The sequence below is a fragment of the Bufo gargarizans genome, chromosome 2, assembly GCF_014858855.1.
Source record: "Bufo gargarizans isolate SCDJY-AF-19 chromosome 2, ASM1485885v1, whole genome shotgun sequence".
NCBI classification, from domain to species: Eukaryota; Metazoa; Chordata; class Amphibia; order Anura; family Bufonidae; genus Bufo; species Bufo gargarizans.
The window spans coordinates 516,215,584-516,359,762 of NC_058081.1; the positions used below are offsets into that span (position 1 = coordinate 516,215,584).

Below are 144,179 nucleotides of genomic sequence, written 5' to 3' on the forward strand. Positions count from 1 at the left end.
AAACCCTTAGGCCTCTTTCACACGGGCGTCATGTTTTTTGCCCGGATAAGAGGCGGGTGCGTTGTGGGAAAATGCAAGATTTTTCCTCGTGAGTGCAAAACACTGTCATGCGTTTTGCACTCGCGTGAGAAAAATCGCGCATGTTTGGTACCCAGACCCGAACTTCTTCACAGAAGTTCGGGCTTGGGATTGATGTTCTGAAGATTGTATTATTTTCCCTTATAACATGGTTATAAGGGAAAATAATAGCATTCTGAATACAGAATGCATAGTATAATAGTGCTGGAAGGGTTAAAAATAATAAAAACGTTAACTCACCTTCTCCTCTTGTTCGCGTAGATCCCGGTCTGTTCTTTAGCTGTGGACTGAATGACCTGTGGTGACGTCAGATCACATGCTCCAATCACATGGTCCATCACCGTGGTGATGGAGCATGTGATCTGACGTCATCAAAGGTCCTTTAGTCCACAGCTAAAGAACAGACCGGGATCTACGCTAACAAGAGGAGAAGGTGAGTTAACTTTTTTATTATTTTTAACCCTTCCAGCACTATTATACTAAGCATTCTGTATTCAGAATGCTATTATTTTCCCTTATAACCATGTTATAAGGGAAAATAATACAGTGAATAGACTGTCACCTAGCAACCATGCGTGAAAATCGCACCGCATCCGCACTTGCTTGCAGATGCTTGCGATTTTCACGCAACCCCATTCATTTCTATAGGGCCTGCGTTACGTGAAAAACGCACAAAGAGGAGCATGCTGCGATTTTCATGCAACGCACAAGTGATGCGTGAAAATCACCGCTCGTGTGCACCGTCCCATAGAAATGAATGGGTCAGGATTCAGTGCGGGTGCAGTGCGTTCACCGCACGCATCGCACCCGCACGGAAAACTCGCCCGTGTGAAAGGGGCCTTACACTGTTATATGACCTTTAAAGCATCTGACCCCCAGGCCACATATATTCATTTTCAGCTGCGGACTACACCAGGTTTTTAACATTCTTTCCAAATATTCACAAACCCATAAAAATAAATCTCTGTGGACAAATCTCACAAATTACAAGTCTTTTATTCCCTTTTGTTATTTTAACCTCCTCACCACTGAAGGGGTTAATCTCACTCACGTAGACACTCCTCCATATCACGATGCGCCAACACTTGGGATTTCCTTTATTTTTGAAAACCTTCTTTAAAAAAAAACAAAAAAAAAAACTTGAAGTAACAGTGACTACCCTCCTCCCTGCCGCTAAGGGGTTAAACAGAAAGCCGTACAGTGATGATTATTACAGGTTTTATTCTTTACCACAGTTTGTGAGCGCGACTAATACTGGACTCACCTCGAGCAGACACATAGACACGTATGTCACTCCCAAACTTGGTGTGGTACAAAATAAAATACAAAAAAAACAATTGAGGGTCTGTGAAACTTCAGCACTAGGAGTGGGGGAAGGGGTGACTCACTGACAACCAACCTAACGGGTCTTGATGTTAGAGAAACAAAAAGGACCAGACATGTTTAGCAGTTTGTAAGGCACTAGGAGCAGAGGACATAGAATGGCGGGAGGCTCACACACACACGCGTGTGGGTATCGGGACATCACAACATCACATGCCGGTAATTTTACGGTTAGTGTCTCAGACGACGGGAAAAACAAAGATTTTTGAGTTCTATTGTGCAACCTGAAAGTAAAAACAAAATATATATATATATATATATATATATTCATAGATCTATTGGTGAAGAGTAGAAAACTGAGAGCATTGGGCTGTGCTACACTGTAGCGCAGGGGGAGGAGCGGTCCCATTCTAAAAGACATTAAAGTGACTTAGAATAGAGAGAAATTAGCAGCTGTGTCCATTTCGAGTCCTTCCATTACTTTCCATGTGTTTTCCCATCATTCCTCTGGTAGACATACACAGATCTTTACTTGCCAGCTTCTTGCTCCACATCACCACATTGCCCCTACTCGTGCCCTTCACGACGTCCCAGATCCCTCTTCACAAAGTAATACCTTTTGTCCCCTTTAATTATAATTATATGATTTTTTTTCTTAGTTTTAAATTTTTTGGTATTTTTTTTAAAAATTGAGACCATCATCCTTCTGTAAAACGTTAAAAATTACAACCTTCTAAAACTTCATCACAATCAACACTGAGGGGGAGGGGCTTTAAACTTAAAAGCGGTGCAAACGTGTTATCAGAGGTATCCAGAGTGCCACTCCCCCTCATTATAAAAACGGGAGAGGGGTTAAGGGCGGTGGAGAGTAAAAAACAAAACAAAAAAAACAAAAACATACCTAAGTGGGGTCTCCCTTTGGCGCAGAGTGCAAATACAGCTCAATCTCTCTGCTACTATTAAAATTAAAACCAGAAATTAAAAACTAGAGTCACAGAAAGATCCAGAACCCTAACTCTATAGACTCTTCATAAGCTTCTAAGTCTCTACGGCACCAGATCCTGGCGAGTATCTGATAAGTATCTATGATCAATAAATACAGCACATCTGTCACCTCTGGACACACCTCCAGCAACATGTGCCCTCCCCAAAAGTCCATGGGAAAGAGAAGACCTCTCAAAAGTGGGCAGGTTCAAACATCACGGACAGTTGGAGAGTTCGGGGGTCCAAGGTGCTCAGAGGTCCCTTCTCAGCATCTCTCGGTTCATCACACCCCTTCTCCTCCTACCTGGCTGGCATCAACCAACCAGATGTACACAAATAAAGAGGAAGAAATGTGAAAAAGTTGCTTTATAATAGTCTGTGCCTCCCCTTAGTCCTGCTTCCTTCATCTAGATGTAAGGGTACTGATTAACCTTTGGTGGACTCAGAGGGTATCCAGTGTAGACTGCGGACGTGGGAGATGCCGGGATGTAAGTCTGATGGGCGAACTGTGCCTGGTATTGACTGGGGTGAAGACTTGGAGATGGAAGCAGCCGAGAGGCCATGCCCACTGGGACGATGCTGGCAGGGTATGCAGTGTGGCGTGCAGATCCTTGAGATGCCACTAGATGTGCCACAGTGCCGGTGGAGCCCAAAGCAGCTGGCGCAGTGTAGGTGTAGAGGTGCGGCTGGCTGGGCAAGTGAGCCGTAGCCGCCAAGTGAGGGTGGACTGCACCATGGCTGGGACTGTTGTGCGGAAAGGAGTATGGAGCTTGGGCGAGGGTGGGAGTTATATACGCCTGTTGCCTCCGGTGGCTTCCAGATCGTTCTGTGCTAATATGTTGGGAGATCTGCGAAAGAAAAACATAGGAGAGAGAGAGAGACATCCATTATGTGGTGTGACAGTCAATAGCTAGACAAACCGCTATGAAAAACGCAGAACACTTTTACTGCAGGTATTTTTAGCAGAATTTTTTTTGGGGCAATTGTGTTTTATTTAAAATTGTGTTGTATTTGTCTCTTGCAGCCTGCAAGTATTATAATACATAGTAGGCTGATCAGTCCCCTTTAGTGTGAAATCCATTAGATGAGCTCTCTGATAGCTCCGAAGCATCACTCTGCCTTTAAAAAGGCAACTCTAACAACCAAGTAAAATAAGAGCTCATATGGTGGATTTTACACTGAATAGGACTGGATTTCATCATCAATTGGTTGTCAATACAAAAATAAAAATCAAATAAAACTTTTTTATATATTAACATCAATTAATCAATAAGCCAGCCCCTGTAGCTTAGTCCTCCTTCGTACTCAACCACAACACCCAATAGGTTGATGATGGAGAAGAAGTTTTAATAAAATCCAATTACACAAATGATTTTTGCCCAAAAATACATACATTTCATTATTTTAAAAAAAAGTCCATAGTCTTCAAATGGACCAATCAATAAAACTGGATGCCAGGGACTGTAGAACAAAAACAATTCATTCCCAGACAGAAGGCCACACAAACCACCAGACACCAGAGATTGCAGCATGCAGACTACCAAACACCAGGGACAGGGGAACGCAAACCATAGAACACCAAGGATCGGGGCGATCAAGCTGGACACCAGGCACTGCAGGTGTCTTAAAAGCTTTTTTACAACCCCATCCCATCCTTTACCTGGCTGAGGTTGAGTGGCTGCTGTTGGAAGGCATGGCCAGCAGCTCTGGGCTGGCGATATGTGGCTGACGTGGTAGAGTTGCTGGAGGAATGTGTATTGGAAGCCACTGTGGAGGACGAGGATTTGGGTTTGTAGGAGTGGTGACTTGTTGTATCTATAGGCAAGAGAAGACAAAGTTAGAAAATGCCATAGTCGTCTCCAGTTATAGGGCATTTGCCACAACTACAGTCATGCAATACATATTGATTAACATTATACCCCAACCCCATCCAGTCTACTCTATAGGAGGGAGGATACCACATTAATCAACCAGGAATGTTTGCTAGGAGAAGTAAGGAAATATTGGAAGTGTACACAATGGCGAAAATTATCCTTCAAAACCTCCTCAAGTGAAAAAAAAAAAAATACCAGAAGGTTCTCCCCCACAATTTCAATCCAGGGTGTATTTACCTGGCTGCCTCCGCTCACATTCCATTCGCCCCTCACTGGGTTGGGTCTTCAGAGGTGGCACAATTATGGTGCGAGAGTTTGTAGAGCAGGGAATATCCGGCTGGCATTTGGCCTCATGGGCAGTGGCATTAGATGCACGTCTTTGCCCAGTCGCGGCATAGGGGCTGGTGTTGCTTGAAGAATCAGAGATGGGAGAATCGTGCACCGTAACACAGCTGATAACATTCCGGCGCTGCTTGGGGAGGCTGGGGGTGACAACAATTAGGGTTAATAAAATAAATTAAATACAAACAAATTACCAGACAAGGATTTCTTAAAGCCTCCAGGGGCCCTGTATGCAATCCTTAAAGGGGTTGTCTCGTGTTACCATCACTAAGGTGAGATAAGACACAGTCCTAAATCCTGATCAGCTTTTGGCGCTCTGCCGTTTCAGTAGCTCTCATTGCCGTGCATGAAACAGAATAGCACAATAAGCTATGTGGCTTTCCTAACTCAGAAACAGCATAGGTTGTTGTGTTACTCTGTTTCGGTAGCTCTCATGCACGGCAATGAGAGTTACTGAAACAGCAGAGCGCTCTGCCGTTTCCTGTCCGGGAGGTGGCCTTAGTAACAGCGAGATGAGACAACCCCTTTAAGTAATTAATTCTGTGCTGCCATATTTTATGCTTTCTACGAGTTAAAGAAAACATAAAAAATAAATAAAAATAATAATAAAAAATCAATCTTGTGACAACCAATATGCAATATGTGTTTGTCACCTACCAAGTTTTCCTTGCGACCAGAATGGCATATCTTTTACACAAAACTATTATCCAGAATAAAAGTTTGTTCCCAATAACTGGCCCGTGCAAAGGTGTCGCCAATCACCCGATGGACTAGAACATGCTTGTTCACTGGGTGAAAATCGTTCATGCGGACACCTAAATCATTGTTTCTAGGCAGCAGATGATTCTGTGTGAACAGTGATCTGCTGCCCAGGAACAGCGAATCTGTAGGTGGACGAGTGACGGCAGTAGCAATCACTCGTCCCCTTAGATTGGAGGCGATTCATGCATGTATATGCAGCACTCACCTCCTCTGACGATCAGGCAATTATCAGGGAGGAAAGGTTCCCTACCAACGATTGCCTGCTCAGTCGGTACATGTAAATGCACCAATAGCCAATTGGTAGACCTAAGTTGGGCATACACATAAGATAACTGCTGGGTGAGCAAATATGCATATGTAGTGAATGAGAGCACAACGGGAACACAGGGGAAAGTTGCTGCAAGACATCTCTAGCAGCAGCTTATTTCCTGAGAAAACAAAAAGGACCAGGTAGTTGAAATCCAACACGCCTTACCTATCTCTCCCAACATCAAACATAGATGAGAGCTGAAGGGCTGGATACATATTAGACTTTGGTAGGTTTGGAGGACATAGGTCTAATGTGTATGCCTCACATGTGTATGCTCCCCATCATCGACAGCACACTCCTTTGTTCTGTTCACAAGTGGTGAGGAAGTCATTGCTATGGATTAATGGGAAGTGCTTTCGGCAAGTTGGACGTGGATTTCTTCAGATAAGGCCTCATGCACACAGCCGTCGGATGCAGACCAATTCACTTCAATGGGGCCGCAAAAGATGTGTGCTGTCCACATCCGTTGCTCCGTTCTGTGGCCCCGCAAAACAAATATAACATGTCCTATTCTTGTCAGTTTTGTGGACAGGAATAGGCATTTCTACAATGGGCCGCCCATTCCGTCGCGCTAATTGCTGAAGGCACACGGGCGGCTTCAGTTTCTTGCTGATCTGCAGTTTGCGGACCGCTAGAAATGGCACGGTCGTGTGCATATAGCCTTACAGTATGGGGTTTTAAATTTAAACAATTTTTATTTATTTTTTTACACTTAAAAAGGGGTTGTTCTCTTGGATAAGACCTTTCTATTTGACCTGTGCCCTGACAATGCCGCTGATTGTGGAGGGTTCTGGTGCTTGCGGAGCATGAGGGAAGCAAACATGACACAAGGAATCTCTCTTTGGTGTCCTGTAATTCCTTGCATCATACTCCATTTCCTCGGGCCCACCATACATTGATAAGAGTTTCCCACAGTAACGTCTAAGAATAAATTCGAGCTCACCTGGGGGCGATGTGTTTCTGCTCCTCTTCTTCGTCAGTGTCACTGCTGATGGTGATTACGCTGACCGCGGGGCTGGGAGTGTCTGGGATGACGATTGTTTGCCGCTGATGGTCACCTCGAGATGCACCTAAAGAGCTTTCTCCCCAGCCGCAGGTAATGGAAGGGCCGCAAGGAGCTGAGCTCTGTGGTATGGAACAGCGAGGGGGTGTGTTCTCCTTCACACGCTTGGAACGTTGTGGGGAACTGTGTGATTGGCTAGATGACACCTCGTAGGAGGAATTATTTCTGCAGGGGTAGAGTCAGTTAAAAAAAAAAAAAAATATTGAGGCAAAGCATTAAAATGAGATTTTGCTTTTGAATTTTACAAATCTTGCAGACATATCAGTGCAGCTCTGGAGTATAATATAGGATGTAACTCAGGATCTGTACAGAATAAGTAATGTAACGTATGTACACAGTGACTCCACCAGCAGAATAGTGAGTGCAGCTCTGGAGTATAATACAGGATATATCTGTAAAGAATAAATCAAGGCAACTGGACGTACTGTAGATTTCCTGAAAACGTTTCACTCGTTCTTCCAACGAGCTTTCTCAATTCTGAGTGATTGTACAAAAATTCTGGGAATAAATATGTAACTGAATCCACATCTGGTAATTATACCCAGCATTGGGTCAAAGGTGTTGATTCCATTATCCTAATTGGAGTCAGTAGGTGATAAAGACTTCCCAGAAAAAGGTGTCAAGACAGTATTGTATGTGGCAGACAAAAGATGTCTAACCCCCCCACCTCTATTCAAGCTTGGCTTCTCCATTTTTACGTAGATGGCCTCCTTCACGCCTCGTTTGTACCAATCGGCCTCCTTATCCAAAACACGTACTTGACTGTCTTCAAAGGTGTGACCTGTTCCTTTTAGATGTAAGTACACAGCTTAGGTTTTGGCTCTTCTATGCTGAGCCATACGCTGATGTAGTAGTTGTTTTGTTTCGCCGATATACAGAAACAAAACAACAACTACATCAGCGTATGGCTCAGCATAGAAGAGCCAAAACCTCTGGTCAAGATTCAGCCGTGTACTTACATCTAAAAGGAACAGGTCACACCTTTGAAGACAGTCAAGTACGTGTTTTGGATAAGGAGGCCGATTGGTACAAACGAGGCGTGAAGGAGGCCATCTACGTAAAAATGGAGAAGCCAAGCTTGAATAGAGGTGGTGGGGGGGGGGGGTGGGTTAGACATCTATTGTCTGCCACGTATAATGCTGTCTTGACACCTTTTTTTTGGGAAGTCTTTATCACCTACTGACTCCAATTAGGATAATGGAATCAACACCTTTGACCCAATGCTGGGTCTAATTACCAGATGTGGATTCAGTTACATATTTATTCCCAGAATTTTTGTACAATCACTCAGAATTGAGAAAGCTCGTTGGAAGAACGAGTGAAACGTTTTCAGGAAATCTACAGTATGTACAGTTGCCTTGATTTATTCTTTACAGATATACCATGACCTGGATAAATGAGAACATTCACAGACAGATATAATACAGGATGTAACTCAGGATCAGTAATGTATGTGCACAGTGACTCCACCAGCAGAATAGTGAGTGCAGCTCTGGAGTATAATACAGGATGTAAATTAGGATCAGTACAAGATAAGTAATGTATGTACACAGGGACTCCACTGTTTGGTGGCTCACATATTGATGTTCAGTACTAAATATACAGTGCAATCCAAATGGAATGTTAGAAATGGAAAAAACTCCACCCACCCAGCCTGGTACTCTCACCTCACTGCGGAGTGATGCTGCTTTTTGCGAGAAGAGGAAGCACTGCTGGTTGGCTGCTGTCTCATAACGTGAGCTACACCCACATTCAGAGGCTGGGCAGAGGGTAAGGTTACATGGCCTGCGAGGAGCGTAGGCTGCTGCATAATTGGGTTATAGTGGCCGCCGTGGGCGTGAGTGTTCCTGGAAAATAAAAAATGTATAGGAACATAAGAAATATATACCATATAAGAGTGCAGAATGTTCAGCTATTAATTATCCCATTAAATGGATAATGGATCACCCCCTTTAAAAGGGAATCGGTCACCACCTTCCTGTTGCCCTTACTGACCGCAGCATAAGATAGTGACAAATGCCGATTTGAGCAATGTGTCTGACATGTGTGCCTTTTACATGCTTTTCTTTAACCTGAAATGCATTAGTGGAGGAAGGAGTCCTCAATATTCATGAGCTGTGGGGCTACAAAAATGTGGGGAAAGATTCCCTTTAAATCAGACTTCTTGCCCACCATGCAATTCCTAAGTTTTACCACTAAGGGCAGTGTGGCAGGAATACAGTTGGATTTGCAAGAGATACTAGTAATGACCTGCGAAAAGGATAAAAGGACATTGGACAGAAGGTTGTCCCACAAATGGAAAACATACTGAACACAGCAAACAACTCTGAGGACCCCAATACTAAACTGAAAAACTATCCCCCAAGCCTTACACATAGGACACCTCACCTCCAGTCTGTCAGCTGCTGGGCGCCAGTCATGCTCTCTGGGATGACCGTAGCATGCTGGACTGATGTGTGAGCCGCCACTCCTGCCAACTGCTGCCAGGCGGGCGGCAATAGTATCTGCTGAGTGCCACTAGGCCATGCCTGCTGGAGAAATAATATACAAATGCTTTGTCACTGTTGTGCACACAGTGGAGAGTCCATGGAAGTCTATGCAAGACTGCAACACAACTGTGCCCTAGAGGCAAGACCATCAATCGTTGGTGGTTGTTCACCCTGTACCTGTGTAAGGAGGCCAGACTGGATTTGCAAAGCTTGAGCGCTGGCTGTTTGCGTCACCAGAGGGACCGCGTTATCCATTCGCACGGAGTAGCCGCCATGTTTGGAAGGAGAGGTTTGCAGCCCTGTGAAGTGAAAAATGAAAAAACTCCAACGAATCAGTGACAAAATAACACCTGACATACAGCTGCTTTCCAATGACAACGTAAAAACTGCTTTAGGGCTCATGCACACGAACGTATTTTTTACCCCGTCCGTTCCTTTATTTTATTTTTTTGCATCCCATAAGTGGAACCATTCACTTCAATGTGGCCATAAAAAAGGAAATGACTATGTGCATTCCGTTTTCGTAACTCTGTTCCGCAAAGTAATAGAACATGTCCTATTATCGTCCTCATCATGGACCAGTATAGGACTGCTCTATTAGGAGCCTCAAAATACGGAATACACACGGCCGGTATCTGTGTTTGCGCAGATCTGCGATTTACGGGATGCAAAACATCCAACGGTCATGTACATGATCCCTTACACTGCTGAATGTTCTGACAGAATCAATGCATAGCGGGTAAGCCCTCAACATAATACTGATTGTGGGATCCAGAGACTCAGGATTTATCTTCTGTAACACAGGAATTGAAAGCCGTCTAGGGAGGGAATCAGCTGGACATTACAGTTCTAGTAAACTACGAGTCATCTGTTTAGCTGTTGTAAAGTATGTCCCTTTAAGGGGCTCATCTACTATCACAGCAAGCAGAGATTATAAAAATGGTGAGGAACTGAACCTTCATGATAAAATGACTAAATGTCGTTTATATACCTTGGAGGAGATTTATCGCGAGGGCAATGTCTAAAGCCAGTTTTTCAGGAGTCTGCGTTGCCATAGTGTGGGCCAAATGTATCAAACATCAGAAAGTGTGATAAATTTGGTGCATCTTTCCCACTCTTGTCTTGAGATGGCACATCACTTTCTACATCCCCCTTTTACTGGAGTAAAACACTTTTTTGCAACTTCTAAAAAGTTGAAGTTGGTAAATCTAGGTTAAATCGGCTTAAAACAGGCTAACCATTTCAACTTTTCAAAAATGGTGTGAGTCCTAGATCACTGATGGTGAACTTTTTACAGACCGAGTGCCCAAACTGCAACCCAAATCCCACTTATTTATCACAAAGTGCCAACACAGCAAATTTAACCTGAATGCCAATATAGTATATCTTCCATGTACTTATCATTTAGCTACAACAGCCTCCCTACATTCAATGCGCTGCCTGTGCGGTTCATAGTGCGCCCTGCGCTGATGAATGGCAGGAAAAGTCTAAGGCATATTGGTACACCAGACACGTTTTCCAGGGTGCGGGTGCCATAGGTTCGCCACCACTGCACTAGGCTATGGACTGCAGCATTCACACTAGAGTATGGACTGTCTGCAGCGTTTACAATAAACCACTGATGGCGAACCGTTTACAGACCAAGTGACGAAACTGCAACTCAAAACCCACTTATTTATTACAAAGTGCAAGAACAGCAATGTAACCTGAATACTACAGTCCAGTATAGAATATCTCCCATGTACTTTATCATTTAGCTATAACAGCCTCCCTACATTCAGTGCGCTGCCTGTGCTGCTCATAGTGCGCTCTGTGCTGATGAATGGCAGGTAAAGTCTAAGGCATATTGGTACACTATAGACTTTTTCCAGGGCTCTGAGTGCCACCTCTGGCACCTGTGCCATAGGTTCGCCACCACTGTCCTAGATAAATTCCCCTCTTCGTGTTTCAATTCCCTACTATTTTCAGGATTTCTGTTTGCTGACAGTGAATGGCAGCATTAAAGGGGTTTGCTGAGCCTTTAACTGATGACCTATCCTCTGGATAGCAAGATATACTGGCATAGGGTAATCTGCAAGAAGCCCGCAGAGTTCACAGGAGCACCGGGGCCTTCTCAAACAGCTGATGACCTATCTAGAGGGTTAAAAAGCCTCGGAAAACCACAAATGCAAAATGCAGAGATTTTATTTTTGCCAGAGTCTGCAACAATGGCTCCAGCTGTAACCTCATAAGGCATAGGCCACTCACATAGCAACATTCTGTAACAGTATTTGTAAGCCAAAATCATGAATGGAACCTAAAAGGGAAAAGGTGGAAGAATTTGTAATTCTTCTGTGTTTTGGATTCACTCCTGGTTTTTATTTAGAACGACTGACAAAATATCCTACACTGATACATTGTAGCAGGCTAACTAGATATGTGCAAACCCAGCAAATATACAGTGAGAGAATCCAGTGAATTTCTGTGCTTTCTAAGGTTTATGCTACAAAGAAAATTATATATATATATATATATATATATATATATATATATATATATATTTTTTTTATTTTATTATATATACCGTAAAGGGTTCAGTGCTCCTTTATGAATCACTCAGCAGTAATACATCAGCCTCAGGCCTCATGCACACGACCGTGCGACAGTTATGTCTATGTTGCGGACCGCAAAATCACCATGGGGTTGATTGGGGTCCGTGACCCGTATCCGACAATTTTTTTGCGATGCGGAGGCACAGACAGCCCATTCAAGCACACCGTAGTGCTTCCATGGGCTTCTGATCCATGCCTCCGTTCCACACCGCACCACAGGTCGCGGATTGTGGACCCATTCAAGTATTTGCCGGTCGTAATACGGGCACAGGTCTGCTCCAACTTCCGTAATATGGGACTTGTACCTTGGAAAGCTGGAGGACAGACGATCAAAGCTTGCTGGAAGGGGTCAGGCCGGGCACAGATCTGCGCTGCTCCAGTCTGGAGGGGCATGCTCCTTTGGGCGACAGCTGCCATAGAGGCAGCAGAGGGCTGGGACAAAGAAAAGACGATTAGATTGTCAGCAAAAGACTGCAGGGTAACGGACTGCACAGATCACGAGGGAGAGGCACTTACCTGGCTGTGCATGGTATTCAGTTGATTGCTGAATGTCATGGTGAGGTTACTGGAAGTGCTGGGGGCCACGTGTGTGATAAATGGGGTCTTGCTGTGGTTCACAGTGTCGTACATATTCACCCGTCTCTTGCAGATTTCCATATTCTGGAAGCAAGACTTTACACTGCGGAGAGAGAGGAAAAAACCAAGGGGCAAATACGAGAAGAAATGGAAAGGACACATTGTTACTAAATGAACTCAAAATCACAGGACGAAGAGAGCGCTTAAGGGGAACTCCACTATGGGTCCATTTACACGTCCGCATTTGCAGAGCCGCAGAAAAATAGAACATGTCCTATTCTTGCCCGCAATTGCGGTCCGCAAAATGTACATTGCCGGTGTCCGTGTTTTGCGGATCCGCAAAACACATACGGACGTGTAAATGGACCCTAAATTTGCTTGAAAAGGCCACATGTTAATACAAAAAAGTCCTACAGGGGGGCGATAGAACATTAAGGGACGGCTGGAAGTTCACATTTGTCACCAGAATTGATATACTTGGAGTTTAATTGCAACATTATGAACTTGCCATGTTCTAATGCACCCCCCCCAGACCAACACCCCAAAACCCATGGCGTACTGTGAGCTGTGTGGGAAGTCCAGGAGATGAGTCATTGTGACAAATGGATGGTTCAGAGTCTCGATGGGAGTGATTCTCTTATCTGCATCGATGATCAACATTTTCTTAAGCAGGTCAATGAACTCTCTTCTGTCCGCCTTCTCCACCAGCAGGTCGCTGCCTTCCAAATCCGAGGTCATATTTACCTGCGATAAAAATGAATGATAGAATTTTTGGCCGAGAGTTCTGGAATAATGCAATATAATGTGTAATAATGCAGGAACCTGGTATCGACCATGAAATATGCACCAAGACGGAAATAAGACTTTGGGGGAGATTTTTGTATACATCCAGATATGTAGGTGCCCAGACAGCTCCGAAACCCTGTAACAAACTACATAGCTGTGTGAGCAGAACCCGGTGGCACCTGTATGTAGAGGACGATTGCTTCCATACACTGACAGTGAGCAGAAAGTGGTAACAATTCTTCACTGGTACTTTCAAAATTGGTTTTAATGTAAGACTATCGCCATGTAGGGTAGGTGCCCTAACCTACCTTTCTAGTGAAAATCAGTCTTTTATTTTACAAATTATTCTTTTGATGTTTGGGGTCCATTCACATGTCCGTAGTGTATCGCGGATCCGCAATACACCCGGCCGGCACCGCCCATAGAACTGCCTATTCTTGTCCAAGAATAGGACATGTTTCATTTTTTGCGGAGCCGCGGCCCGGAAGTTTGGGGCCGAAGCCCGGAAATGCGGATGCGGACAGCACGCAGTGTGCTGTCCGCATCTTTTCTGTCCCCCATAGAGAATAAATGGGTCCGCACCAGTTCCGCAAATTGCGGAATGGATGCGGACCTGTGAATGGAGCCTTATGCCAATAAAGTTTTCAGTGGACCGTGTTCTGGGTGCCTCCATTTGGTGCATCATCGCAGTGCCAGTAACACCACCCAATGCATCCCTCTATCGTTTGATTGGCGGTCCCCGAGTTATCAGAGCCGGCAGCAATAACACAGGGGGAGCAAGGTGCACCATACAGGAAAGTCCCGCCCACGGTGCACCAAAGACCTTATTTACATAAAAATAAAAAGGAAGTATTTCTCAGGATTATGCTCATGCTGGCTGTGCTCATACTGCAGCCCGTAAACAGAGTGTCCGCAATGTACGGTAGCCTTAGGGCACGACCACATGGTGCAGTCGTGTGGCGCTTGCCACGCACCTGTGCTGCGTTCTAGCGCCTTATGGCCGTAAGGGCCACAGCCGGTTCTAGTTAGGCCTCATACACATGGATGTTGCCCGGCTTCACTTGAATGGGTCCGCAATCTGGAAGATACAGTGCGGTCCAAGGCGGAGGCACAGAACGGAAGCCCATGGAGATTTTGTGCCTCTACGCCGCAAAAAAATATTCAATTTTTTTTAAATTTTTTTTGCAGAACAGAGCGATTATTGTGGATTGCAGACTCATTCAAGTGAATGGGTCCACATGTGCAAACGGTGGCCACATGGCTCATGCATTGCAGACTGAAAATTTGCAGTCACATGGGCATTGCTGGTACATGGTCGTGTGCATGAGCCCTTAGAAGACTGGCTTTTCAGGACACCTACTTTATATGGTGGCATGCTCACTTTGAAATGTTTTTGGGAAGCTACAGACCCCCTTTAAAAGGAGAAAAACCACAATATATAAAAATTTAGAAAAAAAAAAAAAAAAAAAAAAAAGGGAATAACTGAACAGTTACGTCTTCTTTATATCACTATCCTTATCAGTATGCACAATGTCCCTATCACAAGGTGGAGATGAAGGATTGTCATGGGGACCAAGCAGTCCTAAAGCTGCAGCCTTTCATGCACTGATAACTCAAGTTATTTCATCTAAAGCCCCTACACATGTCCTTCCCTCGTCTCCAGTGACCTCCCACATGGGCTTACCTGAGCCATATCATCCAAGCAGTTGAAGATGTACTTTCTGGCTTCCTTTGATTTGATGCCAGTTTCAGACTCATGATCATCAGGCGTCTGAAATTGCAAAACAAAAAATAAAACGGTGAATGCATTTTACGGCTCCCTGTTATCAGCCATTTCATTGCCTTCTGTAACTATCCAACCTATCCACGCCACTATACATAAAATATTCCAGAGCTCATCACGGTCAGGAGTCGGCAGGATGGTGGTGCGGGGAAGTTTGGGGTGCTAGAGGCTGAGACAATTCCATTATAAGCACGTCTACACTCATAATGCTTGTGGACTCCAGCTCCTTCATGTATTTTTGTCTTGTATTTTTGTCTTTTTTCTTGTTTTCTCTTCCTTTTTCCTATTTTCAATTTTGCCGCCTAATGTTGTACTTAACTGTACTCAACTACGTGTAGCTCTATTATCATACTACTGTCCCCAATTGTATGCAACTTTACTAGAGATGATACCTATATAATATGACAGTATACTCACCTGCCATCCTCTGTGCTCCCATGAGAGCTGACTATTTTTGACATACTTGTAATATATACCATGAACAATGATGTAACATATACTATCTTATTATATATAATGTCTCCTGACATATTACATTGTATTTTACTCCAGGCCGTGATCAAGGTCCCATACAAGGACCGAAACGTTAAACGTTGGCCAAGTCTTTTGCATTCCTGGATGCTTTAAAACAATGAAATTTTGGAATAATATCATGAAATGAAAATCATGAAATGAAAATATGAAAATATAAAAATAATTTTCTTACATACGAAAAAACGAGTGCCGTGGTCTCCTTTAATATTCATTATCTCACATTACCACTGAGCACCGTGCAAAAAAGATTTTTTCAGGAGTGCCGTCCAACTCAAGTGTATCTACACTCATAATGCAGACATTATTACAAATTATAATATATTTGAATCCTCCTCGTTATAAAGGGCACTAGATGTGTACCAATGCATGTGTGCGTGGCAGCTGCAGGCATCCGTCTTAGTCCCATGTTCATATGTACTCGCATTGCTGATAAAAATAAAGTTTTAATATATGCAAATGAGCCTCTAGGAGCAACGGGGGAGTCGCCGTTACACCTAGAGACTAAGCTCTCTCTGCAACTGTCGTGCCCTCTCCATTTTGAGGCCTTCAGCTGCCAAGCGCACATGTGACAGGTCAGCCAGTCTCAAAAGGTACAAATCTGTGGCAGATCCCTTTAAATAGTACAATATAATGGGGGACATTTACTAAGCATGTCGCAATGCTTCAAAATGTCGAAATGTCGCATGCTTCAAAAGTCACAAGTTTTTTTTCTGGGCAGGGGGTGGCTGAAATGGCGCATTTCATTTTTAAAAAGTTGCATTTTAGCGCTATTGGTGTTAAAATGTCGCAAATCAAGAGACAAAGGCGGATAATCCAGTTGACATTTCAAAAAGCTACGTTCTACAAGTGGCGTGCGCCTTTTGATACAGGAGGTAAAACAAATCACCACTTTTGATTTGTAAAGGTTAGCATTTTTTTTGGGCCGCAAATTAAGTCATTATTAATAAAAGTCTCCCAATGAGTTGTTGCATTAAGGCTGGTTTCACACGGGCGTTGCAGATTTGGTCCGGATGCGTTCAGGGTGCGTTCAGTGAAACTCGCACTATTTTGCAAGCAAATTCAGTCAGTTTTGTCTGCAATTGTGTTTAGTTGTTCAGTTTTTTCCGCGCGGGTGCAATGCGTTTTGATGCGTTTTTCACGCGCGTGTTAAAAAACTGAATGTTTACAAACAACATCTCTTAGCAACCATCAGTGAAAAATGCATCGCACCCGCAACTTGCTTGCAGATGCAATGCATTTTTCACTTCTATGGGGCCAGGGCTGCGTGAAAAACACTGAATATAGAACATGCTGCGATTTTCACGCAATGCAGGCCCATAGAAATGAATAGGTCAGGATTCAGTGCGGGTGCTATGCGTTCACGTCACGCATTGCACCCGCGTGGAAAACTCGCTCGTGTGAAAGGGACCTAAGTCAACTCATCCCCTTATCCACAGGATAGAGGGTAAATATCTGATCGGCAGGGCCACGACCAGGCTCCTGGTTTGAATGGATTGACAGTCACGCATGTACGCTGCCACTCCATGGAGCTCTAGGAGGCTGCTGAACACAGCTGAGCGATTGTACTCTGCTACCTCCGACAGTCCCAAAGAGTTAAAGGGGTTGGCTACTTTCTGGCTACTATTGAAAAATGCGCTTATAAGATGACTATATGGTACTTACTAATATAGCCTTTGTTAAAATTCTGTGCCTTTTTTTACATTTTATAAAGATATGCACCCTTGTTTGCCAAGTTTTTTGTACTGTCCACAAAGAGCTCTTGTCCATATAATGGCTGCTGATGGAGGGTCATGTGACCAGGCAAATCGCAGTCTCCTCCATTCAAAAACATTGCACCTGCACTAAACTCCCAACATTGCAAGTGCAAATGGCATGTGCATTGTATTTGAATGGAGAAAATGTTTAGACGATTTGCCTAGTCACATGACCCTCCATCAGCAGCCATTTTATGGACAGGATCTCTGTGTAGACAGCACAAAAGACTTGGCAAAGGGAGCATAGCTTAAGAAATATAGAAAATGATGCAGAATATAAACAAAGACTATATTAGTAAGTGTCATATAATCATAAATCACCTCACAAGCAGATTGGTCCACAGTAACCAGAAAGTGGCCAACCCCTTTAAATTCAAACAGGGATCGCAGGCCCACGTTCTCCATAGCAGTCAAGACCCCCCACTGATCAGACACTTCTCCTCTTATCCTGTGGATAGGGGACAAGTTGTCTTAATGGAACAACCCCTTTAAAAATGGTATTCTTCACAACGCTCGACCCCCGGCAAATGAGGGCAGTAAATGATTCTCTACCAAATCAGAGCTAGTTTTCATAATTGAACCCATTAAACCCAAGGGTCAGACTTTAGACTCCTTTTAATGAATCCATGGAAACAGAGCATTTCTTGTTCCTAAGGAGTGGGTCCTGAATGGAAGTCATGTGACCACTGCAGGATCTGCTGAATGGCTGAGGGCAGGGGGAGGGGCTTCTGTAACAAGACGCTTTTCAGGTGTTGCTGCAGGTCATGCATCGTATCGTCCATAATGATCTCATGAATGCACCTTCCAAAGACTTTGGTGGCATTTAGATCTTACGGTCACATTACCCATAGTTGCCAAGAGTCTGGAATTAGCAAGGTTTACACCACCTAAGGCCACATTTTTGATAACCTCAAAATGTTTGATAACCAGGTTCCTGAATGCCAGATTAATGGAATGTTGAATGCTTCATAACACAACCTCAGATTATATTAGCACATGGGTGCTTCTACCACATTGTGACTCATTAGGTACTGATTATATAGTCCAAACTGCTCCCACCTTAAGTCTCCACAGAGGATACGGGGAGTCACCATCTCGATTAAAGAACCTGGTGGTCTTGGTCCCAGAGCTGAGAAGATATTCGGCAGGCAGGCCCTGAGTCTGCGATATGTACCGGATCTGTGAGGAGAGAGACATTCTGGTTATTACGGCCCCATAACATAATAATGTAAAGTGCATCCTTAAAGGGCCATTTTATAACAGTGCAGGAGCATTATAAGACATAACATTAAAGTAAGTGTCTCCACACTTTTTGAAATGGCTTCAAAATTGTGACTGATCATAGGGGGCAGGGAGATTTCTGCACCTCCTGTCATTCATCTCCCCAGCCCAAAATAGCTGATAAGAGAAAAATAGATTATATTCCCCTCTTCTGCAGTCAGGCTCTCCTCAATCTAAAATGGCTCACAGAGAGCAAAAGATTACATTCAACTGCACAGTAAAGGCACAGAATAAAAAAAGTGGGTTGGGTGGCATAAACAGATGTGGAATAATGGACAAGAACCACTCGGTACACAGAACCTGCAGACAACAACTCACCTGATCATATTCAGAGGCCCCAGGATACAGCGGCCACCCCAAAAACAGCTCAGCGATCACACACCCCAAAGACCACATGTCGATGGCTTCACAAAACGGTAATCCCAGTATTATCTCCGGAGCCCTGGGGAAGAGAGAATGTGGGAGTTATAGATCACTGGAGAGAGACTGTAATCACAGCTTATTATAAAACAGTAGAAAAAGGGCACATAAGGGTTAATGCAGGGAGCACTATCTGAAGGAGACAGATGTCTACAAAAGGGTTAATTCTGCCCTGCCCCCTCCCCCCCATTCAACTATTAAATGAGTTTCCAAACCTGAACTGCCCCAATCCTATTACTATGCAAATCTCAGTTCTGTCTCATCTGCCACCAAGATTCACAATCAGGAGATTGGCGTAAAGCGACAAACGCTGTCCAAGAATAAGCTTGTAAAATTAACAACGCTAATCAAGAATGTGCCTGTAATATTATACATCATGCTAATCGAGAACATCCCTTTTAAATACACCATGCTGATCAAGAACATGCCTGTAATATTTTACCCGTGCTGAACCATTCCTGTAATATACACCAATGTGATCGAGAACATCCCTGCAATATACAACAAGCTGATGCAGAACATCCCTGTAATATTATACACCACACTGATCCAGAACAGGCCTACGATATAAAACATGCCGATCCAAAATACACCAGTAATATACACCATGCTGATCCAGAGCTTCCTGGCAATATACATCATGCCGATTGAAAACAATCCTGTAATATTATATACTATTCTGATCGAGAACATCCCTGTAATATATATCACGCTGATCAATATCTCTGTAAAAGTATGTACCATACTGATCGAGAACATCCCTGTAATATTATACACCATACTTATCTCAAATATCTATATAATAATATTACTCAAGCCAGGCTACAATATGCCTGCAATATTTTATATATAACGCTGATCCAGAGCACCCCTATAATGTGAATTATTCTGAATCCAAACATCACTGATCCAGAGTCACCCTTTACACAATCCATATCCTAGAACATAATGCGTTTTATAATTTTATTCATGTCTGAGAATGATGGATGGCAACTGATACAGTTGGTACTGCAGTTCGCAGTCACTCAGCTTTCCAAGAATTCCTGTATCAGGGTATAGCTATGCAGATTTGTCATTCTACCAGTGTGTATGGAGATCAACGTACAGCACACACGTACACTGTGGGGGCAGGGGCATGAATATTTCCTGCAGGTACAGAACATAAATCTCCAAACCCTTGGAATAGCAGATGTCTCTGGAGAAATCACACTGCAATGCAGGTCTATACGAGCCCTGTGTCGCCATCAAGATAGCATTTAGACCCAATTTTGCCAACCTGGTCCATGAAAGGGGCATGGCTTATACAAGCATGTCCCAAAGTGGGCAGTCCTATGTCATCTGAGAAGAGGAGCTTAAAAAAAGGTCCCAACTTTACATTTTTAGACTTTGGTAACTATATTAAATTAATGTCTTTTTACTGATGGACAAAATCAGGCAGCAAGTCTTGTTGGGAAACAACAAGATGAATAAAATACTGCGTTGTATGGACCCAGAAGGGGCAGACTGGGAACTTAAAGTGGGTCTGGAAAAAAACTAAAAGTGGCACCATCTTGTAGGTGGGTCGAAACTGACAGAAGGCAGGACAACAGAAGTAGGCAGAACCAAATACCACAGTGAAGAACAAAATACTGCCCCAGCAGAAACAAATAGCACCGCGTCATAGTATGAAACTGTGTAATCATCCCGAGGACAGAAATACAGTCGTATTAGGAGGGCAGCTGCAGCCGCTGGCCAGGTGCATAAGCGTTTGATGCTTCTACAATAAAAGGGTTATCCTCTGGATAGGTCATCAGTATCTGATTGGTGGGGGTCCATTCAAGTGAGCTGCGACACCAAGCACCCCCACTATACAATGTACAGCTCTGTGCTAGGTCCGCTCACAGGAGAACAGCTGACTGGTGGGGGTCCCAGGTGTCGGACCCTCAACGATCAGATACAGAGGACCTCTCCAGGGGATAGGTCATCGGTAAAGAAATCTCAGAAAACCCTTTTAATTAATACTCAGATCATCAGATCTTTATGTACCTGGCTGGCGGTCAAAGGGGGGGGGCCTGGGCGGCCTTAGGAGCAGTCCGTCCATGAGACCCAGTCTTACTCGGCATCATACGAGAGACAATGGGCTGATATAAGCAGGCGCTAAATGGTGACTTTGGACACAATACATGTCGCAGCATCGAAACTAACGTGATGTCACAGCGCTGCCACTAGGTCAAGGTCACAAGAAATCCAAACCAGCTGGACTTCTTTGCGACTGTCGCAGCAACATCCCATTCCCTTTCATTATACAGTAGCATAGCTATGCTGACCGTGAGATGTAGACCACCAGGTTACAGACTATAAATACTGCAGGACTGGGGTCTGTGACTGAGGAAAGGATGGGGGCAGCAATCTCTGCCGCCATATTCATCCTTCTTCTCTAGACCAGCACAGCTGCCAGCAGGGGGGGAGCTGCCGCCGCCATCCGCCCTATGTTGCAGGATCTCAGGAAAAAAATAAAAAATATCCAGTATTAGCTGACAGTCGTGAGCGGGGTGCACAAACACCGATGACAATGAGGGAGACGAGAAAGGAGGACGAGGAGGGGGTGTACGGCAGCAAGGAAGCTCTGAATAACCTAATTAACTCTCTGCAGAGATAGGGACCGTCGGTAGCACACAAAGGGTTATTCCCAATGAGGTGGTCTTGAACAGTCAGCATTGTAAATAGCTTTAAGGGAACGAGTGCTGCAGTACTGGTGTATCTAAGCCCATCATGTGGGATACTGTCTGCTGAGCTGCTGTATCTAACCCGCTCATGAACCACACAGCACTACATCCTCCATCATGTATTGTTGGTGAATTTGATTAGAACATAATCTCCAGGGACAGTGACTGCCGAGCTGGCATTTGGGGACAACCCGAGAGTCCCTGAAGATGTGAGAGACAAAGAAGTGTGTCTACTAAAGTGACAGCCCCTCTGCTGTAATGAAGGTGCAGTGCCCGCCAACTAGACTCCAACCTGTAGAGGACTTCATGGACATATTAGAAATAGTGCACACTATATGGCAGTATTCTCCCACGTTTTGTGCGCCTCGGTGCTTCTTGTGATTACCGTCTATTTTTATTATTACCGCACCTAGGGGGATTAGCACTGACAGTAATGCAATCAGAGAGACACAGAAGATGACAAGACACGAGGGATGGCACCGAGGCTAGCGGGTGAATCTGTTAAAGGGGAATCCTACCTTTAGCAACCGCCTGCATTCAGTTATACATTGCAGAATTTGTGCTAATTTCTCTTCTTTTAGCCACTTTCCTTCAAGTCTGCAAACTGTAAGGGCTATATTACACTGCTAGTCGGGCAAAAGCGTTCCTTCCTGACAGTCAGCTGCTCGTTCATGGAGGAGACCACTGCTATTCCATGCAGTGATCTCCTCCATAGTATGAGGATGAGTGATCACTAATGCCATAACTCGTCCCCATACATAATCATTATTTGCCGGCAGCAGATCGCGATTAGACAGAACAATCTGCTGTCAGCAAAGTATGATTTTTGTGACAGCATAAAAGATGCGATTACCCAATGAACAAGCGTTTGGTCATTCATCGGGTAATCGGCGGCAACTTTACACCAGCAGATAATCGCCAACGAGCGTGCCCACTAATGCTGGTTAGAGATTTAATAAAGGCTGAAAAGGGGTTCACCAGGCTTTTACTATTGATGACCTATTCTCAGCATAGGTCATCAATATCAGATCGGTGGGGTTCCTACCGCCGTTCTGCTGTATGAGGAGATGGCACGTGCCGTTTCCCTTCTCTCTTCCTGCTCACCGCAGCTGTCCCATAGACATGGAATAGCCCATAGCAGGAAGAGAGAAGGGAAACAGCACATGTACACTGCGCACGCCGTCTCCTAATACAGCTGATCGGCGGGGGGAGGGAGGGGCGGGATCTAGGAGCCCCACCGATATGATATCGATGACCTATCCTGAGGATAGGACATCAATAGTAAAGGCTCAGAGAACCCTTTTAAGACTTTAGGTTACCTAGCAAAAGATGACTTCCTGTCTGGGTGACCATCAGTTTGCTATACTATACAATAGTCAGCCTCTAACTGCTGCACAGCCTTGTATTATCTCCTATTCAAGGAGGCAACAGGGAAGCCCAAGAAGTTGGCACAAGATATCTTAAAGTTCTGTTAACTGTGGCTATCATATATAAATAAAAGGTGGAAATCCTTGCTATACAAATTTAAAGGCTATCCTACTAGCGACCTCCCTAGCCGACTATTTGCATAGACACATTGCTGTGTTCACTTGATTAAAACCCTGTTTTATTGATCCAAGGCTCCATTCCCAAGTTTTGATCGTTTTTCTTAAAAGGGGTTTTCCAGGATGTTTTGTTTTTTTAACTGATGACCTATTCTCCTGATAGGTCATCAGTAGCCGATTGGTGGGGGGTTTGACACCCAGGACCACCACCAATCCACAGTAGCGTCACAGCCTTCTCTCAGCTCACCAAGCACAGCTCCGTACATTGTGCTTGGTATAGTGGCTAGGCCCCATTCACTTCAATGGGACTGAGCTGCGCCTAGTCCATCTGACCGATGTCATGTCACATGGCCTAGGCAAAGCTGCGCGAAGGCTCCAATGCCTTCTCAAACAGCTGATTGGCGGGGGTGCTGGGTCCCCACCGATCAGATACTGATGACCTATCCAGAAGATATGGTGCCTTTGGTGCAATGAAGGGGGTCACCATTGCTCTTGTTGCACCCAAGTTCCACATTATTGCTGTGGTCAGCCCCTACCTTGCTGCTTTGATTGACAGGACCAGGCAGTGGCAAAGCAGCAAGGGAGGGGACAGCCACAGAAAGCCACAATGTGAAGCTTTGATGCAACAAGTGCAATGGTGACATCCTCGTTGCACCAGAGGCTCAATTTGCATATTAAAGGATCCATGCACACAACCATATTTTTGGCCCACATCGGATCCACATTTTTTGTGGATTGGCTGCAGACCCATTAATTTCCATGGGGCTGCAAGAAACACAGACAGCACATCGTGTTCTGTTCACATCCATATGTCAGTTTCCACACCCTGCAAAAATGATAGAACATGTCCTATTCTTGTCCATTTGGTGCGACTCACACAGCTGGTATCCGTGACTTGCAGACCTCAAAATGGATAAGGCCATGTGCATGGGGCCTAGGAAAAAGTGTCATAACTCTTGAATGGAAGCTTGAATCAACGAAAAAAAACAAAAAAAAAACAAAGAAACAAAAACAGAGCTTTAACAGCTATGTGTCTATGCAAATTAAATTGATAGAGAGGTCGCTAGTGACAGATTGCCTTTAAAAAACCAATGTACCAGGGCTTACCTGTAATATCTGGACTGCAGGTAGGTGGAACACACAGCTTTAGACACATGACTTGCAGATCCAAAATCGATGACTTTGACCCGGTATGGCTGCCTGGAAGGGTCAACCAGCATGATGTTCTCTGGTTTAAGATCAGCATGGATAAGACCAAGACTCTTCAATTTCATGAGAGCTGTGGCCACCTGCTGCAGAACCGGCCTGATGTACTTCAGCGGCAGTGGACTGAACTTGTTCTGTTTCAGAAAGTCGTAGAGGTTTTGCTCCAGCATCTCAAAGACGAGGCAAGTGTGGTTCTTGTGCTGGAAACACTCATAGGCCCTTACAAAGTTGTAGTCATCTGCACTCTCAGTGCTCAGCCGTGCCAATATACTGACTTCAATTTGTCCTTGCCTGGCATAGGATGGGTGATTCTTCAAGATTTTGATTGCCACAATCTCATTGGTGCCTCTTTTCCAGCACTTGACCACTTGCCCAAAGGTGCCTCGCCCCAGGAATTCTAACACTTCATACGTATTAGTCATGGAGCAAAGGACCTCATGTTGCACCAGTTGGTAATCTCCTTCACTGTTGGAGCCACTGTTCTTGGAGGTGGCTGTGGAGGTGGTTGCAGCTGTGGCCCCACTTGCATTGTTCTGGGTCATGGGAAGATGTTCGTCTACAATCTGCACACTGCCATTGTCCAGCTCCTCGCACTTTCTCTTTAAACCGCACTTCTGGTACGTGTCCAGAAGGCTGACTGTACTGCGACGCATCAGGTTGGTCGGAGGGCCACCGAGCGTTTGACCGCTCGCTGTTGCTGAAGACCCACTACTGGAAGAGGTCACTACAATGTGACCAGAGCTGGTAGGGAAGATGACAGTCTGTTCGAAAGGTGCTTGAAGGAAGGAAGCGTAGGAGAGCAATGGCTGCCCAGATGTAGAGCTGCTTTTGCCTGGGTTATAGACCTTGCTGTGGCAGCCGTATCCGGTCATATCCCAGGTGGAGCTCACTTCCAACTTTGGTTTCTTCACACTACAGAAAGAGGACAACTGGAGGCTGTGCGAGGAGAACGTGTGCAAGGAAGAGGCCATACCTGCAAAGGAGAAAACAGGAAAACTTAATGCCCGACGGGGTAAATCTATCAATCATTCTTAGTTCATCCTTACACAAGATACAGCAAGCTCCCAACTATGTATTTATTATTTTATTTTATTATTTTGGCTACATCTTTGCAGTTTGTCCCTAAAACATTGCAACTTTGTTAACCCCTTTAAACTGGCAATATGATTTAAAGGGATTCTGTCACTAGGATTAACTCTATAGCGATATTTATATATGCCCATCAATCTCCTTGCTGTGTTTAAAATGATCCCACTGTTACTGCTCTGTGTGTGTTAGATTCTTATAAAAACCGATCTTATTGATATGTAAATTACCTTGGTCAGGAGCCCAAGGGGTTGTCCCACGATATGTTGGAGCCCAGCCGCGCCCATCGATCTGGAGCCCAGCACCGCCTACCACTTAATTTATTCACTCCACTTGCCCTGACGTAATTTCTTCTCAGTGCCTTCGACGAGTCAACAGCGCATGCACCGGCTCCCTGCGCAGTTGACTCGTCGAAGCCGGTGCCAGGAGTCCTCAAGGGAGCAGACTACAGGGTCCACTGCACCTGTGCGAGACTACGGCACTGAGAAGAAATTACGTCAGGGCAAGTGGAGTGAATAAATTAAGTGGTAGGCGGTGCCGGGCTCCGGATCGATGGGCGCGTCTGGGCTCCAACATATCGTGGGACAACCCCTTGGGCTTCTGACCAAGGTAATTTACATATCAATAAGACACAACACAAACAGAGCAGTAATAGTGGGATCATTTTAAAACACAGCAAGGAGACTGATGGGCACGTATAAATATCGCTATAGCGTTAATCCTGGTGACAGAATCCCTTTAAGAATATCAATTGTCTGAAAGATCTCTCTCCCCATCTGCATGTATTCTAAATGAGGAGATGGTAGAAGTCTGCTGCCAGACAACTATCAGCATGAGATCAAAAGGACTGGGTATGTTGAATCCCAAATGACCAATCCTTTTCTCCCCGACATCTGACATAGGGGAGAGCTGGGGGTATCCCATACACATAAAGTCAGTGGCTTCAGATGACATTAAAAAGGGGATTTTCTGGGATTTACATATTGATAACCTATCCACAGGATAGATCAGTGACGGCTGACCTCCGCCACTCCAGCTGTGGTGAAATTATGACTCCCAGCATTCATTCATTTCTATGGAGTTCTGAGTACAGCCAAGCAAGTGTGCATCTTGGGAGTTGTTGTAGTTTTACCACAGCTGGAGTGCTGGAGGTTAGACATCACAGGAATAGGTAATAAATATGGGACAGGTGGGGGTCAGATTCTCGGGAACGCCCCCGGTCAGCTGTACGAAGAGGCCCCAACAATCCAGGATCCACATGGCCTAGCTGCAGCTCAACCCCATCCACGTGAACAGGCCTGAGCTGTAAAACGAAGAACAGCCGCTATATAATGTAAGGCGTTGTGCTTAGTAAACTGCAAGGTGGCTCCCGTGAGCACCGTGGCCTCCTCAAACAGCCGATCGGCATATTGAGGATAGGTCATCAATACTTAAACCCCGGAGAACCTCTCTAATGTAAGTGTATGGTCAGCTTAGGGTAAATGCACATGAGTTAGACTTGCTGCTGTGGAGTTTTCGGAATCTGGAAAGAAGAAAAGTTAATGGAGTTGACGTTGCAATTGTGGATTTTGCTGCCCATACACAGGTCATCTGCTGAGAATTTTCATTGCTGATTAATTGCAGATTTTAAAAGGAGTTCATTATTAATTAACTATCCTCAGGGTAGGTCATCTATAGCTGATTGATAGGGGGTCCGACTCCCGGCACCCTCAGTGATCATCTGAAGAGACCGTGGCACTCCACTGACATGTAGCTCAGCTCCATTCATATGAATGGGCCTGGGCTGCAATCCCGAGCACAGCCACTACAGTCATGTCCCCTGACCCCCTCAATAACTGCCCTGCTAACACAATCTCCCAAATGAGGAGACTGCCTGCAATACAGTTCGGTTATCTAAGAATTTCGTTATGGATTCCGCTACCATGGACCATAAAGTTTTATGGTCCGTGGTAGCGGAACCTATAACGGAATTCTTAGATAACCCGAACCTTGTACGCCAAACTTGAAAGCAGAAGTTCACTCAACACTACTCATGAACATAGAAGGTTAGTGCTGTATGGGATTTAACAGGGGAGTCAAGTTTTGCTACTTTCTAAAACTCCTTTTACAGATGTAGGCCTAATGCACACGAGTGCTTATGGGATGGAGGGGCCCATTAAAAAGTTTACTATGGGGCCGAGCCCATCCTAATTAGGTCTCTGCCCACTATCGGCTGTTCTTGCCAGTGGAAGCTGCAGCCAGCCACACAAGTGCCACCAAAAAAGGACAAAGAAACCCATTTGTGACACCACAGAGGGCGATTTGGAAACACCAAGCGCTCCAGCATGTGGGGCACATTTATCAAGCTAGCCTGTTTTTGGCCATAAAGTCAGACAGGAGTATTTCATTCATCCGTCTTTCTATTGCCGAGTATTTATTATAAGTCTCACAGCTGTCGATGAAATAGACTTGGTGTATTGTTAGGCTACATTCACATGAAAGTGGTGTTTTGCGGATCCACAAGACACAGATACTGGCCCATGTGCGTTCCGCAACTTGCGGACCGCACATGCCGCCGCTATCATAGAAAATGCCTATACTTGCCCGCAATTGCAGACAAGAATAGGACATGTTCTATTTTTTTTGCGGGGCCGCGGACCGGAAGTACGGATGCGGACAGCACAAATTAATGGGTCCGCACCCGTTCGGCAAAATTGTGGAACGGATGAGGACTGATTCATACGATTGTGTGAATGTAGCCTTAGTCCTCATGCACTCGGCCGTTGTTTTGGTCCGCATCCGAGCCGCAGTTTTGGCGGCTCGGATGCAAACCCATTCACTTCAATGGGGCCGCAAAAGATGCACACCGTGTGCTGTCCGCATCTGTTGCTCTGTTCCGTGGCCCCGCAAAAAAAATATAACATGTCCTATTCTTGTCCGCGCTTTGTGGACAAGAATAGGCAGTTATATTGAAGGCTGTCTGCGCCGTTTCACAAATTGCAGAACGCGCACGGACGCCATCAGTGTTTTGCAGATCGCAAAACACACCACGGTCGTGTGCATGAGGCCTTAGTCTGATCTCAGGTGGTTGTTTTTCAGTTAGACAGGTTCATATTCACTTAGACTGGTCTAATTTATTTGTGCATGAAAAAAAAAAAGTTAAATCTTTGCAGAGAAAAGTTGCATGTCTCCATGAAACTGCAACTTTTGATGAAAAAAAAAAAAAAAAAAAAAAAACACACACACACCACACAAACCTCACTTCAGCACTGAAAACAGACAAAGAAAAGCACGCCAGTCCTGGGGTGGAGTAGAGATTAGACTGTTTTCGGGAAAAATTCAGGCACCTACATAAATAGGTTGCAAAAGTCTTATTAACTATCTAAAACAGCATGTTTTAGACTAAAACAGGCACAGATATAGTTACTATAGTAAATGTGCCCCGCAGCTTTAGCCAACATCTAGGGCTGGCAGTTTTGCCGGAAAAAAAAAAGGCCATAAAAAAAAGTGCAGAAGACGCCATTAAAAACCTGAGTGCAAAAGCAGTCTAAGGGACCTTACATACATTATTTGGCTGTGGAATTCCTTTGCAACCTGTGTGTTTTTGTGGCGGTGCTAGGCCATAAAATGGCGTAAAAAAGTTGCAAACTGCAACTTTTAAATGCCATTGGCATTTCTATGCCTCCCTCGCTTCTAAAGAGGGTGTGGGCTGAGCCATCCGCCCTGCCACATTTCTCATTTAGTAGCAAACAAGGACTGATATCTACACCAGCTACGAGCAGGCAGATACGCATCGGCCGCGTGAACTCCGTTTTGCGGTACGGAACCAGTGACTTGAATAGGTCTGCGATCCACAAGATATGGCAAAACATACGCGGTGAGGTGGCACAGACCTGAAAGCCCACGGGAGGGTTTCTGAGTGTTTCCTTGGGCTTATGATCTGAGCCCCCCACCGCAAAAGAGAGGACGTGGACTATATTCTGGCGTATCTTGTGGAACGCGGACCCATTCAAGTCAAAGGTCCGCAACATGGGCATGGCGGCCATCAGGTCATCTGAATAGAGACTTATACAGAAAACAAAGAGAATACAAACTGCAGTTTTACATCTCCAATGATTTTAATGACTTGTCCACTTGGGGGCACTATAGGTAGAATAAATGTGTCCCATTATTTCACAGATTTTTCATCGTCTCCCCTGCAATGTATAAAGAACATGATATTCACAGCTTTTTAAAAGGATCCTTGGACAAAAGTAAAGGAATCCAGGTGACATAACCTCATACCCAGCTACCCCTGAACCGCACTGCGCCATGCAGAAGCCAAGGCTTTCTGACACCAGTACCACAGATCAACGTGACTACAGGAGAATATAGACTCCATAAAGAAACATGTCCATGTTGACAAGATCCCCCATTATATTCAAGGTGACTCCTCCACAAAGGGAAGCAAGATGGCGGCCTGGGAGCACGCTGCCAGAATGTATTTGAGTCACTTTCAGGAGGCACTTGGGTGAGGCGATGTTTACTGGGTGGATTCTTGCCCTCTGCAGCGCTTCTTTGTGCGAGAACAAAGGCTCGCGTCTCCCAGCTCGCTGGATCCAGAGCCACAAAGCTGCCTCTCACAGCGATATTTATATCCGAGCATGGCGCACATGACAAAGGCCGCATTGCCTCTGTCTGGGCCTCATTGTTTCCCTGAGAACTGAAGAAACGTAACCCCTCATTTACAATGCTGCACACAACGTTGGGGGGAGGGGCACAAACGTTAGCGTTAATTGTGTTCCGATAGGATTGAAAAATCACAATCATGGTGGATCAAATGGACAGTGAAAAGGGAGATGATTAGATAGGAGGAGGAGAGGGGAAGAGAGATAAGAGAAGAGACAAGAGGAAGAGGGGGAAGAGAGATGAGAGAAGAGACAAGAGGAAGAGGGGGAGAAGAAAATAGAAAGGATAGAGAGGATAAGAATAAGGAGAGAGGTGAAGGTGAGATATAAGAGAACAGAAGGAGGAGCGAGAAGGATAGAGAGGAGAAGGAGAGCAATAAGGAAATAGAGAAAGGAGAAAGAAGAGAGAGAGATTAGGAGACGAAGGAGAGGGCAGAGAGGAAGACAGATATAGAGATAGAAAGCTACATTAGATATCAGATAGATATGAGATCTATTATATATGAGGTCATTCTGTATTTATAATAAACCTCATGAGACAGCATGTAATAATAAATGCGTATGAGGAGTATTATCTGGTTTTTATTTTGGGCTCCTCTTTCCACTGAGCTGCATCATGACTTTCTGGCATGACTCCTGTCTGCTGATTTCACACTCAGCAGGTGGGAGACGAGAACTATTAATGTATGTGACCAAGAGCAATTATCCAGCACATGAAGCTGGGTGATGTCACAGTGATGTCATATGACTCATTTGGTGACTCACCAAGCCATTGGAGCCTCGCTGACCATTAACTCTTCATGTGCCCCCCCCACACACACACACACAACATATCCCTTGTAGAGCAGACAGAAACCCTTATCCACACGAGCCACATACATAGTTCCATTCCTTCATGCTCTGCTCTCTCCGTATTTAATACATTTCTGGCTGTCTATTCATAAACTAGGAAGCTCAGAATAAACACAGGCTAGGGCTACATGGCAACTCTGCTCGTGTGACAGCCGACGTGGCCAGGATCGCACAGTAGGGATGATCCTATAGAAATGAATGGGATCACAGTGCGAGTCGCAAAAAATTCAACACTGCTGTATTTTTTGCGTCTCGCGCTGCAATCCTATTCAATTTTTAATGAATAGGCAATGAATTGAGTAGCTTAAAAAATCTCGGCAAAATGGCAGCTGCCGAGTAACTGGAATGATTTACGATTTAAACAGCATTTTCACTGAGATTTTTTGGGCAAGAGATTTTCATGTTACTCTATGCGCGCAGCTGCCGCAGGGGAGGGCGGGGCCGCGCGCAGCTGCCGCAGGGGAGGGCGGGGCCGCGCGCAGCTGCCGCAGGGGAGGGCGGGGCCGCGCGCAGCTGCCGCAGGGGAGGGCGGGGCCGCGCGCAGCGATTACACAAGGAGAAAAAAAAAAAGACTACACAAACAGAACGTCTATAAGCCAGGAAGAGACCGCACACAGTAACTGCAAAGGAAAGGGGCATGCACAGCAGTAAGGTTGTACTGTAATCATTTCTAATTATTAACGATTTCTCCTCATAGACCATGTAGAATATCCCGCTCTCATTTCCAGCTTCTCGTGTGCAGCAATGACTAATAGGACAACACAGCGTCTCCTCTATCATAATCGGCTACGTGAAAGTCGAAACTTCATATCCTGTAAATATCCTGGAAAGAAATTACAGGAAGACGAACGACTCTATGCAAATCTCCCCAACTGCACAGATAATCGCACGCTATAATATGTTATCAGGAGAAATGGCTCATCCACAGATTCAGCAGGTCACGGCGGCCATTAGAGCCAGAGTCTCAGTCCAGTCAAGAATTTATATATCCAGCGTTCGCTACAATCCGGTCATTGAGAAACAACGTGTCTGATGTATATGGAACGGGCCCCATTAGATGCCCGATCTCCTGAGTAAGGCCTCTTGCACACGACCGTATGGCTTTTTCTGTATTTTGCGGTATGTTTTAAACTGATCTGTTTTTCCGTTTCAGTAGTGTTTCCACTTCCGTTCTGTTTTGCCGCTCCGTTTATGGTCCGTTTTTTGCAGCTCGCAAACGGAAGCATACAGCCAGTACATTAAAAAAAAATTGGTCTGGGCATAACATTTTTCGCAAAAACGGAACGGATTCGCGAGACATACAGATGCATTCCGTTTTTTTTGCGGACCCTTGACTTGAATGGAAACACAGAACGTGATTTGCAGGCAATAATAGGGCATGTTCTATCTTTTAACGGAACGGAAATACGGAAACGGAATACATACGGAGTACCTTCCGTTGTTTTTGCAGACCCATTGAAGTGAATGGTTCTGCATACAGACCGCAAACAAAAACACAAAAAACTGAACAGAAGAAAGAGGCCTAAGAAGGGTGGAAATTTACAGGGTGTAAAAGGAGTCCATGAGTACAGCCATGAAGAACATTATGCAAACGCCCTCCTTGATGAAAAATATAATAGGATTCACTATTACACAAAAGTCGCCGTTCAGCTTTTAACTTCCCAGAAGCCATTCTTCATTCTCAGAACGAAGAAATAGGTTTGGAAAATGAGTTTACACAGCAGCCACCCCTCCCCCAACACAAACCATCTCCATGTACTGTGAACACTCCAAGGTTCAACACTCTTACGGCATGTCTCCACACGACTGAAATGCGGCAGGTTTTCTGCAGCACAAAATCTGTAGCCAAAAATAATAAAAATGCACCAAATGGTGCATTTTTTTTATTGCAGATTTTGATCCGGAAATGCTGACGACGTGATGCCCAATTCACTTGTTGCATTGCAAAGGGCAAAAGCCACAATGAAAATCTGCTGTAAAAATGTACATGCTGCAGCACTGGTCAATTTCTGCTGCGTTATTTTTCTGCAACGTGTGGATGAGAATGGCTAAAAGCTCACTCGCGCTGCATGTGGACATACCCTTGGGATAATACGTTCACACGGAATGGAAAATACAGCAGACAAGTCTGCTGTGGAGGTTGTTGCTAATCTGCTTATGTTGCTGTGGATTTGACCCTCACGACTGAAAAGGGCGAGACCCGCGGCATAGATTGGCATGCTGCTGACTTCATCTATGCACCACAGCTCAATTTATCCTGCAGATTTATTTTTATTTTTTTCACTTTGCTGGTACTGTGCAACGCTGCTGATTTTCTGCAAACCTGCTGTGTAACCACCACATGTGAACTTACCCTTAGGGGCTCATTCACACGACCACAAAACATGGGCACCAGCTGTGATCTGCAAGACACGGCAAAAGCTAGGACATGACCCATCTTTTGCGTTGTGAAGGCACAGAAGGCCTTCTGTTCCCGTGGGTTTCTAATCTGTGCCCGTTGATCTACCCTCTGTGTCGCTGAGCACCACGTAGCGGAGTACACCTAACCACATTATCGGTTTCCTATCATAGAAGGCTATATCAGTGAAGGCAGTGCCGCCTTGTATCCATTACCTTATCGTATTACATTTCTAATCTGTGCCTCCGCTCCGCAACAGATCAGAGATATTGTATCTTTTGCCGTATCTTGCGGATTGCAGACCCATTCAAGTCAATGGGTCCACGTCCGCAGCACAGAGTTCACACGGCCGGTGCCCTTGTATGGCAGACCGCTGTTTGCAGTCCACAACACAGGCATGTGAATGAGCCCTTACAGAGATAGATCATGCAGTGAAAAAAAACGAAAACATTACAACAAACAATACTGGATCAATGCGATTTGACCACCTAGGGGTGTAGCTTCCATCTGGAGAGGTTAGAATTTGTCTAAAGTCTGGCACTAAATGAGACTGGCAGCTTTCAGACGATGTTCACTTTCTCTCTTCCCCTTCCCCTACATGGTTAATCACCTATTTGTAGAGTAAAATCTAAGGCCGTATTACAGAGCCAGATATGTCAGGCGATTGTCAGGAAGGAATCGTTCCCTCCCAGCATTCGCCTGCTCGCTAGTGGAGGAGACCCCTGCTATTACATGCAGCATGAGGAGGAGTGATCGCCATGTCCTCGCTTGTCTCCATACTGTCTAAGGCTAGGTCTACACAACAACATTTTATAATGATAGTCTATGGTGTTGCACTGCGACATGCTGCAACGCGACAGGTGCAAAAAATCCATTCGAGATGGATTTTTCCACGGCTGTCGCGTCGCAGCATGTCACATTGCGACACCATAGACTGTCATTATGAAAATTGTCCCACGACATTGGTGCGGAAAAATGTCACACTACAAATGTTGCCGTGTAGTTGTGCCCTGTCGCGCGACATGTCTCCGTGTAGACCTAGCCTAATGGTTTACCGGCGGCAGATCGTTATTAGACACAACTATCTGCCGCCTGCAAACAATTATTTTAACATGTCAAAAGATTTGGATTGCCCGATGATCGAAAGTTTTCTCGTTCATCGGGCAATCAGCTGCAGTATTACGCTGCAAGATCGCTAACGATTATCGTCCGAAAAAAATAAAATTGTGTGGTGTAATACAAGCTTAAGAAAATTATTTTTTGTAAATAAAGAAACAGTCACCAAAATGTCTGAGTTCTGCAGATTTTTCAGGCTTCCAAGCAAATTTACATAAATATTATTCAAATCCAAATGAGGCCCCGTGCAAAAGACTGTCCGTTTTGCGGTCCACAGATCCGCAAAATACGGATGCCATTCTCTTTTTTTTTTGCAGCCCATGGTCCAGCATTTTGCAGACAAGTATAGTACCTGTTCTAATTTTTTACAGAATGGATATACAGATGCAGATCACATGGCTGATCTATGTGCTTTACGCCCCTTACACATACAAATGCGGATCCATTGAAGTCAATGGGTCCGCAAAAAATACAGATGCAACACGAATTGCGAAATACATATGGTCATGTATATGAGCTGTTTTTTTAAGCTCTGTGTAGATTTCTGTTTGGGAATTTCCCATGTGGCAATATAAGCGAGTTAAGGTAAGAAGACAAAGGGATTCTGGAAAACGAGCCCGATTGAAAAGTACAGTGTCTGCTGAAAAAAAAAATGACAGTCTAAATTTATCTCCTACTTGCTGTGAAAATGGATGATGTCTCTTGTTCTCTGTTATCAGCTGTTTCAGGCCTCTTGCACACGACCGTTTTATTCTGTGTCCGTTGCGCCGATTTTCAATGGGTCCGTTAAAAACTCGCCTAATGCACCGTTTGCCATCCGCGTCCGTGATCCGTGGTTCCAGTCCGTCAAAAAAAATATAACCTGTCCTATTATTTTAGCAGAAAACGGTTTGCGGACCCATTCAAGATTGTCATCCGTGCGTCTGCATCCGTTTTTTTCCTATCAATTGCATGGCAAACCTGTCAAGACTTTTTTTTACTTTCCTTTATGTCTGGTGGTCCTCCAAAAATAAAGGAGGACACATGGAAACAAAAACAAACGGATCACGGAACAACAGAACCCCATTTTGCGGAACGCAACACAACAACGGTCGTGTGCATGAGGTCTCAGGCTGGGGAAAGGCTGGCTGTAGTGTTGTATAATGGGATGAGCGACAGGTAGTGCAGAAACCTCCCGGACCCCCATGATGACTACTTTATGTCACATATCTCCAGAGACATTTACATCCCTATGTGACCCATATCAGCTGCCCCTCTTACAAGGCGTCTTGACTGTTACGAGCACCAGACTGCAGAGTTGTTGTCCGATAAAGGGACTGTATTTTGTCAGTATGAATGACATACATAAGTTTATGATTATTTCAATCTTTGCCTGCTGCAATGTCCCTGCATCCTATAGGTCAGGTGCATTGTTGAGGCAACACAGAGCTCTGTATACATGTATATAATACCCGAGCTTACATAAATATACCATGCAGCCCCAGTCAGGCGGAAGCACCTGGCACCGGATAATTACATACATATTGCTTCTACCATTACATCATACTACACCAAGTTTCATATGAAAAACGACCTATTGCTTTAATCAGATTTTTAAGTAAAATATGGTGTTTTGTTTTTTTCTAATTTTAAATGTCTTTACCAATATTGAAAAATAATCCTGAAATCTTGCAGTTTTTACACTGAGCCTCATACTAGGCCTGGGATCAGCAACCTCTGGCACCCCAGCTGTGGTAAAACTACAACTCCCATCATGCACACTTGCTTGGCTGTTCACGGGACGCCCTTAGAAGTGAACGAGGCATGCTGGAAGCTGTAGTTTCACAACAGCTAGCGTGCCGGACGATGCGGACACTTCCTGTTCTGTAGATATTGCTTCTCAGCAGTCATTGCAATTATCATAAGAAGATGAATTTACAATGCAAGGTACACCTCTATTATCAAGGCAGATAACACAGCATCCACCACTGACAACAGGTGATGTGTCAGCTCCCCTCCCCTTATACAGTGAATGGAGAGTAATCCGTTCAGTTTGCATCAGGATGTCTTCAGTTCAGTCGTTTTGACTGATCAGGCAAAAGATAAAACCGTAGTATGCTACGGTTTTATCTCCGGCGAAAAAAAACTGAAGACTTGCCTGAATGCGAAGATACAGATTGAGGTTCCTGTTAGAGGAGTAGAGACCAGTGCCAAGCCATGGACAAGATAAAAGGGTTGTATTACAGGGCACTGCTGCAGGTGGCACAATATCAGCAACAGGTCAGTAATAATATGATGTATACTTCCCAATGGTCCCCGATCTGGCGGAACAGTCCCAAATATCGGAGTCGGGGACAGCTGAGGCATGTCCTTCTTTCCTGAGGATGCAGAGCCAGTTGAATGCAATAGCGAAGGAGAAACAGGGAGCCACCGGCTCCCTACTTCACAATTCACTGGCCGCACCTCTCCCTACCAGCAGGCGCGATGTGGTGTGGCTAAGCAACCGAGCTGACAGGACGGGAGGATGATCATCTGGCCTGTCCACTCTTGCGCTTAGCTCAGTAAGCCTTCCGACGTCACCTCATCACGCGTAATGTTGTGGGGAACAGAATGAGCTCCATTTGCTGGGGGAACGGGGCTAGGCGAGTTATTTCTTTATTTTATTAACAGTACAGGCTTCACTATTGTAATGTGGGTACTAAGGGGGCATTCTATTTTGTGGGGGAACTAAGGGGGCACAACTGTTGTGAAAGGACATTACTGTGTGGGGGCACTAAGATGGCATAACTACTGTGTGGGGGCACAAATGGGACTGGGTGGGATTGGGCATATATAGATAGGCACTGGGCAGATTTTGAGGTATAGCTTAGTGTCACAGAATTCTTCCATGGCTCGTTACGCACACCACGGATGCTGGCCATCCTTTGGCTTTATTAAAAAGTTGGGAGGTATGGGGTGCCACTGTGTAGAGGCAATTCCTACCCTGCAACTACTGTTTACCCAACATGAGCACCAGGGGGCAATCGCCGCAAGGTGGCACCACTGTGTAAGTACTAGGAAGCTAGCTAATGTTGTTGTATTATACTGTACTATATTAAATTATAGCCCTATATCACAGAATATCTCTGTTCTACTGTATTACACTATATTATACTACAATACAGATGGTTCAGTAGACTGTGGGCGCTTTCATATAAGCTGCACAAATCCCCACACATTTATCATGATTTTCCAAATTTGTAGAAATCTGTGAAGTGGTTTTTGGAAACACAGCTATTACACATGAATAGAGTTCAAAAGACTGAAGAAAAAAGATGGTATTCAACACATGTGAAAGGACCTTTAATTATACATATTCTACTACAACATTATACTATGCTATAATACTCCATTATATTAGACTATATTATACGTCTCCGTAATTCTATAAGCTATTATAGTACATCATCACACGTTACTACTTTAGGCCTCATGCACACGGCCGTGTTCCGCGGCCGAGAGCGTACCGTGGAAACCCGGCCGGGATTCCTCCCGACAGCATGAGCGCACGGCGTCATTGGTTGCCATGACGCCGTGCGCTTCATGCAGCCGCTCCTGTACAGTAATACACTAGTATAGTGTACTACTGTACAGGAGCTTGCTATGAAGCGCACGGCGTCATAGCAACCAATGACGCCGTGCGCTCATGCTGTCGGGAGGAATCCCGGCCGCGTTTCCACGGTACGCTCTCGGCTGTGGAACACGGCCGTGTGCATGAGGCCTTAATATGTACTATTTCACACTTGCTGCATGGCACACGCATTCACAGTTAATTTCCACGGCTTTGCAATGTGGTTTTTGCCCGCACATTTTCTACAGGTGAATGAAGTTCAAAAGACGGTGAAAAAATAAAATAAAATGGTGGCATTCAGCATGTGTGAAAGAAGCTTTAAAGGGAACCTGTCACCAGGATTTTGCGCATAGAGCTGAGGACATGGGTTGCTAGATGGCCGCTAGCACATCTGCAATACCCAGGTCCCATAGCTCTCTGCGCTTTTATTGTGTTAAAAAACAGTTTTGATCCATATGCAAATGACCCGATAGGAGTCCTGTAGCAGGAGACGAGTCAAGCGGAAAGGAGCCCAGCACCGCCCCGCGTCCTCCGAATCTCCTCCTTGCTGGCTGACGTCACAGAGCTGGAGCGCCGAAATCTCGCGATGCGCAAGCTAGTGCATGCGCAGTGTCGGCATCATGTTCATTCCCTGTACTGGCATCAGCACAGGGAACGAACTACGCTCGCGCATCACGGGATTTCAGCGCTCCAGCTCTGTGACGTTAGCCAGCAAGGAGGAGATTCGGAGGACGCGGGGCGGTGCTGGGCTCCTTTCCGCTTGACTCGTCTCCGGCTACAGGACTCCCATCAGGTCATTTGCATATGGATCAAAACTGTTTTTTAACACAATAAAAGCACAGAGAGCTATGGGACCTGGGTATTGCGGATGTGCTAGTGGCCATCTAGCAGCCCATGTCCCCAGCTCTATGCGCAAAATCCTGGTGACAGGTTCCCTTTAATTCTACTACTTTATCCAGGGGTGAGATTCTAATTTTTAACAACAGTTTTCCTACACAATGGCGGACAAGCAGCATCACGACATATATTTACATATACATACACCATATATATGCAACACATATATATGTAATTTTAACAACCGGATCTGGAGAACCGGTTGAATCCCATGCCTGACTATCACACTGCAGTACATTATACTAAGTTATGATATTATGCTATTCCATACACTATATTACAATAATCTATCAGGCAGCACGCTGGCCCAGTGGTTAGCACTGGTGCCATGCAGCGCTGGGGTCCTGGGTTCGAATCCGACCATCTGCATGGAGTTTGTATGTTCTCCCCATGTTTGGGTGGGTTTCCTCTGGGTTCTTCGGTTTCCTCACACGCTCCAAAGAATTACTGATAGGGACCTTAGATTGTGAGCCCCATTGGTGACAGTGGGATGCTAATGTCTGTGAAGCACTGCGGGATATAGTATAGTATATAGTAGCCCTATATAAGTGCATCAAATAAATAAACTATGTTATACTACTCATTAATGCTATATACTACTATATCATACTGTCCTACTTTATTATATGGAATATAAAATGTTATATGGATTATGCCAGTTGCTCCGAAGATGAGCAGGTTGGTTTTGCATACAGCAGTCGCCTCTCTGGTGGGCGAGTCTAGGGGAAGCGCTCAGGCATGTAACCACAGAAAATGGTTTCACTAGCCTTTTTTTGTTAAAATTTAGGTCACCGGCTTTTGCGGGTGGGGGTGGGGGGGCGCTGGGGGGAGAGATAAAAAAAAGTTTAAAAAAAATAAACAATTATCAGTCCATTAACCCTCCCTGAATTCACCAGGGTGTAAGGCTGCTGCCTGCATTGTGCAATCTGGTCCAGACGGTGGGAAAATAAACCTTCTAGAAAAATTTCACAGTCTAATTGTTTTAACGAAACAAACAGGATAATGAGTTTTATCTGCCGGAGTCCGGGTTCTAATATTGGAAGGATGAGGGATGGTTTACAACGGGCGGTGGCTCCTGATCACACTACCGCCATACTTTTGTTCCGCTGAAGATGCTCCATAATGGTTACGGACTTAATTTCAGGAAAATCTGATTAAGGCCTAGTTCACACTAACGTTTTTTTTGCGAGTGTACGGGCTGTTTTTTTTTGTGGTCCATATACGGAACCATTCATTTCAATGGGTCCGTAAAAACAAAACAAACAAAAAAAAACAACAACAGAACACATGCGGAAATGCATCCGTATGTCTTCCGTATCCGTCCCGTTTTTTTCTGAACCATCTATTGAAAATGTTATGCCCAGCCCAATTTTTTTTTAATGTAATTACTGTATATGCCATACGGAAAAACGGATCAGAAACGGAAACAGAAAAACAAAACAACGGATCCGTGAAAAAACGGACCGCAAAACACTGAAAAAGCCATACGGTCAAGTGAACTAGGCCTAAGGCCTCCTGCACATGATCGTATCCATTTTTGAAGTCCATAAAACACAGATACCAGCCGTGTGCATTCCGCATTTTGCAGATCGGTATGTCCTGCCCTCAGAAATGTCTATTCTTGACCGCACCAAGGACAAAATAGAATATGTTCTATTTTTTGTACGGGGCCCCAATACGGAAATATGACATCCATGCGCTGCCTGCATTTTTAGTGGACCCACAGAAATGAATGGATTTACATGCAATCTGCAAAAAATGCGGACCAGACATGGACCAAAACTATGGTTGTGTGAATAAAGCCTTAAAGAAATGGGTATTAGAGATATAGATAGCTCTATTACAAAATGTTTTCTCTAACTTTGTGATTTCAGAAGGGGTATGGGGGCTCTGCAGGGCTTGGGATCCCACAGTCCTATCCGCACGCTCTCCAATTGTACATGAATATATAAAAATAGCTTCACTTTGGTTGCATGCAGGCTTCTGCACTCACTGTCAACTTCCATCATTCAGCGCCAGGTGGGAGGTCACAATGTGACGGTCAGATCGGAACGCTCTTCCTCAGCAGCACAGATGTTCCTCAGCAGCACAGAGTATTTCAGGAGAACAGTGTGCTGATCTTATGGGAGGTCACTAGCTTGGCATTACAAAGTGAAAACATTAAGGTCCCCAGCAGCAAAGAAGAGAGTGCCGAATGCCGATCTTGTGCTAAGTCATAGGCTGAAAGTTAGGGTCCCCAGCAGAGCAGAGTATTTCAGAAGCTTACTTTGCTGATCACATGATGGACAGAAAAGGAGCGAGAAATGTATAGGTTGTCCCACACCATCTGAACATCCCCATTTTATGTTCGCATAGCTGCAATCCCTCCGATTTGCCTCCATATCCTGTTTATTAGATAACTTGAATTCCCGGAATATTTGACTGTGCAAATACAAGTGGAAATTTACCATATTAACCCCTGTCACTAAAGCATGAAGAAACATATAGAACAAGACAGGAAGAAAGAACGAGGAGATGTCAGGTTTACTGCTACATGAAGATAAATTATTTTGTGAAGAGATAGGTCCTCCTGTGAGCACAAGAAATCAATCAGATAAAAGTGTTAACTAAAACCGGAATTGAAATGGATGCCTGTGTTTCCTTTCATTCACTTGTACAGACCAAAACTGCAACCAATGTGATCACAGCTTTACATTTTCCAGTGTAAGGCTACTTTCACACTAGCGTTCGGGGCTCCGCTTGCGAGTTCCGTTTGAAGGCTCCCACAAGCGGCCCCGAACGCATCCGTACTGCCCCAATGCATTCTGAGTAGATGCGGATCCGCTCAGAATGCATCAGTCTGGCAGCGCTTGGCCTCCGCTCGGCAGGCGGAAGCAAACGGATCCGTCCAGACTTACAATGTAAGTCAATGGGGATGGATCAGTTTGAAGTTGACACAATATGGCTCAATTTCAAACGGATCCGTCCCCTATTGACTTTCAATCTAAAGTCTGGACGGATCCGTCTGAGCAACTTTCACACAAATTTTTCTGAAATATAATGCAGACTGATCCGTTCTGAACGGCTCCCATCGTCTGCATTATAGGAGCGGATCCGTCTGTGCAGACACCAGACGGATCCGCTCCAAACGCAAGTGTGAAAGTAGCCTAAGTTAGAAAATACCGAAATCTGTCTGGTATGTCCATAGCAATGCGTTTTCTATGCAGACTACAGGACAAAGAGCAGATACTGAGAGTTACACCCAGTATACAGGACAGGAGAAGTGGTACTGTGCAGTGTCCTTATATACAGAATAAGAGCAGATACTGAGAATTACACCCAGTATACAGGACAGGAGAAGTGGTACTGTGCAGTGTCCATATCTATAGAACAGGAGCAAATGCTGATAATTACACCCAGTATACAGGACAGGAGAAGTGGTACTGTGCAGTGTCCATATATACAGAATAAGAGCAGATACTGAGAATTACACCCAGTATACAGGACAGGATAAGTGGTACTGTGCAGTGCCCATATATACAGAATAAGAGCAGATACTGAGAGTTACACCCAGTATACAGGACAGGAGAAGTGGTACTGTGCAGTGTCCTTATATACAGAATAAGAGCAGATACTGAGAATTACACCCAGTATACAGGACAGGAGAAGTGGTACTGTGCAGTGTCCATATATACAGAATAAGAGCAGATACTGAGAATTACACCCAGTATACAGGAGAAGTGGTACTGTGCAGTGTCCATACATACAGAATAAGAGCAGATACTGAGAATTACACCCAGTATACAGGACAAGAGAAGTGGTACTGTGCAGTGTATATATATATACACAGAATAAGAGCAGATACTGAGAATTACACCCAGTATATAGGACAGGAGAAGTGGTACTGTGCAGTGTCCTTATATACAGAATAAGGGCAGATACTGAGAATTACACCCAGTATACAGGACAAGAGAAGTAGTACTGTGCAGTGTATATATATATATATACAGAATAAGAGCAGATACTGAGAATTACACCCAGTATACAAGAAGTGGTACTGTGCAGTGTCCATATATACAGAATAAGAGCAGATACTGAGAATTACATCCAGTATACAGGACAGGAGAAGTGGTACTGTGCAGTGTCCATATATACAGAATAAGAGCAGATACTGAGAATTACATCCAGTATACAGGACAGGAGAAGTGGTACTGTGCAGTGTCCATATATACAGAATAAGAGCAGATACTGAGAATTACACCCAGTATACAGGACAGGAGAAGTGGTACTGTGCAGTGTCCATACATACAGAATAAGAGCAGATACTGAGAATTACACCCAGTATACAGGACAAGAGAAGTGGTACTGTGCAGTGTATATATATACAGAATAAGAGCAGATACTGAGAATTACACCCAGTATACAGGACAGGAGAAGTGGTACTGTGCAGTGTCCATATATACAGAATACGAGAAGATACTGAGAATTACACCCAGTATACAGGACAAGAGAGGTGGTACTGTGCAGTGTATATATATACAGAATAAGAGCAGATACTGAGAATTACACCCAGTATACAGGTCAGGAGAAGTGGTACTGTGCAGTGTCCATATATACTGAATAAGAGCAGATACTGAGAATTACACCCACCCCATATTTATCAGGGCAATCTTCACTACTTTACTTATACTGGTTTTGGTGACAATCAAGATGGTCACCATGACATCTACCACTGCACAACAGGCCAGGATTGCCAACCACCATTCCTATGAATGTCCTCACATAAAACTGTCAATAAATAGATAGATAGATAGATAGATAGATAGATAGATAGATAGATAGATAGAGATATGGATGGTCATTTCTGTTTTCCACCACGTAAATTTGATAGTTCTTGTTTTTCAAAATGAATCATTATTGTCAGCATATTTGATAGCTTTTCTTTCCATTGATTGGTAAGAACCTTATTATTACTGGTTATCGGTGTGTTCAATCAGTATGAATCAATTTATCTTTGCAAATGGCACCCTCCCTGGGTCATACAACTGTGCACCCCCTCCCATATTCCATCACCACTGGCTGCTAGGACTAAACCTCCCCAGAAACCTAGCGGAAGGATTAACCCCTCCAGTGAAGCTAGGCAGTTATTAAGGGACTACGGCAACGCTTCTGTATCGTCCTTAAGGTCTCTGTACTCTTTTCTACTCCCCTCCCCCTCTCTCATAGAGCTGACATACAGTATACAGAAATTCTGCAATCTTTTGTGGCCGAGCAAGAAGTGACAGAATGGTAAAGACTTTTAAGGCCCCTTTCACACGGGCGAGAATTCCGCGTGGGTGCAATGCGTGAGGTGAACACATTGCACCCGCACTGAATCCAGACCCAATAACTTTATTGTACAGATGAGCAGTGATTTTCACGCATCACTTGTGCTTTGTGTGAAAATCGCAGCATGCTCTATATTCAGCATTTTTCACGCAACGCAGTCCCCATAGAAATGCGGATGCAATGCGATTTTCATGCATGGTTGCTAGGAGATGATGTTAGTAAATTGATAAAAGTCAATTTACTGCATTATTTTCCGTTATAACATTGTTATAAAAGGAAATTGCATTTTTAATACAGAATGCTTACTAAAATGTGGCTTGAGGGGTTAAATTTTTTATTTTTTTTTTTAAATTAACTCCCCTCATCCTCTTGTTCGCGCAGCTGGCAGGTCTTCTTTCAGGACCTGCAAAAAGGACCTTTGACGTAATCGCGCCCACCACTTCTATCTTCATTCAGCAGGACCTGCGCTAACGTCACCACACTCACCACATGGTGAGCGCGATTACGTCATCAAAGGTCCTTTTGCAGGTCCCGATAGAAGAAAAAAAAAATATTATATATATATATAATAGGAATGCTATTATTTTTCTTTATAACCATGTTATAAGGAAAAATAATAAAAGGAATAGAACACCTAAGCCAAAGCCAAACTTTAGTGAAGAAGTCTGGGTTCGGGTCTGGGTCTGGGTACCACATTCAGTTTTATTCTCACGCACATGCAAAATGCATTGCACTCGCGCGGAAAAAACTGAACATCGGAACGCAATCGCAGTCAAAACTGACTGCAATTGCATTCCTACTCGCGCGAGTTTCCCAGAATGCATCAGGAACGCCCATGTGAAAGAGGCCTAAGTGTAAAAACACATCCTGGGTTCAATTGATTGATTTCTATAGTGGTGAAAGGGATAGGTCTCTCGTACATAGAATATACTGGTGATACTGTGCACAGTCACTTGGAGAAAGCTATGAAAAGGTCCTTTGTCATACTGTGTAAAATATATATATATATAATTTTTTTTTATTTATCTGGAACTTCTTGTCTGGGGCTACAACTGCTGAAAAGGAGACACTTAATTGAGGAACAAGTAGTTTTAGATCGTCTGACAGAGAGGCATGCAAAGCTTAGTGCTTACAGTCGCTTTAGGCTGGTTTCACACGGGCGTTGCGGGAAAAGGTGCGGGTGCGTTGCAGGAACATGCGCGATTATTCCAGCACGAGTGCAAAACATTGTAATGCGTTCGGCACGCGCGTGAGAAATATCGGCATGTTTGGTACCCGAACTTCTTCACAGAAGTTTGGGATTGGGGTTGTGTAGATTATAAGGAAAAATAATAGCATTCTTAATACAGAATTCATAGTACAATAGCGCTGGAGGGGTTAAAATAAATATTTAACTCACTATAATCCACTTGCTCACGCAGCCCAGCTTCTCTTCTGTCTTCTTTGCTGTGTACAGGAAAAGGACCTGAGTGATGTCACCACAGGTCCTTTTCCTGTACACAGCAAAGAAGACAGAAGAGAAGCTGGGCTGCGCAAGCAAGTGGCTTAAGGAGAGTTAAAAAAAATTTTTATATAAACCTCTCCAGCGGTATTGTACTATGCATTCTGTATTAAGAATGCTATTATTTTCCCTTATAACCATGTTATAAGGGAAAATAATAATAATGATCGGGTCTCCATCCCGATCGTCTCCTAGCAACCATGTGGGAGAAATCGCACCGCATCCGCACTTGCTTGCGGATGTTTGCGATTTTCACACTGCCCCATTTACTTCTATGGGGCCTGCGTTGCACGCGATAAACGCACAATATAGAGCATGCTGCGATTTTCATGCAACGCATAAGTGATAAGTGAAAAGTGAAAATCACCGCTCACGTGCACAGCCCCATAGAAATTAACGGGTCCGGATTCAGTGCGGGTGCAATGCGTTCACCTCACGCATTGCACCCACGCGGAAAACTCGCCTGTGTGAAAGAGGCCTTAGAGTTAGAGTTACATACACACACACACACACAGAGAGGGAAACCTGCACTTGACCAGTAGAACAGTTGCAAAACTGTCAGTCTATGGGCTCATGCACCTGGCCGTAAGTGTTGCGCAGTCCGCAAATTGCGGATCCACAAAATATGGATACCGGCCGAGTACATGCCACCATTTATTTTTTTAACTTCTGTAAAAAATGTCCAAAAAATGACAAAATAGGACATGTGGAACGAATGTGCAGTGTGGATCGGGTGCAGACAGACAGTAAGGTTGTGTGCATGAGGCCTGTTGCAGAGGACTGTGCACCACGCATCAAATTCTAAGGGTGGGGGGTGTCAATACGGTTGAAAGATCTTGCTGAAACCAACTGTGCTATTATAGGCCAAAGGGAGGCTGCATTCTGTGATTTGTTTGACTGCGCCAAACTCTTGTAATGGAAGCCCTTGCGCAGGGGTTAGAAACCTACTGCACCCCAGCTGTTCTTCAGCTACAGCTCCCAGCATGCTCCATTCACTTCTATGGGAGTTCCAAAAAGGGCCAAACAAGCATGCATGCTGGGAGTTGCAGTTTCACAACAGCTGGAGCGCCAGAGGTCACCAAGCCATGCTCTTGTGCAAACATCAGCAACCTCCGGCACTCCAGCTGTTCTGAAACTACAATTCCCAGAATCCAACTCCAACTGCTGGGAGTTGCAGTTTCACAACAGCTGGTGTGCCAGTTGCTGAGGCCTGCCCTAGTGCCTCCAAGGATCTCTGGGACAGTAACACCGCTACCTTTCTGACCACCCCTAGTAATGCACAAGTCAAACTGAACAATGCTTCCCTTAGTCCCAGTATGGTCACCGCCACCATCGGATGCCACTTGCATCATTCCTACTTTGCCGGAGGAGGGCTCACTAAAGACTTGAGTTTACGCTGCAACCTAGCGGTCTGGCCAACTGTAGATGCATCCGAATCCTTCCTCCAACCTCAGCACTCACTCTCCCAGTAGGAATACTATTCTGGCCTTTGACCAAGCCGTGGGACAACCAGTCCTCAGTACAATGCAGAGCTTGCTTGAGGACTATTATGATGCTCCTATCAGACTTCCAGCCTCTAGGTCTTTCTCTACTCAGTATCTTGCACTGCATGTATTTGGGGACCTTCTCCATCTGGCACTACAGGTCAGGGCTGTTACTGCGTCTATAGGGGTGCTCCTTCTTGCGGACACTGTATATGGTTTCTTTCCTGGTCTGGAACTACTCCTATGGAGGTGCTCTCTGCCTGGCACTGGTCATGGGGGTCTTCCCTGGCTTGCGCTGTGTGTGGGAACTCTTTTTGGCAGGCACCACGTCTATGGAAATGCTTTCTATGGCTAGTACAGTATTTGGGGGGACCCTCAGGGTGCCATTCTGTCTTCTGTGTCTATAGGGTTTCCCCGCCCCCCCCCCTGGCAGATGCCGCTGTCTTTGGCTGCTACTCGCCCACGTCTTACATGAATGCATCACAAGAATAGTGCCATCCGGACACACAGAACTGGCACTTTTTTTTTTTTAATTAACACAGGTACTGCCCTAGAGGACTCCACCCACATCTGTGAATATTCAGCCACAATACACAAAGAGCGTGGCTCACGTTGTGGTGAAATCATCCTAACGAGGATTAATACATAATCTCAGAGGCTTATTGGAGGGGAACGGCACAAGGACACAGGAGTTTAAGCTGAACCCTATGGGAGGAGAGAAGCCATTGACCTGCACACCGATGGCACAATGGTTCAATATAAGGTCTGTATGGAAACTATAGTGGCATCAGGACTCCTGTCTCATTGCGTTGTGGGCGACCTTCACAAAAGGTTGATAAGATTTAAAAAAAAAAAAAAAAAAAAAAAAAAAAAAAAAAATTGTGCCCATATGCACGCCCGCTTATTGCCGGTCTGAGGGCCAAATTCTTCACAGTGTTGTGCAAACTTGTGAAGAATGCAACACACAAATGTACAACCAGCAAAGCTTCCCAGGAGGAAACCAGAGCCACTCAGGAGATGAGCTGCAGCATTGTGTGGGGAGCTTATGGCAGTATTATTAGGGTTCCTTTAGGTGGTATTTTTTTGAGCACCATATGGTGGTATTATGAGGGCTGTATATAGCAATATCTTATCACACAGAGGTACTATGCGGACTAGACTTTGCAAAATTATCTTGGCACCACATGATATGATAGTATTATGAGAACTGTACATGGCAGTATCATCTTACCGCTACAGTTATATTATGAGGACTGTATATGGCAATATTATCTTGCCACAATATGGTAGTATTATGAAGACTGTACATGGCAGTATCATCTTAGCACTACAGTTATATCAGGATTGTACATGGCAATATTATCTTGACACCATATGGTAGTATTATGAGGACTGTACATGGCAGTATCATATTAGCACTACAATTATATTATCAGGATTGTACATGGCAATATTATCTTGACACCATATGGTAGCATTATGAGAACTGTACATGGCAAGGTTATCTTGCCACAAAAAATGGCAAAGGCAGACTACTATGCTTATTGTACAAGGCCCCATTGTCAATAACACGAGCCCTGGTCATAAGCATTAACTACATAAATATGACTTACGGTAATTAACCAACACAGTTGTACTGGAGCAGCACTTTAGGAATGCCACTGCTGAAGAAGGGTTAGCGGAGAGGCTGATTCCAGCTATGGTCTCAGCAGCCATTTTTTTTTTTTATTATTCTAGAGCCGTCAAAGAGATATCTATGGTCAAGGAGAGACCAACCATACTTAGCCCAGACCCTGTGCCCACTGCAGGCCTTGATTAACAGATGTTCTTAACAACCTGGTATACTTACAAGTGAACAGCACTTCATTTGCATTTCAATTGAGAATTAAAGAATAACTATATAAAATCCACCACAAAGTATAAGCCCTTGCAGGGTGTTTTCCAAAATTCTGACTTGCTGCTTTTTACCCCATTTCTGAAGAAGCTGGGTGGAACTGATATGAATCACAGCATAGTTTTCACCGGTGTTATTACCCAGCTTTCCTAGAGGTCAGAGCAGTAAACGTGACTAGGGGAGGTGTCCCATCATAGTTACCCTTCAGGGCTCCTACAGGATGTGTCATTTTTGACATCCAGCTTCCCCAGGATTAGACATACCTAATCCACTGCAAATTAGGGCTCATGCACAAACTTATTTTTGGCCCGCATCAGATACAAATTTTTTGCGGACCCATTCACTTCAATGGAGCCGCAAAAGATGCGCACAGCACCCGTGTGCTGTCCGCATCCATATGTCCGTTCCACAGCACCGTAATAAAATAAAAAAATAGAACGTGTCCTATTCTTGTCCGTTTTATGGACAAGGATAAGACAGTTCTTTAGAGGGCTGGATGGTATCCGTATTTTGCGGACTACAGCAAAGGCCATGTCCATGAGTCCTAAGGGTATATTATTATTATTATTATTATTATTATTATTATTATTAAAGCGCCATACATATGAAACTCCAAAATGTATATCCTTAAAATACCTTTAAAAATAAAATATTTACACATACATATGATAAGGGGTTCACATACATAATACAGACAATTGCTCTAATCATAAACAAGATGAGCTACAAACTGGTAGAGAAGGAGAGAGGGGCCTGCCCGTGAGGGCTTACAATCTACATGGTATGGGAGAAGGGACACAGTAGGTGAGGGTGAGGTGGGTCATGGTGGTATAGAGGCAGCAGGGAAAATAAATATAAATATATATATATATAAATCATAACATAAGATGACAAATCAAGGATTTAAATTTACTTAGGAACTTTCTTATTTTAGGGATACTTCTCTATAGATACTTCAATTGTTCCAGTAAACAATCTACTTTTCATCAAACTGGAGGGAGATACCAGATAAGGATCTGCTGTCACTACACCTTAGCAGAGATTAATACCTGTATAAACACATAAAATGTTCTTAAGATAGCTCAATCTACAGACATCAGCGTCAAAGACAATCTCTCAAATGAACAATTTCTACCCCCAAAAATAGACCCGAATATTCCATATAAATAGCAGGAGGAAACTCGGCAGGCGGCCGCCAGGTGGCGCTGCCCCTGTCTATCCGCCGAGTTCTCTCTCCCACTCTGCCTACCAGACACAGAGGAAGGGCCCTTGCAAAAAAAATAAAAAATCTTGGTGCAGTTTTAACAATAAAACAACCTTTGTCTGCGTTTTCCTTGCTGCAGTTACCAAACAGCCACAAAACCACAGACTGGAGGAGCACCCCCAACCAACAGCCTCTGCGATATAAAGGAAGGGGGGATGGTAGGCAAAGAGATGGCTGAGGTTAGCTGGGGGGGGGGGATTAATAAACTTCACCCCAGTGACAACTGTAGACAGAGGCCAGCCCCCCCCCCCCCCCCATCAGATGCAATGTAACACCTATGGATACATACACTATGAGCCTCTCTGCAACTTGAGCTCTGCAGGCCCCATCCCCCTTCCAGTGGTTAAATATTTTTTTTTTGTCATCTACAGCACAGAGGATTTGGGGGGGTGGGGATGGGGGGGTAAATTTTGTAGAATATTTCTTGGAGATAATATATACACACACAATAGCAGCCACTCTCCACCCCATCCTTCCTCCATAGGGCAGGGGAAAAGTCATGTACAGTTCAGGTTAACCCCTTCAGCCTGGAAGGAGAAGAGGAGGGGGGACAGTATGGATGACATGTATAGGTCTGGATCCTGCCTGAACAGCACAGCCCCCTTACATAAGTGATCGCTGCAGGAAGTGGAGATACAATGCAACAATACAACCCACAGTAACAAGGGGAGGTTATTGGGGGTCTCTTACCTCTACAAGCAGGGGGTGCGGATACTTCATGGCAGGACCCCGAGGATTGGCAGGGCTGTGCAGTCTTCGGGTTCAGCTGTCAGGCTCTGGCCACTTCCAGTAGCATCCCCATGTCTGGTGCATCCCTCCCAGTGCACCCTAAACTGGGAATACGGATCCTGGGGAGCAGGGCCCAGCTGGGTATGGGGAGGGGGGAGCTATACAGGAGATTAATGGTTTTTTAGGGTGACCCACAGCACTTGCTGTGGAGCTAGAGATCTAGGGAGCCAGATTCCCCCCAGGGCAGTAGTGCAGCCCCCTGTGAGGTCCCCCCCATTCAGGGAGCCCTGCACCCAACCTTCCTGCAAGCTGCAAAAAGTTGAATTTAGAGAGAAAAGGCAGTAGCAGCAGCAGGAGGAGGAGGAGGAGGAGGGGGAGGGGAAGGGGAGGAGGCAGCCCTGGGTCTTTCTTTCTCCTGCTCTTGCAGAGCAATCAAACGCCCATCTCATAGATGACGTGCAGGAGGGGGAGCTCCGCCATGGTGCACAGACCCCCTCCTCTGCTGGAGACTGTGGGATTTCTGTTTAACCAACACTTTTCAATCAGGAATGAAGGGGAGGGGGGTCGCTATCTAAATAAAACCCCCACAGTCACCAGGTATAGTGTGCATGTAGATTGTCAGCTCTTATGACCACCCTGGTGTAATGGCAGATGACATGCAGCAGATACAAACAGGTGCTGGGCTGGCTGCCGCCATGTCCATGTCCTCCATGTGTGTGTCATCATACATGTAGACTGTCAGCTCCTCTCTTCATCTATGACGTCAGGGGTAGCGGTTATATCTGGGCTCATCAGCCATTCGCACGTCAGTGATTCACGGACAGCGCACGTCCCCATTCATTTTAGGCCTCATGTACGCGACCGTTGTATTTGCGGCGCGGACCCATTCACTTCAATCCGGCCGCAAAAGATGCGGACAGCACTCCGTGTGCCGCTGTCCGCATCAGTTGCTCCGTTCCGTGGTCCACCCAAAAATATAACCTGTCCTATTCTTGTCCGTTTGGCGGACAAGACTAGGCAGTCATATCAATGGCTGTCCGTGCCGTTCCGCAAATTGCTACTATCAAAATTTTCAGGTGTACAGTATATGTGAAACGCGCAAAAACGGACACACAGACCAAACACGGATCCTTCACGGATGCATCACTGACCAACTTAAAACGGATTTCATCATGGACGTGTGAATGAGGCATCAGACCATGCAGTTTGTTTACGCTGGGTTCAGACCTGAGCGTTCGCGATGGAGCGCTCTGTATGCGCGATTGTACCGGCGTTTGCAATCGCGCATACAGAGACAAGCAAACGCCCATTGTCGCACGTTCCCGAAAGTCTATGTACGGGAACGCGCAATAAAACACGCCCCAAAGAAGCTCATGTACTTCTTGGGGCGTCGGGCGTTTTACAGCGCGATCGTACGCGCTGTAAAAAGCCCAGGTGAGAACCATGCCGATAGGGAAGCATTGGTTTCTCCTTGTTGAGCATTTACAGCGCGTAGGGACGCGCTGCAAAACGCTCAGGTGTGAACCCAGCCTTAAACTGATAATCTATCCTCCTCTGGACAGAGGATAGATCATCAGTTTAAACAAACTTCAGAACCCCTTTATGGCTGTGTTCACACTTCAGTTATTTTCATCCGTTATTGTGAGCCAAAACCAGGAGTGAAGCCTACTCTGAGATAAGGTGTAATGGAAAGAGCTGCTCCTCTTCTGTGTTTTTTGACCCTTTCCCGGTTTTGGCTCACAATAACTGGTGGAAATAACTGACCAAATAACTGAAGTGTGAACTCAGCCTTAGGCCTCATGCACACGACCGTTCCGTTCTTTGCGGTCCTCAAAAAACAGAAGCCGCCCGTGTGCCTTCCGGCCCTGTGTAGAAATGCCTATTCTTGTCCGCAAAACGGATAAGAATAGGACAGGTTATATTTGTTTTGCGGGGCCACGGAACGGAGCAACGGATGCGGACAGCACGCGGAGTGCTGTCCGCATCTTTTGCGGCCCCATTGAAGTGAATAGGTCCGCACCCGAGCCGCAAAAAATGCGGCTCGGATGCGGACCACAACAATGGTCGCGTGCATGAGGCCTTAGGCTACATGCACACAACCGTTGTGTGCTTTGCGGTCCGTCGATCCGCAAAACACGGATGGCGTCCGTGTGCGTTCCACAATTTGCAGAACGGCACGGACAGCCTTTAATATAACTGCCTATTTTTGTCCGCAAAGCGCGAACAAGAATAGGACATGTTATATTTTTTTTGCGGGGCCACGGAACAGAGCAATGGATGTGGAAAGCACACGGAGTGCTGTCCGCATCTTTTGCGGCCCCATTGAAGTGAATGGGTCCGCATCCGAGGCCGCCAAAACTGCGGCTCGGATGCGGACCAAAACAACGGCCGTGTGCATGAGGCCTTACTCCATGTGCATTCCGTTTCTGTATGTCCGTATTTCTGTTCTGCAAAAAAATAGAACATGTCCTATTATTGTCCGCATTACGGACAAGGATAGGACTGTTCTATTAGGGGTCAGCTGTTCCGTTCCACAAAATACCGAATGCAAACGGACATCATCCGTATTTTTTGCGGATCCGTTTTTTACGGACCGCAAAATACATATGGTCCTGTGCATGAGCTCTAAAGACACATGCGCAATGTGCTCTCCATTCACCCCTGGGACTTCTGAAAATAGCTGAGCCAGCGCTGTGCATGTGCGTCCACCCTCAATTCACAGCCGGAAAAAGCCAACCAGCGGTTGCCTATTTTCAGAACAACCATGGCGGTGAATGGAGGTTGGGCTCACATGCGCAGCTGCTTTCTTTTCACTCAAGTGGCACCAGAGGTGGGATCCGCACCTATCTGACATTGATGGCATACAGAAATGACCTCAGGGGCGCACCATCCATTAGGCAAGGTGAGGCAATTGCCTCAGGCAGTGCGGAGACAAGTGAGGAGGGCAGCAGGGCCATGGGAAATAAGTGCTTCCATTCAACTGTATCACTGTCCTTGTGCCCCGCCGTTCCCTCTGAAAGGCTTCAGGCCTAGTGCCTGTAGACTATGAGAGGACGGTGCAATGCATTGGCGCACATTATAAGGGGAGTATTTTTTGTACTGACACACATTATAAGGCCTCATGAACACGACCGTTGTTGTGGTCCGCATCCGAGCCGCAGTTTTGGTGGCTCGGATACGGACCCATTCACTTCAATGGGGCCGCAAAAGATGCGGACAGCACTCCGTGTGCTGTCCGCATCCGTTTCTCCGTTCCATGGCCCCGCAAAAAAAATATAACGTCCCATTTTTGTCCGTTTTGCGGACAGGAATAGGCATTTCTACAATGGGCCACCTGTTCCTCTCCGAAAATTGCGGAAGGCACACAAACGGCTTCCGTGTTTTGCGGACCGCAAAAAAAGGAACGGTCGTGTGCATGAGGCCTAAGGGGGTATTTTTTTTACTGGTACACGTTATAAGGGGGTATTTTTTGTACTAGCATACATTATAAGGGGCCTTTTTTTTTACAGGCATACATAAGGGGGAATTTTTTTGCACAGGCATACATTATAAGGGGAATTTTTTTGTACTGGCGGACATTATAAGGGGGCATTTTTGCACAGGTGTATATTAAAAGTGGGTATTTTTTTAACTGGCATACATTATAAAGGGGCATGTTTTGCACTGGCACACATTATATGGGGGTATTTTTTTTGTACTAATGCATATTATAAGGGGGCATTTTTTGCCCTGGCGTACATTATAAGGGGGCATTTTTTGCACTGGCGCACATGATATAGGGGTTATTTTTTTTTTTGTACTGCCGCACATTAAAAGGGGGTATTTTTTGTACTGCTACAGATTATAAGGGGTGATTTTTGTACTGGCGTACGTTATAAGGTGGTGAATTATGTACTAGCACACATTATAATTTTTTTGTATTGGCACACATGTGGGCAGCATGGTGGCTCAGTGGTTAGCACTGGTGCCTTGCAGCGCTGGGGTCCTAGGTTTGACTACGACCAAGGATAACATCTGGATGGAGTTTGTATGGTCTCCCTGTGTATGCGTGGGTTTCCTCTGGGTACTCTGGTTGTCTCCCAAACTTGAAGACATACTGACAGGGAACTTAGATTGTGAGCCCCACTGGGTATGGCGAGATGCTAATGTCTGTAAAGCGCTCCGGAATATAGTAACGCTATATAAGTGTGTAAAATAATAATAATTATAAGGGGGTATTTTTGTACTGGCACACATTCTAAGGAGAATTATTACTATTGGGGGCATTGTGGTGGGCTTTATTACTATTGTTGAACTATGGGAAACATGATTACTAGTATGGGCAATATGGGGGCATTATTTCTAGTGAGGCGCTGTTAACACTATTTGCACTCTGATTGAGAATTATTACCATTGGTGGGACTTTTGGGAGCATTATTACTGTGGGGGGCACCCTGGCGCAGTATCAGCTTAGCACAATTATTTTTGGAGGACACTGTTTACGGCACTATAAGAGTTAGGGACACTATTTACTGGGTGCAGTTATTTTTTAGTGCACTCTGTGCCAATAATTATTGAAGGGGGCACTATCCGTGTGGTACTAGTATTTTCAGGGGGACTGTTTCTGCAGTATGGCATTAAAGAGCATTGTAGGCACAGTATTGGGGGTGGCAGGATGGGGTGTTGGGAAGATGATGGAAAAGTAGGTACCTGAGATTTCTATTTGTCAAACTCTGCAGAGACAAGAGATGGCTGGAAGAAATCCTCATGCTGGTGTGGTCAGAATGTACAGACCCCCAGAGCGATTAGCTTGGGGGACAAATGGGGGACACCCCCTGTTTTCCATTATATATTAGGGTAGTTCTTGTTCTCCCCCCCACACACACACACACTCTTTTTTCCCTGTCCTGCTTTCCCACTTTATTTTTCAGGTAAAATTACCTCAGTCAAGGTGAAGATGCAGTTTAATCCGGTTGGAACTGGTTCTGGTTTCTTCAGATGAAGTTGTACGGCAAGTCAAGCTATGCTCCTGATTGGTTGCTGCCCGTTGCTGGTTGAGATTTCCATTGCTGTGATTTGTACTCGCACCCACGGCGGGAAATTTCTCCCCTTTATATTCACAGGTTTGGCGCTACTTCAAGGTAGTCGACAATGATTTGAACAGCGCCCTCCCTCCCTTAATTTTAAGTTATTTGTCGCTTTGCTTTATTAGAGGGGCTGTATTGCTCAGCTGATGCTGAGTGGATCTTGGTCTATGTGTAGATGGTTTAATATTGGTCTATATTGATATGCTTTCATGGTTTTATTGATTTAAACAATTTATTTAAATTATTTGATGGTATTTATTTATGGTTACCCTTAATAAAGGACTGCGGCCATTTCTATTCAATTAAGTTGTCAGTGTTTGATTTATTTAGTTGCATAAGGTTTTTTGAGGCTGAGTGGTGTTATTTGCCTCCATGGAGAAGAAGAGACAACAGAACGTCTACATCAGAGGAGACTTCACTAGGTGTAACAGATAGGTAGCGCTGTATTACCCTGTATGTATTGTGGCGCAGTATGTAATGTTTTCCAAGTATGTCTTTAACAGTAGGGCTGGAGGAAAGGGGTTAGGTTGAAAATATGGATGGGGGCACTGTTTCAATTTTTGCCTGAGACGGTAGAAAGGCTATGTGCTCTCCTGGGCGAACTGGCCCTATACCATACAGTGAATTGTCCCAGAGGGCCAATTCCTATAGGGCCACCAGAGCTCTCCTCACTGCTGCTTGTTGTGTACATACTACTGGGGGAACTATAGAGGTCATTATTAGAAGAAGTCCAGGCAGCATGCTAAAGGTAGGATGGCTTGGTGCTGGGGCTGTATCTCACCTCCTAAGCCCCCTGCTCCATATCTTAATTAGAGACAATTAGGGGAGGAGGAAGAAAGAACATGGCAGCTATTGATGGCCACCACAGTGGGTCAAGCTTCTGGGAGGTATTTTGTGCTACACAGCGGTATTTGGTTCTGTGGGATGGTATTCTGTACTGCACTATGGTATTGGCCTCATCTACGTATGTTGCCCTGCCCTCTGTCAGTTCGGTCCTACCCAGGGGCGGATTGGCCATAGACAGGGCCGTCTTTACCAAGGGGCAAAAGGGGCAGCTGCCCCGGGCCCAGTTGCTCCTGGGGGGCCCAAGGCAGCTGCCTCTTGAGCCCTGCTAGCCACTGCCCCGGGTGTCAGGCTGTCAGCTACACAGGCATCATGATCGTACTGTGTTAAAGTTGTGATCTAGGACCTTAATGACATCATTACCATGTGACCAGTAACCTAGCAATTACTGGTCACATGGCTATGAGGTCATCACAGGTCCTACTGAGTGTTGCAGAAGTTAACTGTGGAGCTTTTTTGTGTAAAGATTACATCAGAAAAAGGTGACAGGGGCTGTTATGTTAATATACTGTAAACTACTGTATAGTGGGGTGCTGTATATTGTGTGGGGGCCTGTATACTGTGGGGGGCTGTATACTGTGTGGTACTGTATACTGTGTGGTGGGCTGTATACTGTGTGGGGGCCTGTATACTGTGGGGGCTGTATACTATGTGGTGGGCTGTATACTGTGTGGTGGGCTGTATATTTTGTGTGGTGGGCTGTATATTGTGTGGTGGGCTGTATACTGTGTGGTGGGCTGTATATTGTGTGGTTGGCTGTATATTGTGTAATGGGCTGTATATTGTGTGGTGGGCTGTATACTGTGGGGTGGGGCTGTATACTGTGGGGGGGGCTGTATACTGTGTGGCGGCCTGTATACTGTGTGGTGGGCTGTATACTGTGTGGTGGGCTGTATATTGTGTGGTGGGCTGTATACTGTGGGGGGGCTGTATACTGTGGGGGGGGCTGTATACTGTGTGAGGGCTTGTATACTGTGTGGTGGGCTGTATACTGTGGGGGGACCTGTATAGTGCGGGGGGCCTGTATAGTGGGGGGGGGGGCCTGTATAGACCTTAATGACATCATTACCATGTGACCAGTAACCTAGCAATTACTGGTCACATGGCTATGAGGTCATCACAGGTCCTACTGAGTGTTGCAGAAGTTAACTGTGGAGCTTTTTTGTGTAAAGATTACATCAGAAAAAGGTGACAGGGGCTGTTATGTTAATATACTGTAAACTACTGTATAGTGGGGTGCTGTATATTGTGTGGGGGCCTGTATACTGTGGGGGGCTGTATACTGTGTGGTACTGTATACTGTGTGGTGGGCTGTATACTGTGTGGGGGGCCTGTATACTGTGGGGGCTGTATACTATGTGGTGGGCTGTATACTGTGTGGTGGGCTGTATATTTTGTGTGGTGGGCTGTATATTGTGTGGTGGGCTGTATACTGTGTGGTGGGCTGTATATTGTGTGGTGGGCTGTATATTGTGTAATGGGCTGTATATTGTGTGGTGGGCTGTATACTGTGGGGTGGGGCTGTATACTGTGGGGGGGGGGCTGTATACTGTGTGGGGGCCTGTATACTGTGTGGTGGGCTGTATACTGTGTGGTAGGCTGTATATTGTGTGGTGGGCTGTATACTGTGGGGGGGCTGTATACTGTGGGGGGGGGCTGTATACTGTGTGAGGGCCTGTATACTGTGTGGTGGGCTGTATACTGTGGGGGGACCTGTATAGTGGGGGGGGGGGCCTGTATAGTGCGGGGGGCCTGTATAGTGTGGGGGGCCTGTATAGTGGGGGGGCTATACTGCTGTACTGTATACTGTGGGGGTCTGTATACTGTATACTGTGGGTGCGGTATAGTGTGGAGTGCTATACTGCTGTACTGTACAGTGTGGGGGGCTGTATCGTGTATAGTTTGGGGTGCTGTATACAGTGAGGTGTTGTATACTGTGGGCTGCTATACTGCTCTAATATATACTGTGGGGTGCTATACTGCATACTGTGTGGTGCTGTATACTATAGGGTGCTATACTGCATACTGTGGGGTGCTGGGGTGCACTGTAACACTAGGTGAACCAAGCCCTGGTCTCCTTCCTGAGCCGCTGGAATCTTCAGAACTGGAAGTATTTACAGTCATTCACTGTACTCTACCAGATGTGTGCATTTTTTGTGTGTGTGTCGTGGTGGAGGGCGTGATTGCCTGCTAAGGTGTGGGAAGGCGGGATCCAGGGGGCCCAAGTAAATGTTTGCCCGGGGTCCAATCAATATTAAAGACGGCCCTGGCCATAGACCTTACAGGGAAATTTCCCGGTGGGCCGATGCCTAGGGGGCCGCCCAAGCCCTTTTCACAGCCGGCCAGTGGAAGTTTTTGGGGATATATTTTGTGCTGCTGGCAGTATTTTGTGATGGACTGTGGTATTTAGCTCTGTTGTGGTGGTATAATGTGCCACAATATGGTATTGCTGACCCTGCCTTCCATCAATTTGGACCCAACTATAAAACAGGGCCACTTTTAGTATTTTTCCAGGGCCACTATAAGTTCCCAGTCCGCCCCTGGTCCCACCTACAACATTTTTAGCCACTCTTAGTTTTTTTGTCATGGCCACTTTAAGTTCCCAGTCCTCCCCTGATGGCACATCCTAGTGATAGGCTATCAATGTCTGAGATGAGCCAACCTGTTTAATTGGCACCAAAAGTGTGATCATATTTTTGTTTTGAGAATTTTTTATAAAATGAAACTATTTTTCCCTCGCAGTTTTAATGTAAAATGCAGGTAAACATGAGTCAAGGGCCTTGTGCATGAACAGATGTAATGAATGAGCTTATATGGAGAAGCAAATAACCACAAAGCCAAGAAAATCCATCCCCTCCAACAATTTCACTACTGCCCCTGAACTGTGTGGCCATACCTAATACTGGGGCATGGCACGGCCGGTGAGTGCCACGGCGGGCTATCAGCCTTGACAAAAGGGTGGAAAAGGGTGTAAGTTATGATTAAAAACTACTACAATCAGGGACTGGAGAAGTTTTCAACCTAAGTGAATGAACTGCCAGGGGATGCGCCTAATTTATTAGGAGGTGTGCATCTCGATATAGATTAAGCGCATCCTCTGGCAGCCAGTCTTTGATAAATGACCTTCAATATCTAATTCTGACTGACGGACACCTTTCAGAAATATATTATACTAGCAGAAGGACCCGGCTTTGCATGGTTATATTTCATCTATTTCATTTAATTTTTGTGTGTGCCGTTAACCACCTCACGTCCGCCCGTTGACTATAAACGTCCGGGAGGTGGTTCTCTATCTCTGAATGGACGTTTTTAAACGTCCATTCAGAGATCGCAGCTGCACGCTAATCGTGCAGCTGCCAAGCGGGTTGCCCGCTGTCAGTGACAGCAGGGCAACCCAGAGAGAAGGCAGGGACAATTCCCAGGTATCCTTGCCTTCTAGATCACTGTATATACAATGCTCACCGAGCGCTGTGTATACAGAGCAGGAAGCGCTATACGCTTCCTGTTCTGGCCCGGCAGTCATTTGACCGCAGGGCCGGGAGAGTGCAGGAGCTGTCGGGTCTTCTACAGACCTCGATCAGCCCTGCACTGAGGCTGTACAGTGCAGTATATCGCTGTATAGCCTCTCTGGGGGTGTATTTCCCCTGTAACTGGGGCTACTATGTCAGCCCCAGTTACAGGAGAAAGTGGGAAAAAAAATGGAAGTTAAATGTCCCCCAGAGGTCTAGTATGACCTTATGGGGGACACAAATTGTAAAATAAATAAAAATTGACATATTTGGTATTGCCGCGTCTGTGACGGTCGGCTCAATAAATATATCACATGATCCACCCAGGCCGATAAACACCATTAAAAAATTCAAATAAAAACTGTCAAAAGAAGCCATTTTTGTCACCTTACATCACAAAAAGTGCAACACCAAGTGATCAAAAAGGCGTATGTCCCACAAAATGATACCAATAAAACCGTCACCTCATCCCGCAAAAAATGAGCCTCTACATAAGAAAATGACTCAAAAAATTAAAAAAACACTATAGATCTCACAACATGGACACATTAAAAAAAAAATTTACATTTTTTTATTGTGTTAAAGTGAAAAAAAAAAAGTATACATATTAAGTATCGCCGCATCTGTAACAACCAGCTCTATAAAAATTTCACATGACCTAACCACTCGGGTGAACACCATAAAAAATAAAAACTGTGTCAAAAAAAGCCACAAAGAAAATAGCTAAAAAAAAAATATATATATAGCTCTCAGAACATGGACACATTAAAACATAATTTTTTGTTTCACAAATGCTATTATTATGTAAAACTTAAATAAATAAGAAAAAGTATACATATTAGGTATCGTCACATCCGTAACGATCTGCTCTATAAAAATGTCACATGACCTAACCCCTCATGTGAACACTGTAAAAATAAATAAATAAAAACTGTGCTAAAACAGCCAATTTTTTGGTCACCTTGCCCCATAAAGTGTTATAATGAATGATCAAAAAATTATACAGTGCAGACCAAAAGTTTGGACACACCTCATTCAGAGTTTACTTTATTTTAATGACTATGAAAATTGTACATTTACACTGAAGGCATCAAAACTATGAATTAACACATGTGGAATTATATACATAACAAAAAAGTGTGAAACAACTGAAAATATATCATATTCTAGGTTCTTCAAAGTAGCCACATTTTGCCTTGATTACTGCTTTGCACACTCTTGGCATTCTCTTGATGAGCTTCAAGAGGTAGTCACCTGAAATGGTTTTCACTTCACAGGTGTGCCGGTCAGGTTTAATAAGTGGGATTTCTTGCCTCATAAATGGGGTTGGGACCATCAGTTGTGTTGTGGAGAAGTCAGGTGGATACACAAGTGCAGTCACAAAAACCATCAAGCGCTACAAAGAAACTGGCTCACATGCGGACCGCCCCAGGAAAGGAAGACCAAGGGTCACCTCTGCTGCGGCGGATAAATTAATCCGAGTCACCAGCCTCAGAAATCGCAGGTTAACAGCAGTTCAGATTAGAGACCAGGTCAATGCCACACAGAGTTCTAGCAGCAGACACATCTCTAGAACAACTGTTAAGAGGAGACTGTGTGAATCAAGCCTTCATGGTAGAATATCTGCTAGGAAACCACTGCTAAGGACAGGCAACAAGCAGAAGAGACTTGTTTGGGCTAAAGAACACAAGGAATGGACATTAGACCAGTGGAAATCTGTGCTTTGGTCTGATGAGTCCAAATTTGAGATCTTTGGTTCCAACCACCGTGTCTTTGTGCAACGCAGAAAAGGTGAACGGATGGACTCTACATGCCTGGTTCCCACCGTGAAACATGGAGGTGTGATGGTGTGGGGGTGCTTTGCTGGTGACACTATTGGGGATTTATTCAAAATTGAAGGCATACTGAACCAGCATGGCTACCACAGCATCTTGCAGCAGCATGCTATTCCATCCGGTTTACGTTTAGTTGGACCATCATTTATTTTTCAACAGAACAATGACCCCAAACACACCTCCAGGCTGTGTAAGGGCTATTTGACCATGAAGGAGAGTGATGGGGTGCTGCACCAGATGACCTGGCCTCCACAGTCACCGGACCTGAACTCAATCGAGATGGTTTGGGGTGAGCTGGACCGCAGAGTGAAGGCAAAAGGGCCAACAAGTGCTAAGCATCTCAAGACTGTTGGAAGACCATTTCAGGTGACTACCTCTTGAAGCTCATCAAGAGAATGCCAAGAGTGTGTAAAGCAGTAATCAAAGCAAAAGGTGGCTACTTTGAAGAACCTAGAATATTACATATTTTCAGTTGTTTCACACTTTTTTGTTATGTATATAATTCCACATGTGTTAATTCATAGTTTTGATGCCTTCAGTGTGAATCTACAATTTTCATAGTCATGAAAATAAAGAAAACTCTTTGAATGAGAAGGTGTGTCCAAACTTTTGGTCTGTACTGTATGTACCCCAAAATAGTACCAATAAAACTGTCACTTTATCCCCTAGTTTCCAAAATGTGGTCACTTTTTTGGAGTTTCTACTGTAAGGGTGCATCAGGGGGGCTTCAAATGGGACATGGCATCTAAAAACTAGTTCAGCAAAATCTTCCTTCCAAAAACCATGTGGCGCTCCTTTTCTTCTGCGCCCTGCCGTGTGCCCTTACATTAGTTTATGACCACATGTGGGGTGTTTCTGTAAACCGCAGAAGCAGGGTAATAAATATAGAGTTTTGTTTGGCTGTTAACCCTCAATGTGTTAAAGAAATAAATGTATTAAAATAGAAAATCTGCCAAAAACGGGAAATTTACAAATTTGATCTCCATTTTCCTTTAATTCTTGTGGAACACCTAAAGAGTTAACAAAGTTTGTAAAATCAGTTTTAAGTAACTTGAGGGGCGTAGTTTTAAGATTTGTTAAAAAAAAATTCTAAGCCTTCTAATGTCCAAAAAAAATAAAATGACATTTACAAAATGATGCCAACATAAAGTAGACATATGGGGAATGTTAAGTAATAAATATTTTATGAGGTATCACTTTCTGTTTTAAAAGCAGAGAAATAGAAATATTGAAAATTGCTAATTTTTCAAAATTTTTGGTCAATTTGGGATTTTTTCCTAAATAAAGGTGAAATATATTGACTCAAATTTATGAATATCATGAAGTACAATTTGTCACGAGAAAACAGTCTCTAAATGGCTTGGATAAGTAAAAGCGTTCCAAAGTTATTACCACATAAAGTGACATATGTCAGATTTGCAAAATTAGGCCTGGTCAGGAAGGGGGGAAATGGGCCGGATGTGAAGTGGTTAAAATATATTGACAGTATCACCTATAAAGGTGACCTCTACAACACCCTGTCCCTTAACAGTGAGCTCCACAGCCCCCCACCCCTTAACACTAACCCTCCCACAGTGGCCTGCCACCTTAAAATGTGTCCTTCACAGCAGCCCACCCCCTTCAACTCACAGTAGCTGCTCCTTTAACAGTGACCTCCACAGCGGGGCATTATTGACTTTAATTGACAGTATATAAAACCCCACAGAATTAGCATACACTTAAAGGGGTATTATCAACACGCTATTTGATATTTACCTGCTCTTCCGGCGCGCTGTCCACTTCCTGGTTTCGGCACTTGGCAGGGGGCAGGCTCCATCTTGATTGATGTCTTCTCCCGGCCGGGCCGCGCGCTGTACTGAACGCGCACGCCGAGGCCGGTTAAGTACAGCGCGCGGCCGTCCGGGAGAAGAGAAGTCGTCTGCGCACGCGCGGCCACCGCGATTCCTGAGGAGAGCGGTGGCCGTAACCAGGGGAGACGGAAGACAACAGTCAGGTAAGTATAGGTTTATTTTCTTCTAAGGGGTGGAAATTTGTTAATTAAATATATTTAGAAAAATGATCACTGTTAAATCATTAACAGATTTAACAGTGATCATTAAGATGAGAATACCCCTTTAAGGTGATTTAAGTTACATCAGCCTCTACAACAATGTTGGTTAACCCCTTAAGGACATAGGACGTACCGGTACGCCCTATTTCCCGAGTCCTTAAGGACCAAGGACATACCGGTACGTCCTGACTTTAAAATCGGCATTCCGGCGCCGCAGGGGTCAATTTGAACAGGATGCCGGCTGAAATCATTCAGCCGGCATCCTGTTAAAACGCCAGGGGGGGGTCATGTGACCCCCCCGTGTCGGCGATCGCAGCAAACCGCAGGTCAATTCAGACTTGCGGTTTGCTGCGCTTTTTGCAGTTTCTGATCCCCGCGGTCCCTGACCGCGGGGATCAGAAACTTTAGAGTGTCTAAAATCAATATAGTACACCCCCCCCTGCACCCCTGCATGATTTGATGGCGGCGGGTGGTGCAGGGGGGGTGTCGCAGGCGGTGGGGGCGTTGCGGGAGGCGGGCGGTGCGGCAGGCGGGATCGCGATCCCCCGCCCGCCTCCCATTGAATAATCGTTGGTGTACAGTGGGTATACCAGGGTGCCAGCACATTGCTGGCACCCTGGTATAAACGGCTGACATCGTTGATGCGATGTCAGCCGTTTAACCCTTTCCATACAGCGGTCCGTACGGACCGCTGTATGGAAAAGGTTAACAGTAAAAGGGAGCTCCCTCCCTCTCCGATCGGGGGGCTGCTGTGCCTTTGCAGCCCCCCGATGGGAGAGGGAGAGAGCCCCCAGACAGCCCCCCCAGAGCCCCGTCCTTACCCTTCCCCGTCTGCGCAGTTCTGACCATAACTGAGCAGACGGGGAAGGTTCCCATGACAACAGGACGCCTGCTCAGGCGTCCTGCTGTCCATGGTGCTGAACAGATCTATGCTGAAAGCATAGATCTGTTCAGTGTAAGTAAAATACAGTACAGATACCTATATAGGTTCTGTACTGTATTTTACAGACATCAGACCCACTGGATCTTCAAGAACCAAGTGGGTCTGGGTCAAAAAAAAAAAAAAAAGTGAAAAAAGTTAAGATAAAAAAAATAAACATTTATCACTGAATAAAAATTAAAAAAATAAAAATAAACTACACATATTAGGTATCTCCGCGTCCGTAACGACCTGATCTATAAAACGGTCATGTTACTTTCCCCGCACAGTGAACGCCATAAAAATAAAAAAATAAAAACTATGAGAAAATTGAAATTTTGCCCACTTTACTTCCCAAAAAAGGTAATAAAAGTGATCAAAAAAGTCGCATGTACGCCAAAATAGTACCAATCAAACCGTCATCTCATCCCGCAAAAAATTAGACCCTACTCAAGATAATCGCCCAAAAACTGAAAAAACTATGGCTCTTAGACTATGGAAACACTAAAACATCATTTTTTTGTTTCAAAAATAAAATCATTGTGTAAAACCTACATAAATAAAAATAAAGTATACATATTAGGTATTGCCGCGTCCGTATCGACCGGCTCTATATAAATATCACATGACCTAACCCCTCAGGTGACCACCATAAAAAATAAAAATAATAAATTGTGCAAAAAAAGCAATTTTTTGCCATCTTACGTCACAAAAAGTGTAATAGCAAGCGATCAAAAAGTCATATGCACCCCAAAATAGTGCCAATCAAACTGTCATCTCATCCCGCAAAAAATTAGACCCTACTCAAGATAATCGCCCAAAAACTGAAAAAACTATGGCTCTCAGACTATGGAGACACTAAACAATTTTTTGGTTTTAAAAATGAAGTTATTGTATAAAACTTACATAAATAAAAAAAATGGTATACATATTAGGTATCGCCGCGTCCGTGACAACCTGCTCTATAAAATTACCACATGATCTAACCTGTCAGATGAATGTTGTAAATAACAAAAAAAAAAACGTGCCAAAAAAGCTATTTCTTGTTACCTTGCCGCACAAAAAGTATAATATAGAGCAACCAAAAATCATATCTACCCTGAACTAGTACCAACAATACTGCCACCCTATCCCGTAGTTTCTAAAATGGGGTCACTTTTTTGGAGTTTCTACTCTAGGGGTGCATCAGGGGGGCTTCAAATAGGACATGGTGTCAAAAAAACCAGTCCAGCAAAATCTGCCTTCCAAAAACCGTATGGCATTCCTTTCCTTCTGCGCCCTGCCGTGTGCCCGTACAGCGGTCTACAACCACATATGAGGTGTTTCTGTAAACTACAGAATCAGGGCCATAAATAATGAGTTTTGTTTGGCTGTTAACCCTTGCTTTGTAACTGGAAAAAAAATATTAAAATGGAAAATCTGCCAAAAAAGTGAAATTTTGAAATTGTATCTCTATTTTCCATTAAATCTTGTGCAACACCTAAAGGGTTAACAAAGTTTGTAAAATCAGTTTGAATACCTTGAGGGGTGTAGTTTCTTAGATGGGGTAACTTTTATGGAGTTTCTACTCTAGGGGTGCATCAGGGGGCTTCAAATGGGACATGGTGTCAAAAAACCAGTCCAGCAAAATCTGCCTTCCAAAAACCGTATGGCATTCCTTTCCTTCTGCGCCCTGCCGTGTGCCCGTACAGCGGTCTACAGCCACATATGAGGTGTTTCTGTAAACTACAGAATCAGGGCCATAAATAATGAGTTTTGTTTGGCTGTTAACCCTTGCTTTGTAACTGGAAAAAAAATATTAAAATGGAAAATCTGCCAAAAAAGTGAAATTTTGAAATTGTATCTCTATTTTCCATTAAATCTTGTGCAACACCTAAAGGGTTAACAAAGTTTGTAAAATCAGTTTTGAATACCTCGAGGGGTGTAGTTTCTTAGATGGGGTCACTTTTATGGAGTTTCTACTCTAGGGGTGCATCAGGGGGGCTTCAAATGGGACATGGTGTCAAAAAAACTGTCCAGCAAAATCTGGCTTCCAAAAACCATACAGCGTACCTTTCACTCTACGCCCCGCTGTGTGGCCGTACAGTAGTTTACGGCCACATATGGGGTGTTTCTGTAAACGGCAGAGTCAGGGCAATAAAGATACAGTCTTGTTTGGCTGTTAACCCTTTGCTTTGTTAGTGGAAAAAATGGGTTAAAATTGAAAATTAGGCAAAAAAATGAAATTCTCAAATTTCATCCCCATTTGCCAATAACTCTTGTGCAACACCTAAAGGGTTAACAAAGTTTGTAAAATCAGTTTTGAATACCTTGAGGGGTGTAGTTTCTTAGATGGGGTCACTTTTATGGAGTTTCTACTCTAGGGGTGCATCAGGGGGCTTCAAATGGGACATGGTGTCGAAAAAAACTGTCCAGCAAAATCTGGCTTCCAAAAACCATCCGGCGCACCTTTCACTCTACGCCCCGCTGTGTGGCCGTACAGTAGTTTACGGCCACATATGGGGTGTTTCTGTAAACGGCAGAGTCAGGGCAATAAAGATACAGTCTTGTTTGGCTGTTAACCCTTGCTTTGTTAGTGGAAAAAATGGGTTAAAATTGAAAATTAGGCAAAAAAATGAAATTCTCAAATTTCATCCCCATTTGCCAATAACTCTTGTGCAACACCTAAAGGGTTAACGAAGTTTGTAAAATCAGTTTTGAATACCTTGAGGGGTGTAGTTTCTTAGATGGGGTCACTTTTATGGAGTTTCTACTCTAGGGGTGCATCAGGGGGCTTCAAATGGGACATGGTGTCAAAAAAACTGTCCAGCAAAATCTGGCTTCCAAAAACCATCCGGCGCACCTTTCACTCTACGCCCCGCTGTGTGGCCGTACAGTAGTTTACGGCCACATATGGGGTGTTTCTGTAAACGGCAGAGTCAGGGCAATAAAGATACAGTCTTGTTTGGCTGTTAAATCTTGCTTTGTTAGTGGGAAAAAATGGGTTAAAATTGAAAATTAGGCAAAAAAATGAAATTCTCAAATTTCATCCCCATTTGCCAATAACTCTTGTGCAACACCTAAAGGGTTAACGGAGTTTGTAAAATCAGTTTTGAATACCTTGAGGGGTGTAGTTTATAGAATGGGGTCATTTTTGGGCGGTTTCTATTATGTAAGCCTCGCAAAGTGACTTCAGAGCTGTAGTGGTCCCTAAAAATTGGGTTTTTGTAAATTTCTGAAAAATTTCAAGATTTGCTTCTAAACTTCTAAGCCTTGTAACATCCCCAAAAAATAAAATATCATTCCCAAAATAATTCGAAACATGAAGTAGACATATGGGGAATGTTAAGTCATCACAATTTTTGGGGGTATTACTATGTATTACAGAAGTAGAGAAACTGAAACTTTGAAATTTGCTAATTTTTCAAAATTTTTGGTAAATTAGGTATTTTATTATGCAAAAAAATTAATTTTTTTGACTTTATTTTACCGGTGTCATGAAGTACAATATGTGACGAAAAAACAATCTCAGAATGGCCTGTATAAGTAAAAGCGTTTTAAAGTTATCAGCACTTAAAGTGACACTGGTCAGATTTGCAAAAAATGGCCTGGTCCTTAAGGTGAAAATGAGCCTGGTCCTTAAGGGGTTAAATCATTAACAGATTTAACAGTGATCATTAAGATGAGAATACCCCTTTAAGGTGATTTAAGTTACATCAGCCTCTACAACAATGTTGGCTAAGCGTCGCAATCAAAATCATATTAACTCACACATAAGCTGTCTTATACTAAGAATGAATTAACCCCACCAGAGTGTTTAGCTTGGGGGGAAGCATGGGGGCAATGACACCATAGGTATTATATAATTAGGATTTAGGTAGGATCCATGTTTCTTTCCCCTGTTTGTCTTTTCCCGCCCTTTTTTCTATTACAGGTAAATTTACCTCAGAAAATGTGTTACCTTCAGTCTAGAAGATTCCAACTGTACAAGTGATGAGCGCAGCTGATTGGTTGCTGACTGTTGCTGGGGGAGATTTCCAGCCCTCTGATTTGTTGTTGGTTTAGTGGCGGGAAGCTGTTCCCCTTTATATTTACAGGTTCGGCGGAGCTGGCTCAGATGTGCCTGAAGAACTGACCAGCGTGGGACATGGAAGAACTCCTGCAGCAGCTGATGAAGAGAGCGGGGTCCGCCGGCGGAGAAGAGTGGCTGCGGAGCTGTTTGAAGATGCCAGCGCCGCTGCTATCAAGCCCACCTGAAGTGCTGACATCGCCGCCGAGCTCATCTGTACCGCCGCTGGGGTCCCCGATGTTACCGCCGCCGCCGTCTCTGGAGCCGCCGCCGCCAGCTGCTGAAGAAAGTCCGGTGCCAGCATGGGGAAGCCGTCCGGAGCAGCGCACCACCAGAGGATCCAGCGGCCGTTTCCGGGAGGAGGAGGCTGCAGCGCTACCCAGCAAAAGAGCTAGAAGTGCAGGGAGCGCTTGTACTCCTCCCCCGGGGGCGGGGCGTCGGCGCAGCACCAATCGGAGAAGAGCAGCTTCTCAGAGTGGCCGGCAGTCCTCCAGGATCAGAAAGTCTGGAGGGAAGAGCGGCAGTTCCTATACAGAAGGTGTTCTAACTGGTGGGGAACGTCATCAGGATGCTGCCAGTGAGGAGCTGCAGCAGGAAGTGGAGCAGCAGATCCTGCAGGATGATTTACAGGGGCTGCCTGTTGAGAGGCTCCCACCTCTGCTGGTTGAGCCATCTCCGGGCCCCCTGGGAAGATCACCACACCTATCATCTGCTGCCTATGGTCCACGCCAGGAAGGACAGCCAGTGGGTGAGAACATCAATGTTGTTCCCTTGTCTGAGTCGTCTGTGTTAAATGGTCTGGTTAAGCTGCTAGCTGAGTTTTCTAGCAGGCATATGGTTCATGCTGCTTCAGATGTCTGGAGCAGTGGTCAAAGTACGGCGGTTATTCCGTCTGGTGTTAGTAATGCTGGTAGTGTGGTGCCTGTGATGGAGAGAGGCGCAGGGGTTAAGGAGACTTGTTTAAAGGAGGCACTAGCTTGTGAAGTATCTCCTTTAGGTTATCATCTTAGTGCGACTATGAAGGAGCGTATTTGGCGGATGGAATACGTGGAATTAATGGCGTTATTACCGTCCACCAAAGATAGTGCGTTCAAGAAGGATGAGAAAATGGAAGATGATAAGAAACGCTTTCCCCCTAGATCATTTAATAATTGGCTTCAGGCATTTTGTGTTTATGCTGCGGTTTTGGGGGAGAAGCACTCTGAGCTATGTTCAGGACTTTTCCAGCATTTGGATATTGTTACTGAAGCCTATAGGAATTTTGGCGGGATGGCTTGGTTTCATTACGATGAGACATTCCGCCAAAAGTTAGCTGTCCATCCATCCCTTAAATGGGGTGTGAAGGACATTGGGCTATGGGTAAATTTAATGTTGCCGCAAAAAACTATACCGGCAAAGCTGCCGGCGTCGGCTCAGACTGTTATGAGGAAAGGCGCTTGCTTTGCTTATAACGAGTCTACCTGTAAATGGTTAAATAATTGCCGTTTTAAACATGAATGTTCTTTTTGTGGGGGGTTCCATTCTATGTCCCGTTGCTTTAAAAGGAACTCCCAGTCAGGCCAGCAGCAGCCAAACGTCAGGGAACAGGTGGCAAAAAGCGTGGAGTCCAGTGAAGTTAGCAGAAATGCAACCATGGCTCGCTCTTTATCCAGACCGTCAGAAAGCTGATTTAATTTTCTATGTTTTTTTATATGGTTTTGAAGTTCCACTTTTTTCTGGTGTTGGCTGCTGTTGGGTTCAGAACTTAAAATCTGTGAGCTTACATAAAGAGGTAGTTCGTAGTAAGATTCAGAAGGAGCTTGATTTGGGGAGGATTGAGGGCCCCTTTTTAGAGCCGCCGTTTGCTAATTTTAGGCTTTCTCCTTTGGGCGTTGTGCCAAAGAAGGAGCCTGGAGATTTCAGGTTGATTCATCACCTGTCGTTCCCAGAAAAAAGCTCTTTGAACGATATGGTGGATAAATCTAAGGCCTCTGTTTCATATGCCTCTTTTGATAATGCACTAGCTTTAGTCAGGACTTTTGGTAAGGATGCCCTGTTAGCTAAGGCTGATATTAAGTCTGCATTTCGTTTATTGCCTGTTTGTCCAGACGGCTTCAACTCACTAGGTTTTCATTTTGACGGTTATTTTTATTTTGATAAATGCCTGCCAATTGGTTTTTCGTTGTCCTGTTATTACTATGAAGCATTTTCTTCTTTTATTCAGTGGGTTGTTGAGTATGATTTAAGTTTTAATGGGGTTCTTCATTACTTAGATCAATTTTTATTTGTTGGTTCTTCTAATTCTAGTGCTTGTTCAGATTTGTTAAGTAGGTTTTTGGATATTTGTTCTTGTTTTGGGATTCCAGTAGCGGAGGAGAAGACGGTTGGTCCGTGTTGTTTAGAGTTTCTTGGGATAGTTATCGACTCTAGTCGCATGGAATTTCGACTGTCAGAGGCGAAATTGGAAAAAATTTGGATGTTACTTTTGCTTTTGTTAAGTAAGAAAAAATGTACTCTTAGAGATATGCAATCTCTTCGGGGGTCTCTTAATTTTGCTTGTAGGGTTATCCCCATTGGTAGAGTTTTTTCTAGTAGATTATATTTTTCAACTAGGGGTCTTAAGTCTCCTAATTCCCACATTCGGTTGACTAAATGTTTGAAGGAGGATATGGGTGTTTGGTTAGAATTCCTCCAGGAATTTAATGGTTCTAGTTGTTGGCAAGAGGAATTTTTGAGTTCTGACGCTTTGGGTTTATTTACGGATGCGGCCAGTAGCTGTGGATATGGGGCTTTCTGGAACGGTAAATGGTCGGCTGAGAGGTGGCCTGCTTCTTGGGTTGTTAATGGATCTCCAAGGAATATTGTTCTATTAGAGCCTTTTTCCAGTAATTGTTGCTGTTGTTCTATGGGGCTATGATTTCAAGGATAAGAGGATCTTATTACACACGGATAACAAAGGTGTTTGTTTTGCGGTCAATACTCTTTCGTCCAAATATTATGTAGTTGTAAAATTATTAAGGCATTTAGTTCTGTTTTGTATGAAGTTTAATATATGGATCAAAGCGAAATATATTGTAGGGTCATCTAATGTGTTGGCTGATTCTTTGTCTCGTTCACAGTTCCTGAGATTCCGGGAATTGGCTCCGGAGGCGGATCTGGATCGGAGCCCATGTCCTCAACATCTGTGGGGTTTGATTTGGGACTGATGTCTGAAGCTATTGAGAGGTCCTTGGCCCCGAGAACATGGGCAGCTTACTCTGCCGCATGGCGGGATTGGTGGTATTTTTTTAAATGCTTGCTCAATGGATATTAAAGGGGATGTTTTAAGTTGCGGTGTATTGTTTGTTACTAGCTTATTTAATAGGAAATTGGCGGCTTCATCTGTGGCGAAAGTAGTGGCTGGCATTTCATTTTTTCAGAAACTGCGGGGTGAGAGGCCGTTATCGTCCTTTTTTCAGATTAAGCAGGCACTGAAGGGTTACAAGAAAGGTATTGGTAAGTTGGATGCTAGGAGGCCAATTTCTATCTCTTTACTGGGGCATCTTTGTAAAGTTGTCTGACGTGTGTAGGGACCAGGGTGAAATATTGCTTTTTCGTACAGCTTTTGTGTTAGCCTTTTTCGGGGCTTTTAGGGTTAGTGAGTTAGTTGCGGCAAGCCGTAATAGTGTGTCAGGTTTGGATTTTTCTGATGTTATGGTGAGTAATGATAAAGTTGAGATTCTTGTTAGGAGGTCAAAAACTGATCAGTATGGTAGGGGTCAGGTAGTTAGTTTACATTCTTGGGTGGGTTCTGATTTTGTCCGGTTAAATTGGTAAGGTGTTTGTATGAGATGCATCCCGCTAAGTGTGGTTCCTTTTTAATGCACCAGGATTCCTCCCCTCTCACTAAATTTCAGTTTAGCGCAATTTAAAAAAATGTTTGGGGAAATTGGGGCTTAGTTCTGCAAAATTCTCGTCACATTCTTTTAGGATAGGTGCTGCGACGGAGGCTGCCAGGTTTGGGCTAGATGATTCAGTAGTTAAAAGAATTGGGAGGTGGGAATCTAATAGGTTTAAAATTTATGTTAGGCCAAAATTAATGCTGCCAGTCTGAATGCTTTTCTATTTTTGCAGGGAGTCAGTTTGTGATTTGGATTGTGGGACATTCATTTGTGTTTTGGGCTCAGAAGCAAGCTGAAAAAAGAATATACTCAGAGAATTTGTCTTTTAATACATCTGACGTTCTTATTCTTTGGCAGGGTGTTAGAGGGTTGTGTTGGAAAGGGTTAATGGATGAAATGAATAAGCTTATTAAAAAATGGCCTGTTCCTCATTTGGTTATCATTCATCTTGGGGGGAATGATTTAGGTAGGATAAGGACCTGTGAGTTATTGTGGGTCATGAAGAGGGACCTTGGCCTTATTACGTCATAGTCTTCCTAGTACTAACTTAGTTTTTTCAGAAATTGTCCCTCGCTTAGTTTGGTCCGGGAGGGATGGTAAATTTATGGAGAAAATCCGGAAAAGAGTGAACAGGGCCCTTGAAAAATTTCTCCCTTTAGTGGGTGGTTTTAGCTATAGGCATTCAGACTTGGAGGGGTTTTTGCCTGTTTAGAGCCGATAACGTTCATCTTTCTGAGGTAGGGATTGATATTTATAACTTGGGCTTTCAGAATATAGTGGAGAAATGGCTGCTGTGTTGTGGGGGCCTCGCCTATGTTAGGCGTGGCTTGTGGGGTAGTGTCGCTCAGCTCATCTTGGTCTTTATATGGTTAATTTATTATTGGTCTTTTGGTATCGGTTATTATGGTATTTTAAAATTAATTTATTTATTTAATTTATGGTTGTTAAATATTTTAAGTGACCCTTAATAAAGCTCAGCGGCCATTTCCTCCACTATGTTGTTGGTGTCAATCATTTATTAGCGATAAGTTAGTATTAGAGTGTGTCATTTGCCCCCATGAATTAACCCCACCAGAGCGTTTAGCTTGGGGGGAAGCATGGGGGCAATGACACCATAGGTATTATATAATTAGGATTTAGGTAGGATCCATGTTTCTTTCCCCTGTTTGTCTTTTCCCGCCCTTTTTTCTATTACAGGTAAATTTACCTCAGAAAATATGTTACCTGCAGTCTAGAAGATTCCAGCTGTACAAGTGATGAGCGCAGCTGATTGGTTGCTGACTGTTGCTGGGGGAGATTTCCAGCCCTCTGATTTGTTGTTGGTTTAGTGGCGGGAAGCTGTTCCCCTTTATATTTACAGGTTCGACGGAGCTGGCTCAGATGTGCCTGAAGAACTGACCAGCGTCCCACCCACCCTTCCCTTATTTTCGTACTGTGTCACATGTCGCTGGGCTTTATTAGAAGGGTAGTGTCGCTCAGCTCATGCTGAGTGGATCTTGGTCTTTATATGGTTAATTTATTATTGGTCTTTTGGTATCGGTTATTATGGTATTTTAAAATTAATTTATTTATTTAATTTATGGTTGTTAAATATTTTAAGTGACCCTTAATAAAGCTCAGCGGCCATTTCCTCCACTATGTTGTTTGTGTCAATCATTTATTAGCGATAAGTTAGTATCAGAGTGTGTAATTTGCCCCCATGTCCTTCTGTGCGTATAGCTACCAGTCAGAGCTCATAATAATGACCTGTAGCAAAATAGAAGCTGAGCTGTCATTGGTTACTATATACAACCGGATGAATATCCAGGCTCACTGCCACAACAGAAAACAGACAATGGCTCCTGTAGTTTGGCGGTTAGGTTAAAAATAAAAATAAAAAATTCCACTCAAAATATAGTCTATGACCTTCCCCAAGTCACAGGAGGGGGCTGTGCAAAATTTTGTGATTGTATATGCGACGGTGCGGATCCCTTTAGCGGACACACACACACACACACACATACATACATACATACATACACTCAGCTTTATATATTGCATTCACATGACAAAGAAAAATGGCCATTTGACAGAGGTTTGTTTAATATCGTCATACTGTACATCTGTTTCAGTCTACAGTTCTATTCACATATTGTTTTTTTTAACGGGCCCTTAAAAAATGGGACAGGTCCTATCTTGTCCATTTTCACGACCTGACAGCCCCCATATAAATGAAGGGCGCCATTTTTAATGGCCATTTCTCAGAAAGGCATCAGTGCAAAAAAAAAGGCTGCGTTTTTTTTGTGTGATGATGCAGATTTCTGTGCAGGAAATCCGCACCAAAACGGCACAGAAATCCGCACAATTTATTGCGTATTTTTATGCGGTTTTTGGTGTGCATTTTTGGTGTGCATTTCATGCAGATTTTCTGAAAAGGGTGAAATCCACACAAGAAAAACATTTGACATGCTGCAGATTCAAAATTAGTACAGCGGTCAATTTCCACACCTAAGAACAGTATTTGTATAATCTCAGTCACATATCCATGCATAAAAACCGTGCTTAATCCACACCATGTGCAGGCACTCTTAGGCCTCTTTCACACGGGCGTCGAGGATTTTGTCCGGATGCGTTCAGGGTGGGTTCAGGGAAAATCATGCGATTTTGCTTGCGAGTGCTGTCAGTTTTGTATGCGATTGCGTTGCGTTATTGCGTTTTTCCTCTACATTTACCTGTTACTGCAAACGCATATAAATACCCCCAGCATGCCTTGGTTTTTTGGACAGCTCCATTTGTTTGGAGAGGTTTTGTTCGTTTGGCTGGTTTATGTGTTTGGTGATTGGATTTCCCTTTGCAGCATGTCCACTTTCGCTGTATCATCCACTGACCATGTCTTCTTGCACTGGCTGGTCTACCGCTGTTTTGGAGAGCAGCCAGAAATGATTGAGGAGGAACCGCGGAGGAAGCGTATGTGGGTGCGTGCATCTTATCATTTCGCAGCGGGCCAGCAAAGGTCTCTTTGTTGGCTTGTACTCAGAGCTCCGTGAGCTCCCTCAGAAGTTCTTCAATTTTTACCACATGTCGGTGGCTACATTTGATCGGCTGTTGGGGGAGTTGAGGCCTGCCTTGACTTTCCAGGAGGCTGTGTCACCTGAAGAACGTCTCATTATTACTTTAAGGTAAGACTATATATTATCAGACTCATACATGAATGACCCACTGTTTGGCAATACTTAGCTGTTTGGTCTATGATTTGTGTCTTCAGAACTTTACCTGTTCTATGTATAAGTACTTAATAGTAGTAAACATGTATTGTATATAGTTCATTTTTATTCATAAACTGCGTGTGCTTTTGGGCCAGCCACTTTGTATAAAGTCACTTGGTGTACTAACAAGTACCGTATTTTTCGCTTTATAAGAAGCACCTGATAATAAGACGCACCTAGGTTTTTGAGAAGGAAAATAAGAAAAAATATTTTGAACCAAATGGTGCGCTTTTGGTAGGTTTTGAACTAATGGTGGTCTGTGGATGACGCACTGTTGGGATCTGTGAATGAAGCGCTGTTATGGGGGATCTGTGGATGACGCACTGTTATGGGGATCTGTGAATGAAGCACTGTTATGGGGGATCTGTGGATGACGCACTGTTATGGGGATCTGTGGATGACGCACTGTTATGGGGATCTGTGGATGAAGCACTGTTATGGGGGGATCTGTGGATGACGCAATGTTATGGGGGATCTGTGGATGATGCACTGTTATGGGGGATTTGTGGATGACACTGATGGGGGATCTGTGAATGACACTGAGGGGGGATCTGTGAATGACACTGAGGGGGTATCTGTGCATCACACTGATAGGGGCTCTGTGGATGACACTTATGGGGCTCTGTGGATGACACTTATGTCATCCACAGATCCCCATAAGTGTCATCTACAGATCCCCCATTAGATGCATCAGTGTGGAGGGAGGAGGCGGGGACACTCATGGCAGGGCCCGGTGCAGTGACTTTACTCTAATACACCGGGCCCCGCAACTGTTAAACATTCAATCTGCTCTATATCTACCATAATTGTATATGCTCTGTACGGTACTTACTGTAGTACCGTTAGTATAGCATTAAGACGGCGCAGACCGGCATCTCCCTCGGCCGCCTGCCCCAGCACCCTCGGTCATGTGCCGCCTGCCCCAGCTCCCTCCCCATGCGCCCCCTGCCTGCTTATCTCACTTTATAAATGAACAGGCAGGCGGCACATGACAGAGGGAGCTGGGGCAGGCGGCACATGACAGCGGGAGCTGGGGCAGACGGCGCATGACAGAGGGAGCTGGGGCAGGCGGCGCATGACAGAGGGAGCTGGGGCAGGCGGCGCATGACCGAGGGAGATGCCGGTCTGCGCCGTCCTAATGCTATACTTACGGTACTACAGTAAGTATCGTACAGAGCATTTACAATTAGATATAGATCAGATTGAATGTTTAACAGTTGCGGGGCCCGGGGTATTAGAGTAGAGTCACTGCACCGGGCCCCGCCATGAGTGTCCCCGCCTCCTCCCTCTACACTGATACTTCGCTGGCCTCGCTGTGCAGCATAGCGGCCAGCGAAGTATTCGCTTTATAAGACGCACGGCCATTCCCCCCCCCCCCCCCACTTTTGGTGAAAAAAAGTGCGTATTATAAAGCGAAAAATACGGTAATTGATTAATCACACCAAGTTTCAGTTCCGCGGGGGTTAATTATTCAAATCCTGGCTGTAATGATGAGGATACGTCACCTGTGTGTATATGTTTATGGTCTGGAAGTTGATTTAGCTAACTGATCTTACTTTCTTTAAAGTATGTATGACTATAACGTATTGAGTTCCAATTTTAGAGTATGGCCTATTTTAATTTCAACTTGCCAGACACATTGCCATTAAATAATGTAAAGTAATGTACTAGATTTTTAAACTTGTGCTATTTAGGCTCCTTTCACACCTGCGTTCAGGTGTCCGCTCGTGAGCTCCGTTTGAAGGGGCTCACAAGCGGCCCTGAACGCAGCCGTCTGGCCCTAATGCATTCTCAGTGGAGGCCAGACACGCAAGCAGCGTTCGGGTGTCCGCCTGGCCGTGCGGAGGCGAGCGGATCCGTTCCGACTTACAATGTAAGTCAATGGGGACGGATCCGCTTGAAGATAACACCATATGGCTCAATCTTCAAGCGGATCCATCCCCCATTGACTTTCAATGTAAAGTCTGAACGGATCCGCTCAGGCTACTTTCACACTTAGAAAAATTTTCTAAGTTATAATGCAGACGGATCCGTTCTGAACGGAGCCACCGTCTGCATTAATATGAGCGGATCCGTTCAGAACGGATCCGATCGAACGCAGGTGTGAAAGTAGCCTTAGTGTATTCATTTTTTGTTTCATTTCAGATATCTTGCGACAGGAAATTATTTTTTGTTGTTACATTTTGTTTTTAGAATGGGGACCTCCGCAATTGCTGGCGTGGTACGGGCTACATGTGCCGCCATTTGGTTAACACTGAAGGCTTCAGTGCTGCCACCTCCAACCAGGTAGCAGTGGCTTGATATAGCCCAGGGCTTCCTGGAGAGGGCTCAATTCCCAAATTGTATTGGTGCCCTTGACGGGAAGAAACCACCGAACTCAGGGTCCAATACTATAATTATAAGCAGTTTTTCTCTGTAGTTTTGTTGGCCTTGGCTGACACAAACTACAGGTTTATAATTGTAGATATTAAGTCCTATGGAGTACTGCAGATGCTCACATCTTCAGGGCTTCCAGAATGGGGCGCTGACGTCAGTCCAACCAACTGGACGTACCACATTCAGCAAACCTTTCTGTCTCAACTGGCCCACCAGCGCCTTATGTGGTTGTAGAGGACGAGGGTTTTGCCCTTTCTAGCCGCCTCATGCGGCCCTTTCCTAGATGAGGTTTGGATGCCAAGAGGCGCAATTTTAATTATCGCTTAAGTAGAGCCAGAAGGTTTTTGGAGTGCACCTTTAGTATTTTTTCTCATAAATGAGTCCTGTCGCCCATACAGCTGGCCCCACAAAATGTCAATGTGGTGATCAAGGAGTGTGTAGTGCTGCACAACTACATACGCACCTATGAGTCAACACCTGATGAAGACACCCAAGTCTACAGTCCGCCATGGGGAAGAGACACTTTACCACTTGGATGATCTAAATCTGCTGGACTGAGGGTTAGGGAGTTATTTTCTGAATATTTTATGACCCCTATCGGTTCATTCCCTTTTCAGCAGTAGTGCTCAACTCATGGAAGTATGTGTTTGCCAGTATGTTTTGCTAACCTGGATGGTTATTTTTTAGTTATTTTATTTTTTATTTTTTTAGTTAGGGACTCACAAGATAATGAGGACCCTTGATGTGGGTTGCGAGCTTACATATTTTGCCGACATATATTGTTTCATTTCACAATATTTTTATTGTTTTAAATCAAGTGTATAAACAAGTTTTAGGTACACAATTTTACATCAATACATAGCACATATGTAGCTCCTGACATGAGGGAAGGAACAACCCGTTAAGCAAGTTTGACAAAAATAGGTTCTGTTGATGTCTACCTAAGGAAAAAAGAGAGGGGGAAGGGGGAAGAGGGACGGAAATATATGGGATAGGTGGGATAGGTGGAGGAGGGACATAGGGAAACTAAATATAACTACACAATTAAATTGTGGCAGTGGTCCCAAGCATAACACTCTACCCCTTTCATTGAATCTGAGAGATATTATTAGAGATATTAACCTTATGTGTGACAGTTAATTACATATTAGCATATTCCAAAAAGAAAACAACAACATCAGCAACATTGGAGGGACACATTTAACATATTACAGCAGTCCTAGATCTTGTAGGTTTATTACCATTCCTGATTTGAATGTAAAGTGAGATTCCCTAGATGACTTGTAGTACCTGGACGTTTATGTCAACTTATCTCCAGTAACTTATGACCATAACAATAACAACTCCCCTATGACGTTCACAACTGCCTTGACTGACTATGATCCAGTAAGTAGTGGGAACTTAGTCCGCCAGATCTCCCAGCTCTTTAAGTATATAGAGAAGTACCCATTGCAAGAAGCCCTAATACCTTCCGTCACGCAATTATAACTAACTCTCCTAATGACATCTGAAGTATTAGGTATTAGGGTAGATCAATGTTTAGCTATGAGAATCTTGGAGACTGTTATAACATGGAAAAAGGCCGTACGACAATTTCTTGGAAGTGTGTCCAATCCATTAAGCAAAAGATACATGTCGGGAGTAAATGGTACTTTATAAAGGAAGGTGGAGGTTAAAAGGTCATGTATTTCCTTAAAAAATTCCTTGATATTTGGGCACTCCCAGAACACATGCAGTATATTACCCACATATTTCCCACATCTCCAGCATTTATTTGAAACATCCGGGTAGATCAAGGACAATCTCTCTGGAGTCATGTACCATCTATAGACTATCTTTCTCGAGGCTTCTAAGTGTAGAGAACATTTCGAGTATTTTTGAGGGACCGAAAATATTTGTTGCCAAACTATTTGGTCTGTTGGAGTGTTTAAATCCTTTGACTATTTGTCTATGCCTGTATTAGTATCGGTATTTCATTCTTCCAATATTAGTTTATATCGTTTAGATATACCTTTAGCCCTGCCAGCTGTGCCAAAAAAATATAATTCAAAGGAGGACCTAGTCAGGACCTGATTGTCATGAAGAGAGCTCAATAGGGATCTTAATCTAAGATATTAGAAAAATTCCCTATTGGATATGTTATATTTTTTTGTTAAATCTGAAAATGGTAACAAGCCAGAACCATCCCAAATTGTGCCCACTGTTGTAATCCCCTGTTGGATCCATGTTTTGAAAGATATGTCAGGTATCATGTATTCTATGGTACCCAATGGGATCTGGGAAAGTTTCATGTTAACCAGTTTTCTGGGAAGTATCAAATCCTTCCATAAGGTAAGGCTAGCCACAACGGGTTTGAATGTAGGCATACAGCTAAGAGGATCAATTAAAGGACACTGTAGAAAGTCTTTAAGGTTTCCCATGTCCAACGTAATAGATTCCATAGACACGCAATGAGGTGAGTCTGATTTATTGAACCAATTTCGCATTTGGTCTAATAATGTAGCATAGTGATAATACAACAAATTTTGGAGGCCAAAACCCCCCCTGCGCTGTAGGTTTGTATAAGGTAGAGGCCGCAATTCTGTGTCTGGAGTTCTTCCACACAAACCGCAGGAGGAGTGTTTGTAGCTTCTTAAAGGGATTCTGTCACCAGTTTTTGACCCCCACATTCAAAAATATGGTTATGTGCATGGAGCCCTTGTGATTCCTAATGTGGTCTTATAAGCTAAATCTGTAGGCTCATTTAGTGTAAAAAATGTTTTATATAACCTGTCATTCATCAGATTAAGGTGCCCAGGAGGATGCTCATGTCTCCAAGATGCCGCCCGCCGCCGCCGTTCGTGCCCAGCTCCTCCTTTGCTGTCATCAGCGATGTGCCCAGCTCCTCCTTTGCTGTCATCAGCCCCGCCTTAGAATCCTTTTCAACGCCTCCGGCTCTCCCTCACTCCCCCCTCCTTCTTCTCTAACATCCCGCGCGTGCGCACAGGCCTGTGCCTGATGCGCCCGTGCGGACTTCTCCGTTCAGCTTCATTGAGCGAAGTGGGCATGCGCCGGCACTTCGCTCAACCTCCCGATGACCTGAACACTGGCAGTTCAGGTCATCGGGAGGTTGAGCGAAGTGCCGGCGCATGCGCACTTCGCTCAATGAAGCTGAACGGAGAAGTCCGCACGGGCGCATCAGGCACAGGCCTGTGCGCACGCGCGGGATGTTAGAGAAGAAGGAGGGGGGAGTGAGGGAGAGCCGGAGGCGTTGAAAAGGATTCTAAGGCGGCGCTGATGACAGCAAAGGAGGAGCTGGGCACATCGCTGATGACAGCAAAGGAGGAGCTGGGCACATCGCTGATGACAGCAAAGGAGGAGCTGGACACATCGCTGATGACAGCAAAGGAGGAGCTGGGCACATCGCTGATGACAGCAAAGGAGGAGCTGGGCACGAACGGCGGCGGCGGCGGGTGGCATCTTGGAGACATGAGCATCCTCCTGGGCACCTTAATCTGATGAATGACAGGTTAGATAAAACGTTTTTTACACTAAATGAGCCTACAGATTTAGCTTATAAGACCACATTAGGAATCACAAGGGCTCCATGCACATAACCATATTTTTGAATGTGGGGGTCAAAAACTGGTGACAGAATCCCTTTAATGTATCTTTTGGATAGTTGGACTGGCACATTCCTAGACAGATATAATATTTTGGGTAGCACTATCATTTTAATTGTGGCTATTCTTCCTACCCAAGATAGATCTATTGAGGAGTATGTCTTAAGTCCATCAGAAACTGTATTAAGTAGCGGTAAGTAGTTCTGTTTATAGAGATCTTTGGATGGAAATGTCAGTGTGACCCCTAAATATGAAATTCCATCAGATGCCCATTTAAACGGAAATTGGGAGGAGATTTGTGCAATTTCACTTGGGGAGATAGCCATGTTTAAAATCACCGATTTACTGGTATTAAGTTTATAATAGTAAATGTTGCTGAACTCCTGCAGTTTTGTCATAATAGCATTAAGGGAATGCGTGGGGTCGGAAATTGCAATAATCTCATTGTCAGCAAACAGGCCGATTTTGTGTTCCGTCCCCCTGCATCTGCTAACGGTTCCATAATGAGGGTAAAAATCAGGGGTGATAAGGGGCACCCTTGGCGCGTTCTATTAGAAATCGGGAAAGATTTCGACATAAACCCAGTGGACAATACCTTAGCTGAAGGTTTAGTGTACATAGCCATAATAGCTACTTTAGCATCCCCCACTATTCCAACTTTTTCTAGGACCCTGTCGAGCGCCTTCTACGCATCCAAAGAGAGGAGCAGAGAAGGCGAATGTATTCCCTCCCCTTTACAAAACCGACCTGATCCTTATGAACTATATTTGGAAAATGTCTGCCAATCTCAAGGCTATGATTTTTGCATAAAGCTTTAGATCAGTGTTTAGCAATGAGATTGGACGGAAGTTCTCCGGTCTGTCCGGGGACTTTCCTGGCTTCGGAAGGGTAATAATGGTCGCCTCTAACATTTCAGCCGGGAAAATCCCGCTGGTTCTTACTTGATTGTTTTTTTTTTTTAAGGGAAGACAACAATATCTGTCTGAATTGTTTATAATAATCGTTAGACAGCCCATCAGGACTTGATGTGAAGGACTCGATTTCAAAGACTTGATGTGAAGTTGATTTCTTCATCCGTAAACTCTGACATTAGTATGTCTAAGGCTACATGCACACGGTTGTATGTGTTTTGCGGTCTGCAAATTGCGGATCCGCAAAAAAAAAAACAGATGACATTCCGTATGGCATCTGTTTTTTTTGCGGATCCGTTTTTTTTGCGGATCCATTGTAATAATGCCTATCCTTGTCGCAAACTAGAAAAAAATAGGACATGCACAATTTTTTTTGTGGAGCAACGGAACGGGCATACCGATGTGGTGTTTTTTGCGGACCCATTGAAATAAATGGGTCCGCATCCTATCTGCAAAAAAAACGGATCGGACATGGAAACAAAATACGGCCGTGTGCATGAGGCCTAAGAGAGAGTTTTGTACCCTGGGTAAGGTCACCGAATTTAGGAATTTTTTAATAGCTTCTAAGAAGGATTGAACTGAGTTGGTATCTGATCTTAAATTATATAACGATGAGTAGTAGGAGGCTATTACATCTGCAATTTTTTGAGGGTCGAAAATTTTACGCCCTTGGATATCTGTAATCTATGACGTAGGTCTTTCAGTTCTTTTTCTCTTATAGGGCAGAATGCTCGCTTGTTTAAGTTGCTTATCTTTATTATAGAATTAAGAAGTTGTGTCTTTAGGTATTCTCTGTCCTTCTTGTCTGTAGACGCCAGTCCCAGATAATGCCCTCTAACGAATGCCTGGTGGGCACACCAGACACTTCTAACATCGATCTCATCCGTGTCATTAATAGCAAAGCATTTCCTTATAGTATTTATAGAGCCCTGTAAATATTTAGCAGAATGGAGTATACGTTCATTTATCCGCCATGTAGTACGTGTACCAGAGTGATATTGTTCAGTTAAGGTCATGTGTACAGGAGCATGATCTGACCAACTAATATACCCTATGTCAGAGGAAATAATCTTAGGCAAGGTATTGCTATCCGTTAAAAATAAATGAATCCTGGAGAATGATTTGTGTGCATGTGAAAAATGACTATAGTCACGTTAATCAGCGTGTTTAGCGCGCCATAAATCTACAAGGCCTTCTTTTTGCGTAAGAGTGAATAACTTGGATGGTTCATCAGGTTTTAATGGAGCTGATGAGTCGAGTGCTGGCCACATTAGGGTGTTAAAATCTCCCATAATCACCAAGGACCCTTTTTTACAGGACGAGACTGTGTCAAACAGTTTGCGTAAGAATTTGAGTGGGCCTTTGTTAGGAGCATATAGCGCAACCAAAGTAAAAAGTGTATTGTTAATTTTGCAGATAAAGATTAAGTATCTCCCTCTCTCATCAATTTTAGACTCTAATAGTTTAAATGCCACAGAATCTTCTATGACAATAGAAACCCCTCTTTTTTTCTTATCTGATAAGGTAAGTGAAAATATATATGGAAATCTCCTATGTTTAAGCCTATGGGCGTCAGCTCTGAGAAAATGCATCTCTTGAATACCCACAATGTCAGAGTTATCAGAAAGGGCACTTTTCCAGAACTGAGACCTTTTAAAGGGGCTATTCAATCCATTTGCATTTATCGAGGTAATTTTAAGTACCATTATGAAGGGGAAAGATAATTGCTAGCAACCAAAAAAAATAACACATCGCCATTTACTTAATGTGGTAATAACTCGTTAATAACTCGTTGCATTGAGAGTAAGAAACAAGGCAAGCAATGTTAATATAGTGGACCCTGTCAATACAGTAAGAAAAAAAAACAAGGACAAACTTAAAATTAAAAAAAATAGCGGACCAAACCAGTCCATTTGTAACACCAAGAAGGGAAGCATCTGAATTTGCGTCACCTGTTGGAGGGTGCAAACACTAATCCACGGCCGTTTGAGCCTGATTATGACTTAGTATAAAGAAAAAGGTTAACACCTAAATACGAACATTCAAGTATCTGCAGAACGTCTCCCAGGGACCTCAGACCATTCATCTTCCAATCTGTCTGGAGATGGTGTCTTAGATACCACAGTCAGGGCTGGCATGAGGTTCCAACTGGCTATTAGGTTGATAGCTTCTTGCGCACTTGTCGCCACTACTTACCTGCCGTAATGAGATATTTGACATGGTAGAAGGTAATACGGGCCAGTACATCCCTTGGAAAATCAGAAGGGAGCCTTTTGGGCTTCGGAACCCTGTGCGCTCTATCAATATACAGTTTGCTTTGCGAAACATCTGGTAGGAGGGCTGTAAACAGATCAACGAGAAATGTGTGTAAGTCCTCTTGTTTGACTGACTCTGAAATGCTGCGGAAGCGTATATTGTTCCTGCGTGAACAATCTTCAAGATCAGTCACTTTAGCCCTCAAGGCGACCAACTCCTCTTCCATTTCATTATTGGAATCTACCAAATTGTTATGTGTTTTTGCATATTCCATCATCTTGTTCTCTAGGTGTGAGGTTCTGTGCCCCACCTCAGCAATATCCTTTTGCAAGGCCAATAACATTTCTTTAATGTCAGCTTGCAGCGATTTCCTTAGGCCCCCCCATTAAAGCTATTAACAGGAATTCTGTGATGGGCTTTTCTCCGTGTTCCTGCCTTTGTGCAGACATATGGCTTGCATGCTGCAACATCAAGAGAGATCCTCCCTGACCCTCTATGTCAGCTCCATGACCCTGGAATCGTGCCATTAAAGTCCCCTCTGTACCTGATTGCAATGATGGGGATCCTCCAAGTCCCTGTGGTGATTGACAGCATCGGTGTGGAGATGCCCGACACTCCGAAGGAGCGGCAGAGATGGCCTGCGACAAGGCCCCTGCAGGAGGGAAATTTGCGGTTCTGGCTGCACTGTCTGAGAGCGCACTTCCTCCGGCGCCATCTTGGGGACTGCTCACCGCTGGGTAAAACTCGGTGAGTTTTGCAGACACTGGCTTTTTCTTTGTTTTGGCCATCTCTCTAGCTTGTAGGAAGCTTTCGGGTAGGTTTTTTGGCACCCGGGATAACTGACAGATCGCTGTGAGACGCTATACAGGAAGACTTCAATCAAGATGGAGCCCGCCCCCTGCCGAGTGCCGAAACCAGTAAGTGGACAGCGTGCTTGGAGCAGGTAAGTGTGAAATAGAGTGTTGAGAATACCCCTTTAACTACTACACAGCTCGCTCCATGCGCCGCCGGCCACGCCCCCCGACATATATTGTCTTAAATACAGTATGTGTAATATGTACTAATACCTCATTCATTGCAAGTGTAAAAATGTACCCTTAAATGTATGCATGTTTTCACATCATCATTAAAGTTTTAGTTGCCTCATTCTCATATAATTAAAAATATTGCATGTGTCATGGCATTTACACTTCAAATGTAATGTTCTGGCTATCGTGTGCTTAAAGGACATTATATTATATCTTACATGTAATGTATATATGTCTAATAAAGGTATTATTTTAAAAAGCAGTTTGTAATTGTGGGCATATTGGTGAAAAACACACTAATATTATTGTTAAGTGATAGAGGGTCAAAGTGCAAATATTCATAGGATTTGGGTCATATTAATTTTAACTAAAAGTGTACCATTATTAATTTCGTGCGACATAAAGATCATGATGGACTGTATATAATAAAGGGAAATACCAATAAAAATATGGAAAATAAAACTATGTTTATTAACATATGAAATAGTCACCTCAACTCAAATATACTTTTCTTTGAAGAACCTAAATAAAATAAATAAAACATGTAAAAAATTATAAATTAACATAATGCCCAGATGGCGAAGGGGGGCCCTGATACTAAGGCCCAGGGTAGGGTGTTTTGGACTGTTGGGAGGGGGGCCTGGAGTACTGGGCCAGCTTGGGAGGAGGAGGGGACATGCTGGCTATACTGCCCCTGATACTGTGGCCCATATGGGCACATAGGTGGGGCATACAAATCCCTTGGAGGAGGGAATTGTGGGGGACCCTGTGAGCCCTGTGAAAGTGGCATTGGGTGGGGGCCAAACATGTGCCCATGGAAGCTCATGTTTCTAGGGCACCAAACATTTCTAGAGAGTTGTGGGGGGGGGGGGGGTAGGAGTGGCTGCCTCCAGAACCGATTTCGAGAGCCCGTCTGGTTCTCAGTAATTGTTTTCGAGGCAGCTGGCACATAAAATGGGCCAGACTCCGGCCAAATAGATCATGATGATCCTCCTGCTGAGCTCGAGATAAATAATCTAGAACCTGCGTGTTCACATGAGTTTCGGCAGGAGGCACTGGCCGTCGTCTGGGCCTCTAGACAAAAGGGGGGGGGGGGAATCGCCTCTGGATGCAGGTGGAGGCCTGTCTTCTGCCGTGCTGGCTCCTGCCACACTTTCCACGACCCCAGAGGTATCATCTTCTTTGCAGGCGCCAGATAGGTGTGGAGCCAATTCTTCCCCTTCATCCTCTAGGTTGTCCTCCGTTCTTACAAAAATTGAACAAAAGATTTATTTTACTATAGTAACAGTATTTAGGATTTTAAAGATTAGTCACCTATTACTATCATCAGCAAAATTATTTTATCACATAGTACTACATTAACTAAACAACAAATTACATATGGGTTCATTTAGCTACATTTGGGAAATTAGACGTGTCATAGCTGACCATAGCAACTATTCCCAATTCACTTGTGATGTTGTTCACCAACTTTTGCTAATAAAAGGAGTAATCGGAATGGTTGCTATTGGCAAATAGACATTTATAATTTAACAATTGTTAACAATCAGTGTGTATCGACAAAGATGTAGTGGTCAGTGTGTAGATTTTATACTCACGGGCGCAGCTGCATGATGTCATGGAGGAACATAAGCTGTTCCTTAAATATATAGGGACTTTTTGGGGGGGCCCAGAACCACTTTGCCCATGCTGCTTCATTTCCTTCCTGAATGTATCCCTGCAGCTCCGCCAACGATTCTTTACCTCGTCAACTCGTAATAAGAGACAAGAAAGGAAATTTAGCATATACAGTGCTGTCCATAATTATTCATACCCCTGGCAAATTTTTACTTCAAGTTACTTTAATTCAACCAGCAAGTCATTTTTGATGGGAAATTATATAGGCGTCTCCCAAAAGATAATAAGACGATGTACAAGAGGCATTATTGTGGGAAAAAAACAGTTCTCAGCTTTTATTTACATTTGAGCAAAAAGTGTCCAGTCCAAAATTATTCATTCTCTTCTCAATAATCAATAGAAAAGCCTTTATTGGCTATTACAGCAATCAAACGCTTCCTATAATTGCAGACCAGCTTTTTGCACGTCTCCACAGGTATTTTTGCCCATTCATCTTTAGCAATGAGCTCCAAATCTTTCAGGTTGGAGGGTCTTCTTGCCATCACCCTGATCTTTAGCTCTCTCCACAGATTCTCAATTGGATTCAAGTCTGGACTCTGGCTGGGCCACTCCAAAACGTTAATGTTGTTGTCTGCTAACCATTTCTTCACCACTTTTGCTGTGTGTTTTGGGTCATTGTCATGCTGAAATGTCCACTGGTGCCCAAGGCCAAGTTTCTCTGCAGCCTGCCTGATGTTGTCGTTGAGAATCCTCATGTATTGCTCTTTTTTCATGGTGCCGTTTACTGTGATTAGGTTCCCTGGTCCATTGGCTAAAAAACACCCCAAAGCATTAGGTTCCCACCACCATGTTTGACAGTGGGGATGGTGTTTTTTGGGTTGAAGGCTTCTTCTTTTTTACGCCAAATGAAGTCAACATCATTGTGACTAAACGATTTAATTTTTGTTTCATCTGACCATAACACAGAAGACCAGAAGTCTTATTCTTTGTCCAGATGAGCTTTTGCAAAGGCCAAGCAAGCTTTTGTGTGTCTTATTTGGAGAAGTGGAACCCAGCAGTGTGCAGTGTCCGTTGGATTGTCTGCCTTGAGACATTGCCACCAGCAGAGCCCAGATTCACCAGGATGGCCTTGGTGGTTATCCTTGGATTCTTTTTCACCTCTCTAACTATCTTCCTGGCCAGCACAGGTGTCACTTTTGGCTTCCGCCCACATCCTCTGAGATTTTCCACAGTGCATAACATCTTGCATTTTTTAATAATACTTTTCACTGTAGCCACTGGAACTTGAAAACATTTAGAAATGACCTTGTAGCCCTTTCCTGACTTGTGAGCAGCCATAATGCGCAGCCGCAGGTCCTCACTGAGCTCCTTTGTCTTAGCCATGACTGTCCACAAACCAACTGCAGATAGCTGCTGTTTTTCACCTGTTGAGTTGATTGAAACAGCTTTTCCCAATTAATCAGAGTAATTAGGATGCTTTAGAACAGCTTGGACTATTTGGAATGGTATAGAACTTTTGATTTTCCCACAGACAGTAACAGTTTATGAAGGGTCTGAATAATTTTGGACTGGACACTTTTTGCTCAAATGTAAATAAAAGCTGAGAAATGTTTTTTCCCCCACAATAATGCCTCTTGTACATCATCTTTTTATGTTTTGGGAGACACCAATGTAATTTCCCCTCAAAAAATTACTTGCTTGTTGAATAAAAGTTACTTTAAGTCAAAATTTGAAAGGGGTATGAATAATTATGGGCAGCCCTGTATATACAATTATACGGAGGATAAAGTATGACATGCCCTATGCTAGGGAGGATAACATATGACATGGAGTATACTTGGGAGTACAGCAAGGATCAAACATGTATACATTGGCTACTTACCCAAATTCTACCGACTTTTGGCTTTGGTTTTCTCCCAGATGGTAGAAAATAGCTCCTGGGTTATCTCCACCCAGGCTGCATCTTTCTTATACCGGTCCTGGTAATCCCCAGCACGCAGATCCCAAAGGCAGGGCCTCTCCTGGACAAGGACAATGAGCCTCTCCAGATCCATTGCCCGTTGTGTCTTTGTCATTTTCCAATTTATTTTCGCTCCACAAAGGCTGTAAAATGGTGTAGCAAACTCCTACTTCCTAATACGACTGATATCCCTTAAGTGTTGCTAAGTTACTTGCATGAAAAACGCAACGCAGTGCTTCCGGATGCAATGCGTTTTTCACGCAGCCCCATTCACTTCTATGGGGCTTGCGTTGCGTGATAAACGCAGAATATAGAACATGCTGTGATTTTCACGCAACGCACAAGTGATGCGTGAAAACATCGCTCATGTACACAGACCCATTAAATTAATGGGTCAGGATTCAGTGCGGGTGCAATGCGTTTACCTCACGCATTGCAACCACGCGGAATACTCGCCCGTGTGAAAGAGGCCTTAGAGATTCCTTTCTAGCGGCAGTCATTATCGCTATTACTGTAGTGTGTAACGTTATCATTAGAGAAGCCATCTGCATATTTCATGCTAAAGATCCAGTATGGACAGGACCATGAAACGTACTGTATGCATGTGTGTTGTGCTGTGATCCAGGTGCTGGTTGTAACATCAATAAAATGGCATAATTAGGCGTAGCGGGGTGATTAGACAGGCAAACACTCATCTTCTCACTCCTTTTCTGGAAAAAAAGACCCCCATATGAGACAATCAGAGCGCATATATGCTCTGATTGATGGGGGATTGATCAGGCTGAGTTCACAACGTGAAGCGTCAATTTATCCATTATCCAACGCCTTTCATTTCTATCCATCATTAATTAACTTCAGTGTTAAAAACAAACAAAAAAAAATACAAAAAAAAACACAATACACTCCTTTCCATCAAGTTTCCATTATCCTGCAGGCTGTACTTTATCTCCTGTCGAATATACTAAAAACATGACAAAACAGAGTCAAACTGAGCATATCTAATGATAAAATTACACCACTGAAATCAATGCTGATTATAGCAGAAACATTTTTTCCATTTTTTTCCGTTCTTTAAAGGGGTTATCCAATATCATAAACAGCCCCCCATGTGCCAGGCCCCTCAGAGGGAATATACTTACCCCGCTCCCTATGCCGATCCTGGTCCCCGCAGCACCGCTACTGCTTCTCCCTGTACACAGATGAAAACATCCGGTGTCGGGGGGGAGCAACCAATAGCAGACGGGGACGAGCCTCCCTAGCATCACCCGTGAAGCCTGCCATTGGCTGCTCCCCCCCAAAACCGGATGTTTTCATCCGTGTACAGGGAGAAGCAGCAGTGGCGGTTGGGGGACCAAGAGCGTCGCAGGGAGTGGGGTAAGTGTAAATTCCTTCTGAGGTGGCCCGTTGTTCTGCCAGATTCCTATACCTTGCCAGAACGCTATACCGGAAGTGACGCAGCTGCACAGGAATCAGCTGGAGGAGGGTGTGTGCGGCGCTGTGCAAGCGCACATCCATTGGATTAGCAAAAAATCATTGCAGTGCCGCGGGAGAAGGACTTCATGCGCATGCACAAAACCTTACACCGTGCGTGCGCACTTAGGGGTAGGTAGATTTTCCAGCGCAAAATGTTCCATTAGATCTCCCTACCCCTGAGTGCGCACGCGCGCACAAATCATAAGGAGCAGTTCATCCTTACCGCAGAGCTGAGTACAGAATATCGAGGTCATCACATAGCAGAGCTGAATGCGGGATATTGGGGGACACCGCAGAGCTGAGTGTTGGATATTGGGGTAATATCCAGCACTCAGCTCTGCTATGTGGTGACCTTGATATTCTGTACTCAGCTCTGTGGTAAAGATGAACTGCTCCTTATGATTTGTGCGCGCGTGTGCACTCAGTGGTAAGGAGATCTGATGGAACATTTTGCGCTGGAAAATCTACCTACCCCTAAGTGCGCATGTACGGTTTCTTGCATGCAATGTTTTTCGCTAATCCAGTGGATGTGCACACACCCTTTTCTAGCTGATTCCTGTGCGTCCGCATCACTTCCGGTATAGCGTTCTGGCAAGGTATAGAAATCTAGCAGAACACCGGCACATGGAGGGGCTGTTTATCATATTGGATAACCCCTTTAATGGAACAGAGCAACTGAAACCATTAGAGCTGATGGGAACTTTACGTGCACAGAAGTCCATGTTAGGCTTTATTCACACCTGCATTGGAAGCTCCATCAGTAGCCACCCCCAAGTTTTAAACACGCATAAAAAAACTGAATGTGGTACCCAGACCCGAACCTGGATTTCTTCACTGAAGTTCGGGTTTGGGTTAGGCCTCATGCACACGACCGTTTTTTTTTAAGGTCCGCAAAAACGGGGTCCGTAGGTCCGTGATCCGTGACCGTTTTTTCGTCCGTGGGTCTTCCTTGATTTTTGGAGGATCCACGGACATGAAAAATGAAAAAAAAATCTAAGTCAAGTTTGCCATTGAAATGATAGGAAAAAACGGACACGGACCCGGATCACGGACGCGGATGACAATCTTGTGTGCATCCGTGATTTTTCATCCGTGATTAGGAAAACGGCACAACGGCCACGGATGCACACAACGGTCGTGTGCATGAGGCCTCAGGTGTTCTGTAGATTTTATTTTCCATTATAACATGGTTATGATGGGAAATAATAGCATTCTTTAATACAGAATGCAAAGTAGAATGTCACTTGAGGGCTAAAAAAATTAGGCGAGTTAATTTTTTTTCTTTTTTAACCCCTCAAGGAACATTTTACTAAGCATTCTGTATTAAGAATGCTATTATTTTCCCTTATAACAATGTAATAAGAGAAAATAATACAGTGAATAGACATTAATGGGGTCCGGGGTTGCTCATCCCCATCATCTCCTAGCAACCATACATGAAAATCGCACCGCATCCGCACTTACTCGCGGAGCTTGCGATTTTCATGCAGCCCCATTCATTTCTATAGCGCCCGCATTGCGTGAAAAACGCAAAATATAGAACATGCTGCGATTTTCATGCAACGCACAAGTGATGCGTGAAAATCACCGCTCATCTGCACAGCCCCATTGAAGTGAGTGGGTCCGGATTCAGTGCGGGTGATATGCGTTCTCCTCACGAATTGCACCCGCCTGTGTGAAAGGGGCCTAAATCTCTCTGTCAGATCTGAAGGAACTGCTGACAGAGGCTTAGAACAGCGGTGAGAATAGCCTTAGGTGCCATACCTCCTGAGATATAGCCTATAGTCATGTCATACCTCCTTGCCTACTGAAAATTACCATCATTTTTATGTGCTGGTAAAAATGAAACAACGACACCGGCCTGATAGTAATACCGGCTAGGCCAGTTATTTCCCAGCCAGGTGGTAGGCCTATAGGTTGGGGTCCTATTAAAAATCTTGCATTTTAAAGTAACTTCCTTCTCTACATAAATGTAAGCCCCTAAGAATAATTAATCATGTGACTGCAGCCCTGTGTTGCACTTACTGACTGCAAGCTCTGCTGACCAGTGCATTATAATAACAGGTGACACGTCTTGACACGTTATCACACAGGTTCTTCTCTCCAGTCAGGTGTCTGAAAGGAGTCATTTAGTTTGACTTCATATAAAGAAATGTTCTACAACTTTCTACTAGACTTTGTGATCCAATTCTCTGTCAGTTTCTCTGCTTGCATGTCAATGAATGAGAGCATTCTTGTTTATAGTCAGAGGCTGAGAACCCTCCTGGCATAGTCCTGCTCACACAGCTGGTGGAGTTGTCACAATGTGTCTGTGTGGAGTCCAGGGAGAGTTTTGCTTTGCTTTGCTTTTGTTTGTATGGCTGATAGAGGATTCATGAGTGTGAATTCACACATTGGTTTCAATGTCATTTTTGTGCATTTTTGCAGTTTTAGTGTTGCTTTTTTGCACCTGTGATTTTGGTGCCTTTTTAGAAATAAAAACACTAGTTGGTGTTAGCTGAAAGTCTATGGGAAATATGAAACGAAGGATGCACAAGTGTTTTTTTTTTTTTTTTTCTACTAGTGTTACTGTTAATTAGGTGGTGTTTTTTGGTGTCTGTCATTTTTTTTAAATGGAGCATGTTAAAGCTTTGGGTATTTTTTTCTGGCATATTGGCATATCCTTTCTTATAGGGAAAAAAAATCTTACAAAATGTGGTTCATACAGTTGTTTAGAAAAAAAAACACCATAGAAACCGAATGTGGTATGGTGAAAAAAATGGGAGCAGTCTCCATTATGTTTGCAGTTAAAATAAATAATAATCAGTCAAAATTCATGTGTGTAGGGAGTCGGGACTGTAAAGAATGTATTAGGCTAGATCTACACGACGACAATAAGTCACCCGACACATAGGGCACAACTACACTGCAACATTTGTCGCACACATTGTCGCGCGACAATTTTTGGAAGGTTTTGTGCCAATATTGACTGGTATTTGGAACTGTTCATAATTCCCTCTAGCTTAACTAAGGCCCCAGTTCCAGCTGAAGAAAAACAGCCCCTTGGCATGATGCCGCCACCACCATGCTTCACTGTGGGTATGGGGTTCTTTTGGTGATGTGCAGTGTTGTTTTTGGGCCAAACATATCTTTTGGAATTATGCCCAAAAAGTTCAACCTTGGTTTCATCAGACCATAACACCTTTTCCCACATGCTTTTGGGAGACTTCAGATGTGTTTTTGCAAAATGTAGCCTGGCTTGGATGTTTTTCTTCGTAAGAAAAGGATTTCGTCTTTTCACTCTACCCCATAGCCCAGACATATGAAGAATACAGGAGATTGTTGTCACATGTACCACACAGCCAGTACTTGCCAGATATTCCTGCAGCTCCTTTAATGTTGCTGTAGGCCTCTTGGTAGCCTCCCAGACCAGTTTTCTTTTCATCAATTTTGGAGGGACGTCCAGTTCTTGGTAATGTCACTGTTGTGCCATATTTTCTCCACTTGATGATGACTGTCTTCACTGTGTTCCATGGTATATCTAATGCCTTGGACATTCTTTTGTACCCTTCTCCTGACTGATACCTTTTGACAATGAGATCCCTCTGATGCTTTGGAAGCTCTCTGTGGACCATGGCTTTTGCTGTGGGATGCGACTAAGAAAATTTCAGGAAAGACCAACTAGAGCAGCTGAACTTTATTTGGGGTTAATCCGAGGTACTTTAAATGTCGTCAGGTGTATGCAGACTCCTATTAAACATGATTTGAATGTGATTGCTTAATTCTGAACACAGCTACATCCCCAGTTATAAGAGGGTGTGCACACTTATGCAACCACATTATTTTAGTTTTTTTTTGTTTTCTTTCCTCCACCTAAAAGATTTCAGTTTGTTTTTCAATTAAGTTGTACAGTTTATAGGTCACATTAAAGGTGGAAAAAGTTCTGAAATGATTTATCTTTGTCTCATTTTTTTACATCACAGAAACCTGACATTTTAACAGGGGTGTGTACACTTTTTATATCCACTGTGTATATATATATATATATAAATATATATATATATATCTCAAGGTCACAAGGAGTTTTCTGCTTCCTGATAGAAACAAGGATGTTTCTATTCACTCACAGCAAGCAGAAATTGTAAACAAGGTGAAAAATGTAAACACAGCTCATTTATAAAGATACAGAATATTTTGTTATACAATGTTAACACTTTATTTACTATATAAATCACACACACACACAAAATGTAATTCACAAAAAAAGGTCACCCCTACTCTGTATCTGTGTGTAGACTGCAATATCCTCTCTGTAGCCACAGTTCCTGACATATCGGTCATGTCGAAAGGTTCATGTTTAGTAGTCAGTTCCATTAATGGGTAATTCCAAGTTTCACTACTCTGCAGAAAATATTAGAAAATTCCTTAAAAATGAGTTTTCCAGTGTGATGTTATGACTCGAATCACCCCTTTATCTGCAGGGTGCTCCAATAATAACATGCAAGGTTGTAGGGAATCCAAAACTCCCTGAAGCCCCCCTCCTACCATGAGCCTCTAGAATACATATATTTGGAGGAGCTCTAAAGGGAAAATTCACACATAACAGTTGAGGTGGGGTTAAAACCACATCACAACTGCATTGAAAAAGAAAATGATGAGTTTTGCTACACTGAAAACTGCAGCCAAAACAAATCAGTTTGTTCCAATGTACTTTTAATGCAGATTTAACCCTACCTCAACTGCTATGCGTAAATATACCGTAAGGTCTATTTCACATGAGGGTATAGGGTCCAGGAAGCAAGCTCCGTGTGGACTGAACACTGCTCCTCTGCCCTGCACTTAGCTTAAGACGCTGTGAGTTCTACCCTGACCACTGATCTACTGGACTGTACTCACATAATACCATGAATACAATACAGTAGACCTACGGTCAGGGAAGAATTTTCAGCACTTTAAGTCATAATGATGCTGTGAGTTCGGGTCAGAGGAGCAGTGTTCAGTTCAAGAAATGTCACTATCACATGGAAAGAGGCCTTAGTGTACAATCACATATTGCCTAAAGGCCCCTTTACATGGCCTGATATAGCAAGTGATTGTCGAGAAGGAAGCGTTTACATGCAGCAGTCTCCTCCACAGTATGTGGATGAGCGATCACTAATGCCATCCCACGTCCCCATACAGAATCATTGTTTCTGGGCAGAAGAGTGCTGTGTAGACAGTATGATCTGCTGCCGGCAAACAATGATTTAGGTGACTGCACCAACAATCACTCGAGGAACAAGCGATTCGCACTTTTGTTCAGGTCACAGAGGGGGAGGGGTTAACACAGGGGCTGTGCATTTCTATGAAGCCTAGGTGACTCTGTGACTGGCCTCTGTGACCCAGCTATTTCTTATATGCAGCTACAAGAGGAAGAAGTCAGGATCAGAACCTGCCAACACAGTAAGAAAACTCACCATCTGTAAGCCTCCACCACTTTTGGAAGACTCCAGAAACAGTTTTGAGATCCTTTTAACATTTTCAGCAGTAACAGGTGAAGAGGTGGGACTTAGTTAAAGCGGTGGAGCTTAGCATACCTGGCCTACCTCTGTAGTCTGGGCAATCTGTGAGAGACACAGCTTTCCTAAAATGTACTGTGCACATGCTATAGGACTGGAAGAGGGAGAAGGAGGAGCAGGAGAGTTCATGCCTCCTGTGACAAATATGCGTTTTTTTGTTTGATTTTTCCACTCATAGTATTAGAGGCTGAACTGGATCGTAAGACAAGAGGATCATGGTCAACTTTGCTGAGATTGTTGCCTCTCACCTCCCTTAAATGTGCCTGGAGTTGTGTGGCATTCATCATCCAGTCTAACAGGACATTGTTCACAATGAAGCGGTCATCAGTGTGGGCTGTGACCAAAGGATGTCCACTTCTATGCCTTTCTGTGACTCTTCCAGTCGTTCTGTACCTCTGTTGCAACCTGCTGATGACACTCTGTGACACTCTAAGCTCAGTGGCCACTTCCGTCTGAGAACATCCTGCTTAAAGCCTGGCAATGGTGAGGTACTGTTGATCAATTGTTAGGTGTCTTCTTGGTCTCATGATGTCAAAATGTAAACAGCATGATGAGGAGGACTGTTTAAATACCAATTCTAATTGAACCAGGAGATTTATTGGGGGATTCATGGATCAAACACCTGTTGTGAATTTTAGCGTTAAGCTCCTTGTTAGAGAACAGCAAGTTGTGCAAAAAACTACTGAAACATTGAACAGTGGACATGTGCATTCAAAAGAGAAGATCACATTAAGTTCACCTGTAAAGGTTAGAGTGCATTTAGGTTCAGAGGCAATCACAAAGTATTTAACTTAAACAGTTTGGTATTTATTCACACATAAGGAAAAACAAAATGACCGTTCACAGTCTTGGTGTTTGTTCACACCATGCAATGTCCATAGAACAAAATCTTCACCTGGTTAGCAGTGTTCCACCCGCAGTCCACAGCAGGCTTTAGGGGCCTGTTTCCCGGCATGCGGCTCTCAGCCCTTTAGCCAGTGGCGACTCTAGGAACAATATATAGGGGGGGCACAAAGATACCACAGTCAAAAATGGGGGGGCAAAAACAAAATAAGTATATAGAAATAAGATTACAAAATACTAGAGAGTTGCGGTATGCAGGGATACATTTATAATAAAACAATTTACTTACAAAAGAAGCTATTCAGTTGTCTGCTGTGCCGTCCTCTGCTTGCTTCCGCGGATTCTTTCCCCTTCTTTCTGTCTCTCGTCAGTGCACAGGCGCACTGTTATGGTGGATCTGTGGAAGACACACTGTTATGGGGGCATCTGTGGATGACACATTATGCCTCTCATTAGCCCTCATTATGCCTCTCATTAGCCCCCATATCAGCCCTTATGCCTCATTAGCCCCCATTATTCTTCATATTAGCCCCATTATGCCTCATTAGCCCACATTATGCCTCATTAGCCCACATTATGCCTCTAATTAGCCCCCATTATGCCTCTTATTAGCCCCCATATGCCTCCTATTAGCCCCCATATGCCTCCTATTAGCCCCCATATGCCTCCTATTAGCCCCCAATTAGCCCCCATATGCCTCCAATTAACCCCATATGCCTCCAATTAGCCCCATAGACCCCATATGCCTCCAATTAGCCCCCATATGGCTCCAATTAGCCCCCATATGCCTCCAATTAGCCCCCAATTAGCCCCCATATGCCTCCTATTAGCCCCCAATTAGCCCCTATATGCCTCCAATTAGCCCCTATATGCCTCCAATTAGCCCCCATATGCCTCCAATTAGCCCCCATATGCCTCATATTAGCCCCCATATGCCTCATATTAGCCCCCATATGCCTCCAATTAACCCCCATATGCCTCCAATTAGCCCCATAGACCCCATATGCCTCCAATTAGCCCCCATATGCCTCCAATTAGCCACCAATTAGCCCCCATATGCCTCCTATTAGCCCTCAATTAGCCCCTATATGCCTCCAATTAGCCCCTATATGCCTCCAATTAGCCCCCATATGCCTCCAATTAGCCCCATAGACCCCATATGCCTCCAATTAGCCCCCATATGCCTCCAATTAGCCCCCATATGCCTCCTATTAGCCCCCATATGCCTCCTATTAGCCCCATATGCCTCCTTTTAGCCCCCAAATATGCCTCCTATTAGCCCCCAAATATGCCTCCAATTAGCCCCCAAATATGCCTCCAAATGCCCCCATATGCCTCCAATTAGCCCCCAAATATGCTTCCAATTAGCCCCCAAATATGCCTCCAATTAGCCCCATATGCGTCTAAATGCCCCCATATGCCTCCTATTAGCCCCATATGCCTCCTATTAGCCCCCATAATGCCCCCAGCAGCCACATTTTTTATAAAATAAAAAAACACTTACCTCTCCTGCTCCTGGACGGACGCCGCCTGCCATTTTCTCCCTCCTCAGTCGACTGTGCTCTAAACTGGCGCGCACAGCGTGAGGTCACAGAGCGACCTCACGCTGTGCGCAGCCCTGCACAGCCGACAGCCGAGGACCAGGAAGTGGTGAGTACAGAGCGTTCACCACTTCCTGGTTCTTCGGTACTAATGAGCGCTTCCATAATGGAAGCGCTCATTAGTATTCACTCAGGGGAATCAGCGGGGGGGCACCCGGGGGGGCAAGGAACAACATAGGGGGGGCAATTGCCCCCCCTCGCCCCCCTCTAGCGACGCCACTACCTTTAGCACTGCACAACTTCACAGGTCCCAAAACACAGAGACTCCCCAGCTTCTCTGTCAGATGTTGGATAAACCACACCCAGCTGAAACTGCTGGCAGGGTTTTATATAGGCCAAAAAAGACCCGGCCTGGAGCGTGGGGAGAAGCCACCCACCCAGCACTTTGGCTACTCCCAGTAAGAGCCGTCCCGGATCGACTTTACAGCCATACTAACAACAAACAGTGTCAGTCAGCACTAGCTGCCGCTGACACTTAAAACTACTGGCTCTTACCTCACAGAGACCAGGAATCTCAGTGACACATACTTTGCATCAATGACGGCCCCTTGCACCTTCCTACAATATATATATATATATATATATATATATTTATTTTTATTTTTTGACATTGTATGGCAATATTATTTGGGCAGTGTATGGTAGTTTTATTTATATGGCATTGTATTATTTAAGGACTGTATGGTGATACGTGGGTCTTTTGAGTACTGTATAATGGTATTAAGTACATCATGGCTGTATCAAATACCATTTATGCTGGTAATATTTGAGAATTATTTGGCAGTATTAGTTATATGGCAGTATTGAGTGGCACTTTATTGAGTTATTTAGCAGCTCTATACTTGGAGAACTATACTGTATGGTGGTATTATGTGGACATTTTTGGTACACGAAAAAGTAGTCCACCTCCAATATCTCCAAATCAAACGACCCAATAGTAAATCTGTCTTACTTATTCATAGCCCTACAGCAAGTTGGTGTATGACGGAGGACGTGTCAGCGAGTGCTGAAATCTCTGAATATGAAATTGTACCGAATAACGTGTGCAGGAACTGAAAGAGGCTGACAAAGCTAAACATTTAAATTACAGGACTTGGTGCTGACTATGATTGCTGACAGACATCTGGGCCCATTGCTGTACTTCATGATGGACAAAGCTTGGTTTCATTTATCAGGTCACGTAGATTCCCAGAATATGAGAAACTGATCGGCTGAAAATCCCCATTTCACTCAGGAAACACCACTTCACGACCAGTAAATTGGCATTTGGTGTTCAGTGTCAGGAAGACCAATAGTGGGCCCAATTTTCTTCAAATCACCTGTGAATACTGCAATTTACCTGGACATCTTTGAACAGTTTTACAACCAACTAATACCAGAAGAAGAGTGTCCTGCTTTTTCCAACAAGATGGGGCAACATGCCGCACCTCACGGAACTCACTGGCACGGGGTCATGAACTGTTTAAGGAGGAGCAAACTGTGAGCGAAGGGTTATGGGCACCACGTTCTCCAGTCTTGTCCATGTGAGATTTCTATCTGTGGGGAAATTTCAAACAGAAAGTGTCCGCTAACAATCCATATCATCGGGATGAACTCAAGGAGAACATCACAAACAACATCCACAGCATCACAAGCAGTATCAGCCAACGTAATCTGACCTGTCGTAAGGAGCAGAGACCTGAACCGGGACCACTGTCAGCATCTTCTGTGACTTGTGGGTCATTAAAAAACAATCCACCTGCTCGTTCAGAGTGCACCCAATAATGTCCCCACTGTGCCCCAGAAGTAATAATGCCTACATAGTGTCTATACTAATCATTTTCCCCTTAGTCCCATAGTAGGAATAAAGATCACCATAATGCCCCCCCAGTAGTAAACATTTTCCTTAGAATTTGCCCCCTACTGTGCGCCAGTACAAAAAAATTGCCCCCTTATAATGTGTGCCAGTACAAATATATTGTAATGTGTGGTTGCAAAAAATACGTGCCAGTGCAAAAAATACTTAGTGCCCCTAGTAGAGCCAATGTCCCCATAGTGCCCCAGTAATGTGTGCCAATGGCCCCTACTGTGTGCTACTACAAAAATATCCCCTCTTAATGCCCCTAGTAGAGCCAGTGTCCCCATAGTGCCCCCATAATATGTGCCAGTACAAAAAAGGCCCCCCTTCTGTATGCCAGTACAAAAAAATACATCCTCTTAGTGACCCCAGTTAAGCTAATGGCCCCATAGTGCACCCAATAATGTGTACCAGTACAAAATACCCCTGTTTAGTGCTCCAAGTAGATGCCCTCATAGCGGCCCAACAGCATGGTGCCAAGTGACAAAAAAAATAAAATACTTACCTCCATGTGGCTGTTAGCAAAGTGGTGCAGGCCTTTTCCGGCTTGTTTCCCTCAGTGTATGCTGCCCGTCCCAGAGGAGGCGATGATAACACCATCGCACCACCTGCACCGGACTCTGATAGGCTACAGGCACTAGGCCTGAAACCTATCAGAAGGAATGGGGCAGGGAGATGTCGATCCCATGCCCCACCGCAGTATTCAACTGTATCGCCATACTGAGGACAGCGATACAGTGGAATATAGAGAGATGAACGCTTCTCCACTTGTCCGCGGGCTCGCGCCGCCTGAGACGAACATCTCACCTTGCCAAATTGGCGATGTTGTAGGCGGGTCCAAATTAAGAGAAGGTGAATACAAATAGACAGGGCAAGTAATACCTTAGTGCAGCACAAAATACTGCTCAGCAAAACCAAATACCACAGTGCAGTACAAAATATTGCCTCAGCATAACCAAATACCATAGTGCAGCACTAAATACTGCCTCAACAGAACCAAATACCATAGAGCAGCACAAAATACTGCCTCAACAGAACCAAATACCATATTGCAGCACAAAATACTGCCTCAGAAGAACCAAATACCATAGAGCAGCACAAAATACTGCCTCAGAAGAACCAAATACCACAATGCATCACAAAATACTGCCTCAGCAGAACCAAGTACCACAGTGCAGCACAATATACTGCCCCAGCAGAACCAAATACCATAGTGCAGCACAATATACTGCCCCAGCAGTACTAAATACCACACTGCAGAACAATATACTGCCCCAGCAGAACCAAATACCACAGTACAGCACAATATAACAATATACTGCCCCAGCAGAACCAAATACCACAGTGAAGCACAATATACTGCCCCAGCAGAACCAAATGCCACACTGCAGCATAATATACTGCCCCAGCAGAACCAAATACCACAGTGCAGCACAAAATACTGCCTCAGCAGAACCAAATACCATAGTGCAGCACAATATACTGCCCCAGCAGAACCAAATACCATAGTGCAGCACAATATACTGCCCCAGCAGTACCAAATACCACACTGCAGCACAATATACTGCCCAGCAGAACCAAATACCACAGTGAAGCACAATATACTGCCCCAGCAGAACCAAATGCCACACTGCAGCACAATATACTGCCCCAGAAGAACCAAATACCACAGTGCAGCACAAAATACTGCCTCAGCAGAACCAAATACCATAGTGCAGCACAAAATACGGCCTAGGAAGAACCAAATACCACAGTGCAGCACAAAATACTGCCTCAGCAGAACCAAATACCATATTGCAGCACAAAATACTGCCTCAGCAGAACCAAATACCATAATGCAGCACAAAATACTTCCTTAACAGAACCAAATACCATAGAGCAGCACAAAATACTGCCTCAGAAGAACCAAATACCATAGAGCAGCACAAAATACTGCCTCAGAAGAACCAAACACCACAATGCATCACAAAATACTACCTCAGCAGAACCAAGTACCACAGTGCAGCACAATATACTGCCCCAGCAGAACCAAATACCATAGTGCAGCACAATATACTGCCCTAGCAGTACCAAATACCACAGTGCAGCACAATATACTGCCCCAGCAGAACCAAATACCACAGTGCAACACAAAATACTGCCTCAGCAGAACCAAATACCATAGTGCAGCACAAAATACTGCCTCAGCAGAACCAAATACCATAGTGCAGCACAAAATACTGCCTCAGCAGAACCAAATACCACAGTGCAGCACAAAATATTGCCTTGGCAGAACCAAATACCACAGTGCAGCACAAAATACTGCCTCAGCAGAACCAAATACCATAGTGCAGCACAATATACTGCCTCAGTAGAACCAAATACCATAGTGCAGCATAATATACTGCCTCAGTAGAACCAAATACCAAAGTGCAGCACAAAATACTGCCTCAGCAGAACCAAATACCATAGTGCAGCACAATATACTGCCTCAGTAGAATCAAATACCATAGTGCAGCACAAAATACTGCCTTAGCAATATTGCCGCCTCTGCTGCGGTATTCAACTGTATCACAGTCCTGAGGGTGGAGATGGTACAGTTAAATTCAGGAGGGTACCTGCAGCCGCCAGCCAGATACATAAATACCTGATGCTCCTAGCATTAATTAATGCTGAGAGTATCAGATCTACCTGCTGGCGGCTGTGAGGAGGGCTCAAGTGGCCCCCTGGGCATTAGCCCACTGGGAAATTTCCCTGTACGGTCTATGGCCAATCCGCCCCTGAGGTCTAGACAGCCTGTCTATGTTTACCCCATCTATAAGGTTAGTAAATCTGCCCCACTGTGTACTATCCACATGGGCACTGTACACTATTCTGTGTTTATCAGTACTTTCCATGGCTTATTCTGGTCATTCGGTGGCTCTCCATCTATGAACCATATGGCGCTATTAAGGAAATAGCACACACTGTACAAACTACACAAATGAACACTATGACAGTGCTAGAAAACAGTTATAGTTTGGGACATGTGGCCTAGAATTGCAGTTTTGTTGCTAGTGAGGAGAAAATTCTGAAAACTTGATAGGATATGGAGGTCCCAAATAACATACATATTTAGGAATAATCTGCAACCTGAAGCATCTTTTTGTCAACTGAGTACAAAGCCTGTTGTTAATGTATATAAGTTATGTCTTATTGGCGACATTTGGACCAGACCCAAAATAGAGATGTCAGAGGAAAAAAGGGGGATCTGTTGGGTGCATCTAGGTGGACCATTAGACGACACTCTTCCCACTAATAATGTAAAGCACAAGACTTGCAGAGTGCTCATGAATCAAGGTGCTCAGGGCTCGATTGCTTTTGTCTGTAGCATTTAAAGCTCCGCTCCTGACGTCAGCTGTGTGCAGAGTCCAGTGGACTCAGATTACAGGATTTTAGAAGCCCAGGGTCTGACCCCCTTCCCCCACCCGGCCAATGTGATACAGGGAGCTGTCCCCTCAAGGGTTAAGTGATCACTCCAGTAAAATTACATTTTATAAATATCTTTATATAGAGCAGGATGATCATTCCCAACCACCTCCCTCATCACAGCAGATCAGTTCTTGTCTATGGAGGCTGAAGAATAGAAAATAAAGTGAAACCTTGCTTAGGCACAGTGTGCAAAGACTTAAAGGGAACCTGTCACCAGGATTTTGTGTATAGAGCTAAGGACATGGGTTGCTAGATGGCTGCTAGCACATCTGCAATACCCAGTCCCCATAGCTCTGTGTGCTTTTATTGTGTAAAAAAAAAAAAGAGACATATGCAAATTAACCTGAGATGAGTCCTGTACGTGAGATGAGTCATGTGCAGGCGGCCATCTAGCAACCCATGTCCTCAGCTCTATACACAAAATCCCCGTGAGAGGTTCCCTTTAAGTAAAAGTGTATCTGTCTATCGATTTTTAATCTAATTATTCTTTAAATGTGATTACACCCTAACCTTGTTGCAACACGTGGCACAATTTGGTGAGTATTTTGGTGCTTCCCTCTTTTATCTATCTATCTATATATCTATTTATCTATTTTTGTATGCGATTACACCTTGACCTTGTTGCAACATGTGGCACAATTTGGTGAGTTTTTGGTGCATCCCCCTTTTATCTCTGTTTGTCTGTCTATCTTTATTGGCAGGACCAAATACATATTAGTATTGCCAATACAATTAGAGATAAGGAAATGAAATAAGGAGAGGAGTGGAATACATCAGATATTGACCCACGTTTAGTAATGTGATTTCGCCTAGATCTACTGTCTGTCTGTCTGTCTGTCTATCTATATTCTAGTCTTTCTGCTGCCTGAGGTGAAAATTGAAAAGACCCCCAAGGTGCCAAATTCTGAATCCAGCCCCTCCCCATGAACATGTAGGTGAACATTGCATATAAGAGAATACAGCACCACATACGTATTACATCCCGTGACGTCTCCTATGATTATACACGTTTTCTTTCTGCATCTTCTCCATTGGAGGCAGACAGAGCCATGTGCTAAACAGATAGTCCTCCCCATAGTAATAGTGCTCTGACTGCCCTCAATAGTAATAGTGCCCCCTATATTACGCTCAATAGCAACCCCATTGGTAGTAAGTCTACTTTCACACTGCCGTTTTGTGTTTCCATTTGTGAGAACCGTTCAGGGCTCTCACAAACGGTCCAAAACGGGTCAGCTTTGCATTCTGAATGGAAAAGGAATACATCAGTTTACCTCCATTCTGTCTCCATTCCGCTTTGGAGGCGGATACCAAAACGCTGACAAAACTGAGCCAAACGGATCTGTTCTGACACACAATGTAAGCCAATGGGGACAGATCCGTTTTCTATGACACAATCTGGCACAATAGAAAATGGATCTGTCCTCCATTGGCTATGTTAAAGATAATACAAACGGATGCAGACGGTTCTATTATCTGAACGGATCCATCCATGACGGGTCCGTACAAAACGCGAGTGGGAAAGTAGCCTAATGCCCTCCATATCGTGCCCAATAATAATGCCCCCATAGTACCCCCAATATTAGTAATGCCCCCATAAGGCCCCTAGTAGAAATAAGCCCTCCTATGGTGCCCCCAGCAGTAACAAAGCCCCTTTATAAGGCACCCTTTTAGAGACCCCTGTATTAATACGGCTGATCCTGATCTATAAGACATGCCTATAGAGCCCACAGTAGTAATAATGCCCCCATTGTGTCCTCAGAAGTTCTAATGCTCCCTATACTGGCCGCAGTATTTATAAAGCCCCGATGCAGTGCCCCCTGTAGTGCACTATAATGGAAGTGCTCTGGCTTGCATTATAATGCCCACTGTATTCAATGCCCCCCCCCTGCAGTGACTCCTGCATTATAATTACCCCTATATTATAATGCCCCCTGTAGTGGTCTGGCCTGTATTGTCATGCCCCCTGAATTATAATGCCCTCTGTAGAATAATGCCCCCCTGTAGTGCTAGCATGTATAATGCTCTCACCCCCGTAGTATAATGCCCCTCCCCAGTGGTAGTGTATATACAGTATGTGTATAAAATTATTCACCCCCCATATAGTGTCCCCCGTAGTATATATAATGTTCTCCCCCCTGTAGTATAATGCCCCATATATATAAAAATACTTTTTCCCCCTGTAGTATAATGTTCCCGTATATATATAATGCTCTCCCCTCATGATTATCGTGATGATGATGTAACCGCACCCTCCTGCCCCGATCTGCTACCTCATAGCCTTCAGGGCTAGTGGCCTGAGGCCTAGGAGGCTGAATGGCAGGAATGGGATCCAGAGAATCCCGTGCCTCGCTGCAACCTACCCCCCCATCCCCCTCAGAGGGAGGTCAGCTGCTGGCTGAAGCGAGTTGCTCATCTTGCCTCATGGCATAAGCAGTTCTGGTCTTCTATCCATCTCATGTGGCTCTCTATCTATCTTTATTGGCAGGACCAAATATATATTAATTAGCATTGCCAAAGCAAGTAGAGTCAAGGAAATGAAATACAAAGAGGATTAGGTACATCCAAGATATTGGCCCACAATCTTTAATGGAACTCCACTTCATGTTCCAAAATGTGGCACAATTTGATGAGTTTTTGGTGCTTTGGTTTTAGAAATATTAAAATGCACCTAGCTCGCCATGGGACCATGACTTAGCAAAAAGATAAATGTGACATCTTGTTCCAAAATTGTGCCTGTAATTTTGATATCAGTTTCTGTTGTAAATAAAGCCAATTAATAGGTGGAATAAGGTTAGATAGATAGATAGATAGATAGATACTCTATTATCTATCTATCTATTATCTATCTATTATCTATCTAATTCTTATGTAATAATTATCTATTTCTCATAATGATCTACTATCTATCTCATATGTATCTGTCTAACCTATTTATCACCTATCTAGTTAATATTTATCTCAGAATTATCTATCCATCTCATATTTATCTGTCTAATATATCTATTACATATTTATTTATCTAATATATAAAATCTATCATTTATCTATCTATCTATCTATCTATCTATCTTATCCATTAATTATTATAACATACATTCCCCCTCCCATTTCTCACTTCCAACAGGATGAGCAGCTCCTCTCCCTGCTTTGAGTCGTGGGGCAGATGTTAACCTTATAACAAATCTGCGGATGCCCATCCCCCCTTCCTGAAGAAAAGAAATATATAAATGTACCAAGGGTTGTAATATGTTCAGGTTACAGTGACTTCCTCCTGACCCTTCCCGAACACTCAGCCAATCAGAGAAACCCAAAAATCCTAACCCCCAACAAAGTGTGCATCTTGCACTGAACCTGTGGTGACTTTTCGTGTAGGATCATTATTAAACTCCTCCCACTGCGCTAACTGAAGGGTCATACCTGTCCTTATGTACTTTTGATACTAGAGTCCTGTGAATATGTGACCACTATCAAGAGGGCCCCATAGCAGAGTCCGAATGGGGCCCCACTCTTAGTGCATGTCTTTGCACAGCACTGCAGCTCTTGGGGCATGGGTGAGAAAACCGGCAGGCTTCACTCTACCCAGTCCTGTTAAGGGTGACAGAATATATTTAAAGTGAATCTACCATTACAATTTTTTCCCTTAGATTAGCAGCATGAAGAATTTGCAGTGCTTTCTTAACCCCTTCTTGACACCGTTTTCTTTATCCCACTTTCCAAGAGCCATAACTTAGATTTTTCCATCAATAATGCGTTATGCAGGTTTGTTTTCTGTCATTTAATATTCCATATGATGTATTGAAAAAAATTTCCCCAAAAACTATTTGTGGGTTGAAATGGAAAGAAACCCTGTGATTCTCTCATTGTTTTTTTTTCCTGATTTTTATGGTGTTTACTAAGTGTTAAAAATTATATATAATTATATTTGCCACATCAGGGCAATTACAGTGACATCAAATGTATATAGTTTTAACTAAATAAATAAAAACTTTAGTTATTACTGGTACAATTTTGGGGTGCATTCAACCTTTTGAGCACTTTTTTATTACAATTTTTGGGGGAAGACGAGGTGACCAAAAGAAAAACAGTGTTCACTGTGCAGGACAAATAACATGACATTTTAATACTTTAGACATTTGTAGCGTGCTGACACCAATTATGTTCATTTTTTTTACTGTTTATATTTTTTTTTACCTACTCTTTTGTAACTTAGGTGAATGACTGTACCATAGGTAGGGAAAATTGGCTAACAGAGGGAGCCCCCTCCTTCTATTTCACCAATTAGATGGAGTGTTCACATCTAAAGGGTTAAATAGCCAGGATCAGACTTATCTCTCATCACAACTGTTGCAGGTAGGTGTCTGCCATATAACACAACAATCACTCATTCCCTTCCACTGTATATAGATAATGGATGTCAGAAAAGGGGTTAATACACTCAATTTCATGCAGGTGCTGGGTTTCTTCCGTACAGAGCCGCTCCTCTGTTCCCCATATACCTTTATAAAAACCTCAATTGCCCGCTGGCACCACTAGAGGGTGCTATGTACACAGCTCCTATAGACAGCTCCTCCAGGGAAGACCAGCCTTAGGTTGGTTGGTGCCCTGTGCACAGGGCCGGCACTACCATAAGACAGACCAATACAAAGCTTGCAGACTTGATGGGCCCAGCCGCCCGCCCCAGCCTGCAGGTGTGCCGTGCGGCCCCGGCCCTCACCTCCTCACAGTGCAGCACGCAGGCTCAGCGGCAACACAAACAGTCACGGGTCAGGAAGGGTGACTGTCGAGTGGCGCTGCGGCAGCAGTGGGCGGCAGGAAGCAGCAACCGGTGTGACAACATGGATGGAGGGGGAGAAATGTGACAACATGGCTGGAGGGGGAGAAATGTGACAACATGGATGGAGGTGGAGAATTGTGACAACATGGATGGAGGGGGAGAAATGTGACAACATGGATGGAGGGGGAGAAATGTGACAACATGGATGGAGGGGGAGAAATGTGACAACATGGATGGGGGGGGGAAATGTGACAACATGGATGGAGGGGGAGAAATGTGACAACATGGATGGAGGGGGGGAAATGTGACAAGATGGATGGAGGGGGGGAAATGTGACAACATGGATGGAGGGGGGGAAATGTGACAACATGGATGGAGGGGGAGAAATGTGACAACATGGATGGAGGGGGAGAAATGTGACATGGATGGAGGGGGAGAAATGTGACAACATGGATGGAGGGGGAGAAATGTGACAACATGGATTGAGGGGGAGAAATGTGACAACATGGATGGAGGGGGAGAAATGTGACAACATGGATGGAGGGGGAGAAATGTGACAACATGGATGGAGGGGGGAGAAATGTGACAACATGGATGGAGAGGGAGAAATGTGAGGGCTGATGTGACAGGTGATTTGACATGGAGGGGGAGAAATATGACATTGAGGGGGTGAAATGTGACATTGAGGGGGATAAATGTGACATTGAGGGGGTGAAATATGACATGGAGGGGGAGAAATGTGACATGGGGGCTGATGGCTTACATGGGGGGCTGATGGCTGACATGGGGGCATGATGGCTGACATAGGAGCATAACGGCTGACATGGGGGGCTAATGGCTGACATGTGGGGCTGATGGCTGACATGGGGGGGTGATAGATGGGGGCTGATGGCTTACATGGGGGGCTGATCTGAGGCATTGGGGGTTGGATCTGAGGTATGATTAACATTGGGGGTGTGATTGCTGGTCTGACCTGAGGTGTAATGGAAAATATTTTTTTGTTATCCTCCTCTAAAACCTATGTGCGTCTTATAGGGCAAAAAATACGGTCCTCAAACCAGCGATTGTCTGGTTCGCTTGTGTTGGCAAAAATCCTTGCACCGGCCCACATTCTATAGGCCCTCCCCTTATGGTGAGGCCCATAGTACTCAAATACATCAGTCATATAATGCCCAAATAACACTGACAGTTCATAAGGTAAGAAAAATGTCTAGGCCCTAGCCCTAGTGCCCTAGTCCTGACACCTCCAAACCTGAATTCAAAATTATTTTGGTCACCCTTGGAAACAGATAGTGGCTTATTTACAACTTAACAACTCAGCTCTGGCTTTATAACTTGCAGCTTTGGATGTGACTGGAGTGTAAAATAAGATATGTTAGGATTTACAAATCCTAAAATCATACCACAGTTACCCAACAGAAAGTCACCAGGAGGAGCAGCACAGGGCGACATTTGTATGTATTTGGGGTGGAGTATTGCTGTACCCGTAACTATCTGTAAATCCTACTATATGTTGTTGCTATTTTCACATAAGTAGTCTTGGCCATTATGTTTTTGTTGGAGGTATATAGCTGACAGTAGAAGTGTGATCACTTATCAAAAGTTTCTCCAACCGTCTGCAACATCTTTGGGAACCATTTCCCATAAATCCAAGTCTGAATCCAGACTGAGCTATTAAAAGGGTTGTGCCACAAACTACTTTTCACTCTATAGTTAATTTTCATCAAGTACTCTAGCTCCCATTCCTCCTTGGATTTATTTTATTTTTTTAAATTGATCTCATTTGCAGTTTTCTCTTACCCCCCATGCTTGAATCCTACTTCCTGGTTTTTCATGTGTCTGTTGTCCCATCATGCCTTAGGGCAGTGAGACGTGTCCTGACTTCAGGAGGGCATGTGACACTAACAGACACAACTTGTGCTAATGTCCATCATTTGTTAGCGCAAAATGTATCCCTATCTATCTATCTATCTATCTGTCTATCATCTATCTATCTGTCTATCTATCTCATATCTATCTATCTATCTATCTATCTATCTATCTATCTAATATCACTCTATCATCTATCTATCATCTATCTATCTTTCTATCTATCTATCCATTTATGTATCTATCTATCTGTTATCTATCTATCGTCTATCTATCTATCTATCTATCTATCTATCTATCTATCGTCATCTATCTATTATCTGTCTATTATCTATCTATCTATCACTCTAAATGTATTCTATCTTTCAACAGGGGCCACGAGGGCTGCAATGCCATGCTGTGTGGCCCCAAACCATCTGCTGACAGACATGCTTGTTTGTCTGGTGGCTGCTCACATGTATTTCCCATACTATAGAGAAGAGTGGTACATGGTGTGGGACCAGGCATGAGTAACTACTACTCAGTTTATTTATTTTACACACTTATGTTATGTAGCGCTGACATATACCACAGCACTTTACAGACAGCAGCATCATGCTGTCCCCAGTGGAGCTCACAATCTAAGGCTACTTTCACACTAGCAGCAGCCTTCTCAGGCGGGTGAACAGCCTGCCGAATCCTTGCTGCCTCTAGTGCACGCGTGCCACCGGAGATCCGCTCCGAGAGGTGGCCGGAATAAAACTGACATGTCATAGTTTTATTCCAGCCACCTCTGTGCATGTTTGACGTGCTGCCGCCGGAACTCCGGCCAGCCCACATTATAGTCAATAGGGCCGGAGCGGACCTCCAGCGGCATGCGTGCACTAGCGGCAGCAAGGATCCGGCAGGCTGTTCACCCGCCAGAGAAGGCTGCCGCTAGTGTGAAAGTAGCATAAGTCCCCTATCAGTATGTCTTTGGAGTGTGGGAGGAAACCAGAGAACCCGGAGGAAATCCACGCAAACACAGGGAGAACATACAAACTCCATAAGTTGGTTTATTCTTTACTATATACTTAGATATCTTATTTTGCGGTACTGCCATTCTTTCTAGGTTGATCTATTACAGTAGCAGCGATGTGGAGCCCCCATCTTCTCGCAGGCAGCAGGCTTTGAGCGATGGGGCCTGTCCCCTGCCTGACCCCAGCAGAGCAGACCTCTTTTTCCTGTCCTGATACGTTCTGTTCTGAGAACGCTGATAATACGGGAACATGAACAGCACAACAAAACTAGTGATCAAAAGTAAATGCCGTGACTTGGCGCTAAGTGCTCACGATTGGGGAAGTATTATACTGATATTTACAGTCAACAGCCCAGAGGCTTTGCGTGGCAGGAATGTGGCCTCCTCCCATATAAACAGCCGAGTCCTCTGCACACACTGAACCCTCCTGTCCCCCTGCTGTCCTGGCAGGGAAGGGTTCCTATCAAATCTCCTGTGCATCCCTCAATAAATCACATCAGGGTTTTCTGGATTAAAGTTCCACCCTAAATCCTCCTTAAAAAACATTAGGGAATTAAATTATAAGCAGCAGTACCTGGAATCTGTCATCAAGCAGGTTAATAATTAAAGTTGTTAGATCTCATGATGGCTGTGTGACTAACCAGAACAGCTCATTGCCACCTAAATATTCCAATAGTCGGATGAATGCTTGACGTTTGCACTTAATACTCATGAGTTACATGTTATTGTATAGTCAATAGACTAAATAACAACACATGATGGTAATATCAGATCTGTCAACAGCAACCTCGGGCATGCACACAGCCCAACTGATAGCAGGGGGGGGGGGGGGGTCAGCCCAATTAAGGGAGAGATGGGTCAAAATTAAGGGAGAGATGGGTCAGCCCCATTAAAAGGTGGAGGGGTCAAAAATGCCTACGCCCCCTAGTTCCGTTGCTATGGGTTACCATTGATTCTGTTACTGTGGCAATACCATTGTAGTTAACTGCTCTATTTGTCTGACTTCACCAAGATCCGGTAATAGCCTGACCCCCCCGAGGGGCCTATTACACTGCAAGCTTTATTCAATGATAAACTAAAGGACAAGCTTTATTCAATGATAAACTAAAGTGATGCAAACTATATGGCCGAGGAACGATTGCCACTGCCATCATACATTTGTATTGATTATCAGCCGCACATCCCTGGTTAAGGCTCCTTTACCGGGGCCGAGTGACCAGCCAGCTCTGTGCGCGAACCGATCGACACTTGATAATTGGCCCTTGATGCGCACCAACAGTAGTTGGAGTTCGATATACTGTACATAAAATTATTATCCACAGAGCACAGCCATAAGAAGTCCATAGTGAGTTCGCCCTCTAGTGGTGGAGCCAGCTGATAACTGTGATCTCAATCACATCACATGGACTAACGTGCATTGTTAATTCCACCTGTATGCAGCTCAGTTACAGAAATTCGCCGCTGATATGCTTATTGTTAGGCACGGTTGGGAAGGAGGGCACTAACACTTCCATGCTAAGGAACCAAGTAATTCAATAATTAATAAAAAATTAAATACGTAAAAAATGAAAAGTTTCCTGAAGGGGTTGTGTCACTTCAGCAAGTGGCATTTATTATGTAGAGAAAGTTAATACAAGGCACTTACTAATGTATTGTTATTACCCATATTGCCTCCTTTGCTGGCTTGATTCATTTTTCCATCAGATTAAACACTGCTCGTTTCCATGGTTGCGACTAGGGATGAGCAAATCGACTTTGTATGAAACATCCGAAGTCGATTCGCATAAAACTTAGTTCTAATACTGTACGGAGCAGTATTAGAATGTATTGGCTCCGATGAGCCGAAGTTATTGCTTTGTGTAGTCTCGCGATACTTTGCGCAATAAGTTAATAAATTAATTTGTACTGTAAAAAAACATTTACCAAAATTTGGGGCTGAAATCCTGTTATTGTATTGTACTCAAGACTCACAAAGAATATAAAAATGCAATATAATATATAATGAAACATAGTATACAGCATAGTACATTCTAGCATGAAACTATATACACAGCACCACCTGCTGTGAATGAATTTTTTGCCACACACCTGATAGGTCAGTCAAAATGCTCACTACACCCTTTGTTAAATTCTGTGAGTGGTATGGTCTCTAGTGGCATGCTAAGGGAGGGGGCGGTTTGCATGGAGTGCCCGATGTCAGAGGGGCCTTCTGCTGCCTTCTCCACTATGCAGCCTGCAGACACAGATCGCGCTGCCGGTCTGTGTGGGAGGAGTCTAAAGTGTGGGAATCTGCATAAGCTCCTCCTACACAGTGCTGCATAGCAATCTGTGTCTGCAGGGGAGAGCTGGATATGAGCTTCAGGAATAGGTAGTTACTGTGTTTTTTTTTTAACTCAGATGGTTTTACTACTGTGAATGGGGCACAATGGACATTTCTATAAAGGGGGCACAATGAGGGCATTACTATTATGAAGGGAGCACAATGGGCTTTATTACTATGAAGGGGGCACAAAGGGCATTACTACTATGAAGGGGCAAGATGTGCATTACTACTATGAAGGGGGCACAATGGACATTACTACAGTGAAGGGGGGTACAGAGGGCATTACTACTGCTATGGGGCACAGTGAAGGTATAACTACTCTGAAGTGGCACAGAGAGGGCATTGCAACTGTGAAAGGGGCAGAGAGAGGGCATAACTACTGTGAGGGAGGCACAAAGAGGGCATTACAACTGTGAAGGGGCACAGGTAGGGCATTACTACTGTGAAAGGGGCACAGAGAGGGCAAAACTACTGTGAGGGGGCACAATGAGGGCATAACTACTGTGAAGGGGGCACAATGAAGGGATAAGGACTTTAAGGGGGCAGAATGTGGGAATAACCACTGTGAAAGTTGTACAGTGAGGGCATAAATACTTTCAGGGGGCACAATATGGGCATAACTATCGTGAGGGGCACATATCTGGACAAAACTACTGTGAAGGTTGTATCATGAGGGCAATACTACTATGAGAGGATACACTCGCTCCGTACAGTATTCAAACAAAGTATTATGCGAATCGACTTCGGATGTTTCATCCGAAGTCGATTCGCTCATCCCTAGTCACAACCAAGTTTTCTAAATTCTATATAATACTTGTGGGGTCAAAGCACTAACTACACCCCTCAATAAATTCTTTGAAGGATATAGTTCCCAAAATGGGGTCACTTTTGGGGGTTTCCACAGCAGGGCTACCTGAGGGTCTCTCCAAATGGGACATAGTGCCTAAAAGCCATTCCAGCAAAAACTGCAATCCAAAAGCCATATGGATCTCCTACCCTTCTGAGCCCTGCAGTGTGTTTTTGCGACCACATATGGGGTGTTTCTGTAAACTGCAGAATCAAGGTAATAAATATCAAGGTTCTTTGCTGTTAACCCTTGTGTTAGAGGAAAAAATTGATTGAAATGTAAAATTTAGAAATTTCACCTCCGTTTTGCTTTCATTTTTGTGGAACAAATTTTGGAAAATATGTTTTTAATAATCTAAGGGGTGTTATGGGTTTGTTTCAATTATGTAAGTTTGGATTAAAATGACATTTACAAAATTATCTCAAAATAAAGTAGACAGATGATGAATGTTAATGACTATTTTATAAGGCATCACTATCCATCTTAAAAGCTGAGAAAATTAAATTTAGAAAATAGGATATTTTCTGCAAATTTTGGATTCTTTTATAAATAAAGGTAAAACATATTGGCTCAACTTTACCACTAACACAAAGTATGATGCGTCATGAAAAAAACTTTCTCAGAATCACTTAGAGAAGTAAAAGCATTGCAAAGTTGTTACCACATAAAGTGACACCTCAGATTTGCTAAATTAGATAGATACTCCTGCCTGCACCAATAGCACAGATCGATGATGGACATGGAGAAAGAAAATTGTGCAGACATAAAGCTCTCTTACTGATCACTGAATCATATTAAATGTATTAATCCAGCCACAAGGCAACGTTTCAAGCTGTCAGCATCAAATCTCTTAATCAAACTGTGTACACACTGTGCCAGACACTCTTACCGCCCTTTCAGAACACCCTTGTTCGGGCAGGATGACCGTCGATTAACGATAAACACATCAATCTGCACTTGTTGCACTGGCCTATTATACAGAGCATTGCCTATTATCGGCAGCACATTTTTTATTACACATGGAGATGTGTTGCTGACAATCAGACATATTTCATCCAGAGGAAAGATGTCAATCGGCCGACAAATGAGCATTTGCTTATTTATTGACTGATTGGCAGTGAGACTATACAGGCCAAATACTGAGAATGAGCATTCCTATGAATGTTTGTTTTCTGATTATTGCTTGGCCTAAAAATGCCTTAAATCGAACCTGTCACCTGGATTTTGGGTATAGAGCTGAGGACATGGGTTGCTAGATGGTCGCTAGCACATCCGCAATATCCAGTCCCCATAGCTCTGTGTGCTTTTATTGTGTGAAAAAAACGATTTGATACATATGCAAATTAACCTGAGATGAGTCCTGTCCCTGACTGATCTCACATACAGGACTCATCTCAGGTTAATTTGCATATGTATCAAATCGTTTTTTCACACAATAAAAGCACACAGAGCTTTGGGGGACTGGATATTGCGGATGTGCTAGCGGCCATCTAGCAACCCATGTCCTCAGCTCTATACACAAAATCCCGGTGACAGGTTCCCTTTAAAGGAGTTGGCCGGGTTTTTACTATTGATGATGAGGATAGGTCATTAGTATAAGATTGGCGGGGTTCCGATACCCGGCACCCCTACCGATAAGCTGTATGAGGAAACGGCACGTGCCTCTGCTGCTGCTGTCTATGGCAAAGAATCAGAATGCTTTTGTGTCATGCGTTCTGCTCAGTGAGGTCTGAAACATGATGAATTTAACACATTTTATACCTCGATTTCCACAAAGGAGTCTTTGCCTTTTTTATTTTAATGCATTTTTTTTTTTTTTTTTACTAGTTGTTGGCTTTACGATCGTGATAAGCATATCAGCGGCTGTTCCCCTCCAGCTACATATTATAAATTCATGTAACTGAGTTGTGTACAGGTGCGTTTCAACATAAGAGATCATGTGATGTGAAGTCACTCAGATAGCAGGTGACTCCAGCATATAAATCCTTATAAGGCCTACACATGGTCGTGTCTGATGTTCAATCCGCAAAAAATGGCTCTAACTCAGACTATGATACAATATAAAATAATAAAATACAATATAACATAATAAAATACATTATGCAATATGGTTCAATATTAGCAAAATATCAAACAAATAAAATCGAGCAGCTCACCACCAAATAGTAAAATTCTATTACGGTATATACGGTATATATCTATTAATCATACATTCTCAGATGGTATTGCCGCGATCTTCTTCTAATAAGCAATCGCACAATATTTTGTTGCTAGGGGAAACCTCACCCCTTTATATTCCGCATCAAACCTCCTTGTGGGAAATAGACAGGGTCATGCACTAGTGAGGTACCACCAACACATGGCCACAGGTGCAAAATGTAATATAAGGACAGGAGTTCTAAAATTGCATTGTACACTGTGTGCACAATTGTTAGGCAAGTTCTTTGACCACATCATAATATTTATGCAAATTTTTTAACTCTGAATTGTATAATCTTGAATGCTTTTTGAATTGAAGCATATCGGGTGATGTGCCTTTGTCTGAGGGAGGGGTTGCCGTGAGGAGATCAAGACCCTATATCAAGGTGTGCATAATTATTATGCACTGTTTTCCTCTGGCAAAATGGGTCACAACAGAGATTTAACACTCTAAAAAGTTCAAAATTCTTAAAAGTCTTTCAGAAACTGCTCTTGAAACTGCTAAGATGTTGTGTCGTGATCAAAGAACCATCACATTTTTTGTTGCAAATAGTCAACAGGGTCACAAGAAATGTGTTGAGGGAAAAAAAGATGCAAATTAACTGCCAAAGATTTGAGAAGAATCAAACGTGAAGCGACCAGGAACTCACTATCTTCCAGTGCTGTCATATTCCAGAACTGCAACTTCCATGGAGTGCCCAGAAGAACAAGGTGTTCAGTGCCCCAGAGACATGGCCAAGGTAAGGAAGCCTGAAACCTGGCCACCACTGAACAAGACACATCAACACTGGGCCAAGAAATGTCTGAAAGTTTTATGGACTGATGAGATGACAGTGAATCTTGGTGGACCAGATGGATCGGCCCATGGCTGGTTCAGTAACAGGCACAAAGCCCCACTTCGATTCAGACTTCGGCAAGGTGGAGGTGGGGTACTGCTATGGGCTGGTATTATGAAAGATGAGCTAGTTGGGCCTTTTCATATTGAAGATGGACTTAAAATCAACTTCCAAACCTACTGCCAGTTTTAGAAGGCACTATCTTCAAGCAGTGGGACAGGAAAAAGCCTGCATCTTTCAAGAAAACCATGTTTTTAAGGGCTCATGTACAATGCCATAGTTTCGGTCCACATTGATCCTTAATTTTTGCGGATCAGATTCGGACCCGTTCTTTTCAACGGGGCCACAAAAGATGCAGACAGCACCACCAGGATTCAGCCAAACACATACAATTTTTTGTACTCACAGGATAAACATGTGGAATCACATAAAACATTTCCCAATTGGCAGTAGCGCAACTAGAGTTTCATGTCCAATTCATCAGGGGCGTGAAAGTCTATCTGCCATATTTATTCTTATAGAGCAGGGATCAGCAACTTTCAGCACTCCTGCTGCTGTGGAACTACAACTCTCAGCATGCAACCTTACTTGGCTGTTCATGTAACTTCTACAGAAGTGGAAGGAAGATTGTGGGAGTTGTAGTTTCAGAACAGCTGGAGTGCCGGAGGTTTCTGATCCCTGTTATAGAGTATGTCCAACCATCCACTTCCACTATATACCACTATGGTAAAGCATTTCAATCAAAAAATGTAATCTCCTACATATTTCAATCTAGACATATTAACACATCATTATAATTCAATACTTTTCTTATATCCAGACGCATGACTGGAATTAAGCAATCAGGCACACGGATCTGGAGAAAAACGAATGTGGGCATGGCCCCATAGAAATTAATGGGTAAGGATGCTATCAAGGAAAACAAAAAACGGATAGCACACTAAAGAAAAATACGGTCACGTGTCTGAGCCGTTACACAGTATTTTACATTAATGTAGCACTGACCTGTGAAATTATTTAAAGGAGAACTCCAATAGAAACTCTTATTTCAGAGCAGTCATCTGTGATTCATGATTCATCAGGAAAAAGATAGAAAGAGAATGGGCGCAGGATTTGATTATTTTATTACTCTCATACTTAAACGCTTCTAATTTTCAGCCTCTGGGCAAAACAAAAGGTTTTTCAATTTAGAATATGAAAAAGCGCCAAACTGGCGCCAAGATCACCGGAATAAAGGAAAACACGAAGGAAAATTGAGCTGAGGAAATATTCACTCCATAAAGAAATGAGCTTACTTGGAAAGCTGGAAGATAACTAATATGGCTGCCATTACAACTTCCGCTGAAATGGTCACTTAGCTTTCTCAGGCTTCTGAATAGTTATGCAATGACCCGTCACCCATCCCTGCTCCCATTTCTGCTTCACAAAGAATATTTTCTTTTGTCTGGTCTGGAAAGTTTCGGAGTTTAGGTACCAGGAGTGGGGTGCCATGCCTCGGCCTGGCGTCCCATGTGGTCACCGGCACAGATGTCTCTTACCTCCACTTCAGTTTAGGTACCAGGAAGGGAAGGGCTGTGCCTCGGCGTGGCGTTCCACGTGGTCACCGGCACAGATGTCTCTTACCTCCACTTCAGTTTAGGTACCAGGAAGGGGGGTGGCTGTGCCTCGGCGTGGCGTCCCACGTGGTCACCGGCACAGATGTCTCTTACCTCCACTTCAGTTTAGGTACCAGGAAGGGAAGGGCTGTGCCTCGGCGTGGCGTCCCACATGGTCACTGGCACAGATGTCTCTTACCTCTCCTTCAGTTTAGGTACCAGCATGAGAAGGGCTGTACCTCAGTGTGGCGTACCACGTGGTCACCGGCACAGATGTCTCTTACCTCCACTTCAGTTTAGGTACCAGGAAGGGGGGTGGCTGTGCCTCGGCGTGGCGTCCCACGCGGTCAGTTGATATAAGAGACATCTGTGCCGGTGACCACGTGGGACGCCACGCCGAGGCACAGCACCCCGCTCCTGGTAAATAAACTCCGAAACTGTGAGTAGCAGCCTGAAAATAAAAGTGGTTGAATACAATATCGAGGGCCCATCCATTAACCCAACCTATACCATCTTCCAGGCGGACGTATGGGAATATGAAATAAGTCAACATATAATTTTCTAACTGCGACTTGATTACTAATTTACAATTTATCTAGGTGGACTGTACTCTTTTTTTATCCCATACCTTATATATTGGGACATAAAAGATTCAACTGTATATATGGAATTATGAACCACCATTATATGAACATTTATTAATATGCTGAGAGAAAACATTGAAAACCATTGAATACCATTTGCCTCATTTAATATTACTCACCCCATTCTAGGATTACCAATTGTGGCATAAATATTAATTTATAGTGTGTTTTTTCTAACCATAAAGCCTCATGCACACAAACGTTGTTTTGGTCCGCATCCGAGCCGCAGTTTTTGCGGCTTGGATGCAGACCCATTCACTTTAATGGGGCCGCAAAAGATGCAGACAGCACTCCGTGTGCTGTCTGCATCTGTTGCTCCGTTCCGTGGTCCGCAAAAAAAATATAACCTGTCCTATTCTTGTTCGTTTTGCGGACAAGAATAGGCAGTTATATTAATTGCTGTCCGTGCTGTTCCAAAATTTGCGGAAGGAACAAGGACGCCATCCGTGTTTTGCGGATCTGCAATTTGTGAATACCCACTTATGGGCTGAGAGAATCAAATCAATGCCATCTGCTTTACTCCTGACTCGCTAATAGTGACTTGGAGGCTAACTTACTATTAAAGGATTTCTGTCATGAGAAATAACGTTATGTAGCTGACTGACATTAGCCCATCGCTAATGTCAGCAGTACATAACAGTATGCTTTATAACTCCCTGTCTGCCGCCGTTCTCTTAAAATAAAGACTTTAACAATATGCTAATGAGCCTCTAGGTGCTATTAGGACGTTGCTTCAGCACCTAGAGGCTCGGTCTACGCACCCTTTGGCAAGCCCAGGTCCAGTTGATTGACTTTTGAGTTTTCCTCAGTGTCCCGCAAATCCCACGCCTGCGCCTTCCCATTTAGTAGGCGCAGTGAGTGAGTGAATATTTTTGTTTTTTTCTACAACCATTGAGATATATTGTTTTTAATGTATATATTTTCATTTTTATTAAATTTTTATCGATTTTTGCATTATATTTTAGCACAATAAATACCTTTGCTTCCACATGTATTCGAGTGAGTGAGTGCCTCTCAAGTATTATACAATTAATAAACAAAAATTGCCTCCAAAGGTGTACATAGCCTTTGAAGGGTAACTCATGTTTTCATTAGAAAATCTATTTTTAGCATATGTTACTGCTGCAGCAGCATTATGCGTAAATCAATCTTTAGTTTCTTCACATACCACTGTTTTCCTTGAGTTTTTCCCTTAGTTACGGCTGTTTAAACATTTACAATATGAGAACCTTCTCAAGATGGCTCCTCTGCCAGTTCTCTGAGGCCCAAACTGCCTTCCCTCACTTCCCATACACACTTGCTGTAGCCAGCAGCTCCCTGCCAGCCAATCAGATTGGATTACTGAGAGACACACCGCCTCACTCTAAAGCATAATGCAGGCATGCAGTGTGAAGGACCGCCCCTCCGTCTTCCTGTCTTCTTAGCCAGAGACAGACAAGCCATAGCAACTGTCTTTTAAGGGAGCAGTGGAAAGGGACAGAGGACATTAATGAAAGCTGTTATTATAAGGTAATTACAATCATTGAAAAACTAACTCAGGTATACATGCCTAGGTCTAATAAACTAGCAAATAAATAAAAAATATGACAGTTACCCTTTAAGTAAAATAGCCAGGAATAGATGCTGGAATCTGTAAATGACTTTCTGTGGTGAGGGCAGGAGCTTCTTCGTGGTTTTGCATAGCACATACATGTACCAGTAAAATAAGATGGAGCCGTCACTCAACTGGGTCCCAAAGGAGGATCTCATCTTCGAGAGGGGGCAGTACAGAACATTTAGAACCACAGATGAGCTATTAGACAGCCAATTACGGTGTTTTACCAGTGAAAAGGCCATGTTGATTGGTTGGATCTGAGTCGGAGACATTGTATGTTGAGTCTAGTTTCAACTCACTATGGAGCAGAAAAGACATTTTTATGTTGAAAATATTGTATCCTATTGTATCTTGAGGGACCAATTTATAATGTAATTCTGTGCTTTTTCAAGTAAACAAGTTAAAAAATACCATGTACTATATAGTGCTAGAGAATATAATATAGAGATAATATAGGTGATGTGTGGACACTCAGCTCCCCCTCTCTTCCCTATAAAATGTATTCATACAGTATAACAAGAATATCAGATCTCTTAAGAACAACACATCGGCAATAAATCCATGATGAGCTCACCCTCTAGTGGTGGAGCTCAGAACAGCAGTTTGTATTTTGAAACCAGCATCATGGCTATTGTATTGTGTGGTTCTTTTGTGTGGATTTCACCCTTTTAAATGCAAGGGTGAGATCTGGTGCAAAACCACATAAAAAATGCAAGTACCACATGCAGATTTGGTGTGGAAACACAGAGAAATCCACATAGTAATTCCATCACACAAAAACATTCTACTTTCCGTTTTTTTGCGTTCCATATACGGAGCGTGTACGGAACCATTCATTTCAATGGATCTGTAAAAAAAACACAAAAAAACACGGAAGTATGCCTTCCGTTTCCGTATTTCCCTTACATTCAAACATAGAACATGTCCTATTATTGCCCGCAAATCACGTTCCGTGGCTTCATTCAAGTCAATGGGTCCGCAAAAAAACTGAATGCATACGGAATGCATCCGTATGTCTTCAATATCCGTTCCGTTATTGTGGAACAATCTATTGAAAATTTTATGCCCAGCCCAATTTATTTATGTACTTACTGTTTGTTTAAACATTATTGTATGCTTACGTTTCCGTTTGCAATCCGCAAATAACGGATCACAAACGGAAAAACGGAAGAGAAAAACAGAACGGAAACACAACGAAAAAAAAACCATACGGTCATGTGCAATAGGCCTTAATTGGCTTCTTCAGGGCCGTGTTTAGACTTTGGTAACTTTAGTGATACCGCCACTAATCGATATATCAAATACTGATGGGCTAATGTCAGCAGTACATAACAGTATGCTTTATAACTCTCTGCCTGCCGCCGTTCTCTTATAATAAAGACAATGCTAATGAACCTCTAGGTGCTATTAGGACGTTGCTTCAGCACCTAGAGGCTCGGTCTACGCACCCTTTGGCAAGCCCAGGTCCAGTTGATTGACTTTTGAGTTTTCCTCAGTGTCCCGCAAATCCCACGCCTGCGCCTTCCCATTTAGTAGGCGCAGTGAGTGAGTGAATATTTTAGTTTTTTTCTACAACCATTGAGATATATTGTTTTTAATGTATATATTTTCATTTTTATTCAATTTTTATCGATTTTTGCAACCATATATAGTTAGGTCCATATTTATTGGGACATCAACACAATTCTAAAATTGTTGGCGCTATACACCACCACAATGGATTTGAAATGAAATGAACAAAATGTGCTTTAACTGCAGACTGTCTGCTTTAATTTGAGGGTATTTACATCCAAATCAGGTGAACGGTGTAGGAATTACAACAGTTTGCATATGTGCCTCCCACTTGTTAAGGGACCAAAAGTAATGGGACTGAATAATAATCATGCATCAAACTTTCACTTTTTAATACTTGGTTGCAAATCCTTTGCAGTCAATTACAGCCTGAAGTCTGGAACGCATAGACATCACCAGAAGCTGGGTTTCATCCCTGGTGATGCTCTGCCAGGCCTCTACTGCAACTGTCTTCAGTTCCTGCTTGTTCTTGGGGCATTTTCCCTTCAGTTTTGTCTTCAGCAAGTGAAATGCATGCTAAATCGGATTCAGGTCCGGTGATTGACTTGGCCATTGCATAACATTCCACTTCTTTCCCTTAAAAAACTCTTTGGTTGCTTTTGCAGTATGCTTTGGGTCATTGTCCATCTGCACTGTGAAGCGCCGTCCAATGAGTTCTGAAGCATTTGGCTGAATATGAGCAGATAATATTGCCCGAAACACTTCAGAACTCATCCTGCTGCTTTTGTCAGCAGTCACATCATCAATAAATACAAGAGAACCAGTTCCATTGGCAGCCATACATGCCCACGCCATGACACTACCACCACCATGCTTCACTGATGAGGTGGTATGCTTAGGATTATGAGCAGTTCCTTTCCTTCTCCATACTCTTCTCTTCCCATCACTCTGGTACAAGTTGATCTTGGTCTCATCTGTCCATAGGATGTTGTTCCAGAACTGTGAAGGCTTTTTAGATGTTGTTTGGCAAACTCTAATCCGGCCTTTCTGTTTTTGAGGCTCACCAATGGTTTACATCTTGTGGCGAACCCTCTGTATTCACTCTGGTGAAGTCTTCTCTTGATTGTTGACTTTGACACACATACACCTACCTCCTGGATAGTGTTCTTGATCTGGCCAACTGCTGTGAAGGGTGTTTTCTTCACCAGGGAAAAAATTATTCGGTCATCCACCACAGTTGTTTTCCATGGTCTTCCGGGTCTTTTGGTGTTGCTGAGCTCACCGGAGCGTTCGTTCTTTTTAAGAATGTTCCAAACAGTTGTTTTGGCTACGCCTAATGTTTTTGCTATCTCTCTGATGGGTTTGTTTAGTTTTTTTCAGCCCAATGATGGCTTGCTTCACTGATAGTGACAGCTCTTTGGATCTCAACTTGAGAGTTGACAGCAACAGATTCCAAATGCAAAAAGCACACTTGAAAAGAACTCTGGACCTTTTATCTGCTCATTGTAATTGGGATAATGAGGGAATAACTCACACCTGGCCATGGAAGAGCTGAGAAGCCAATTGTCCCATTACTTTTGCTCCCTTAAAGTGGGAGGCACATATGCAAACTGTTGTAATTCCTACACATTCACCCGATTTGGATGTAAATACCATCAAATTAAAACTGACAGTCTGCAGTTAAAGCACATCTTGTTTGTTTCTTTTCAAATCCATTGTGGTGGTGTATAGAGCCCAAAAATTTACAATTGTGTCGATGTCCCAATATTTATGGACCTGACTGTACTCCAAGTGTGGTCCTACTCAAATACTCAAACACCACTAAGCCACACCTCCACTTAATATACAGTATACAGTACTATATCTACAGTACAGACCAAAAGTTTGGACACACCTTCTCATTCAAAGAGTTTTCTTTATTTTCATGACTGACTATGAAAATTGTATATTCACACTGAAGGCATCAAAACTATGAATTAACACATGTGGAATTATATACATAAAAAAGTGTGAAACAACTGAAATATGTCATATTCTAGGTTCTTCAAAGTAGCCACCTTTTGCTTTAATTACTGCTTTGCACACTCTTGGCATTCTCTTGATGAGCTTCAAGAGGTAGTCACCTGAAATGGTCTTCCAACAGTCTTGAAGGAGTTCCCAGAGATGCTTAGCACTTGTTGGCCCTTTTGCCTTCACTCTGCGGTCCAGCTCACCCCAAACCATCTCGATTGGGTTCAGGTCCGGTGACTGTGGAGGCCAGGTCATCTGGCACAGCACCCCATCACGCTCCTTCATGGTCAAATAGCCCTTACACAGCCTGGAGGTGTGTTTGTCCTGTTGAAAAATAAATGATGGTCCAACTAAACGCAAACCGGATGGAATAGCATGCCGCTGCAAGATGCTGTGGTAGCCATGCTGGTTCAGTATGCCTTCAATTTTGAATAAATCCCCAACAGTGTCACCAGCAAAGCACCCCCACACCATCACACCTCCTCCTCCATGCTTCACGGTGGGAACCAGGCATGTAGAGTCCATCCGTTCACCTTTTCTGCGTCGCACAAAGACACGGTGGTTGGAACCAAAGATCTCAAATTTGGACTCATCAGACCAAAGCACAGATTGGTCTAATGTCCATTCCTTGTGCTCTTTAGCTCAAACAAGTCTCTTCTGCTTGTTGCCTGTCCTTAGCAGTGGTTTCCTAGCAGATATTCTACCATGAAGGCCTGATTCACACAGTCTCCTCTTAACAGTTGTTCTAGAGATGTGTCTGCTGCTAGAACTCTGTGTGGCATTGACCTGGTCTCTAATCTGAGCTGCTGTTAACCTGCGATTTCTGAGGCTGGTGACTCGGATGAACTTATCCTCCGCAGCAGAGGTGACTCTTGGTCTTCCTTTCCTGGGCCGGTCCGCATGTGAGCCAGTTTCTTTGTAGCGCTTGATGGTTTTTGTGACTGCACTTGGGGACACTTTCATAGTTTTCCCAATTTTTCGGACTGACTGACCTTCATTTCTCAAAGTAATGATGGCCACTAGTTTTTCTTTACTTAGCTGCTTTTTTCTTGCCATAATACAAATTCTAACAGTCTATTCAGTAGGACTATCAGCTGTGTATCCACCTGACTTCTCCACAACGCAACTGATGGTCCCAACCCCATTTATAAGGCAAGAAATCCCACTTATTAAACGTGACAGGGCACACCTGTGAAGTGAAAATCTTTTCAGGTGACTACCTCTTGAAGCTCATCAAGAGAATGACAAGAGTGTGCAAAGCAGTAACCAAAGCAAAAGGTGGCTACTTTGAAGAACCTAGAATATGACATATTTTCAGTTGTTTCATGCTTTTTTGATAGGTATATAATTCCAATGTGTTAATTCATAGTTTTTTTTTTAAATTAAATATATATATTTTTTTACCACATTGTTATGGTATTTTACTTGGGATATATGTACTTATTTTATTGGGATGCTTACCTAGCTGGGTTGGAACCACCAATTTGAACAAATATTAATTTGTGTACTTATGTGCTTTAAATTTTTCTTTTTTGCCTTTTTTCCACTGTTAACGTATTTCCCACAGCTGTCTGTGGTAAATGGAGTCTGTATGGCGCATTGACATAGAGAGGGAGAGAATTAAAATGGAAAAGAGGCAAAAGGACAAGAGGAAATAAAAAAAGGGGAAGAATAAAAAAGAGAGAGAAAGAACAGATGATGTTCCATTATGGCAGACTTTTGTGCGTGCCTGGGGGGTCGATCAGACTGATTGGGATAAAGACACTTATGTTTATTGTCACTTAATATAAATATGTTTAAATTAATATATATATATATATATATATATATATATATATGTAGAAATGGACAGCACATCCAGTAGAGAAATGTATTCAAAAATTTTATTCAGCCACAGTGGCACAAGAGGCGACGTTTCGGCTCAAAATCCTGAGCCTTTCTCAAGCATGATTTTGAGCCGAAAGGATTTTGAGGCTCAGGATTTTGAGCCGAAACGTCGCCTCTTGTGCCACTGTGGCTGAATAAAAAATTTTGAATACATTTCTCTACTGGATGTGCTGTCCATTTCTACATACAAATGTTGGGTAAGCAGTGATAACCCTGGACATAGCACCCGCTGTACTGTTATGTTTTGGTGCTGCCACATTTTTCCATTTATATATATATATATATATGTTTTTTTTGTGTGGTGTGTAGTAATAAGTAATAGGTCTGATGTCCCCTGACATGCTTCCGGCATATTGGGACAGGTTGCCAGCTTTATTCTGCGTATTGTATGCTCTTTTGCCTATTTTCCAACATGGCGGAATGTATACTTCCGGCTTCCGGGGTGCGGCTGGCCGTAATCCTGCGAGACTTCCTGGATGACACAGTACGCCTTGTGGAGGGGGGTGGAGCATACTGGTGCAATGATATGGGTAATGTGAAATTGTTTGCAAGTGGTAAGGGGAGGAGATTGGTGGATATTTAAATCCAGTTGGGTTGTATATGCGACATGCCCCCAGGAGGAAGCAAGAGCGAAACGTACGTCGGGGAAGCGGAGGTGGCACACCAGCACTTAGTTTGTTGTTTCCTGGTGTATTGTGGATATGCTGCACATGTCAGGGAGTTATGTACCTGCTTACTTTTATATGGATGGACTTATGTCTGCCTAGATTGATATACGGAGAAGTTTGGGTTCCTACTTGTTTGTAGGTCTCAACGCGGCTATAATCAATGACACGGGCAGCTGTGATGAGGATCTTATGAATAGAAAAAAAAACATAGAAAGTTTGGGTGTGTATTCTTTTATCACAGTTTCTTCTTATATTTTTTTTACATATATATATATATATATATAGTTATTTCAAAGAAGAGGCAGCACTCCAGGATAAGATGAAACGACCCGCTTTATTTCCCCTGTGCAACGTTTTAACTGCTCATTGCAGTCTTTCTGAAGCATAACATTTGGTGTCACAGCATCTACATTTATACCCACAATGCTTAGTGGGTCAATTAACAAAGTGATTGACAATAGCATAATCAATAATGTATAAAAACGTGAATTAAAAGTTTTTTTCATGATCATATGTGAAATTCATTTATAGTCATGTATACAGATCACAATCTTTACATCCATAGTGATATCTTATAGGCAATTTACAAAATCACAAATAAACAAACACTGCCCAGTACATAAAGTGCCTTGGGCTTTGTGCTAAATTATAGTGATCACCTGTGAGTGCTAATTAAGCGGTCAATGGCCGCATGGTTTTTAAAAAAGGACTTACAGAGTGGAGTATCATAATGGCAGGCATCTCGGCGTCCCTGGGGCCTCACCGCGCATGCCCGGTATCCTGGATACCGGTGTACACAAAGAGAAGACGCAAACGGAAGTGACGTCTATCCCGATGCGCACACCAGCATCCCGGCACCTCACCCAAAGGACGACGAAAGTGGAGGGCGGCGTCTCCCTGTTCGGCCTCCCGTTCACATGATGTAGTCACGTGAATCGTTGCCTGACAACTAGGAAGCGCTTACCCTCAACACCACGTCATCTCCAGGGTCAGTCCGAGCACGGCAGCGAGACCTGTATTAGGAACAGGACATTAAGAGAATGATCGGATCATAAACACTATTGACATGGTTATTATAGATAATTAGAAAAAAGTGAATAGATACATAAATCAGGGTATCAAATCGCGAATATCGGAGGATAGTAGTCCTAAAAGGACATAACAAATATTATGGAGAAAAGGGGGTATGGCCCATAAGGATGTACCACGTAAGTGATCATCCCCATATACCTAAAGGATCATGGGGTACAGAGTGTTATCCACACCCCGCGTCCCCACATTCCTCTTCTACCCTCTATACATCTCCTGTAACCATAACTTCCTCCATTCACGACTCATCCGTTTTTCTTTCAATGTGAGGCCATGATTCAAGTGTGAACCCCATTCTCTCGTTCTGGACCTATACCGCCAAGGCGACTGCCACCATTCTCCTCCACCATGAAAATAACTTGAGAAGTAAATTAATCTTTTTAGGATCCCAATAGTCCTAAAAAGGAAATGAAATAGAATTAGATAAAGTGCATTAATTATATTTAGACACCAAATGTGGTTACATAACCAATTTGGTAAACAAAACCCCACAGAGAGGTGCAAGAGAACCCAGCATTCTACATAATATTCCACTTAAAGTCCACATTCAGACCCTTAGGTTTGAGTGACTGTAGGAGATGTATCCACCGCAGTTCCCGTTGTTTAAGGGTCACTGTACGGTCGCCACCTCGTCTACCCCTTTGAACCTGGTCTATAATCATACATTTAAGGTCTTTCTCAGTATGGCCATACTCCACAAAGTGCTTAGGGACCGGTAGGTCCAGTCTTTTATGTCTTATCGAGAATCAATGGTTATTTAAACACGTTTTCATGTCACATGTGGTCTCCCCTACATAGAGGAGACCACATGGACATTTCAACACTGTAAATAACGAACGTGCTGTCACACGTAAGATAATGACAGATGTCATATTGTACTCCAGTTTCCGGATGTGTAAACACATTACCCCTAATCATATAAGTGCAGTTCACACATGTGAGGCACGGGAAACATCCCGTCCTCCTTGCACCAAGAAATGTTTGCACCTTCTTTTTGATAGGGACATCGGGCCCTCACCAGCCTGTCTCTCAGGTTGGTAGGCCGTCTGTATGACAGAAGTGGAGGTCTCGTTAGTATTTCAATCTCAGGGAAATTACTCTGTAAGATAGGCCAGTGTTTTTTTTTAAATACTGGCTATATCTTTACTTTGTTCAGAGTAAGTTGTTACAAAAGGGATCTGTTTAGATTTTGGTTTCATTTTCTCTCCCTCCTGCGGATACTGAATTCTCTTCAGATGTCTCGCTAGATTTTTTTGCGGGTACCCCCGCTGTCTAAACTTATTGACCATTTGTCCATATCTGGCAGTTAGGTTTTTTGGATCCTGTACGATTCTTCTCACACGCAGTAGTTGACTGCTCGGCAGGGAATCAATACAGGGTCTAGGATGACAGCTTTCATATCGCAATAATGTATTGCAATCAGTAGATTTGGTGAAGATGTCCGTAGATAATCTATCACCAACAATGGACACCATTGTGTCAAGGAACTGGACCTGTTTATTGGAGTGTGTTAGTGTGAATGCAATCTCACTGTCCATATCATTCAAATAACAGTGAAACTGTTCCAGGGATTCTATGTCCCCTCGCCAAATGAGGAAGATGTCATCTATGTACCGCCACCACCCCAGTACTTGACTGAAGTGGTGGGATACATAGACAAGATCCTCCTCAAGTGACGCCATAAACACATTTGCATACGTGGGGGCCCCATTGGACCCCATTGCGGTCCCTATGTAGTTGCAGAAAAAACTGCTCTCCAAACATAAAATAATTATGTCTCAGGACCAGATTCAAAAGTTGAATGATAAAATCACAACACACTCCTGAGTAGTCACTATGTTCCAAACATCTCCTGACCGCATTAACTCCCCGTTCGTGATCTATGGAGGTATAAAGACTGGTGACATCAAAAGATGCCACCAGACATCCATAGGGCAATCTTACTGAGGAGATTTTTTCCAAAAAATCCTCAGTGTCCCTTATATAGGACTGTGTATTAATCGCATAAGTGCGGAGTATGCGGTCCAAGAAGATTGAAACATGTGAGCAGATCGAATCAATGCCTGACACAATGGATCTCCCGGGGGGATTCGTCAAGGACTTATGTATTTTTGGCAATACGTAAATCAATGGTGTACGTGGATTCTCAATAAGCAAAAAACTATATACACCCTCGTCAATGATCCCATGGTCACGTGCTAGGTCCAAAACATTTTTGATCTTTTTGATGTACTCAAATTTTGGATCCCCTGGCAATTCCCTATACACATTCTGATCATTTAGCTGTCTCCTAATTTCACCCATATACCAGGACATGTCCATGACAACAACCGCACCCCCCTTATCGGCCGGTTTTATGGTGAGGTTGCTGTCATGGCATAACTCGTCCAATGATCTAATGTCAGCTGAGGTCATATTTGGATGTTGCAGAGGTGTATCAATGACCCTAGATTTCAGTCCACCGATATCCAATGTCACAGCCTTAATGAATGTTTCAACCGTATGGTGGTTGATCTGTGGTATGAAGTCACTCTTGGGAGACAGATTGACCCGTCCCAGAGTGAGCTCAGATCCACCAATAGTCGATCCATGGTCAGCTGGGGGTGGATGTTCAGAAAACCAAATTTGTAATTTGATATTCCTGAACAGACGCTCTATATCCACCTCAAGCTGAAACCAATCAACCTTTGTGGAGGGCAAAATGACAAACCCTTTGACAATAAGGCAATCTGAGCTTCAGACAGTGAGACCGAAGACATATTTACCACAGTTGGTTTGGAGATTGGAGACTCTTCCACCCCTACTGTTTGCCCCCTTTGCGACGTGTCGTTTGCTTCTGCGGTCTCTGATTTTTGAAGTTTTTGAAGTTTTCTCCATTTGTGATGTTTCCTCCCTCCTCGTCTGGTTCTTTTGCTGTAGGTCCCTGGTCTAAAAAAAGGCATTGATGAAGTTGATGCAATGTCCAATATGGGTGCCGTTGTCATATTATTTTGTTGTTGTTGTTGCTGCTGATATTGATTAGGTTGTTGTTTCCTCATTGCAGAACGATATGGTGGCATCTGTCTCCTTTGTGTGTCGTCTTGCCAGGTATATATTCTTCCTCTGGCATAGTCATCCGAATCACGGAGCCATTTCTTTCTTTTAATGCCCTCTTGATCTTTAACAAATCTGTCCAGATATTGGGTACAATTTTGGTCACACTGATTCCATTCCTCTGTATTAAGTAGTGACTGAAGTGCAGTTTTAGTTTTCAGATGTCTCTCCTTCACTTCCACCAATTCTTGTTGCAAATACTCTAAATTGAGCAGTATGATATCAAAAGCATATTTATTTGATATCTGCACTATATATATATATATATATATATATATATACAAAGGGAAAAATGGCGGCACTGACTGCACTAGGAAAAAACGGGTGCACGCTCCTGGGGAATCGATCTCTCACCCCAACCAATATATCCAGAAAAAGGACGGCACTCCAGCAGGATTAAAGTGAAAAACTTCTTTTAATCGACCATACGGTGCAATGTTTCGGCTCAACTGAGCCTTTCTCAAGCTTGAGAAAGGCTCAGTTGAGCCGAAACGTTGCACCGTATGGTCGATTAAAAGAAGTTTTTCACTTTCATCCTGCTGGAGTGCCGTCCTTTTTCTGGATATATATATATACACTACGTGCAGAATTATTAGGCAAATGAGTATTTTGACCACATCATCCTCTTTATGCATGTTGTCTTACTCCAAGCTGTATAGGCTCGAAAGCCTACTACCAATTAAGCATATTAGGTGATGTGCATCTCTGTAATGAGAAGGGGTGTGGTCTAATGACATCAACACCCTATATCAGATGTGCATAATTATTAGGCAACTTCCTTTCCCTTGGCAAAATGGGTCAAAAGAAGGACTTGACAGGCTCAGAAAAGTCAAAAATAGTGAGATATCTTGCAGAGGGATGCAGCACTCTTAAAATTGCAAAGCTTCTGAAGCGTGATCATCGAACAATCAAGCGTTTCATTCAAAATAGTCAACAGGGTCGCAAGAAGCGTGTGGAAAAACCAAGGCGCAAAATAACTGCCCATGAACTGAGAAAAGTCAAGCGTGCAGCTGCCAAGATGCCACTTGCCACCAGTTTGGCCATATTTCAGAGCTGCAACATCACTGGAGTGCCCAAAAGCACAAGGTGTGCAATACTCAGAGACATGGCCAAGGTAAGAAAGGCTGAAAGACGCCACCACTGAACAAGACACACAAGCTGAAACGTCAAGACTGGGCCAAGAAATATCTCAAGACTGATTTTTCTAAGGTTTTATGGACTGATGAAATGAGAGTGAGTCTTGATGGGCCAGATGGCTGGATTGGTAAAGGGCAGAGAGCTCCAGTCCGACTCAGACGCCAGCAAGGTGGAGGTGGAGTACTGGTTTGGGCTGGTATCATCAAAGTTGAGCTTGTGGGGCCTTTTTGGGTTGAGGATGGAGTCAAGCTCAACTCCCAGTCCTACTGCCAGTTTCTGGAAGACACCTTCTTCAAGCAGAGGTACAGGAAGAAGTCTGCAAGGTAAGAAAAACATGATTTTCATGCAGGACAATGCTCCATCACACGCGTCCAAGTACTCCACAACGTGGCTGGCAAGAAAGGGTATAAAAGAAGAAAATCTAATGACATGGCCTCCTTGTTCACCTGATCTGAACCCCATTGAGAACCTGTGGTCCATCATCAAATGTGAGATTTACAAGGAGGGAAAACAGTACACCTCTCTGAACAGTGTCTGGGAGGCTGTGGTTGCTGCTGCACGCAATGTTGATGGTGAACAGATCAAAACACTGACAGAATCCATGGATGGCAGGCTTTTGAGTGCCCTTGCAAAGAAAGGTGGCTATATTGGTCACTGATTTGTTTTTGTTTTGTTTTTGAATGTCAGAAATGTATATTTGTGAATGTTGAGATGTTATATTGGTTTCACTGGTAAAAATTAATAATTGAAATGGGTATATATTAGTTTTTTGTTAAGTTGCCTAATAATTATGTACAGTAATAGTCACCTGCACACACAGATATTCCCCTAAAATAGCTAAAACTAAAAACAAACTAAAAACTACTTCCAAAAATATTCAGCTTTGATATTAATGAGTTTTTTGGGTTCATTGAGAACATGGTTGTTGTTCAATAATAAAATTAATCCTCAAAAATACAACTTGCCTAATAATTCTGCACTCCCTGTATATACTGACCAATGTTGCTGGTGACGACCTCCTGGTTGCCACATATGGCAATTTGTAAAAATGTATATTGTAAATTATTGTCATATATGTTTTAATGAGATTTCAATAAAGATATTTGTTATTTATATTAAGTGGAGGTGTGGCTTAGTGGTGTTAAATGGCTTCTGTCACCCCACTAAACCTTTGTGTTTTTTTTTTGCTTACTTATAATCCCTACACTGCGATTTATGGCTACATGATCAAATTAATCATTTTGGTCCTGTAGATTTAGTTTAAAACAAGCTTTTAAAATATGCTAATTACCTTGCTACCAGCAAGTAGGGCGGCTACTTGCTGGTAGCAGCCGCATCCTCCGATAGTAAAGACGCCCCCTCCACATTGTGATTGACAGGGCCAGGGAACGGGATCGTCCTCTGCTGGCCCTGCCTGTTTGCATTTAAAATCTTGCCCCTGCGCCTCGGCCGTACCTGTCTTCAATTGCCGCAGGCGCACTGAGAGGCAGCCGCTCGCTCGGCCGCTCTATCCTCAATGCGCCTGCGCCGATGACGATGACGTCACATCTACACCCGGCGCAGGCGCATTGAGGATGGAGCGGCCGCCTCTCAGTGCGCCTGCGCCAATTGAAGACAGGTACGGCCGCGGCGCAGGCACAAGATTTTAAATGCAAACAGGCAGGGCCAGCAGAGGACGATCCCGTTCCCTGGCCCTGTCAATCACAATGTGGAGGGGGCGTCTTTACGATCGGAGGATGCGGCTGCTACCAGCAAGTAGCCGCCCTACTTGCTGGTAGCAAGGTAATTAGCATATTTTAAAAGCTTGTTTTAAACTAAATCTACAGGACCAAAATGATTAATTTGATCATGTAGCCATAAATCGCAGTGTAGGGATTATAAGTAAGCAAAAAAAATAAAAAGGTTTAGTGGGGTGACAGAAGCCCTTTAAGTATTTGAATAGGACCACATTTGGAGTATATAGTACTTGATATACTGATTAGTGGTGGAGTTACAAAATGTAGTTCTTTGCCTGTTCCTTTACAGAAGGACTCTATTGGAGTTTTATTTGAATATGGATTACCGTACAAGAGATACGACTTGGTGATCCCAAGTCGAAGCTATGTTTGGATCCGAGGTGGCAACTGGGAGTGACCCAGGTCAGAGAACCCTGATGGAGATGAAGGGCAAACTGAAACACTTACTACATAAAAGAACCAAAACTTGGTGGAACTGTGTGACACTTAAAAGGTATCTAGCTATGGATCTTATACCCCGTGGTTTGAGAGTTCAAACTTTTCCCACCTATGGACGGGATGATGAGGAATTTTGCAAAAGATGGGAAGCTATCTGTAACAACTGCTCCCGAGGATTGATACAAGCTACAGTTGAATTGAATACGATGTCCGATGTCGTTTGAGGGTGAGATAAATACAATTGAAGAACAGGTGGTTGCACGCTTGTCCGTCAATGAATTGGAGATCCTAAAAAAGGAGATGGATGTACAATTTATCACCTGGGAGAAGCAGATCAAGTTTGTGAAGAGTAAGAAATTCCAGAGAGACAAGTTGGATGCCACACAAAATAGAATATATAACTGGAAGATACAGAGACATGAACCACGATCAAGATCGGCTTCAATCTCCTCAGTCACATCAACCGGGGGTGAATCCAGTGGCTCTACATATGGCCCAATGAGGACCTTAGAGAGATACAGTAAGCGTAAATATGAAGAGACACCTAGACAGGCCTGAAAGAGATGACAAGGGACCCATGAGGATATACAGCAAACACTACAGGTAATAAATCTCTCAGAACATGTGCTGACAGAGGCTCAGATGAAAATTTTGGGTAGGGGATTAATGTTCTGCCCCACCTCTAATTTTTCTTTTCAATGATTTTTATTGTGATTTGTGAATAAATCAATCGTAGAAACAATAGCATAACACAGTTGCCAACAGTGGAAAAAGACAAAGTATATAGCGTCATACTCTACATAAACCTAGTGGTTACAAGAAAGATAAATCTGAGCTTTGCAACTGTGTACAATATTCTTATTAATAAAGAATAGTTATTATCCAAAGAAAAGGTCATAAACATAACATTGAACAGTTATAACATTACTAACATTACTACTAGTCACACGTGTTGTCTTGATCTATTGCGGTACCTATTGGGGGAATAACAGGTCTGAATTCAAGCCATGCTTGCCAGTGAGAGTGGAATCTTCCCGAATTCTGGTCCCTACAGTAATATGCCATTATTTTTTCAAAAATACAGTTTTGCTGCACCCGGAAGATAGTCTCTGACAGGGACGGGGTCTCTGTTGACTTCCAATGTCTCGTAATATTAAGCTTAGTGGCTATGAACAGGTGAGCTACAGGGATCCTGTGCGACCTGGAGATTACCTGCATATCCATGAACATGAGGGCCCAATAGGGCGAGGGATCAAGGCTTATTCCACTAAATATGGAGGCCAGATCAATTACTCTATTCCATAAGTTTGTTATGCTGGGACAGGACCATAAAATGTGCAGGAGTGTACCTTTGGCTCCACAATGGCACCAGCATAAGTTGGAAGTTCCAGGAAATATTTTGCTTAACCTATTGGGAGTCAAGTACCACCTCAAATATGTTTTGATAGCTGCTTCATACAAGGTAGTGCTTATGAAGGTAGTTGAAATGAATATTAGGGACAGTATCCAGCTGGATAATGGGTCCTGATTATTAAGTTCCTTGTCCGAAGCCAAGAAAGGAGTTGATTTTTGAAAGGTGGGTTTGTCTCCTTATAACACTCTAAGACTCTGTTTTTTTAGGGGTAAAGTTGGGGATCCCCATAGCTCGAACTGTTGCCTATTGGCCGTTAATGCACACGGGTTCTGGGATTGTAATAGATGGCATATTTGCAGGTATTTGTAAAAGTCTGTGCGCGGTAGATCAAATTCTTGTTGGAGTTCTGTAAGGGATCTAACCTGACCCTCACTGTACAATTGTGATATCCAAAGAAGGCCATGGGACCTCCAAGATGTAGGTTTTGTATCAGGGAGCTTTAGTTCTAACAATTGCAGGGTGGACACGGATGAGGCATTGATGGTTGCATGTGCGTTTCTATTGTGAAATATGCGCCAATGGTGTATGGCACCTTCTAAAAGGTAGGGAAAGTTGGGGAGCTCAGTCGGGGAAGAATTTAGGTGGCGAATTAAGAGCGATCTCTTAAATGTATCGGGTGAGTCAGGAAGGGCTCCATTTGGATCCATGGGATAGAGGTATCACCCGTCCACCAACCGAAGAGGTTAACTTGTGTCGCCAAGAAGTAGTCTTCTAGTTTTGGTACGCCTAATCCTCCTCCTCGTTTGGTTTTGCATAATATTGTCGAGGATGTACTTGGTTTACGTCCTGCCCAGATAAAGGAGTTGAGAAGGCCTTGTGCTTTTTTGAAGAAGTGGGATGGCACCTTGATGGGGACCGTGCGAAAAATGAAAAAGAGCTTAGGCAGAGTCATCATCTGGAAGGTCGCAATTCGTCCCACCCAGGATATCTCGTATCTGCCATAAGTAGAGATATCTTCTTTAATAGTTTCTAAAAGGGGGAAATAGTTATGTTGGAACAGTAAAGGGATAGATGAGGTAATATTGATACCCAGGTATTTTATATATGTTGATTGGCAGTATAATTGGAATTTAGACCGTAATTGAGCCAGTTGGTGTGATGGAATATTAACGAGGAGAAGTTGAGACTTGTTTTCATTCATCTTATAATATGATACGCGCCCAAATTGTTCTATTAGTAGCATAGCAGTTTCCAATGATAACTGAGAAGAGGATAGGGACAGAAGGATGTCATCTGCATAAAGAGATATGCCAAAGTTGATACCCGTGATGTCAGGCTGTAGTCTGATAGCGTGGGCCAGGGGTTCGATGGCCAAAACAAAAATGAGTGGGGACAGCGGACAGCCTTGGCGGGTTCCGTTAGTGATTGTGAAAATAGATGACACTGCTCCGTTTACAAAAAAATTCGCTGTAGGAACCAAATATAATGCTCTAATGGCTGCAATCAAGGTCCTCCCCAGGCACATCTGCTCAAGGACTATGAAGACGTACGACCAATTTAGGTGGTCAAACGCCTTCCCATCATCCAGCGTGATCAAAAATGCTGGGGTTTTATGACGTACAATATGGTCTAGAAAATTCAGCGCCCTTCTTGTATTGTCTGTAAGTTGTCTCCCTTTGACAAATCCCACTTGGTCTATATCCACTAGTGATGGAAGGATCTTTGAGAGCCTGTTAGCTAGTGCTTTGGCGTATATTTTAACGTCCTTATTGAAGAGAGAGATGGGTCTGAAGTTTTGGGGTTTGTCTTGTGCCTTGCTGGGTTTTGGCAGGGCTAAAATGGTAGCAGCTTAAATTTCTTGAGGAAATAATCCCTCCTTAAACGCTTGTGAGAACATTGACATCAAGTGGGGGATTAAACCAGGAGTAAAGGCCTTATAATAAGTGTTAGATAGGCCGTCAGGGCCTGGGGATTTGTGCAGAGGTAGGGAAGAAATGATTTGGGATATTTCTGTTGTCGTGAATGGAAGAGATAGAGAGCCTTGTTGTTGTGCATTTAATGAGGGAAGATGGAGAGAGGCTAAAAAAGCATTAATTTCCTCTGGAGTTGCTTGATAGGTTTGCTGGGATTTATTCATATTGTATAGAGAAGAATAGTATTCCATGATTTGATTGGCGATATCTTTAGGGTCATATATTTTACTTTTATTATCTGAGTGGAGTAGGGAGGGGATCCTAGATTTAAATGATCTCTGTTTGATCCTGTTTGCTAGTAATTTTCCTGCTTTATTGTTTTGGGAATAGTAGCTGGCTTTAACTGAAGTAAGCTTCTTTTTTTACCTGTGGAGTATTAAGTTGTAGTCTCAGGGAGTTAATCTGTGATTTGCGTTCTTCCGTAAAGAGGGATTTGTTTAAGGTTTCTAATATGGATAGTTTGGACGTAATAGCGTCTATGTGTTGTGCTCGCTCCTTCTTTGCACAGTGACCCACTTTGATGAAGTTTCCCCTGATAAATGCTTTGTGGGCGTTCCAGAGGCTAAAAAGGGCTAGACACGGCGCCTTCATTAATTGCAAAGTATTCTCGTAGCTCCTTTTCTATTATTGCTTTGTAAGTGGGATGGGATATTGAATAATCATTACAATGGCATATAGTGTCTCTGACATTATATATTTCTGTAATGCATAGAGATATGGCGGCATGATCGGACCAGTTGATGGTCTCAATAGTGGATTTAGAGGCTAGTTGTAACAGGGATCTGCCTAAGAGGAAAAGATCTATTCGCGAGTACGTATTGTGTACAGAGGGAAAAAAAGGAAAAGTCACGTTCTTGGAGGTCCTGAATCCTCCAAATGTCATAGAGTTCCTCCCTGTGCAGCAGAGGACCCAGGGCCGCCCATGAATTCTAGAGGGGGCTGTGGAGTCCACCGCCGCATCAGGGACCATGTTAAAGTCCCCACATAGTAGTATATGACCTTGCTTTATCTTATAAAATGTTCAAAATATACCACCGCACTCTCTTATCTTCATCAATTCAGTATTTATTCACCAATTCAAGAGGCTTGAGAAAGACCACACTGGTCGAAACATCGCTAAGAATTGGTTAATAAATACTGAATTAGTAAAGATAAGAGAGTGCCGTGGTATATTTTGAACATTTTATTTGCTGTGACGGGGTATGTACGAACTGTTACCTGACACTGTGGGTACCACCACTATATAATCCCACTGTTGTGCTGTTGCACTTTTCCTTTTTTTCTTGTTTTATCTTATTCATTTTGGTTATGTTTGTTAAAAAATCGTACTTGATGTGTATTGGGTGTGTAAGCCACAACCACTGTGTATGTGATATTATTTACAAAGCATACATGGATTATAAACCTCCCATGTGGATCTATATTGGAGGCGATTGGTTGATAAGCGGTAGAGGCTTTAAAAGCTAACACCACTCCTCTGTGAGGGAATAAACGGTGAGTCACTCTATGTGCGTCTTGAGAAATGATATGTGACTCCTGAATACATATGATATCTGCGTGCAATTGAATAGCCTCTCTCCACATATATCAGCGTTTTTGGGGGCTATTGAGGCCCTTAACATTAAGAGACATTACTTCAATCACCATGGTAATGGGATTAGAGCGCTATTTGTCGTTTGAGACACAGTAGTGGTAGCTCGCAACCCCAGTGAGTGTAAGACATTTACAGAGAGAAAACATTTGTCAAAGACTGCAATCCCCCTGAGTGACCTAGTAGTGAAACAATATAATAGGAAAAGAAGAACAGAAGATAAATAGTGTTGAGCGAACTTGTGTTTTAAGTTCGGGTTATCGAAAGAATCGCGTTATGGATTTCGCTGACACAATATGGTGCAATTGAAAATGGATCCGTCCCCTATTGACTTTCAATGTAAGTCAAGACGGATCCGTTTTGACTTAGACTTTATTTTGAAAGAATATTGCAAATGGATCCGTTATGAATGGATACAAGCTTTTGCATTATTGGTGCGGATCCGTCTGTGCAGATACAAGATGGATCCAGCACCAAACGTGAGAGTGAAAGTAGCCTTTTATGTGGTAGAAATGCAAGCGTGTCTCTAGGCGTTGTGTCGGGTAGATGGCAAGGCTTTGGGATTATTTTTTTTTGTAATTGTCTTTTTATTAGAGTATTGTATATAATAAAGTAATACATCAATGAAAGCAATCATTCGTCCATTATATGCATGGATAATCAAAGAGGCAAAAATAAATCCAATATCGATAAAGATAACAAAAAGATATCCGCAAGATACACATACTAAAATCAGTTTAGCAAGAAACAGTAAAGTGTACAGTAAACTGTGATGTTTGTCACAAAAGAGCCATATGGGCAATAAACAGGTACAGAGGGAAGACACCACAAGACAAGACAAAAAAGGGGAAAGGAGGGGTAGGAAAACTAGTACCATTGAGGACTATGAGCGTGAGTCAAAATACTCATCCCACAATCGCCAAGTTTTCTCAAATCGATCAGTCTGGTTAACCAGTATGGCCACTAAATGTTATATTCTACTATCCTCAGCAACACTAGTAATAAGATTAAGCTGCAAAGGTGGGACAGATTTCTTCCAAAAATTCGCAATCAGGTGTCTGGCTGCCGTCAAAATGTGCAAAGTTAGTCTTAGGAAGTGTGGTTTCAAGGGAATATGAGGCATCTAGGGTCCAATGGAAACCTCATATTGAGAAGTTGGAAGAGGATTTCCTGCACTATAGACCAAAAAGGACGTATCAAGGCGCACTCCCAAAAAATGTGGATATGAGATCCAGTCCCTGATTTACAGCGCCAACATCTATACGAAATAGCGGGGTTAAGATGTCTCAGTAACTGTGGAGTGTGGTACCAGAACATTAGCACCTTGTATGAGTTCTCCCTGTGGGTAGTACAGGAGGGAGTCATTGCCGTTCTATTCCAAATCATTCCCCATTCACCAGCTGAAATAGTGCGATCTAGAATCTTTTCCCATTTAGTCATATATGCATGCCTAACAAGTGCGGGAGAAGGGGGAGAAGCTAAGATAACATAGATGTCTGATATCAGTCCCTTTGTAGTGTCTGAGAGCATATACAATTTTTCAAATGCAGTTGGTTTAGACACCTAGGAAGAATTGTATAAGCTATGGAGAAAATGTTGCATTTGAATATGATGGAAATTGGTGGAATTTGGCAATTTAAATAAGGTCTTAAGACTTTAATATTCGTTTCTATCGTCTACAATATCTGCAAATCTGAATAGTTTATTAGTAAACCAAGGTTTTAGAAAATATGGCTCCATACTCATTGGGAACAGTGGATTAAATAGGAAAGAGGTCATGGATGATTTTTCAGAGGCCAGAGAAAAGCGTTGTTACAGTTTCGCCATACATTGTATGTGAGGGCCATAGGACCTAGTAGTTTCGGGTGAGTGTTGTTGGTAGGGATGACCATAAAAGAGAGTTGGTATGTATAGTGGCTATCCATAACTTTTATATCTCATCCCATCTAGAGTACGCCAGAAGTGCGGACCAAGCTGGAAGTCTCCTAAGGTGTGCGGGCCAATAGTACCTGGCAATATCAGGTACTGCTAAACCGCCTTGAGACTTAAGTGCAGTAGGGGTGGAGCACGCTATGCTGTGTCTCTTCCCGTTCCAAATAAATCTGAGTATTAGGGATTGGAAACCTCTCAGTTCTTTACTGGGTACAGCAACCGGCAGGGTTTCAAAGAGATATAGTAACTTAGGTAATATAGACATTTTAACAGTAGCTATGTGGCCAAAAAGGGATATCGGTAGTGACATCCATTTATTCATAAGGACTTTAAGGTCCTTGAAGTCAGTTGGAAAATTTTGCCATACAGTGAGGAATACATATTAGTGAGATTGACACCCAAATAACGTATGGAGTTCTCACTCGATTTAAAGTAAAAGTTATCTTTTCAGGTTGTTAGTCTATCAGGGGGAGGTTGAGTGGTAAAGCCTCAGTCTTAGTAGTATTCACCTTATAACCTAAAAGTCTGCCATAGGTCTCCAGAAATGTAAAAAGATTCAGGAGTGTGACATGAGGGTCTGTTAAAGTAAGTAGGATATCATCTGCAAACAAAGATAGCTTGTATTCAATTTTATTAACTGTAACCCCATGTATATCTGGATGGGACCTAATAACTGCTGCAAGAGGTTCGATACAAAGGACAAAAAAGAGAAGGGACAATGGGCGCCATTGTGTATGGAAAACACCTCCGATGGGGCATGTGGGAATTTGATGGTGGCTGTTGGTTGGGCATAGAGTGTATGCAAGGCATCCAGAAATGCTCCTTTAAAGCCAAAGGCCCGCAGGGTGGAAAACATGAACGACCAGTTCAAGTGGTCAAATGCTTTTTCCACATCGAGGCCTAATATCAGTGCAGAAGAATTATATTTGTTGATAATTTCAATTAGATCAATGGACCTCCTCGTGTTGTCTCCACTCTGCCGGCCCCTAACAAAGCCCACCTGATCCTTGTGAATTAATTGTGGGAGCTAAAATGCAAGCCTATTGG

General features: G+C 43.7%; 1 protein-coding gene across 2 annotated transcripts; it reads right to left on the minus strand.

Moving 5' to 3' along the window:
• Positions 1-1,055: 1,055 nt before the first annotated feature.
• HIPK2 (homeodomain interacting protein kinase 2) lies at positions 1,056-51,508 on the minus strand. Of its 2 annotated transcripts, none has more exons than XM_044281324.1 (15): positions 51,130-51,508; positions 24,307-25,378; positions 18,849-18,972; positions 18,309-18,428; positions 14,863-14,949; positions 12,952-13,136; positions 12,333-12,495; positions 12,122-12,248; positions 9,403-9,524; positions 9,125-9,264; positions 8,404-8,583; positions 6,617-6,901; positions 4,497-4,741; positions 4,046-4,200; positions 1,056-3,233 (listed from the first exon to the last, which is right to left on the minus strand). In XM_044281324.1, the coding sequence occupies exons 2-15, from the start codon at positions 25,374-25,376 to the stop codon at positions 2,793-2,795; spliced, it is 3,444 nt and encodes a 1,147-aa protein (XP_044137259.1). In that variant the 5' UTR covers positions 25,377-25,378; positions 51,130-51,508; the 3' UTR covers positions 1,056-2,792. The 2 variants fall into 2 exon arrangements, with proteins under 2 accessions (XP_044137259.1, XP_044137258.1); XM_044281323.1 differs by having other exon boundaries at positions 9,125-9,267.
• Between the last annotated feature and the right edge of the window lie 92,671 nt (positions 51,509-144,179).

Coding starts and splice junctions, on each gene's coding strand:
- HIPK2 (XM_044281323.1), bottom strand. CDS start 25,376: ATGGCCTCTTCCTTGCACACGTTCTCCTCGCACAGCCTCCAGTTGTCC. Junction 9,525..12,121: donor CTGTCCTCCAGCTTTCCAAG/GTACAAGTCCCA, acceptor TTCACTTCACAG/GGCTGCAAACCTCTCCTTCC. Junction 4,742..6,616: donor CAGAAACACATCGCCCCCAG/GTGAGCTCGAAT, acceptor TGTCACCCCCAG/CCTCCCCAAGCAGCGCCGGA.